The 109660-nt window shown below is 35.3% G+C and overlaps 6 protein-coding genes, 1 long non-coding RNA gene and 1 other non-coding gene across 12 annotated transcripts; 4 read left to right on the top strand and 4 right to left on the bottom strand.

The window, feature by feature from the left end:
• Nucleotides 1-6240: 6240 nt before the first annotated feature.
• LOC104884692 (uncharacterized) lies at nucleotides 6241-10801 on the top strand. 3 transcript variants are annotated; one of them, XR_008967343.1, is made up of 6 exons: nucleotides 6323-6717; nucleotides 8579-8674; nucleotides 9126-9221; nucleotides 9671-9766; nucleotides 10226-10321; nucleotides 10452-10801. It is a non-coding gene; the product is annotated as an uncharacterized LOC104884692 (long non-coding RNA). The 3 variants fall into 3 exon arrangements; XR_007268945.2 differs by lacking the exon at nucleotides 8579-8674 and having other exon boundaries at nucleotides 6332-6717; XR_008967342.1 differs by lacking the exons at nucleotides 8579-8674; nucleotides 9126-9221; nucleotides 9671-9766; nucleotides 10226-10321 and having other exon boundaries at nucleotides 6241-6717.
• Nucleotides 10802-15818: 5017 nt separating this feature from the next.
• LOC104884693 (hypothetical protein) lies at nucleotides 15819-18786 on the top strand. The gene is made up of 2 exons (XM_010669378.4): nucleotides 15819-16584; nucleotides 18228-18786. The coding sequence occupies exons 1-2, from the start codon at nucleotides 16245-16247 to the stop codon at nucleotides 18395-18397; spliced, it is 510 nt and encodes a 169-aa protein (XP_010667680.1). The 5' UTR covers nucleotides 15819-16244; the 3' UTR covers nucleotides 18398-18786.
• A 5848-nt stretch (nucleotides 18787-24634) lies between these two features.
• LOC104884694 (G-type lectin S-receptor-like serine/threonine-protein kinase SD1-13) lies at nucleotides 24635-28314 on the bottom strand. The gene is made up of 7 exons (XM_010669379.4): nucleotides 26835-28314; nucleotides 26510-26620; nucleotides 26239-26414; nucleotides 25938-26148; nucleotides 25502-25739; nucleotides 25109-25256; nucleotides 24635-25010 (listed from the first exon to the last, which is right to left on the bottom strand). The coding sequence occupies exons 1-7, from the start codon at nucleotides 28093-28095 to the stop codon at nucleotides 24705-24707; spliced, it is 2451 nt and encodes an 816-aa protein (XP_010667681.1). The 5' UTR covers nucleotides 28096-28314; the 3' UTR covers nucleotides 24635-24704.
• A 4957-nt stretch (nucleotides 28315-33271) lies between these two features.
• Nucleotides 33272-34124, bottom strand: LOC130589836 (uncharacterized). Its single transcript, XM_057391432.1, has 2 exons — nucleotides 33804-34124; nucleotides 33272-33625 (listed from the first exon to the last, which is right to left on the bottom strand). Exons 1-2 carry the CDS (start codon nucleotides 34122-34124, stop codon nucleotides 33272-33274), a joined length of 675 nt encoding a protein of 224 aa, XP_057247415.1.
• A 677-nt stretch (nucleotides 34125-34801) lies between these two features.
• Nucleotides 34802-34908, top strand: LOC125493043 (small nucleolar RNA R71). Its single transcript, XR_007269424.2, has one exon. It is a non-coding gene; the product is annotated as a small nucleolar RNA R71 (small nucleolar RNA).
• Nucleotides 34909-44794: 9886 nt separating this feature from the next.
• On the bottom strand, nucleotides 44795-49020 carry LOC104884695 (G-type lectin S-receptor-like serine/threonine-protein kinase At1g11300). 2 transcript variants are annotated; one of them, XM_048635189.2, is made up of 7 exons: nucleotides 47768-49020; nucleotides 47324-47467; nucleotides 47058-47233; nucleotides 46750-46960; nucleotides 46423-46660; nucleotides 46160-46307; nucleotides 44795-45918 (listed from the first exon to the last, which is right to left on the bottom strand). In XM_048635189.2, exons 1-7 carry the CDS (start codon nucleotides 48888-48890, stop codon nucleotides 45610-45612), a joined length of 2349 nt encoding a protein of 782 aa, XP_048491146.1. In that variant the 5' UTR covers nucleotides 48891-49020; the 3' UTR covers nucleotides 44795-45609. The 2 variants fall into 2 exon arrangements, with proteins under 2 accessions (XP_048491146.1, XP_010667682.2); XM_010669380.4 differs by having other exon boundaries at nucleotides 47615-49017.
• A 14236-nt stretch (nucleotides 49021-63256) lies between these two features.
• On the top strand, nucleotides 63257-64848 carry LOC104884696 (hypothetical protein). The gene has a single exon (XM_010669382.4). It carries the CDS (start codon nucleotides 63434-63436, stop codon nucleotides 64640-64642), a length of 1209 nt encoding a protein of 402 aa, XP_010667684.1. The 5' UTR covers nucleotides 63257-63433; the 3' UTR covers nucleotides 64643-64848.
• Nucleotides 64849-68432: 3584 nt separating this feature from the next.
• LOC104884697 (cell number regulator 1) lies at nucleotides 68433-75953 on the bottom strand. 2 transcript variants are annotated; one of them, XR_788769.4, is made up of 6 exons: nucleotides 75260-75953; nucleotides 74973-75036; nucleotides 73089-73253; nucleotides 69758-69823; nucleotides 68856-69249; nucleotides 68433-68759 (listed from the first exon to the last, which is right to left on the bottom strand). XR_788769.4 is itself a non-coding variant. In XM_010669383.4 (5 exons), exons 1-5 carry the CDS (start codon nucleotides 75526-75528, stop codon nucleotides 69055-69057), a joined length of 759 nt encoding a protein of 252 aa, XP_010667685.1. In that variant the 5' UTR covers nucleotides 75529-75953; the 3' UTR covers nucleotides 68433-69054. The 2 variants fall into 2 exon arrangements, 1 of the variants encoding a protein (XP_010667685.1); XM_010669383.4 differs by having other exon boundaries at nucleotides 68433-69249.
• Between the last annotated feature and the right edge of the window lie 33707 nt (nucleotides 75954-109660).

Genomic DNA, 109660 nt, shown 5'->3' with positions numbered 1-109660 from the left:
CCCAAACTCAAATACATACGCTTGATAATTTGGTTTAACTCTAGTATATAGAAACTGAATAACTGTAAAGGAACATGGCACTCGTATCAACTTGGAACTCACAGGAACTGACTCAAACAAGGAATAGAAAATATATTTCTTTTGTAACGCTATTCTTTAAGCCAAACTTATAGAATGACATAAGTCTAACACTATGGAAAGACACTAGTCAGACAATTTGAAACTCAATTGAAGTTGTATATTTATAGCAGTCTTTTAGAATGAACGTGGGATTAATCATGTATTAGTGGTTAAACCATTATCCCATGATGTTCCTTATATGGAGGAACACATTCCTCAATCATCCCATGATCTCCATGATCACTGTTATACGTGGGAGAGAATTAAGTTACTGCTCCTTAATTTTAGCAACCACTTTAAGCATTAATTTGAAATTCTGATTTAATTAAAAACTTTTGAATTATTAATACCAAAATAAAATCCTTTTACCAAAAATATTATCTTTAAATTTTAAATTTTATTATTTTTACAAAAATAAAATCTTTTCCTCAAAAAGATTTTCCTTAAAATCAAATTTTTCCTTGAATAAAAACGGTTACTATAATCTAGGCATAATTTACTCAACTGACATAAATGTACCATTTTAATGCTTCATCCTAAGTCTAGTTCCTCTTAATAGTTAGTTCATCTAACTTAGATTAATATACTAGCATGTCTGTTCCTTAGAAAGGAACAGTTAGACAATTTCATTAACAACACTTATTATACGTATTATAAATCTAGCTAGGCTTTTTATTTTCCAAAAACTGAAAAGATAAAATTAGATTAATTAAAATCAGATTCCTAAAGAAATCCATTTTATTAAACCGATTTTATTTAGAACTTATTTTTTATTTTAAAACTAAAACTAATAATCCTAAAACAACCAATGCATATTATTTATAAATAATTAACCAAGTCGAGATTTATTAAGAAACAAACTCTAAATAAATTCTTATAGATAATATGCATCAGATTTATTGACTATTAAATACATTTGACTCTAAGTTCCACAAGTTCCTTTGCCCTTACAAGTTCCTTTAGACCTTGTTCCATTACCTTTCACATTTCCACATACTTACATGAATCCTAGAAAATAAACTCATATTTGCTGCCTTCATGCTCCATGCTGCTCAAACTCAAGAACTGCATGTTGATAGCTCTACCTTTGAAACTTCGATGTGATAGTTCCTTTAAGAAACTTCGCACTCATAGTTCCTGCTCAGGAACTTCTTGTTTCAACTCTGAAACATTATATTGCTGCTCCCACTCAGGAACTGCTCTAGAACTTCATATTCAATGTTCCTCATAAGATGTACCTAGGAACCGCTTTATTTTTGTTCCTTATAGGAACTTTTTTGGGAACTTCACTTGTTGGAAAACCTTCATGATGTGATATATTCAACCTTTGATGACTTGTTTTATGTTAATGTAATACGCACATCTCAAACACACATGTTAGTTAGATAATCATCATTTGTTTACAATCATCAAAATACTACATGACTCAACAAATTTTTTTATATAGGGGCCTATTTTTGAAAAATAGCACCGGACATCCATATCGTTCTGGCCGGGGCCGAAACCTAGTTGTTGTTTTGCTTCAAATGGTCTAGTAATCAGATTCTACTTTTGTAATATGATTGCGAGGGATTATGCTTCTTCCGGTACAAGAAGGATAACATTTCTAAAATGTCCGTTAGTAATCGTGGGGGCGTCAGTGAGTAAAAGGCTGCAAGGAACCAAACGTAAAATACCCTCGGGGGGGATGCGAGGAAAACCCCTCCGACGCTGAAGTCAGTATGTGTCCGTTAAGAATTTAGATAGATAAAATAGAAGGATAGTGAGATAGAGAGAGAAATTAGTGTTTAGAATGTACCTCCAGAATAGTACCATTAGGCTATTAGAGTACTATCCTCTGACATGGTGTACAATCCGTTGACACGTTTACGACTGAAATGAGTTTTACTGCAGGGATGATTCCCTTATTTTTTCTTATCAGGTGGCCGTGAGCACCGTCTCGTACCTTCATAGCAATTGGCTTTACTCATCATAGTGAGATCGCGTCCTATAGAATTAATGGCGGACTAATACAACTCTTATCCGCTAGCAGACTTGGGTTCTACATATACAAATATCCCCCAGCATCATTGGGGGTCGAGACCGTCATTGATGTTGTTTTGCGGACACGAGCGAACTTCATGTGTTGGTTAATTTTTTGGTGCTTCCGCGTGCTTGCTTGGGGAGAAACCCATATTTGAAAAAGTGTAATCATAACGTTTTCTATAATCCTGCCCGTTTTCTCTTTTTTATTAGGGTAAGCTCTATGAATGACACTTGGCACGCATTTGGAATTGTAGTTGAAGGGTTGTCTAATCTTGGTCTTTCGTTTCTGCTTTTATAAACCGAAATCACATTTCTTTCCTTTTTCATTCTTCTTCTTTATCTTCCTTCAGTTTTCTCTATGGTTTTCCGTGTTTCTTAAAAGTTACTAAGCCTTCCTTTTTCCCTAAAATCGTCTCTTTTCACCTTTTGTCTTCTCTAAAAGTGTTCTTAGTTACTTCCCTTCACTAAACTCGAAGAGTTTCGTCATTTTCTATGGTTTTTCAACTAGGTTTGTTCGAGGGTTTTAACTCGATCTTTTTCGTCTTCCGCTGGTGAAGTTCTAATATTTCCGGCGATGCGGGAATTTCATCTTTTACACTTTCGAAGTCTTTTGTTGTGTTTTCGGGAGCTTATTCGATTTTTTCGGCTATTTTTTCCGTCGAACTTCTCTTTCTAGGTACCTCCTTCCTACCCTTTCTTAACTGCTTTTTTGTTTAGTTATTGTTTAAGACTATCTCAGACCGTTTAGATAGCCAAATAACCTTGAGTGGTGCTTTTATGTCTGCAAGCGACCCCTCTTCCCCCTCTTTGGTTGATGACGGTCGAAGTTCTTCCACTTATACCCTTAGGGAGGAAAAAACACGCCTACTAGTTGATTTACCCCTTATTGCTGATAGAGACAAAGAACTTATGTCTAAGTTCCTTACCATACCACTCTTGAGCAAGAGAACTTAACTTCCAAATATCTGTCCACGAGGGAAAGCGGTAACAAGCAGACGTTACAAGAGTTAAGACATCAAATTTTATCTCACAAGACCGTTAGGAATCCCCCACCTGATGTTGTTCCCGGACTTGATGTCCAGCCACTAAGGGAACATGCCACTAGATTGTTTAGAGGATGTTGGAGTTGTTGTATCAGAAGGTTTTACGACCGCCATGCTCGTCATGCTGGCCCTTCTCATCTTCCTGTTATTGCTTTAGCTTCCGGTAAATATTCAGTAGCTACTATGGACGATACATGAGATCTTTTCTACCGACGTCGTGATCGAGCTGTTCGTCCTTCAAATTTAGGACGCGAGCAAAATATTCATAGGCCCGCTATCGAAATTGCTTTGGGTGAAACCTCAAGAATAGCCACCAGCTCTAGACCAGAGCCGATATCAGACCAGGATGATGTTAAACATTATGGGATTTGGCTGCAGGTAGACTATAGCAATGGTCGGCAAACGGTGACAATATGCAAACATTGGAGGAAGAGTGTCATAAACCTTGACTACTATCGCGTTGCCGAAGAGCTCTATGCCTTCCCTGCTGATTATTGGTTTGTTATTCCGGACAAGGGTGCTAAGGTGACCGAATGTCCTGCCGGCCACGCACATTATTGTCTCTGCGCATCACTTGGAGGTTTGTTTGCATTTCCCTTTAGATCTAACTTTGGTCAAGATCTTGAAGGCATTTAACATCTGCTTGGCTCAATTAACTCTTCTGGCTGTCAGGAATATAATTGCATACATCTGGGGTATGCCGGTTCAAAGATTTCCATGAGACCTTAAATCTTTTTCATCTCTACTGAGAAAGGATGGTGTTCTCTCATGGCGGCCAAGGAAAAACTTACTGTGTATCCCAAGCTGTTTAGGTTGAAGTGCTGGCAGCAGCTTTTTACTAGGTGAAGGTTTCGGACCCTTTCGGCCCTTCGCCGTCACTTTACTAAACATGTCTCTTAGATGGAGGATGTACGCACCTATGCTCTGTTTAGTGTCGACCAGGAGACTTTCTACTATTTTGAATTCGAGCTTGGGACAATCATTGTTGACGGCGAGGAAGCTGAGGGAAGAGTTCCTAAGACATGGCTTCCCAATGCCAAATATATACTGCATGGGCGATGAGCCTTTGTCCGCTTTATTCCTCTATCAGACACACCCTGGTTGTCAGTTGGTTTAAACTCTAAGTCCGACGTAGGAATTTGATTACTTTTATCACTTTTCTCTCCTCTTTCTTTTTTAATGTAACTGATCATTACCGTTTTCTTTTCAAGTGCTAGCATTCATGACTTTAAAGAACATGGACTCGATCCCAACTTGGTACCAATATCTCGAACTCATGAGGACCCTGCTTTTAGTATCATATTGTCCATGTTGTCACTGGGGGCCTCGCGTTGTCGACCGCGTACCTAGTGAGGGTCGAGGTGATTATAAATGCCTCCCATCTTACTGCCTCCAATAGGTCGTGAATTGCTCCCAACTGAGGGGGCGACAATCCTACTCGTAGATGTCCTCGTGAGTCTATTGAGGCTGATGAAAGCATCAGAGAAAGGCAGGCAGTGGAGGTTGATGCTATCTTCGAGAAAAAGAATGTGGATGTTGTTAACATTCCGGACTCTCCTATCTGAGAGGAAGTACTGCTGGTTAATCGGACTTCCCCTCTCAACGCTACTATCCAGAGCATTAGGACGGCTCTCGGATCCGACTCTTTTATTCGTTATTACGAAATACTCAATGCTCCGAGTTTCCTCTTAGATCTTGTTATAGGGATCTACTTTCGTATCCATGAATGGATTGAGAAGAAACATGTGAGACTTAGTGCCACCATGAAGGCTGCTTTTTCTCGTCATCCCACCATCATTGGGAAGGTGTATCAGCCCCAATGGGACGTGAGGGAGGACAAGTCTTTATATGCCGACATCCCGAGTAATGGCGATACTCTAGGTTACCATCTTCTCAAGGATTTGCAGCTGCCTATGGATTGGTCGGCCAATAAGTTTGTTATTCCTAACGTTTGGGGATGTCATTTGGCTGTTAGTATTTAATTTGGTGGCCCGCTATATGGTCTTATTGTATACGATACACATTTCTCTTTTCATACAATAATATAGAAAGATAATTAATAATAGAAGTTTGTATTATTTTAATAGTAAAAAGTGGCTCTCGGCCCATTACATAACAAAGTAAACATAATACTTCATTAGAACACTAGCATTCCAGTATTAGTATTTTAGCTCTATGCCATCCATGGTTTTAAAAGCAAACGAGTCGGGACCAATTTTCCTGGCTATCTAATATGGCCCCTGCCAGTTAGCTGAAAGCTTTCTTTCCACACGAGCTTTTTCAACGGCGGTTGTTCTACACAACACGAAGTACCCGAGTTTTAACGGGCTTTCTAGAACCCTTTTGTTATAAGCTTTCTCGATGCCGTCCTTGTAAGCACCAGCCTTAAGTTCCACCACCAACCTTATTTCTGGCAGGAAATCCAAGCTCTCCCTTAGTGTTGGTCATTGTTTTTAGATGTGTTTGATCTGATAGAAAGGTAGGTCAACTTCTACTAGCAAAAATATTTTGATCCGAAAGCCAAGTTAAATGGAATCTCCCTAGTCGCCTCTTTCTCGATTAATTTGTTGCCTATAGTACCGTTGAAATCATGTCAAGCCAAGCTCCCTTAAACTCGTCAAGTTTCTCTTTCAGAGCCCCTAGGCTTTGTTTATCTGCGCTCTTAGCCTGCCCATTAGTCTATGGGTGACAAACAACTGAAAACGCAAATAATTTAACCCTAAATTTTGACAAGAAACTTTTGATTGGACGAAAATCAGATTAGGCTTCGTGATCGAAAACTATTTCTGTCGGTATTCCAAATCTTATCATTATGCTTTTCTATATGAATTTCCTGGCCTGGTTTGCTTTGTTCTTTGTTGTCGGCTTAGCCTCGCTCCATATTGTACATAATCGATGCCAACAATCAAGAATTTGTGTTTGCCACTAGCTTGTAAAAGAACCACTAATCAACAATCTAATGGGACTTTTAGGGGGTCTCTCTAGACATATTTGTAGTAGTACAAAATATTGCAAAAGAACCACTAATAAGAGACCCCTTGTTCTAATTAAATTGTTATTTAGCAAAAATGACCTAATTTCTCAAAAAGGTGGTTTCTTATGATATGAGTAAACAAACCTACTTTAAAAAAAATGGCCTCTTTTTCCTTCATTTTTTTTTTTTTTTTTTTTTGTAAACTTGAAAAGAAAAACAATTGTTCTCACGTTATCCATCTTTCCATTTAACTTTTTTATTCTTTCACGTCTATCCATCTCTCTCAGTTCGATAGAAGTAGATGAATCGGAGTAGAGCACTACCGGTGTACATTAAAAGTAATGGAGCAGCAACTCCAGCAATTACACCAGAAATAATTCCCACCACAACTCCAGCGATTCGGCAATGCATGCTTGAAAGGCGATGATTCATCCTCCGACGGGTTGAATTGACCCCTCTCAATTTCAACTTTTTGCTCGACAATCAGCCACCACCATTATCAGTCATTACTATTAGGTCCTCCATTCTTCAATTTCATCTGTGTTCAAAATATAGGTAACTTCTGCACGTTTTTAATTCTTCAATTTTAACTGTGTTTTTTGGGTTATATCTTGAGACTTGAATGATTCAAATTATTTCTAGTGATTTTTTATCGAATAAATTTTTCAATTTTAGATTTTTATCGCCTTCGCTTCATTGGTACACGGTTAATTGTCTTATGATTTTTCTTCATTGGAAAAATTTATATTTTGTTCTGTCTTTGAGATTTAGGGTTTTTAATTAAATATGCAAAATAATTTGTTAATGGAGACCCGATTGATGGTGCATCAATTGTGATTGGCTAAGGTTATAAATTCTTCTGACTACTTGCTACCACTCTTACCATTCCAAGTTTGAAGCTATTGAAAATTTGTAGATAACTATGCATTTACGGACATTCTTATAATCGTTGACGCATTCTAAGAAATTTTTAATTGAACCTAGAGTAGTATAATTTTAGATTTCTCCATTGCACTTGGTGTATTATAATGTTGAGTACTTGAGTTCATCTGTTTGCGTAGCAGAGCTAATCAATTCCCCTTTAGCAGGAAGATTTGTAAGCTGGTAATTTGTCCTAATACCACATTAAGCCATGATATTCATGTTATTATTTTGGCCTTATTTATGCTTTTAGTTGAGCAATCGTGGTAAAGGTTACAATATTTGGTTCGTGCTTTCTGCTATTTGTGTGGACGTGTACCATTCTAGCTGCCTCCAATGGTATGAAATTCCGAAATATGTTGTTGGAATGTTTTCATTTTTATCTAGTTTTTTTTTTTTTTTTTGAAAGTATCCTATATAAGGTAGAAATTTAGGTTTGTAAGGAATTGAGTGTTGAAGCTTGTGCTAACACATAACAACTTGAAACTCGAAATGGTAATAGTAGTAGCAATTTGAACATGCGTCTAATTCTCCCCTTGCCAACAACGAAGATTGAGAACCAAACATCAATTAGTCCATTAATGCTTGTTGTAGTATACTTGTTAGGTTGAGTTACTTCAATGGAGTGTGTGTTCAACTGTTGATCTTTGTTATAACTTCATGAATTATTATTAAAAGTAGTTGTCTAGTGAAGTAGCATTGTCATTTAGACAAAACAAACGTGAAAACATAATTGAGTTATTAAACCTAAAATGCATTATTTTGAAGAAAAGACACCTTTAGTAGTCATTATAATCTGCAGATCTTCTTGTTAAGGTAGGGGTATATTAGAAAGATTATACTTCTAACAATTTAGTACTATTGTTCAGATCATGCTTAAAGTAAATAATTAAACCTAAGACTTCTCTTTTCAAAATTGAATGGCCATGTTAATTAAGGAATCTGGGTATGCTTACTAAGCAAAAACAGAGAAAAAGATTATATTAACAGACTAAGAAAGACAGAGTATATGGTCTGTATCACCAGTATGTGTCTCGAGTCAGATTTTGGCTACTATGGCTACAATATTTTTGTTTATATTGTTGGACCTTTTTAGTTTTCTATGAGTTCTTAGTTCTTTGTGTTTGTGAAAGAAGAAATCATCATGCTATTGTTTTTGCTCTGACGTTCATGTTGCATCACCTAAACTACCTTATACTGATGTTCTTGCTCTAACAACTGCAATTTTGAGATTTGTACAACTCTCTAGTCTCTAGTTATTCTATCTTAATTATGTAAAGTGGAGGCATTGTTACACCTCTTGTTCAACATAAAATGAAAAAATGTGATGAGATTTTATAATTCATTGACTTGAGCACGTAACGCTTCATCCCATCTTTATCTTATGTAGTTATGAAGCCTGTCAAAGTTTTATCATTCACTAAGAGCATTAGGCTTATGTTTCTAGTTTACTCGGTTTATTTTGTGAATCTTAGATGCTTTCTCACTGATTCAGGTCTAGCATCACTGATAATTGTATTTAAATAATACCTAACACGCTCTATTGAAGTCTAGCAAGATCATTGCTCTCTTTTCCGTTATATTACTTCAAGTAATTTTCTATTCTCTATTCCCAGCATGTTTATATTGTTGGACTTTTTTAGTTTTCTATGAGTTCTTAGTTCTTTGTGTTTGTGAAAGAAGAAATCATCATGCTATTGTTTTTGCTCTGACGTTCATGTTGCATCACCTAAACTACCTTATACTGATGTTCTTGCTCTAACAACTGCAATTTTGAGGTTTGTACAACTCTCTAGTCTCTAGTTATTCTATCTTAATTATGCAAATAGGAGGCATTGTTACACCTCTTGTTCAAGATAAAATGAAAAAATGTGATGAGATTTTATAATTCATTGACTTGAGCACGTAACGCTTCATCCCATCTTTATCTTATGAAGTTATGAAGCCTGTCAAAGTTTTATCATTCACTAAGAGCATTAGGCTTATGTTTCTAGTTTACTCGGTTTATTTTGTGAATCTTAGATGCTTTCTCACTAATTCAGGTCTAGCATCACTGATAGTGGTATTTAAATATTACCTAACACGCTCTCTTGAAGTCTATCAAGATCATTGCTCTCTTTTCCGTTATATTACTTCAAGTAATTTTCTATTCTCTATTCCCAGCATGTTTATATTGTTGGACTTTTTTAGTTTTCTATGAGTTCTTAGTTCTTTGTGTTTGTGAAAGAAGAAATCATCATGCTATTGTTTTTGCTCTGACGTTCATGTTGCATCACCTATACTACCTTATACTGATGTTCTTGCTCTAACAACTGCAATTTTGAGATTTGTACAACTCTCTAGTCTCTAGTTATTCTATCTTAATTATGCAAAGTGGAGGCATTGTTACACCTCTTGTTCAACATAAAATGAAAAAATGTGATGAGATTTTATAATTCATTGACTTGAGCACGTAACGCTTTCCCATCTTTATCTTATGTAGTTATGAAGCCTGTCAAAGTTTTATCATTCACTAAGAGCATTAGGCTTATGTTTCTAGTTTACTCGGTTTATTTTGTGAATCTTAGATGCTTTCTCACTGATTCAGGTCTAGCATCACTGATAATTGTATTTAAATAATACCTAACACGCTCTATTGAAGTCTATCAAGATCATTGCTCTCTTTTCCGTTATATTACTTCAAGTAATTTTCTACTCTCTATTCCCAGCATGTTTATATTGTTGGACCTTTTTAGTTTTCTATGAGTTCTTAGTTCTTTGTGTTTGTGAAAGAAGAAATCATCATGCTATTATTTTTGCTCTGACGTTCATGTTGCATCACCTAAACTACCTTATACTGATGTTCTTGCTCTAACAACTGCAATTTTGAGGTTTGTACAACTCTCTAGTCTCTAGTTATTCTATCTTAATTATGCAAATAGGAGGCATTGTTACACCTCTTGTTCAACATAAAATGAAAAAATGTGATGAGATTTTATAATTCATTGACTTGAGCACGTAACGCTTCATGCCTTCATCCCATCTTTATCTTATGAAGTTATGAAGCCTGTCAAAGTTTTATCATTCACTAAGAGCATTAGGCTTATGTTTCTAGTTTACTCGGTTTATTTTGTGAATCTTAGATGCTTTCTCACTAATTCAGGTCTAGCATCACTGATAGTGGTATTTAAATATTACCTAACACGCTCTCTTGAAGTCTATCAAGATCATTGCTCTCTTTTCCGTTATATTACTTCAAGTAATTTTCTATTCTCTATCCCTGCATGTTTTTCAGTATGTGACTATAAACACTTTTGCTATTTTAGTTGCATCCTATTAAATTAAAATTTCTTGAGATTAAAAGCATCCTATATTTCTTTTATGATCAGGTGGTATTGAATTTGTCGCAACACATTTGCCTAGTCCTGAGCTAATGGATTGTGGTATGTATCTCCAGATGTGATCCTGGCATGGAAGATGATGTTTGTAAGGGTGAAAGCAAAGAACCAGAGAAAAGCAGCAAGTTGCAGAATATACACCAAAAGCTTATAGTCAAGCATAATGGGTTGAAGAAAATTTTGTCCATGTAGTTTTTTCGAAAATTCCTTAATTTACTTGTTATACTATATGTATTGGTTGAATCTTTGAGCACTCTTGAACAAGGATATTATTATGTAAATGGGTTTTTTAGGGAATGAATATATAATACAATATGGTACTCTGAACTAGTACATTTTTAGTGGATTGATTGATATAACTTTTTTTAATTAAAAAAACTTGAATTTAGGTAAATTTTGGGGGAAAAAAGGGCCGACATAAATAGTTATAGTTACTCTTAGCAAAGAGACCACCTTTTAAATATAAGTGGCATTTATTAATGGAACTGAAGAGACCATTTATTTTCCTAAGTGATTTCTTGGTAGAATAAAAAATACCCCTTGAATTCAAATAAGTGGTTGATAATCCTTCTTTCTTTGTTCCTACAACTAGCAATTAATTGACCACTTATCTCAAATAGTGGTCTCATTATTTTATGGAAAATATCAGCTGTAAAAAGTGGTTTCTTATACAAAGAGACCAGTGAGCTAGAGATCACTCCAGAGATGGTCTCTAAAGGGACTTTTAGGGGTCTCTTTAGACATATATGTAGTAGTGTGGCCAGTGAACATGTCAATTTGTAAGCCACCAGATTACTGAACCATCCTCCTTGCTAGATGATATTATTCACGGTTACAATCTTCTGGGTACTTTTTTTTCTTTTAGAATTTCCACCATGACAGATCTTTCTATATTTAGGGAATTAGAGCTTGCCAGCTTGGATAATGCATCTGCTTTAGTGTTGTCGGCCCTTGGAATGGCATGAACCTCAAAATGATCTAGCTTAGCTATCATTTCTTTGGCCTTTTCCACATAATTCTGCATGTTCCCTTGGAATGGCATGAACAGTTCGCCTACCAGACCTTAAAATTCTCCTTTCAGTATCCCGTTGATGAGTTGTGAGTCCATTTTCGGTGATACACTCTTTGTACATATGGCTATGCACATTCTCAAACCAGCAATTGCAGCTCAATATTCTGCCTCATTATCATATGCCGGAAAAGTTAATTTGATTGCGTAGTCGAATGTATTCCCTTTTGGATTGGTTATTACATGTCATTCCCTGATCCACTCTTCTTTTGCATACGATGTCTGCAGAATACCGTACTCAGATAATTCCACAACAAATTTTAAGAGACGACCGAAATTATCCAACTTCTGCGTAGCTTTTCCTAGCGGTTGTGTTTATCAAGACCTGATTTGGATGACAATCAAAATATGGCCTAAGCTTCCTCGCGGCTATGACGACATTTAATGCCCTTTTTTCAACCAGCTGGTACCTACTCTCTCGAACATTCAGAAATATGGATGATGAAATAAATTGGTTGATGCCTCTTCTTTTTGTCCACCAACAATACAACCGCAACTGTTTTTGGAGAGGCCGAGATGTACAACTACAAGGTATCTCCCGTTTCGAGACGTGAAATGGTACGAATAATTTTCAAGTGCTCTTTGACAATGATGAAATCTTTGCTTTCCTCATTCCCCCATTCAAACTTCGTGTTACCCCTAAACAGTGAGAAAAAAGGTAGAGCTTTGTCGGCTGACTTGGAGATGAATAGAGTTAAAATCGTCATTTCACTCTTTGAATGTCTTTAACGTTCTTCGGCTCTCGCAAATCAATAATTGCTCCTTCCATTTGCTATTGACTACTCGCGACCTATCAAGTTCTTTGCCTCTTATAAAGTCATTAGATTTTTCAAGCACAAGTCCCAATGATGTGAAAGTCTTATGACCCAAATAGCTTCTAAACGCGGACCCCTCTTTCAGTCATGTCATCAAGGCTAAAACCACCAAATCTTGCTGCAGACGGGGAATAGTGACTGATTTGACATCAAAGTGACCAATGAAGTCACAAAGAGATTATGTTTCTCCCTACTTGATGGACAATAATTCCCTAGTAATGCGCTCGTGGCGCCTATTGCTCACAAAAGAGTGCTAAACATGGATGATAGTTGAGAGAAAAGAGAAATGCTACTAGACTTAGTACTCTTGAACCATGTTTGAGCGATCCCGGTCAGAGTGGATTGGAACACCTTACACCAGATGGCGTTCACTTGAATATATAAGTACATGTGGGCGATGTGTCCCTCATAGGCTTCGACATGATCATCCAGAACTGAACTGCCATGCATCAAATTTATAATATGACATTTTGATTCTTTGCATGGGATGATTCAAAATTTCTGGCATAAAGGGAGAGAGCTTGGGCTTTATCAGCAGGTGTGTGTCAGTCGAGTAGTTACTAGCACCATTGTTATTGTACTCATGGTGGGAGTGACCTTGATCCTCATCCTTAGAGTTGTCAATCTCTTTAGATTCCAGAATTGTCTCTTCGTATATTGACTAATTTAGCTGCCTTTCCAAGTGTCGTCCCTCTCGAATGAAGGTACGCATCTTTCTTATCGGTGTACCATCTGCGTTTCTACCGGTTAAGACGAGTGATCACTTTCGGTGTTTACCGACATTAGCATTCGGAGTAGGGATGTTACCATTAGGTTATCGAGAGCCCGCTAGAATTTGTATGAATGATGCAACTATTTTTAATTGTTCAGGAGAGAACTGGCTTAATTGAGCTAGGTTAAGTGGAATATTACCATTGTTCACCTGAGAAATGTTGTTATCAGGAGTTCGGTGTTGTTCTCGGGCACCCTTAAGTTGAATTCAGGTGCCCCCATTACTCTGGTAATACTAGTGGGAAAAAGCGCATCTGATCCGGTCAAAATCGGGCTTACCTATTCGGTTTTGGTCCGAATCGGGTAGGCTCGCAGCAGTTTGTAAATATTAATTGATTTGGTCCTAAACTGAATTAGTTAATCATTTACTGATATGGTTTTGAAGAAAAATCAGATCAGTAAATGGGTTACTGATTCGGTTTTTTGGTGAAACCGCATCAGTAATGGGTTAACGGATCCAATTTTCAACCAAAACCAGATAAGTTTGGCATGGATATGTAAATTTTAAAAAAAGCCTCAATTTTGCAATAACCATCCACCACTAAATAATGAAGATATCAGCAAAAGAAAATGCAGTAAATCAACCAACAAAACATACAAATACGAAACCAAGATTACAACCAACGAAACATACAAATACGAAACCAAGATTAAAGCCAACAATAACTAAATTACAGCCAACGGAACCAAGAGTACATCCAATGAAACTAAATTTACAGCCAACGCAACCAAATTTATTCATCATTATCTAAACAGACGAAATAAAAATTACAAATACGAAATATAAAGACAAATTAAGTGTAAAAAAACTAAATTAAAACGAATCGCAAATTACACAAAAAATACATATTTACAAAATAAACTAAAAATGAAAACTAGATCTGAAACTAACTATAAAAAAATTTACAGACCCTAAATTGGAAAAATTAGTTACGGCATCTTCATCTTCATCTTCTTTGCGATTTCATTCTTCACTTGATCTTTTCACAATCTCTTCGCGACTGCATTCGGTTGATCTTTAATCTCTTCAGATTTTAATCATCGATTCGTCTTTGATGGTGGTTGAAGAATGAAGGATGAAGTTTTTGAGGACCAATGAAGGATACATGCTAACATCGAAGAGATAAGGCGAGAGAGATAGATGAAGGATGAATGATGCAAGTTTTTAGGATAGATGAAGAATGAAGGATGAAGTTTTTAAGGACTGATGAAGGATGAATCAATGAAGAAAAGGGAGAGAAACAATGTGCGAGAGGGATTAGGGTTAGAGAGGATGATTGAGATGAGTTAGAGAGGGAGAGAAATTACGTGTGAGAGAGAATGAGATTAGGGTTATGAGGGATGAGAGAGAAATAGTTGGGCCGCATGAGAGAAAAAGGGTAGAGTCAGTTGGGCCTCACGTTTGGTATTGAATTGGGCCAAGTCGATGCACGTTTTGAGCTGGGCCTCGCGTTTTGTAATGAGTTGGGCCTCGCGTTTTGTAATGAATCTCATTTTTACCCCACTTTGTGAATGCTAATTAACTAATTTGGTCATGTGAACCGGATCAATTAACAAAAAACCAGATCAGTTTTATGTTAACTGGTACAGTTCACTAAAGGACCAGCTAATCAGGTGAGTTTTCCCTCTGAAGAAATTGCGGATTTACGGATCCGGCTTTGTAAATAAAAATTGGATCGGTTACTAAGTGACATATAAGGTTTTTTCCACAAGTGTCATAGTGGGTTGGGAAGACCCTTGATTGGTTTTAGGAAACCTTAGCGGACCACGACTTGTGTCGTTTGTCTTGTCAATGACTGATTCACAAAGATAGGAGGCCCCTCCTTTTAGCGCCAAGTTGTTCGGTAATAGAATGATGGCGGACCGCTAAAATGTCTGTTAGTAATCGTGGGGGTATCCTTGAGTGAAAGGCTGCAAGGAAATAAACGTAAACTACCCTCGGAGGGGGGATGCGAGTTAACCCCTCCTACGCTCAAGTCATTATGTGTCCGCTAAGAATTTAGAGAGATAAAGTAGAAAGATAGACAGATTAGAGAGAGAAAATAGTGTTTAGAATGTACCTCCAAAATAGTACCATTAGACTCTTTATATGAGTACTATTCCTTTGACAAGGTGTAAAATCCGTTGACACGCGTACTATTGAGATGAGTCTCACTGGAGGAAAGATTCCCTTATATGTCGTATTAGGTGGCCGTGAGCACCGTCTCAGATCTTCACAAGAATTGGCTTTACTAATCATAGTGACATCTCATCCTATAGAATTTGTGGCGGACTATATGACGCTTGTCCACTAGCAGACTTGGGTTCTACCCATACTATACTTGTTCTTATGAGACAAATATAAACATCATAATTTTGACACTTTGAGTTATACTGTTGACGGAGTAAGATTTTAGATGCTATGTAATGTAATGTTTATTTCAAACATCTTGAATTGTTGCATAAATTTTAAAGTAAATGTCACGGTCAATACTATATTTAAATGTTGAAACTTGAAATAACACAACATGATCAATAACTAATCACAACTACTCGGTACCACCTTAATTGAGTTGTTAATTTCTACAGTAGTTTGTAATATTAACAAGTGTTTCACTTATAATTTTCTATTGATAATGTCGTAACGGGTCTATATTGTATTAGGTAACAGACGGACCGACCTTGATAACTAAATGAATTATTAGCGTCACAATGTCCACACCAAGCTATATCACCATTAGAAAATCACAAGAACAAAGTATATATATTGTTAATATACCTGCCCTCTTCATCAAAGACGACTTTATATAATTCATTGATATCCCTCATCATTTTCTTCTTCAACTAATTACTTCCCATTAATCTCTTACCTCAGATACACATTTTGCAGAAGACCAGAAAAAGAAAAAAAAATCTCAAATACAGCAGCTTACTTCGCTTGAATGGTACACAGAGTCAGCAACTTGACTTCTTTCATGCCTTCTCTCCCATTTACTGCACTCCCTACGCAACTCGTGCAGGCCGTCAGATCATCTTTCCTTATATTTTCTTCCTCTTCTTTCAGTTCATTTAAACAAGCTTGGTACTATCGCTGCCTCGGCCTCGACCCCTAAACTTGATCAGTTGATCCTATATATATATATAGAAAAAATGAGGAGAAACTTGTCCGAGAATACGATGAGTTCGTACTCAGGCGAGAAGCCGAAGTACTGCAGTAGTAGTACTAACAAGAAGGGACACTCATGGTTTGAGTGTAGTAAGGGAAGTTTTGGCAAAGGCAGTTTTAACAACAGCAACAACAAACGTTTGCTTGTTGTAATCAATGTTTTAGGAAGTGCTGGGCCTTTGAAATTTGTTGTTAATGAGGAGGATTTTGTAGGCGGAGTTATTGATACTTCGTTGAAGTTGTATGCTAAGGAACGTCGTCTTCCTGTTTTGGGTTCTGATTCTACCAACTTTCTCCTTTATTGTGCCAATGCTGCTTCTGATGGTAAATACATTACATCAACAATTCAGTAATCTTAATCCTCGCAGTTTTCATACTTTTTCATTTCCATATGTTCCATGAAGTCTTCTTAATTTTTATTTTCATCTGTTTCATTCAGTTTTCATACTTTTACATTATTGTGCTTCAGTTTTGGTAAACTATATTTTCATCAATCCTTTTTTACAGCGTATATAACATGCGATCAATCATGTACAAGGTTTTAACCAATTTCGTATTTAATACCAAAAAAGGTTAAAACACGACTTACCTCCATTGCCCCACACTATGTCACATCATTTCTTTTTGTTTCGTTTGGTGCAATAACAAAAACTTTTGATTATTTTTTAATAATACAAACTTTACATCAAAATTCCTTCATTGGGCCAGGTTGACTTGTAAACTGTAAAACAGGTCAAAAAAATTACAAAATGATTTTTCTTCTTTCACCCTCCTCCCCCAAACCCCATACATCCACCTGAACCACCTCAGCTTTTTACCTCCTACAACAAGTTAACAACCGGTATTGTCCTACTGGAGCAATTTTGATCAAAAGTTTGTATTATTAAAGAATAATCAAAAGTTTGTATTATTGCGAGAGTACGAGCAAAAGTTCGTATTATTCTTATTAGAAATCCTATTTATTATTCTTAGAAATTGTGTCACATCTTATTGTAAAACATTATTCTTCCTCTATCCTTGAAAAAAAAATCATGATTGAGTTAATGAACCTTCTAACGGTTAACTAATTGAGTATTTATGAAAAAAAATAACAAATATATATTTGTAAATAACAAAAGAGTCCGTAAAATTATCCTTTGGGCCGGAAATATATATTCTTACCAAAAATTTATAGCATATAATGAATAAGTTTGAAAGAAGAACTATTATTTTGGCCCCAGGCTTTGCTCGAGGGGTATTTTTTCTAAACTTGATACACAATTTTTTTTTTTCATTCGCCTTAAAATATAAAAAGAAAATCTAACATTTAAAAGGTATAAATATAATAATGTTGACAATTTAAGCATGATTAAAAGTTGGTTGAGATAGTAATTGGCTATATATAATACCAAAATGTCATGCAGTATAATCTTGTTCTAAGCCAATGTACTTTGGTTAGTTGGCATATATACGCAATGGACAATTTTAATAGGGTAAGAGAAGTGTCACGTGGCACGCTATATGTTGTGTGAGACGCCTTTAATATATTAGTATAGATATTCATTTTATCAACTACTACAATAACAGCCCATGAGGTTTGTACACTTAGCTATATTCAAAAGACACTAACTTTTGTGAAGAGCTACATTCTTGTTAAAAAGAAATAAAATAATGAGCTTTTTCCTATGCACAACTCTTTGCAATTAAATTAACTACATAGAGCAAGATCATAACGTTATATAGGGGTAGAGGAAGTTCTTTTTATTAACTAATGTGACACCTTTAAAATAATATTTTGTAATGAGATATATTCCATTATATATAATTCCCACTCCAGTGAGTAGTTTACCAACCGTATAGATAATTTTTTTTTTCGTTAGATAGTGTGACATTAACTAGGTTATTTACATGCATGTCTTTCTCTATCTTAATTTTTTTATTATAATTATCTTATGTTGGATACACTAAAATACCTGTAACTTATACAGCCTTAAGCCCATGGGACGAGATTGGATCATGTGGAGGGAGGAGCTTTGTTCTCTGCAAAAAACCTGAGCAGCCAACCAATATGACCGAGGCGAGATCCCAGATGATTTCGCAAAAACGAGGTGGGAGCTGGAGAGCTTGGCTCAACAAATCCTTGAGCTTAAAAATATAAACATATAGAGTGATATTATTAAAAGCTTCAACCTTTGATTATCATAGAAATATGTGAACTCCCTCAATCCAAATTTTTTATATGAAAAATATATAATTATACTTTTTAAGTATAATTTAAACGATCATATCGTGTACGTCGTTTAAATAAACGAAGGAAGTATAATATTTATTGTCGGTATATTAAATAGTGGTCAAACTTCAAAGAATGTACTAAAATAAATCTCTATACCGAAATAGAAAAAAGAAAGATGATAAGGAGGAAGTACTATTTAGTATTTACTAAGTGGCATGTGTAAGCTCAAAAATAATTCTTCCTCGGTAACATCATAATAAATGTAATAAATGGGTATTATGTGTGAGATATAAAATATTTATTTGTTGCTTTTATTTTGTTACTGACAAATTTGGTGTAAAGCTTTAATCGTGTGGCTTGATTATTGTCCATCAATAGGTAGAATATTTATACAAAACCTAAGGTAACATAAGATATGATACAATCTTGCTAAAAATATATAGGACCATAACCATAATTATTCACTAAATAATATTTTAACATAAATGGCATAAATATAATATTCTCTTAATAATCCCAATACATATATTTTTCGATACTGATTATATCTCGTATAGTCGTATCTCTAACACCCTCACGTATAATAACATCAGTTACACGAACGTTGCGACTGGAATAAATTCTTCGCTTTGTTGAAGTCGGGATGTATGCACAAATTTGGTGATGTCGCCTTCATTTTTTTTTAACGAATGAGAATGTTCATCTTTTTCGAACCCATCAATCATCAATCAAACAAGAAAGTCAGTTTTTTGAGCCTGTAAATACTCCCTCCGTTTCCTAAAGATCTTCCCTCTTTCCGTTTAAGGGTGTTTCAAAAAGATCTTCCTTCTTTTGCTTTATTCCTTATTTGGCAAAACAAATTTCCCTATTTACCCTCTCATGTCACTATCATATGGTCCACCATTACATTATTAATTCAATTTTACTCCATTTCTCTCTCCTACTTTAACCCCTTTTTATTTGTTTATTTATCTTAACCCCTTTCTCTCTCCTACTTTACTCACACCATGCCCTACACAACTTGATTTTCCTTGGTATCTGTAGGAACAGTAAGTGGGAAGATCTTTAGGAAACGGATAGAGTATAACATTATAATGAATATGTCTCTTCTTCTTCCATTCTATATTAATACCACTCTACTAATAAGTATTTTACCAACCGGATAGACAAATTTTTTTTTTTGATATGAAGTAGTGTTACACTAGCTATGTTATTTACATGTCGTTCCCTAGCTTAATTTTCATTCTAATTATCACATGTTGGAAACACTAAAATAGTTGTAACTTATTTACAGCCTTAAGCCCATGGGACGAGATTGGATCATGTGGAGGGAGGAGCTTTGTTCTCTACAAAAAAACCTCAGCAGCCAACAAATATGACCCAGGCGAGATCCCAGATGATTTCGCAAAAACAAGGTGGGAGCTGGAGAGCTTGGCCAATAAATCCTTGACCTTAAAAATATAAACATATCTCAATCAGCGCGTATGGCCACACGCGAAATTACAGTCTTACCGTTATGGTCGCACGCGCGATACGCTCAGCTCAGTTTCAAATTGTCATATCTCACTTGTTTCTCATTGGAATCGAGCTTTTACCAAGCGTTGGAAAGCTATCGAGCCAAATTTTCATCTCCAACTTGAATCTTCCCGAAATATTAATTGTTTTGTGAGATATGACATTTCGAAGTTGACCCTTATGCACAAACACTTATAAACAAATGGACTTACTCTTGTTAACAGGTGGAGTTACTCTTATGACCAAATGAAGTTACTTGTATGAGTATGTGGTTACTTTTAACAATAAAAGGGTGTCACTCCTACAAAGAAATGTGCTTACTCTTATAAGCAAATGCGGTTACTTTTGTGAACATTTGGGGTTACTCGTATGATTTTATTGAAGTTACTTGTATAAATAAATGAGATTACTAGTATGAAATAATTGAGATACTCATAAGATTAAATGAGATTTCTCATAGATTAATGACATTACTAGTATGAAATAATTGGATTACTCATATAATAAGATAGGGTTACTTTTGAGAACAATTGAGGATACTTGATCAAATAGGGTCATTGTATGATTAAATAATTAAGATTAATATTGTGAACTAATGATGTTACTCGTATGAAAAAACGAGGTTACTTTTGTGAACAAATGAGGTTACTCATTTGAATAAATGAGGTTACTAATTAGTTTACTTTTATGAATGAATGAGGTTACTCGTTTAAAAAAATGTGGTTACTTTTGTCAACCTTTGGGTTACTCGTATGATTAAAAGAGGATAATATTGTGAACTAATTAGGTTACTCGTATGAAAAAATGAGGTTATATTTGTGAATAATTAAGGTTACTAGTATGATTAAACAGGATCGTCTTATTTAGTGAGGTTACTTAAAGAAAAAATTGGGTTAGTTTAGTGAACAATTGAGGTTACTTGTCTTACTAAATAGGGTCTTCATATGATTAAATAAGGTTACTCATGTGAATGAATGAAGCTACCCGTATGAATAGATGGAATACTTATGTGAACAAGATGAAGTTACTCATGTGAACATGATGGAGTTACTTATATGATTAAATGGGGATACTAGTATGAATGAATGGAGTTACTCATATTAACAAATGGAGTTACTTGTGCGAACGATTGGGGTTAGTGTCTTAGGGCATGTTCTCTTCGACATGAAACAGCTGAACTGAACTGAGCTGAACTGAACTGAAACTGAACTGAACTGAACTGAACTAAACTGAACTGAACTGAACTGAACTGAACTGAACTGAATTGAATTGAATTGAATTGAATTGAATTGAATTGAATTGAGTTGAATTAAATTAAATTTAATTAAATTGAATGTAATAAATATATAAATAATATTTCAACAATAATAATATGAATATTAAATAATAATTATAATGATAAGTAATAATAATGAATAATAATAATAATAACAATAGTATTTTGGATATTTTTAAATGATAGTTATAAATAAATAATATTAATAATCATAAATTAATAATAATAATGATTAATGATAATAATGATAATTAATATAATTATTTTATATTATTTGTATTCATATATTAATACTTGATGATGATATATAATAACAATAATATCTAAGAAGTAAATTAATATTACTATTTTAATAATTAGATTTAATAATATAATAATATTTAGCAATAAAAATAATTGGGTTGGACCGCGAAAATTACATCATAAACCGTTTTAACGCGATTTGATTGGTTTAAGGGTTAAAAACCGTGGGTTTATTTGTGCTTTGACCTAAACCATGTTCCTCCGAATAATAATAATAATAATAATGAGTAAAGATATAATAAATAAAATAATATATAGAAACAACAACAACAACAACAACAACAACAACAATAATAATAATAATAATACTTAATAGTAATCATATAAAAATGAATAATAATAATAATAATAAGAGTAATTAGTAAAATACTCCCTCCGTTTCCTAAAGATCTTCCCACTTACTGTTCCCACAGATTCCAAGGAAAATCAAGTTGTGTGGGGCATGGTGTTAGTAAAGTACTCCCTCCGTTTCCTAAAGATCTTCCCACTTACTGTTCCTACTGATACCAAGGAAAATCAAGTTGTGTGGGGCATGATGTGAGTAAAGTAGGAGAGAGAAAGGAGTTAAGATAAATAAACAAATAAAAATGGGTTAAACTAGGAGAGAGAAATGGAGTAAAATTGAATTAATAATGTAATGGTGGACCATATGATAGTGACATGAGAGGGTAAATAGGGAAATTTGTTTTGCCAAATAAGGAATAAAGCAAAAGAGGGAAGATCTTTTGGAAACACCCTTAAACGGAAAGAGGGAAGATCTTTAGGAAACGGAGGGAGTAGGAGAGAGAAAGGGGTTAAGATAAATAAACAAATAAAAAAGGGTTAAAGTATGAGAGAGAAAGGGAGTAAAATTGAATTAATAATGTAATGGTGGAGCATATGATAGTGACATGAGAGGGTAAATAGGGAAATTTGTTTTGCCAAATAAGGAATAAAGCAAAAGTGGGAAGATCTTTTGGAAACACCCTTAAACGGAAAGAGGGAAGATCTTTAGGAAACGGAGGGAGTAAATTATACTCCTACCAACAAAATAATAATATTTAACAAAATGGTGATAAAAGAATAGAGCTAGATTGACTGAACTGAACTGAACTGAACTGATTGGAGCTGAACTGAACTGAACTGAAAATAAGGTGGGGAGAACAGACCCTTAGTGATATGAATGAAAAAGGTTATTATATGAATATATGAATATATATAAGCTAATTATAATGCTTAAGAATTATTATATCTAAGTTCATTTACAAAAAATTAATATTAAAAATCACTCACAACCTTTATTAGTTTTTTGCATTAGCGAATTATTATATCTAGATTTATCTAACTATTAACCTTTCGCATTGTAAGAGTAATCATAATTATCATACAGATGGAGTATATTATAACAAGTTTTGAAATTAGCGCACGCATCACGTGCATATGAGACTAGTAGTGATACTATTAAAAGCTTCAACCTTTGATTATCATACAAATATGTGATTTTTATTTTAGGAGGAATTACTATTGAATACTTCCTTCGTCTCGTATCATAATGTCTGATTTTATTTTTGCATGGGGATTAAGGTTAATAATAAAATATAAGAGGAAGGTAAAAATTAGTTGTATATTGAAAATAAATTTTATGGGAAATAAGTGGTGAAAGAGTATAAAATACATGACTAATTCAACCATTGGGTTGAACAAACAAAGCAAAAAATTTATTTCCAATAAGCAAGTAAATAATGATGTCACAATTTTTCTAGGAAAATCATGGAAAGATGTAAAGGAAACAAGAATTACATTTTGTGACACTTTAAAAAAGAAATAAGCACTGTAATATAGAACAGAGGAAGTATTTACTAAGTGGCATGTGTAAGTTGCAAAATGATACTTCTCCGTAATATAAATAAATGCAACAAATATATATTATTTATAAAATATAAAATATTTATTTGTGACGTATATTTTATTACGGAGAAAGTATGATCTTTGTATGAAGGCAATAGCGTGTAAAAATAGCATGGTTGACAACCAGAAAAAATGAGCTTATTATATGTATCCTCCCGGTGTCCTTTGTCCTAATATATACTTCCTCCGTTTCAAAATAAGTGCAACATTTGCATAGTGTTTACTATTCACAGTTTAAACTTTAATTAGCTTTGGTGATTTACATTTTAGGAAAAACATAGTCATGTGGGATCTTGTTAGATTCGTCTGAATGTGAATTTTTTTAATATCAACTTTTTATAATTTTTACTTATTGATAATTGAAGATATTAACGGTTAAAATAATGTATTGGCAAACGTGAAAATAAGAAGTGTTGCACTTATTTAGAAACAGAGGAAGTATATCATTGCATTATCGTTGTACAACTTGTATGAGAATGATGTATTGATGTGTATATATAATAATATAATATGTATATTATTATTCTATATTTCTATGCACGGCAAAGTATGACACTAAGTGCCTGTTCTCTTCGGCATAAAACAGTTGAACTGAACTGAATTGAACTGAATTGAACTGAACTGAACTGAATTGAACTGAACTGATCTGATCTGATCTGAACTGAACTGAATTGAATTGAACTGAACTGAAATGAATAGTGATATGTGAGAGTAAAAGTATTGCCAAGAGTTGAACTGAACTGAACTGAACTGAATTGAATTGAACTGAACTGAACTGAACTGAACTGAAAATAAGCTGGGGAGAACAGGCCCTAAATTGATTATTTTATTACAGTATATGTAGATGTTATTGAGCATGCAATGTTAAACATTATATATAATTTTTTTTAGAAAATTGCGTGTGGTACCTAAATACATATCATGTCATAATTAATGAGGTAAATGTGTTATAAATTTGCGAGTCTGAGTTGTGATTGCATCTTTTAGATATTCATTTCAAAAAAAGGGTTGGAATTTATTTGATCGTTCAAAGAAAACTTCATATTGAAACTGGGATTGAATAAATTCATAACCTAATCACCTAAACAACCAACAAGATCAACACCTTTAGTACGCTTAAGTGAGAAAGCTTTATATTCACAAAATAGGCTTTAAACCTCATGTATGGTAATAACGTTAAATGCTCATATAACAAAAGTATATCAGATAGACGTTGCCAAAGGCGTAAGTAAAGCCTACAGAAACATACTGTCATCGACCACTAATGTGAGAAGCGAAGGACCAAGTGTTAACAGAGTAATTTTCTTGGTTTTTTTGAAGCAACCTCTTAGGATAAAGAATTTTGCTAAATACAGGCTGTACTGGTTGTGGAAGATCTGTAATTTCACTATCAAGCATGGAAATGATGGTGGAAATTGATGGCCTTTCTTCAGGGAATTCTTGAACACATAACAAACCCACTTCAATGCACCTCAAAATCTCCCCTTGGAAGTGTGTATCTTGGATTGTTGGATCAATCAGTGAAAGAATATTATCATCATTTCGCAATTTCCACGCCTAATTAACAACATTTAGCATAAGTTGTAAGGTACTAATTACTATTTACTAAAAGGGGAAGGGTATAGAAAGGAATGCATTTTGTAGGAATAGCTTACATATCCTACGAGGCTCATGGAATCATCGTCATTAAAACTTGTATTCTTTTTGCCACTTATAATCTCCAAGAGTAGAACCCCAAAGCTATATACATCTGATTTTTCTGAAAAACGCCCTTCCATTGCATACTCCGGAGACATGTAACCACTAGATTGAAATTCAAGCGATTCAAACGTTAATTTCATATCATAACTACATAAAGGATATCTTATATTTGATCCGTAGTATATAATACTACAAAGATTGGGAAACACATAAAACTTGCATTGAATTTAAAAGAACATATCTCAAAAAGCACATATACTTAGGTGCATACGACACATGATCATGCTCTTGGGTGTATAATCTAAGCATTTTATATCTAGACTATTCACGATAGTATATATACTTACTAGGTGCCCACAACTCGTTTGGTGTTGCCTTGATCTTCTTTCCCTCCAAATATCCTTGCCAAGCCAAAGTCTGATATCTTGGGATTGAGATCTTCATCTAACAAGATATTGCTAGCTTTGAGGTCTCTATGAATAATTTTTAATCTAGAATCTCTATGTAGATATAAAAGCCCTCGGCATATTCCTTCAATTATGTTCAAGCGCTTCTTCCAGCCTAGAAGTTCCCGATCTTGTGGATCTGAAGAACATATTATGGAATTGAAGAATATGTCACTTTACTAACTTTTATTCATATGGTAAAATGGGAGAATCTAGTACACTGTACACGAATATCTTTCGTAGGTCAGCTAATCCAGCTTAGAAAGCCGAACCTTTAAAAGTGAGGGAAAAGGATGCTATAATACAAATATATTGAAATAGAACTGTAGGAACATACCAAATATAAATGCATCCAAACTTTTATTAGGCATGTATTCGTAGACCAACATTTTTTCCTCCCCATCTACGCAACAACCAAGTAGTTTGACCAGGTTCCGATGTTGGACTTTGGAGATAACATCAACTTCATTCATAAACTCTTGTTGACCTTGTCCTGACGCTCTCGAAAGTCTTTTGACTGCTATCTCTTGTCTGTCTTCTAATTCTCCCTGAAATTATGAAATTATGATTGATTTTTCCATACATACATGTTTAGTTTTGTACTGATTTGACCTCAAATACGCAACTGTATACATTACCTTGAATACTGGACCGAAACCACCTTGCCCGAGCTTGTATCTATCATCAAAATTGTTTGTTGCAGCTGCCAACTCTTCAAATCTAAATAGTGGTAAATCTTGCAATTTAACATCACTGAAATCAGGTTCCACTTTGATACTATGCAATTGTGATCCGTCGACGATTGAATTCCTTTCTGCACGAGAAAATAGATATCTATAAGCATAGGAAGTTCAGATTTGCATATATAGTTCACACACAAACAACATGGTTCATAGAAGAAAAATTAACCATTTGTTGTTCGCATCCGTCTCCATAGACAGTATATCACTAAGGCAATTGTAGCTGCTCCCATGACTAGAGTAATTGCTAGAATAAGTTTCCACCTGTTCCCTGACTCATCTGCAAAAGTGGACAAGAATCAAGATCAGCTAGGTGTATGTGGACCACCACATAAGAGTTCAAGCACTAAATAGCTAACATCCACAAAGTTCTGATTTATGTACTACGAATAAGTCATGTGTAAAATAAACTGCTTAAAAGGTTAAGTTCACTTGATAATTTTAATTCCAAATCTGGATTGGGATAAATAAGATAGAAGAAAGAGAGTAGTTACCTAGCTCCGAATGAGCTAAACGAACGAAAAGATCAACACCAACAGAGGAGAATTCCTGTATGTCAAGCAAGCTTCCATTCCAAATCATACACCCAATACCCAAATAATAAGAATAGGCTAAACAGGAGCAGTTTCCTAAGCACTGATTCCTGCAACTGTCTTCATCTTCTGAGGACACCGACTCTGCATTATCTGGCACTTTCATATTCCTTACCCTCACAAACCCATCTTCTTCACCTCCTATAATCCTACACTGCAAAGGTGTTCTCCGAACACACCCACTACTCCAATTCCCTCTATTCCATTCATGGTCATTCCGCGGTTCAAACCCCCTTAAACAACTACATATTGGAGAGTTATTGAAATTACAACTCCCAAATTCACCGCACATCCCATAGATATCACACTCAGATTCTAAAGATTGCCATATAACTGTCCAGTTCCCTGTAGCCTCATCCCAATCTCTTTGTTCCACTATTCCATCATAAGTCAAAACATAGTGTTCTGTAATTCTCTGCCTCGCAGTAGCAAATGATAAGGTAAGTCTACCATCACGGTTATCATCAAGGCGAAACCCATCAACCAGAGCGAAATAATACATAGTTGGTACTCCTATAAATACATGACCATTCCAAGGTCCAGATCGCCAATAAGGCCGACCACCATCCCAGACGAATATTTCAGAAAGAGTGCGGTGATCAATGCCAACACTAAACCGGCCAGTGGAAACATCTGAGGAGCTCATCCAAGACCTTAGCCGTTGTGAAGTGTTTGTATTCTCATCAACAATTACTTCCATACGTGGCAACAACGAATCTGTATGATGCTCAAAACTTTGCCAGATGATATTTCCACTTGCATTGGAAAGTAAAACAAGGTTCCCAGTATCTAGAAGTTGAGCAACTGAGTTATTTACCTCATGATTTCCTGCTATATTTGATGACCAAAAAGTGCTGTTTTGTCCATTTAAGAGTTGAAGATCGCCATCTTCGGATATATTGAGCATTCCAGAAGAATCATTAAGTGGGTTGTCTCTGTTTGCTATCCATATGATTTCAAGTACATTAGAATCATTGTTATTGTACCAGATTCCGGCATAACGATTGGTTGAATTGACCGGGCTGAAAAACCCAAGTTTGAAAATGGAATTACTAGATATTAGTTCTTCTGGGTCTCTTAGATTTTGAGTAGTGGTAATATTGGCTATGATTGAACTAAATAACAAAGAAAAGCAAGATGCAAAAAGAAGAAGAGTGTTCATAGAATATCACATGAGACAGCAAATTATATACAATAGGTTTGAAAAAAGAATGTCTGGATGTTTTGTGCATTCCCAAAACTAATCTCAGACTAAATATTTTCTTGTTTAACGTTGTTCCTTTTTATTTTGCCTTTTTCTATGTGTGAAATCATTGGTTTGACTACTAACATATTTACAATATAGAAGCACCGGTGGGATTTGATTTTCTTGGTCTGTCTTTTTACCTTTGGCTAGCATGTCTTAATGTATTTAAATTGTGAGAGTGGGATATAAAATCGAATAGTAGACCTGGTCTATCAGTTCATGCTCCAACTTGGTAACAGCTTTGTTATTTTGTTGATTCTAGTAATATAGAATATTAACTCTGTTCCTAATCAATCCTCGATGAATTCCTACAATAAGAATATTAGTAGACCTGGCAAAAAATGCCCAAGTTTCCTTTAGATCCCAATTCCAAGATGATTCTCAATTTCTCATGCATCTGGGTGAGTTAGTTATTTGTTGTTAATTACTCCCTCTGTATCATTTTAATTGTTACACTTTTATATTTTACGCTATTCACAAATTTCACTTTGACCATCATTTGTGATTTATAGGCGGATGAAAATATAGTCATGTGGGATTGTTACCACCATTTTTATGTAATAGATAACATTTATTACGATAATTGTATTAAGCCCCAAAGGATTTAGATGTTTATGTAAATATGGAGGCCCAATCATACTAATAAGACCATGATAAATAGTCAACGAAAGTCAACAACCAGAAGTCCATAAAAGAAAGCCTATCAGTCCACAATGGTCAAGAGATGGAAGTCAAACAACGCCAAAAACGTGGACAAGGATGTGGGTGATAGTCAATTTGATTATGAAGCATGCAAGTTACATGGGCAATGGGACGTGGTCACTATGGTGCCAGAATATAGCAGTTGTGATTTGAATCATAAATGATTCAAATAATTTCCCTCCAAAGAGGCCAGGAAGTTACGCATGGTAATGAAGTATAAATACAAGAAGAAGGATCAGAACAAACACAACACACAACAAACGTCCAATTTATTTCTTTTCTAGCGTAGCTTTCACCTAGATTAGTCAATCCCCTTCTATGGTTATAGTTAGTCCTTAGCCTAGACTTAGAGTATGCATTGACTAACAAGTTTGTTCAATCTCCAGTTTTAGACGAAATCGATGAAGTTATTCATCTTCATGTTTGTCCATCAATTGTCTAGCCAGGTTTATTTTCATGTGTGCTATAGAATATTTCTATAAGTTTGTGATATGTGTGGGAATATTCAGCTTTAATTAATAGATTAATTATTGCATTGATTGTCTTATTTAATACCCATCGCCTGAATTTATTAGGAATTATAGTTTGATTACCTTAAGCTACAACAAAGTACGTTAGCAAGGTTTTATCTAATTAACCGGTAACCCCCAGGGACTAAGACTCCCGTGGCGCTCAGTATCTAACTATTGGGTGTGCATTGACTTGTTTGCAAAGTCATCCAACTTATTTTGCACTAAATTTAAAAAGTTTTCTAAATTATTTATTTAATATTTAACTATTCCTATTTTCTTTTCAACGGGAAGAGATGGTTGAGTAGACGAAGGCGACCACAATGGGAGAAAAAAGATTCATAATGAATTTGTGAAATTTTCCTCTTTAATCTGTTAGAATTAGCCTTTTATTTGAAGTAGTCATTTTTAGTTATCTTTCTGATTTTAAATGCCGAGTACACGTTCTTGAAGGAATACATGTGGTAGGCGTGTCGCGCACCTAACAAAAGTAATTTCCTAACTAACCTCCTAACTATGTAGCAGGACAAGTCAGGGTCGAATCCACAGGGACAAACAGTATCAAACACTAGGTATCTTGACTCAATCTAACTAAACAAGTGACAAACAATGATGAAAAGGATGTTGAACTAAGACTAATACTAAACTATGACAATTACTAGAAACACACAAGGTATAATCAATTAATTAAAACATCTAGAATTAAGTATCACCACTAGCATGACCAATACATGAATAATTTTCATCCCAATAAACATAATCAACGATTCAAGAGGAGTAATGCACCCTATAACTACCAAAGACCTCTCCCGAGTACCAATGGCTACTCTAAACAAGCAATCAAACCTACTCCCGTGGAATCATGCAAGAAAGAGACATTAAGCATAGCATCACAATTAAATTCCTAGCAATCCTATCTACTTATTCCCATAGAGATATTCATACCATTGATTGAATCAACAAAACCATCTAGATTCAATTCCCATTGAAAACAAGATATATGGAGTCAAATCAAAATCATCTATCCCTAGTATGATAATAAGCATAAGAACAATTCAATCAAACAAGAACAATTGATCACATAAACTTGGGATTAATGGAGGAATTCATGTATTAATCATTGCTAGGGTTTAACTTAACCCTTGACTAATAGACTACTCACACATAATTGAATTAACAAAACAAATAATAGAAAAAATTGAAAGATATAATAATAATGAAGGAAAGAAGAGATTAAGAAAAATTAGTCTTTACTTGAAGGAATCAAAGCGTAGTAATCAATGTTCAACAATGGAGTATTAGCAAAAGGTCTCTAAAAAGTAGTAAAAATGTATTCTATCATAAAAAGGCGCAGTTTTTAACTCTAAGAAAATAAGTATTTATATGTCTCGTAAAAGTGGCGCAACACGCGCTTAAAACGGCCCAGAATTCGTCTTGCCCGACCGGCCCGGGCGGATTTCGCCAGATCGGGCGGTCGTCAGGTCATAAACCGTAGAGTAGAAAATAGTGCCCCGCCCGGTCGTGCGAGATTCCGCCCGGTCGGGCCCGCAACAAAATATTTTCTTCTCATCAAAATCTTCTCCAAACGATGAAATTTGGCTAAGTAAAGGCGTCTGGGCAGCCGGGGCGGATTCGTCGTCAGATTGCACAAAATCTCAATCTTTAAAACGCCATAACTTCTTCGTTATTCGTCGGAATTAGGCAAATGACCACTCGTTGGAAAGCTCTTGAAATTTAGAATCTAAAACAATTGAAATCACTCTATTTGGATTTTTATAACTTGAGATATAATCAAAAAATGGACTGGAGTATTTTTCTACTTCTTTTATTATTCGCTTTGCTTCAAAACTCTTCCAACTTAATGCTCGTGCTCTGAAAGTACATCATCTCTTGAGTGATATAAATGAGTAGGAAATGCACTAAAACGTGCAAATTCCTACAATGATCAATCTGAAAATACAAACACACTACAAGGAGCACATCAGTAGTAAAAATGGCTCCGAAGAGCGCAATTAAGACCAATAATGAATGAGGAACGAAGGTAAAATCTCTATATAAAATAGACATATCAAACTCCCCCAAGCTAAACTAATGCTTGTCCACAAGCATTCCAACATGAAACATAGGGGAAAGTAGATAAAAAAACTCTTCAAGCACACACACAACACGGTTTTCAAATCAATCTTCAATGTGAAAATAAGACCATGAAGGGAATAAACACAAAACTATTCAATCTAAATCCTAGTCTCATAGTTGTGACTTGACAACCAATACTACCACTTTGCTCCCCCAAGCTTGCCTTGACCATACATGATAAACCCTCACTCTAGTCGTGCACACAACACTCATGTGTATAAAAGGGTCAAATAGTCCTCAAAGCTCCATTCCATTGACTATATCCTACCATAAGCTTGCACATCTTCTCGCTCTCCACCGCTTCGGACTATGTTATATGCAAAGAATCATGAGGATTTATATGGCTTGTAATGAAGGCTTAAGGTATAGGTGTGGAAAGTTCTAGGAAAGTGGTGCTCAAAGGGGAAAGTGGTGCTCAAAGGGGAAAGTGAAGCTCCTTTTTTTTTTCTTCAAACATCCTTGACAACAATTATCAATCCTCACACACACATTTTAATTTCACTTCATTTTCTCTTTCTCATTAGCTACTTCATAACTCCTCAATTACAAACTCCAATTTCCTTTTATTACGCACTAAAGACATAAATCACAATCTTTTGTTTTTTTTTTTTTCTTTTTTCTTTTTTTTTTTCAATAATCATCTACAAGAGGAAATAGATAGGAGTTTAAAAGTAAGTAACTATGAGGAGTTGAACTCAATACAAAAACATCACAACCCACAATATCTTTAATGTCACACTAAACTTCATCAACATAGCTTCACAATCCCTAGGTAGGACAAGGTAAAGGCTAAAGATGTAGTTAATCAAGAGAAACAGGCTAGGCTCAGAGGGGTGACAAAGGGAAAATAATCAATGTGGGTGGCATTTGGTTATGTAGCTCAGAAATAGCAGATGCCTCAATCATATTCAATGCAAACAAGTCAATGCGGTCTCAAGGAGTATCAATGCAAGTTCTAGAGAATAGTACAAGGAAGAGCATCACACATGAAAAGAAAGACTAAAAAATGTTAGTTATTAGGCTCAAATACCTCACTAGGTAGATTTTTGGCTAACAAGTATAGTCAAGTCTCCCTTCGGAGGATCAAACCGTCTTACCACAAACCATTCAAATCACAATGAGCAAGGAGAGATCAAAAATAGTTCAGAGTTATTCCAATCATGCTTAGACTTCACATAGAAACGATCATAGACAGCTTAGGTGTACTATCAGCAGAGATCGATCCTACATGCAACCTAGAATGCAACTAAATGATGAAACTATATGCAAAAAGGAAAATAAAAAAAAATAAAAAATGCCTAAATGATGAGTATGTACAGATGATGTGGTAAATCCCTCCCCAAGCTAACATGTCACAATGTCCGCAATGTGACAAAGGTAAAGAGTAAACACAAAGAAAGGGGCAGGGTACTCACAAATCCTCACTAAGGAGGGGAGAGCGAAGGGATCGAAACCCTGGTGACTGCATCCAAGTATTGAGGTTTTCCAAGATTGTGAATATGGATGACAAGTTCTTCTTAATAATGCACTGCTCTGCCTTAATCTCAGCAACTGAATGTTGGATTTTTGCAAGTGATCTCTCAATCGACATGAAGAAGGAGTGTAGATATAATCGGGGTATCCTCATTGAAACATCCACTATATCAACATTTCTCCCATAGATGGAGAAGCCTTGGAGTTTGTGAGTGTGTACTCCATCTTCTCATCACCTATTTCAAAGGTGATGTTTCCCTTTTTCATATCAATTATGGCTTCAGCAGTGGCCAAAAAGGATCTCCCAAGAATAATGGGAACGTTTGCATCTTCTTCCATTTCCATAACAACAAAATCACATGGAATGAAAAATTTTCCGACTCTAAGAGGAACATCTTCAAGGATGCCAAGGGGAACTTGACTGTTCTATCTGCTAGTTGTAAGGAGATGCGTGTGGGTTTCAGTTCACCCATATTGAGCTTCTTGCAGATTGACAAGGGCATGAGACTGACACTTGCCCCAAGATCACATAAGGCATTCTTGATCTCAATATCACCAAGCTTAACAGGAATAGAATAACTGCTTGATCTCCTAGCTTCTTTGGAAGCTTGTTCTGCAAGATAGCACTACACTCAGCTGTTAGTGAAACAGTGACATTCTCTTCAATTTTTCTTTGTTGGAAAGCATGTCTTTCAAAAACTTAGCGTAAGAAGGCATCTCTGAGATAGCATCCAAGAAAGGGATGTTAATGTGCAACTTCTTCAAAATATCAAGGAACTTCCCATATTTCTTTTCAAGTTTTGCCTGTGCCAATCTTTGAGGGAATGGAACAGGTGGCTTGTATGGTGCAATAGGTATGACAATAGGTTCCTTTTTCTCAGTCTCCTTAGCTTCCTCTTCCAACACTTTTTCGCCTTGATCTTCTTCACTCGGCTTTTTGGACTCTTTTGCACTCTTCCTTTGGTCATTCATCTCCCTATAGGGATCTTGCAATTCTCTACCACTTCTCAATGAGATAGCATGGATATACCCCTTCGGATTTGGTTCGGTTTGTCCTAGAAGTTGGCCTGAAGGCTTTGAGAGGTGACTGATTTGTTGAGCTTGGGTCATCTGATTTTCCATCATTTTATTATGAGCATGAATTTGTTGAAGGGAGTTGCTGAAGAAGTCATTCTGCTTCGCCTTGATATTCAATTTGCTTTGCCTAGAAGAAGCTAAATTCTCTATGATGGTTTCAAGTTGGATGTTGAGGTGAGGAGGAGGAGTTGAATGGTGGCCTTTGTTGGAAACCAGGTGGTTGGAGTAGTTTGTGGGTGGAGGTTGAGGTTGGTTATTTTTGTAAGAGAAGATTTGGATGATTCTTCCAACCTGGGTTATATGTGTTTGAGTATGGGTTATTTTGTGGGCTTGTGTTTGTGTTTAGGAGGGCATTAGCGTGCTCAGTCACCGCTCCCATGGTATTGTATTGACACTCATTAAATGAGTGACCTTGCACTTCACAAATCTCACAAACAGGTGTTATTGATCTGCTACTCAATTGGTCAACCTTAGCTGCCAAAACCTGCACAGTGTTAGTTAAAGTAGCAATAGCATCAACCTCATACTTACCTCCCTTTTTAGGGACTCCACGAGACACACTCCAGTCATTCAAGAAATTGTTGGCAGCCATTCATCCAACAATGTCTTCGTAGCTTCTGGAGTTTTGGCCATGAAAGTACCGCCAGATGCGGCATCAATAGAACTTCGAACTTCATGCTTCGTTCAGACCATTGTAAAATGTCTGAATTAATAGCCACTCAGGAATGCCATGGTGTGGACACTGCCTTTGCAAAGCCTTGTATCTCTGCCATGCTTCATAAGAGACTCCAATTCATGCTGTTGTGAAACCAGATATCTCATTTCTGAACTTGGAAGTTCTCATAGGAGGAAGAACTTGTAAAAAAAGCCTTCTTCAGTTCTGGCCATGTGGCAATCTTCCTCACTTCTTTTCCTTGAACCATTCCTTTGCTTCGTCCCTGAGAGAAAAAGGAAAAGCACAATATCGAATTAGATCATCAGAAACATTGTTAATTTCAAAGTATTGCACTTTTCTAAAAAGTTAGCCAAATGATCAGTAGGGCTCTCTTTGGGTGTTCCTCCATATGAGTCCTGTGAGATAAACTGGATGAACTGTGGCTTGAGCTCGAAATGTGTGGCAGTGGTTGTTGGTCGAGTAATGGTGGTGGTGGTCTCATCGGGCATAGCATATTCCCGTAGAGACTTTGGTGGTGTTTCGTCTCCCATTGGTGATTCTTGTTGTTGTTTTCTTCTTCGACCTCCTAATCTCCTTTGTAGCTTCGATCTCGCGATCAAGAGTAATTAGATCTTGTGAACCCTTGCTACGAGTGCGCATGCAACAAAAAGACTGAAAGAAAAGAGATCAAACAGCAAATAGAGTGACAATGATCGAAAAAAACAGTTTAGCCAAATAAATCAAAGATAAACTAATCTAATACCGTTAGTCCCCGGCAACGGCGCCAAAATTTGGTACGCGTGTCGCGCACCTAACAAAAGTAATTTCCTAACTAACCTCTTAACTATGTAGCAGGACAAGTCAGGGTCGAATCCACAGGGACAAACAGTATCAAACACTAGGTATCTTGACTCAATCTAACTAAACAAGTGACAAACAATGATGAAAAGGATGTTGAACTAAGACTAATACTAAACTATGACAATTACTAGAAACACACAAGGTATAATCAATTAATTAAAACATCTAGAATTAAGTATCACCACTAGCATGACCAATACATGAATAATTTTCATCCCAATAAACATAATCAACGAGTCAAGAGGAGTAATGCACCCTATAACTATCAAAGACCTCTCCCGAGTACCAATGGCTACTCTAAACAAGCAATCAAACCTACTCCCGTGGAATCATGCAAGAAAGAGACATTAAGCATACCATCACAATTAAATTCCTAGCAATCCTATCTACTTATTCCCATAGTGATATTCATACCATTGATTGAATCAACAAAACCATCTAGATTCAATTCCCATTGAAAACAAGATATTTGGAGTCAAATCAAAATCATCTATCCCTAGTATGATAATGAGCATAAGAACAATTCAATCAAACAAGAACAATTGATCACATAAACTTGGGATTAATGGAGGAATTCATGTATTAATCATTGCTAGGGTTTAACTTAACCCTAGATTAATAGACTACTCACACATAATTGAATTAACAAAACAAATAATAAACAAATTGAAAGACATAATAATAATGAAGGAAAGAAGAGATTAAGAAAACTTAGTCTTTACTTGAAGGAATCAAAGCGTAGTAATCAATGTTCAACAATGGAGTATTAGCAAAAGGTCTCTAAAAAGTAGTAAAAATGTATTCTATAATAAAAAGGCGCAGTTTTTAACTCTAAGAAAATAATTATTTATATGTCTCGTAAAAATGGCGCAACACGCGCTTAAAACGGCCCATAATTCGTCTCGCTCGACCGGCCCTGGCGGATTTCGCCCGATCGGGCGGTTGTTAGGTCATAAACCATAGAGTAGAAAATAGTTCCCCGCCCGGTCGGGCCCGCAACAAAATATTTTCTTCTCATCAAAATCTTCACCAAACGATGAAATTTGGCTAAGTAAAGGCGGGCAGCCGGGGCGGATTCCGCCCGGCCGGGCGGTCGTCAGATTGCACAAAATCTCAATCTTTAAAACGCCATAACTTCTTCGTTATTCGTTGGAATTAGGCAAATGACCACTCGTTGGAAAGCTCTTGAAATGTAAAATCCAACACAATTAAAATCACTCTATTTGGATTTGTATAACTTGAGATATAGTCAAAAGAGTGGACTGGGGTAATTTTTCTACTTCTTTTATTATTCGCTTTGCTTCAAAACTCTTCCAACTTAATGGTCGTGCTCTCGAAAGTACATCATCTCTTGTAGTGATATAAATGAGTAGGAAATGCACTAAAACGTGCAAATTCTTACAATGATCAATCTGAAAATACAAACACACTACAAGGAGCACATTAGTAGTAAAAATGGCTCCGAAGAGCGCAATTAAGACCAATAATGAATGAGGACGGAGGTAAAATCTCTATATAAAATAGACATATCAACATGAGGTCTTAGAATTGAACCAGTCTCCCAAACTATGGAAGACAATAATTCAATACATTTAGATTCTAAGGTGCCTGAGGATGATGGTGAACCAATTCATAATGCCTCAGGAGAGTCGCAAGGAGAAACTCCCCAAAGGGAAAATTCATCTCCAGGTAGTATTGGCTGCGGATTCGTGAACCAATTGTATGAAAAATTCACTGAAGTAGTGAAACAATTACTATTGGAGGCCACGGAGAGTTAAAGGCAACAATTTGATTCTAACTACAAAACTCTAGCCCATGAGTCAGCCAGAGTCTTTACAGATATCCTTCAAAGGATAAGTGAGGAGAATAGAGATATTAACTCTAGGAAAATAGACCGCATACATGTAGATATTAATGATACTATGAGTGCCACCTTTACGATAATGTCAACATCTCTTGCTACTGATGAAGTAGTTACTCGCTTAGAACCACTAGTAGAAAAACATTGCCAAGTAAATGAGAAACTGCTTAAGGCTTTAGAAGAAGTCCCATCTGAATAGAACGCAAGGAGATCGTGGAATAACGCCAGATCTGCCAATGGCTTATATATCCAACAAGGGTACATTTTTCCGACATTGAGAATAGAGACAAATTGGTCTCAAATGATCCACAAACTTCCTCTAAAGGGGGCCAAACAAGGGTAAGCCCCTTGAACCACGGAGAGAATAGTCATAGGAATTTTAGGAGAAGTGATGAAATGGCAACAGGCATGGAGCCAGGCTGGCACCAGGCGCCAGGACGTCATCAACCTTATTTTCCCATGGGTGGTGGAGAGTTTGGAGATAAACAGACCAACCTGGATCATCACATGAAGGACAGATGCAAGGTGCTTTTGTTGCAAATAACAACAGTTCACCTCACGTATATGTGCCTTTAAATCATCCAGGTATGGTTGGGAACTCTCCATCTTCTAACTATATGGCTTACCAACCACCTAACTTTGGGGTGTCTCATTATGGGGCTGTTCCAGGTTATGGTCACAATCAAGCGCCATTTGTTCATACAAATGGAAATTATCAATAGGGGGTACCAACTAATGGGCACACATTTCAGCCACAAATGGCACATGGACCAAGTAATCCTAACTATGCGCATTGTCAGGATATCCAATGGGAGGTTATCAAAATCATCCGTTCAATCCTAGTCCAACTCCTATGTATGATTAGATGAGAAGTATAGGGTATGGGAATGTAGGACATCCAGGGAGAAATCAAGATCCTATAGAAGCACAAGTTAAGGTGCTAGTCCAAAGACTAGTGGGGGATAACTCTAGGAGAGGTCATCGACAGATAGGTCAACAGCCTTATCCTGAGTGGATCGGTAGAGTTAATCCATTCCCTAGGACATTCAAAATAACTGACTTTACTTTATTCCCGGGCAATGATAAAGTGTCAGCCGAAGAGCATATAGATAGGTTTAATTGTCAATGTAGGGAAGCAGCCGATAATGCATTTTTGAAACTTAGAATGTTTTCTATGTCCCTTACTGAAACTGCTATTTGGTGGTATACAAATTTACCACCCCATTCTATTCACTCATGGCAGGATATGCAAGTGCAATTTACTAATCACTTTGCACGTACGGAACCTTGAGTGACTTTAAGTGACTTGGCTAGAATCCAACAGAAGCTATGAGAGTCTGTAGAAGATTATCTAGCTAGATTCAAAATGGCTATGATTAGGTGACATGTTAGCATCCCTGACATAGAATTTGTACAAATGGCTCAAGAAGGGATGTTGATTCAGTTTCGAAAAAGGTTTAATGGTCATGACTTTGGTGATTTTTGTTGAATTACCAGAATTGGCCGTAAGGTACGAAAGGAACCCATGAGACTAAAGTGCAGCAAGGCACCATAATTTCTTTGCTCAAAATGAGCAACCCTTTCTCTTTGAAACATCGCCAAAAGTAGATGTGGCTGAAATTATCCAAGGGGCACCTTATAAGTGTTCTCCCCTTGAGAAAAAAGAATTCTCAGCGCCAAATGATTTAAAATCTGGGCAAAAGAGAACGTATACTTTTGATGCTTAAACGTCTAGCGCCATCTTTGAATCGTTATTATCTAATAAGAAAATAAAACTGGTGGGAAGGCATAAATTAAAAACAACCGATGAAGTTAAAGGGAAAAAATACTGTAAATGGCAAGATGCAGTTACCCATGATACTTCTGAATGTATTGTGTTTAGAAATAAAATTCAGGACGAGATTGATAGAAAAAATATCATGTATGTACCCTGATGATGAAAATGCTAACACACTTGAAGTGGACAAGCTATTTCACTTATCTCGTAATATGGTGACAATTAATAATGATTTTACTGTTATTTTACAAGCATCTCAAGCCACAGAGAAATTGGTAATCAGCTCTTTAACATGTTGCTTGATGAAGGAGTTCTGATCATGCCAAAGATAGATAATGAAGAGGGACTAAAAGATATGTGTAGATGACACATGAATGGGTCTCACTCTACGGACCAATGCTAAGTATTCAGAGGGTTCCTTTCTAGGCAATTGAATCTCAAAAGATGAATTGTCTCAGAGATAGAGCATCAGGCCATGGAGTTAGAAGCGTACAAGATCAGTTTAGCTAAAGCTAAAATTCCTACTAACGCTAAAACAAATCCAAGTCTGGCGATGCCTGAAGAGAAGGCTAAAACGTACAAGGAAGCTGCTCAAAAATTCCCGTTGCAAACTAGAGCAATAGAGGGATTAAAGAGGGTTGCTAACTGCAACTTTCATTTACCATGTACAACCCATCTAAATTCCAAAATTACCCTTATTCACTCACAACTCATTTCTCCCTCTTCCACTTCGAAAATATCCGGTTCATTTCCTCATCTATGGTTCACGAAATTTCACAAATTCGTCCACCATTATACCCCAAATTCGTTTGCAATCTCTTTAATCTTTATGAAATGTTGGAAAATTGATAAATTTAGATCCTTTACACATTTTGAAGCGAAGAAGTTATTGGAATTTCGTCTATCAAAATTTCGTAATTTGAGGTTAGTTTTCTCCCTATTTTGGTGTTTTGTTAGTGTAATTTCTCTCTACGTTCTCCCTCTACCGTTTCTATGGCGTTTGCCCAGTTAATTGATGAAAATGTGTGTTGCATCGTGGGCTCGTGGTTGCGGTCGCCCGAGGTGTTTCACAGTTTGAGTGATATTAGGGTTCTCTAGAAATGAGAAGGGGGGGAAATGTTTAAGATTTTGAGTGCGTATCGCTGCTGTACTCATTTTAGTGGGAATAAGGGTAGTCGGTTTTATTTTTAAAAAAATATTACTAAGCTTCCAGGTTTCCGGTCTGGACCGGATTTTTCCGGGTTTGGACCGGAGTAGACCGGAAACCCGGAATCCTCACTTTCCATGGACCAACAACTAGACCGGAATCTCCGGACCAGTCCGGTCCGGTCCGATCCGAAATCAGGTCTAACCCACCCCTGTGAACAACCCTAGTCATTGGTACTGAATAAAAAAAAATAAAGCAAGTAAAAAAGACATAAATTTATGCTAAATATGGCAAGTACAAAAAGACACAAGGAGTATAATTTTGGATGGTGAAAAAGTTTAAATTTAATTTTGACTAGACACCCTTAATAAATTACATAATATGAATTAAGTATAATTTTTACTACATTGTTCGGAAAAATACAACTTTTACACTATTGAAACTTACTTACAATTATAAAAAAACATTAGATGAATGTTTTATTTTTTAGCATATACGTTAGTTAAGAAGTTATAAGAAGAGTATGAATTTAATATAATAAGAAGTACTTGATTAGTTATGGTAAGGATATAAGAGCTTTAGAATTATTAAGAATAATTAGAGTTTTCTTTTTAATAAATTATCTAAAAAATCAATAGCACAATTGAGTATGTATTATAACTTTTGCTTACAAACAAATACACAATCTCAATATAATTGAATAGAGTTCGAGATTTGCATTAAAGTAATAATCATAAATTAAGAATATAATTGTCTTAATATGAAATATGATATAATTTATCTTATTTATTATTACACATTTATGAAACACCAACACATTGGCTGGTAAGGCACGCATAGCATGCTAAGAAAATACCCCAACATAATGCTGGGGGTAAGGATCGAACCCCTAACTTCAAGGGCTAAGGGGGAGCGCTTTACCCACTTGAACTAACTCCTATCCTGAATGAATGTGTCTACTTGTTTGTACTCGAAAGGTTTTATTTTGTGAAAACCAGTTTCGCTTGGGATGTCCTATATAAAAACAGAAAGTATTAAAAAGTTGTATGGCTTTCATTTTGAAGTCAAGGTTGTTCCACTATATTAATTGTTCAACGAAAATTGACAAGCATATTCATATGATGGGGAAAGCTTGAAATTTGAACTTTTTTTATTATTTGAGCATTTATTAGAATTTATATGCCGTTAAAGGTTGAAGTTTGACTTTTTTTCTTTTTATTTGTTGAGCATTTACTTGAATTTATATGACGTCAAAGGTTCAAAAACACGAAGAGCATTTTGTTTGCCAATTTGTAAATACTATACATGCAGAGTTAACTGTTAGACGACAATTCAAATAAGAAGCCCTGTATAACAAGTGATAGATTGGATAATAGTTATAGTATTTGTATATAGTCATTATTTTTGAGTAATAGTTATAGTTTTATGGTTATAGACTTATAGTTATGATTTTTAGATTAAGGTTATTAATTTTAATTAATAAACATGAGCATGTAATGACATCATCATAATGTCATGTTGATGTCAGTAATAGTTGGGTTGTATGTTGACAGACAAGATATGTTTGATTGAAACAATATAAAACTGTCTCTGTTTTAATTAACTAGATGTTCTATTTTGACTTTTGCACTTGCCAATACATAAATTTTGATCATTTATATTTCTAATTATCCATTACCTAGAAAAATATAAAAACTGTTATCTTAAAAATATACGTAGTGACAAGTTCAACAATATCTTATATGTTACGGGTATTTCACCAAATACCCTCGACAAATCGCGAAATTCACAATATACCCTCAATGTTTCAACAATTCACCATATACCCCTGACTTTTCATTTTTGTGCACCAAATACCCTTTTTTTAAATGCCGTTAACTCATAGTTAACTTTATTTACCATTTTGCCACAATTAACTCCTAACCCTAAAATCTAAACCCTAATCTCTAACCCTAATCTAAATACTAACCCTAAAATCGAAACCCTAATCCTTAACCCTAAGCCCAGCCTAGTCTAGCCTAGCCCTTCCCCCTCCCCCTCCACCATCCCCCACCCCTCCACCGCCGCAACCGCCAAACCCTCCCCCTCCCTCTGTCGCAACCCTGCCAACCCCTCCCCCTCCGATCCCTCTGCCGCAACCCCCATCCCATCCCCCTCCCCTCCCTCTATCGCAACCCCACCAACCCCTCCCCTTCCCTCTGCCGCAACCCCCACCCCCCGTAGCCCAGAAATTCGAACAACAACACTGACACAGCAGTGGAGCGAGCGGAGGAGAGAATTTCCGGCGAAGCCAGCGTGGTGCGACGCGACACTGATGCAGCAGTGCAGCAACGTAGGGAGTAGTGCAGCAAATTGAAGGGGATGGTGCAGCGACGAAATAGAGGAGAGAGAATCTCCGACAAGCCTGGCAAATCGCCGGCAAATTGAAGGGGATGGTGCAGCGACGAAATAGAGGAGAGAGAATCTCCGACGAGCCTGGAAAATCGCCGACGAATTGAAGGGGATGGTGTAGTGAGGTCAGCGAAGAGAGAAGAATAAGGGAAAGGGGTTGGCAGAGGAAAGGGGGCTGCGGCGGAGGGGGTGGGTGGGGGGTGCTGCATCGGTGAACGAAGAGGGGAGGGGGAGTGGTGATGCGCCGGTGGGGGAGGGGGAGGGGTGGGGGCTGGGGTGGGGGAGCGCCAGTGGGGGAAGGGGAGGGGTGGGGGATGGAGTGGAGGAGGGGCTGGTGTAGTGGAGGGGGTGGGTTTGGGTTTAGATTTTAGGGTTAGGTTTAGATTTTAGGGATTAGGGTTAGTGAATAATGATGGCAAAATCGTAAATAAAACAAACGACAACCCAACGTCCGTTAGAAAAATGGTATATGATGCACAAATATGAAAAGTCAGGGGTATATGGTGAATTGTAATTGAAACATTGAGGGTATATTGTGAATTTGTTGATTTGTCGGGGGTATTTGGTAAAAAAACCGCATATGTTAATATCGAATTTCATATTAATGTAGAAAATACGGTCAAAGTAGAGTTAAGAATGGTGCAAAAGTTAAAATGAATCATTTGTTTTATAAAACGAAAAGAACACGGGGAGTAATAATAAAAAATAAGGATGATGTCTTTTTTATTAGGAAGATTTGTCGGTTATTACTTTTTAGGTAACTCACTTTTTTTTTTTTAAATGTAGTAATTTACAACTTTGTCTAAGAAAAGATGGGGTAGATTATTACAAGGTGATGTATTGAAAAGTAGTAAGTAAATTATTTTAATTTTTTAAGGTAAGGAGAATGTATCATAAGAGGAACAAAACCTCGCTCAGGTCAACCCGGCCTGGGTTTGCAGGCAAGGCTTCTTAAGAATAGGGGAATGATAAGGAAAAATCCTCATCCCAAAAGTACCTCTAGTGTGGTTTGATCCCACAACCCTAACTTCAAGGTTGTGAGATACAAACCATGTGGTATTGCTTGGTATAGAATTAAATATTTATTGAAACTAATACTTTGACGCCAAGAAATAAGTCAATAACCTCTTAAGTCCTTTACAAAATTAAAACAATTCAAAGGCCCACCACCTCTAATGAACTTACAAATGATAAGTGTGAAACCTTAATTTAATCTCATATGATCTATGATGGGAAAAACATCATGTCCCAACTTAGCTTGTAGCGTAATCATAATTGATACGTCTAATATAATCAAAAACAGTCACTCACTTCTAAGTTCTAACATATACAACTTAATGGCCAAAACTCTTGTTATCGACCACTTAAGAAAACTAATCAAAACACGGGTAACAAAGCAATATTCTTATATTCATAAGTCTATTTTTTTTTTTTGGAAATTCAATTATATTTATAAGTCATAACCATTTTATATCTTTTTTTTTGTTTTGTGTAAATCCAAATTGAACTTAACCAGAAACATCTCAGTTAGAGGTGGGCATGGGCCGGGCCGGCACGAGCCCGCTCGAGGCCCGACGCGGCCCGTGTCCGCTACGTGGGCCGCGGGCCTGTCACGGTCATGAACTTTTATTTTCGGCCCCCACCGGCACGCTCCTTTCCTTTGTTTTTTACCCTAAAACTGTCAAAAATACAACATAAAACATGGGCCGGCCCGTGGACAAATTTTCAAAATTTCAAGCTCGGCCCGGCACGAGCCCGCAACTCATGGGCCCGAGTCCGGCCTGGCCCGCCATTTACTCAAGCCCGCGGGCCGAGCCCGTGAACAGGCTCGGCCCAGCCCATGCCCACCTCTATTCTTAGTCATGGAAACGCTTTATGTATTTTCAGAGAATTCTTGCACACACATGAGTCCTAATTGTATGTACCTCAAAATTTCTGCTTAATGACAAAACATTGTCCTCATTCCACAATTTCCATGCCTAAAAGGCTAACCATATAAGCAATAAAGGACAAAACATTGTCCTCATTCCACAATTTCCATCCCGAAAAGGCTAACCATATAAGCAATAAAATAAGAAGGTAATTTACAACTTTTCATATGCAGGCTAATGTAAAAAGGTCTTGTGTTTGATACATCACAAGTAACCCTAGATTAAGTCAACCTGATTTTACATAAAACTGTCTCGTATAAGATTTTGGCTACATTTCATTAGAGCAATGATTACAATTAACAAGTGCCTCAATCATTTGGTGAAGACATTATTCCAACTCAACCTTAGGTCTTCGATTCGAAGCTCTTAAAATGTAGCAAACACTTGTTGGGAGACCTTTATCCAAGGCAGAATTGAATATGTATTAGGTGGAGTCTAGTAGACTTTCGATCGAATAATAGTTTTTATCAATAAAAATATTAGTTGTATCACTTCTACATAAGGAGAAACACTAATATGTGTGGACATGTTGTAGATCACTTAATGATCTAATGTAAGAGGCTCCAAGGAATCCTCACCATGTGGACAATGTTGCCCCATATGGTCCACATTTACCCGGATCAAGATGATTGCATAGTCTGTCTAAGCTAGCCCAAATTCTAACTATAAATAAACCATTTCCACTCAAGGACTACTTACGTTATTAAAAACTGTAAGCCAATGTTTAGCAGAAACAACAGAGAAGTGAAAGCTGACAGGATCTGCATACCTTAATCTCATATAATCTTTGCCTGGAATGTTTTTGTCCTAATCTTGCAGTGTACTCGCTCATAATTGACCAACTTTAATAGAATCAATAGACACTAATCACAGGATTCACAGCATATACATCTCTCTGGTGAAACAAATGTCATCGAGCACTTAACGAAGTAATTGAAACACGATTCACAGAACAATATTCATGACCATTTTGCTGGGCTTCATTAAGAAAATCAACCCTTCTTTGGGTAAAACCGGGTTGTGCTGGAATAGGAAGATTTAAAACTTCATTTTCAGCCATGGAAATGACCATGGAAACGCTAGGTCTATCTTCGGACAATTCTTGCACGCACAGCAGTCCAACTTGTATGCACCTCAAAATTTCTGCTTGGAAGGTGGATTCTGAAATTGTTGGGTCAATTAATGACAAAATGTTGTCCTCATTCCACAATTTCCATGCCTAAAACCATAGAAGCAAGAAAGTTAGAAGGTAAATAAATACTTTCAGATGGACGTCAGACGTGTGCATAGCAAATTAGACTATACTAACAAGAAGAAATCTTGGATAGCATGGTTTTGCACCAACTTGCAGTTAAACATTTAAAAGTAACCCTAGATTAATTGACTACTAGAAATCAATTATGTCTTCTCTACACCATTAGACATAATTAAATGTATGAAAATATCGTAAAATATCTTACATGACCGACGAGGCTCAAGGAATCCTCAGTTTTGAAGCTGCTGTTTCTTCTTCCACTCACTATCTCTAGTAGCAGCACCCCCAAGCTGAACACATCTGACTTTTCTGAAAATCGGCCTTCCATTGCATACTCTGGAGACATATAACCACTACATTTCAAGTAGAACAAATCAGGAGTAAATGCATTAGTTTTATACTCAAAATGGTTGTAACTGAATATTGGTTACTGAAAACTAATATATGAGCATGAAGCCAGGAACTCACTAGGTACCAACAATCCTTTTCGTGTCAGCTTGATCTTGGTTGCCTCCAACTATTCTTGCCATGCCAAAGTCTGATATTTTAGGATTGAGATTTTCATCCAACAAAATGTTGCTTGCTTTAAGATCACGGTGAATAATCCTTAATCTTGAATCTCGATGAAGGTAAAGAAGTCCTCTGCATGTGCCTAAGATTATGTTACGTCGCTTCTTCCAGTCGAGGAGCTTCTGATGAGCTGGATCTGGGTGTGAAAAATTGTGGCATTGGCCACACTGGGTAAGATGATAAAAACATTGAACAGTTATCTATAAGAATTTTAACACAAATTACCAAAGAGAAGTGCATCAAGGCTGTTATTTGGCATGAACTCGTAGACCAGCATTTTTTCTTCCCCTTCTACACAGCAGCCCAGCAGCTTAATAAGATTTATATGTTGAAGTTTTGAGATAACCAACACCTCATTCATGAACTCCTGAAGACCTTGCCCAGATGCTTTTGAAAGTCTCTTAACTGCTATTTCTTGGTTATCTTCTAATCTTCCCTGCAATCAAACATCAAAACTTCAGATTTTCTGTTCTTGTAACCACACTACCTCATAAACACACAAAAGAGAGACTCTTTATCATCTATGGAGTTACCTTGTATACTGTACCAAAACCACCTCGCCCAAGCTTATTTATTTCCTGGAAGTGTTCTGTCGCAATCGCCAACTTCTCCAATACGAATACTTGTAAATCTCCAGTTTCAACTGTAGTTCCTTCTTTCAACTTGGAGTTCTGCAATAATGTCTTCTTGCCCGACATTTTCTTCACATCTACAATAACATTGCATTAGCTGGAAAAATATTACAAACTAGCGCATAAAAACCAGAAAATAAGTGAATAAAAAAAGTTGAAAAAATCACCATTTCTCTGACACATCCACCTCCATACACAGCCCATGATGACAGCAAGTGTAACAGTTCCAATAAGAACTATCACTATGAGAATTATATTCCTTTTCCTAGCTTTAGCTTGCTGTGATTGTTGTTGTTGCTCATTAGCTATACCTGAAAACATAACATAAACTTCACCGTGATTAATTTTTTCAATATTGAATCTCTATGTATAAGAACATGATGTACCCAAATGTTGCTCCAATGTAAGTATTATTGTAACTACATTAAGTGCAAGAAGTTCAGGGAAGGGAGAAGCACCTGATTCTGAATAAGCCAATCGAATGGAAAGATCAATGCCGTCAGTATATAGTTCATTTATGTCAATTAAGCTGGCATTCCATATCATACACCCAATACTTGAATAATAAGAATAAGCCAAACATGAACAGTTTCCTAAGCACTGCCTCTTACATTCTTCTTCTACTCCGTTTGTGGGATACCACTTAGCACCATCTGAAACTTTCACATTTCTCAACTTCCAAAACTCATCTGCTCTGCCCCGTCTAGTCACACACTGCAGTGGTGTTCTCCGAACACACCCGTTTGTCCAATTCCCTTTGCTCCATTCTTCATTGTTGTTTGGCACAAAGCCATTCAAGCAACTGCAGATTGATGAATTCTTTGAGCTACAAAGTCCAAATGGTCCACACTTGCCATAAATATTACAGTCAGATTCCAGGGCCCTCCATACAATTTCCCATTTCCCTGCATTCCATTGTTTTTGGACCAGATTTCCATCAAAATTCACTACAAAGTGTTGTAGAACACTAAGTGACTCGTTCCCCAAGGAAAATCTGAAGTATATTTTTCCTCCATTGTCATTTACAATACTTAGAACGGTATTTTTTCCAATAAATATATTACCATTCCATGGTGCATTTCTCCAATAAGGGCGATCATCATTCCACATAAAAACTTGAGGAGGAATAAGAGTGTTAATACCAACTGTGAAATTGCCACTTGATGGATCCGAAGGGCTCCTCCAAGATCTAAACAGTACTTTTTTGTTTCCCGCGCTTTCATCGATGGTAAATGTCATCAGTGGTAGAAATGAATCTGTTGGATGCTCAAAACTCTGCCAGATGATTGTATCACCATCATCTGAATGCAAAACAAGATTTCCTGTATCTAGGAGTTGGGCAACTGAGTTATTTCCCTCAAAAGACACATTTGAGGACCAAAACACCGCATTTTGTGCATCCAAGACTTGAAGATTTCCATCCTCAGACACTTTGAAGACCCCAGTAGAATCAGTAATTGGATTTTCCCTGTTAGCTACCCATACCACTTCCAGCTTATCAGACTCCTGATTACTATACCATATCCCAACATAGCGATTAGTCGAATTAGCCGGGCTGAAAAAGCCCATCTTAAAAATGGCATTACTAGACTCCATTGTGTCCAGATCATCTCTAAGAAATCGCGTGTTTGTAATATTTTCTAGAGCTAAACCAATCTCGGATACCAAAAACCAAACTGAAAACAGAATAAGGATAGGCAAGTAAGCCATAATATTCACTAGGGGTTTTCTCATATGATGAACACTGAAAGTATAAGATGTACAGATACTTGGTCTAAGCGTTTTATGTTAAAAACATCGTACCAACACACTTTTTCTTCTCTTAGAAAAAGTCTATGCTAGAGTTTAGTGGTTGTGCTTGTGTCTTGTAGTATGCATTTGGGCCACCTATCACTTAATCAGCTCATCTCTGACTATTATTAACACTTCATGAGAAGCCAAATTTGACAATTTTATGCCAGACTTGCTGAGCTTTCATACTTGTCTGTTATGAACTCGCTCGATTCGCGGTGTCAATGAGCCAAATCATCAGCCAACGAAATGTCATCGTGCAAAGTTTGAAACTTTTGTGTCACACAAGAAGGCTTTTGCAACGTTTATTTTCACAGCAACTTTTTATGTTTTCCATTGTTGATCACTTGAATGATACTGCTATGAAGTACTCTTATCAGTAGTTGCGTTTTATATTCTCAGTCAGAAATTCAACTAACAGGTGGTGCGCATCATCGGTATGGAGGAACACAAATGAAAAATGCTATCACTCCACAAAGTTATGTGAGTTGGTCTTAAGCCGTAAACTTTGGATTGGAATTGCTTGCCTTTTAAGTATAAATGTACAAGTCTCATAGTTTAGGACGGAAATTAAACTAACCAAAAGATGAATACAAATATAAGGAGACCACGATATTTCCTAATATAATCTTCCTAATAAATATCCTAACCCGAATTCACCAAAAGAAAATCCTAACCCTTACACTATCGTGAAACGTGATAATTCACACGCGTTTGATTATGATCTGCAATCCAACTTAACTAAACAATAAAAGATATATTAACTAATTGCAAAAAATATGCAATTGTTTTTATAGAATAACTTTTCATGAAACAATGTTAACTAATAAATCAAAACTCATAGCATTTAACCTATAAATCATAATTATCAACCCGAAGGCATAACATCAACTAAAACACCATAATCATGTCCCAAACACAATAGATTTATATCTAAAGCTATAACTAACAATCCAAAAATAAGTATTAACCCAAAAACCGTAATAAATAACAAGCAAACCATAATTATATACTCCCTCCGTTCCCTTGAGTTCTTTACGTTTGGTATCATGCACGTGAATTAAGGAGTGTAGGTAGTGGAATAAGATTCTCTTAAATGATTAATGTTGGTTAACCAAATCAGTAAATTATCATGAATTTAGGAAAAGCAAACTGCATTAAATGCAGAAAACAGTAAACTAAATGCTTTGAGAGAATAGAGCTTCAGTCCTTGCAAAACCATATTGACCAATAGGAAACCTTTATTGTTTTTTTTAAAACCTATAGGAACAAAGTATACGGATGGGAAATGCAAACAACACAAAGAATACTTTCTTTTTTACTGTATAAATACGCTCAATGGCCTTTTACCGTTCATAAAAAATAAAAATAAAAATGAGTAACGGATACATGCATTAAGTAGGGGTCATCAATACTGGTCAAAGGTCATCAGATTCATGGAATGGAATCCGAGAAAAAATAGGGGCAATTCAGTAAATTCTGATTTTTTTTTTCTGAAACAGCTTTAATCTTAAGGGTAATTTAGTCAATAATTTGAGTTATTTAGGTTAAGATTCTAAGTTTAAAGAACAAAAGGGAAAACCCTTTACGGAAAGGGTAAAGAACTCAAAGGAACGGAGGGAGTAGTATACACCCAAGACCATATTTATCTCGAAAACTATAACACAATAACATGAAAATTATAACTAATAACGTGTAAATAATTACGAATAGCTAAAAACCATAACCATTAGCCTTGGAAAAATAATCATAACTATAACTAATAACACAAAAACTAGAACTAATAACATGTAAATAATTACTAATAATGAAAAGGAAAATTGTTTTAAATAAGTCTGTTAGAATAAGAGTTTCGCAAAGGCAGAAATAGATAACTTTCAAGGCTGTGCCGTGATAGGAGATCACTGACTTGAAAGCAATTATGGCCCGACAATGGTGGTTATCGATCTTGGCCGGAATGCTCCCCAAGGTTTACACAGCAGCTAAGAATGCCACCACTAGCAAACTGAGCTTTAGAGAATAGCACGAAAACCCAGGAATAGAGAAGAGAAGGGAAGAGAGAAGAGTGTTTGTTTTTTGTGTGTCTGACTGAACAGTATGGCACTGATTTTATAGGGAAGAATCAAGCCAAAAAACGGATAGCAATCAAGACAGAAATCAATGGGCGGATAATTAGGGATTGCCATGAATACTGTAACGGTAAAACGTTACAGAATTCCAACAGCCACACACGCGTAGCTCCCGGGTCCAAAACTTTAGTTAAGTTAAGTTTATTCCCCAAAGCCCAAAGCCCATGGCCCATGGCCCTGGCCCGGTCCGGGCGGGCGGCGCGCGCGTGTGTGATAGCAAGCCCAAACCAAACATATCATCCAACCACAAAAGCATCTCTAGTCACAACTCAATAGATGGAAGGAGGGAGGAAATATATAAACATGAAGAAATTCCCTCCCACAAGCAATGTGAGACAAACAAGAAAATGAGCCAAGGCTTTTCCAAGCCTTAACTCCAACAAAGTCAATCTTTGCGTGGTCTTCCCATTTTAAGTCTACCTTTTGATTATCCCTGATTGAGTTAGGCTTGTATGTTTGTTTTCTTCTATTGAGTTTTAACCTGTTTGTGACTTGTTTAGTAGGTTATTTATAATACGTGTTTCATTATTTTAGTTTTCAGTTTTCTTTATTTTAGTAAATGGAAAACCATCTACCTTGATTTTATTAGATTTAATCTAGTAAAGTTTAGTTTAATTTAATCAATTGTTCCATGTAGATACGATACCCTATTGTTTATCACTTACTATTTGATCTTATGTACTTGCGTGAATTGTCTTTTTAATGCTTGTCTAAAATCGCTATCAATGATTGAGTTGCGTCTTAGCGAGATGTTTTCTATAACAATTGCTCACATGGTATCATGTATTCATGTGAATATGTGATATGATAAACCATGATATAAACTAGAGTTTGGCTTGGGGTTGGACGACACAATTTTCTCAGACTCAGCATGAGCCCTCTAGTAGATTGGCCCAGTATGAGAGGTCTAATGGTAAACTGTGGACCGTTTAAGAATACTACTTTCAAAAATTTGTTAACTCCGTCTACTTCTCCCTTACTCATTTTCAACCAAACATGAGAAAAAATGTGAAATTCTTGGTGTGGTGTGGTGTGGGGTGGGGGGGGGGGGGGGTTTGGTGGTTTTGCATGTCTCGGTGACCGGGTAGTGCAAAAGCTTCTCCTTGGAATCCTGGAATGACATAATTTTTCCTCATCGCGTTATAGACCTTATCAGATACGGGCAAGTTTGAGCAGCAGTCTGACACAACGTCACAACTGTAATAGAAACCATAAGAGGCTCTTAATAAGATTAGCAATGTGCTCATGTTATGTTCTAGTTTAAAAATCAAGAATTTTAATTTATTTCACATTTGTAGGGCTTTTGGTTAGGGGTAATTAATTGAATGGAATAGAAATACTCTTGTTTTCTTTTGCTTTTTTGTAAGGTATTTCTAAAATTTTGTGAAAATTTTCTGAGTTATATGGTGAATTTTGAAAATATTGAAGAGTATATGGTAAAATTTCTAAAAATTGGGACTATGGTGAACCCGTATATAGTGCATTTTGAAAACATCAATGGTATATGGTCAATTTTCTAAAAGTTCAGAGGTATTTGGTGAAGAATTCGTATATTATAATCCCTTTTTTTAATGCTTGAATATTTAATTAATAAGAATCTAAAGTATAGTCGGTTATATGGGATCCTATGTAGTGCTCTTAATGCTCCAATCTTGTTTATATGTTAGACTAGGTTTTGACCCGTGCAAAATGCACGGAATTTTTTTTATTTATAAATTTTATGACTTTATGATGTTCTCCCAAAATTATGGGGTGAATATTAGATCGTGATTTAAACTTTTTATAATCATATCGTTTATGAGGAATATTTTAAAACTGACTTATAACCCGTGCGTTCAATGACTGATGTAATTAATATTATGTGCGGCGTTGACTGAAAAAGTCTTTGCTCTACCTTGCTTCACATTGAGGACCAAATAAAATCACAATTCGCTCCATTATTGGGATCCAATCATGCAACCACTTCTTTTCCCACTTTTAGCCGTCCCTACTTTCCACAGTTCCTATCACCCTCACTCTTTTGTTGTCTTGAGATCCCGTGATCTTTATCACAAATAAAATTTCAAACCCTAATGATGGTAACTCTTAATATGGCAAACTGAACATGTGCAAATTACAAATAAAAAATGGAGATTTAAAACATAGCTAGAATTGTTATATTTAATTGAACCTTTCTCCTGAATTTGGGCAATATCATATTTAAATAAAATGGAGATTTATTCAAAAATTGCTACATTCGATCAATTGAATCTTATGTTATTAAAGAAAAAATTTCTCGTTCAATTCCAGATTTATTCGAAAAAAGTTATCCAAAAAGTTTGACCAAGATTCATCGAACACACTTGATATTTTGAAAATGGAGAAAAAATGAATTTGATTGTGTTTTTATCCATTAACGTTGGATGTGTGAGATTCAGATGTTATCTACATAAGTTTTTTATATGAAGATGATGATTCACTTTCTAGATGTTCAAATTGAGATGGAAAAAGACAGAATTTTTATGGCAGTGAAAATGAGAGTTCTAAGCAAGGGTTTGTTACAGTTTGGAACTTTATTAGCAAACTTAGTTTTGTTAAGATTATATTCGGCTTCTAGATAGAAGTAAGATTCTATGCACCTCTCTTAGAATTTAAAGCTTGTAAGTTTCATACTATTTGACCCATTTTTTATTTATTTTGGAAAGTAAAATATAGAATAAATTGTATTGTCAATTATTGTTACATGCACAGTTCACCCTTTTTTCGTTTTTATTGTGAGTTTGTGATTAGCTCACTGACACAGGTCAATAATACTTGTTCCAAATGAACGGTAATATATAAAAATAAAAATCAATTTATATGTGGAAATATATTATATGCATGATATTTTATCTTTTCTTTGAGATGAACACCTATAAATTATGAGCTCTCAAATTTCATATGTATGGTAATATTATTTTTTATAGCTGTGATTCGGTTGTTGTGAATAAACTGAACAAATATATATATATATATATATATATATATATGACTTATAAACTTCACAAAGATACAACTACACTAAAATTATGGACAATAAATTTCACATAAGTTCTATATGTAATTTTAATCTTTAACCTTACATAGAGATGTCATACATTTACCAGTTAAGATAGCATATTCCTAGCGGACTTTAAATACTGCGATGTGATATTTTGTACAATGAAAGGGGTCCCATTGATTATACTAAACTTTAAGACATCTCATGCTTGTTGTTACAATTAGGCTACCCTCCTTTAAGTTTTACAAACCTCATGAGCCAAGTAAAAGTTAACTTTTGTTGAGACTTTGTTATCTTTTCTTATCTATTTATATATTGGCTAATCTTTTTTAGTTGATAGTTTAATATTAGGTGTTAGTACATAAGATGTTTAGACTTTTGTGCAAGTATTAGTACATAAGATGTTTATTCTTTTGTGCAAGCTAAGTGTTAGTACATAAGATGTTTATTCTTTTATGCAAGCTAAGTGTTAATACATAAGATGTTTATTTTTTGTGTTATACATGAGGTGCTAATATCAATTATTATTGATTTTATCGTGGATCGTGTTTTGTATTGCTAATCACATTGTAACTCACTAATAATTATCATCGTTTTATGGGATACACCGTAGTCTTTGTAATATGACGGCCCACGATTTTATAGTTTGCAATGAACTTATAATTTTGATGGTATGGATATGTGGTCAATGATCTTATAATTTGAACTTTTTAAAAAAACCTATAATACAACTTATTGTATGATTAATACGTCCCTTGGTAAACTTTAAGTTTAATATTATAATCTGTTAAGATTTTGTTTTAATTGGGTTTAAGAAGAGAGTACAACATGTTCATTTAAATAGTTGTAATACCTTAAGTAGTACCTAAAATATCAGCTTCTTGCTATAAATTTATTTCTTAATTAGTGCCAAAATATATGATTAATAACTCAAATACCGAATTTAGGGGATATGAATTTTTAATTATATTCTAAAATACCGTATTTAGGGGATATGATTTTTTTTAATTAGTGCCTAAAATATCGGATTTAGGAGATATATTTTTTTGGCAGTTTTATGATGCATAAGTAATTACTAATTAATAGCAATCTATTCCTAAAATTTAGTTGATTTACATTCCATAACAGAGAATTTCTTAAATAGTTTCCAATTATATGCCTAAAAAAAGTAATGATAACAGAAATATTTAAGACAAATACACGTGTCAAAAAATTGTAAAAGATATTACAAAGGATTGACACATCAGCAATTCAATTTACTCTTGACACATAAGCAAATCCTTATTGCTTTATAGTATTATATAGATACTCCCTCAACTCTAAAATGAATGAGAAACTTACCATATTAGGTTGTTTCAAAATAAATAAAATATTATTTTATTTGGTATTTTACTTCTCTCTTCTCATCACATTGGTCCCTCATTTTCTTTCTCTTGATCTCTCTCGTCTTTTAAGTTCCCGTGTCAATTTCCTACATTCCATGTGAAATACAACAGAGGAAGTGTATAAATTAGATTAGATTAGATTAGATTAAATAAATTAGAAATACGAATGACAATGGGCCAGTCATAATCTAACTCGAACCTTATAAGAAGTTGAATTTTAAATTCAACTATGACTCCAACATGCTACTTCGACAATTCAAATTCAATCCAACATAAAATCTTAGCATACGACTCCGTCCTTTTTTCTGCCCCATTATTGTGTATAAAAAAATCTTATATAATAGAAATAATCTTATCATTAATTATTACTTTTAACAATCATATGGCAATAACTAAAGTTAAAAACAAGCTTAGTAAAAAAAATTATACTTCTTCCGTTCCATAATAAGTGAAACACTTCTCTAAAAAAGCTCTCACATAAAAGAGAGAAGTGTTTCACTTATTATGGAACGGAGGAAGTATAAAATAAGACCAATTGCCTCAAAATTGGAGTCAGAGTAAACATACATAATACAATCATATAAAAACATAAGAATAATTACCTCAAAGTAAGAGTCGGATCCCAATGTCAGGTAGGATTTTGTCGGGGTTGGACCGGATGATGGGACCTGACTCGGAGTAAGACTTTTTTAACAGTGTCGGATTAAGGTTATTTTATCTGGAGTCGGCTTGAAGATTTTCCTTTCTTATCAATCGAACCAAGGCCGGATCAGGCATGCATTGCCATCCATAGACTGAACTGAAATGAAATATAATTGTGAGAGGAAACGACTTCGAGTCTTTGATCCACCTCCGACTTGAAGTCGGACCTTTTAAAAGGATTCGAATTCAAATTTTTTTTTCAGAGTCGGCACAAATTTTTTCCTTCAGATCGACTCGAAACAATGTTAGATTCGGATTAGATTGTCATCTCTAATTAATGGCTCCAAAGCCGCTCAACTCCCAAGCCTGCCTCATCCACCTACCGACTTTTCCTATACACACCCAAAAAGAGAAAAGATTTAAGATTTTAAAAGAAGATCTACAAAAACAATGCTGTGTGAAATAGAGGCCATTTGATGGGCGGCATTATGTGGACCCTTGTGCCTACATCTTCCTCTTTACCCTGACAAATACGGGCCCTTATTATCCAAAGCGAACTTCCAATATGGGCCAAGCATTTGTGGCCTTTTATTTCCGCTATGGCTCTATTTAAGGTAATAATCAAAATGCGGGAATTCCTAACTCATATTTCAAGTCATAACAGCCCGTTTGGTTATTGGTACTAAATGATGGTAATGGTAATGGTTTTTAGTGCAAATTTGTGAAAGCATTCCCATGTCAATATCCATGGTAATGCTAGTTTATCCCAAAACACCTATCTCCTTCCTAAAATTTCATTACCATCCATTACCACTTAGGAAGGTGGTATTGGATGGTAATGGAAATTTATGAAGGAATCATGTTTTGACATCAAGTTTCATTACCATGAATATTAGCATTAGTATGTCTTCACAAATTTACACTTAAAAACATTACCATTACTGCAATTTAGTACCATTAACCAAACATGCCGTAAGTCATAACGATAATGAGCGATTTCTCATTTACAATATTTTACGATTGTATATTTGTATTTGATAAATTTTCTACATTTTGTTACAAATGTTGTATATTATAATTGACAAGAATTATTAAAAGTTCATCTATGAGCAACTTTAAGAGGACCTAATATTGATAGTAGACCAAATTTTTTATATAATAATTGTGCGCTAAATACTTCATATTTATACATTGTTAATTTATTGACTACTCCCTCCGTCTTAAAATATAGTTTTCATTTTCCTTTTTTGAAGGTAATTTATGCAAGTAGACTCTAAGAGGAATAGTAAAGATTTTTTGTTTATTTAAATAAATGTTGTATGGGTAAAGATGATTTTTAATTGGTGAAAGAGCATTAATTGTAACATTTTGGTTGAATAAACAAAGGAAAAAACAAAATTCAAGAAGCAAATAAATGTTGGAACACAGTTTTCCTAGACAAATAATGGAAAGATGTGAAACTAAATATGGAAATGGGAACTATATTTTAGGACACTCAAAATGAAAATGGGGACTATATTTTGGGACGGAGGGAGTAGTACAGTAGTTCCCAAGTCCTATATATATTTTGGTACTTTTTCCACTAAATTAAACAGTACATCAGTATTACATTTAATAACTTAATTTGTTTGAATATCAAATACTCCCTCCGTCCCATAATATAGTGTTTGTTTTTTTACACGTTTTTCGAGACGTAACTTTGGCCTTTAATATATTCAATCGCGTATTAATAAAATATATAAAAAGTTTATATTTATGAAAGTACACGTTGAGGCGAATCCAACAAGATCATATATGAGTAGGTTTTTTTTGTATATAATAATGAAAATATTTGTTCAAAGATTTTATAGTCTGACCCATCAAAAATGAAGTATATATGCACTATTTTATAGGACGGAGGGAGTAGTAGATTGTTCTTTTTTCTTTTAGGTCCCACTAGGGACTCTTGGTAATAATAAGAACCCTACTAAACCAACACCTATTGCAGATCATCAGTAAGTCCAGCTACACATGTCAATGCTTGAGACTTGAGAGTAGGAGGAAATAAGGGATCGGAATTCCTACTACGAAGCACAAGTATGTAGTAGGATTCGAACTTATGATTTCAAAATCAAAAAGTGAGTTCCCAACACCTGCACCAAACAAGCTTGATTAATAGTAAATCGTTTTTTTAAAAAAAAAAAAAAACTAGTTATTAGGCCCGCGCTATGCTCCGGGTAAGAAAAAAATTATTTATTAATATAATACTTTATGATAATAACACTAAATAAAACTTAGCCTAGTGGTTAAGACTTTAGTACATGTACTTGAGGTTTTGGGATCAGACCCCATATTATGCGATTTCTAAATTTTTTGTTGTACATGGACAGTGGCGGAGCCACGTAGTAACAAGGGGTAGCACGTGCTACCCCTGTTTTTTTTTTTAAAAAAAAATCGAAAATACAAAAGGAAACCTAAACCTAACGCGTGCGCCGTTTCTTTCACTCTCTCAAACTCAGAGCCCCTACAACTCTACTCTCACTCTCCGTCTCTCTCACTATCTGTCGGACGGTCGTCGGTCTCTTGCTGGCGAGGCCTCTCTCACTTACCGACGAGGTATCTTACCCAGTTGCCCTCTTCGACTTTGATTACCGTCGAGGTAACTTCTCCGTCTATGCTATTCGTCGTTCAACCTCTTCGCTGCTTAAACGATTACTAAAGATTCAAGAACTTCAATTGTAGATCTTAGGTAATGTTTTTGATTACCGATCTTTGATTGTAAATTTTTCTTGTAGCTTCTTCCACTAAGCGATTCTCCAATTACCGGTGAGGTTGTGCTGAGTTACGTTGAGAGTTGTTGGTGTTCTGATATTTGTTAGATTTTCTTTTTTCTTGAAATCTCTTTCATCTAAAGTTAACTGTTAATTTATCCTCACTTGCAAAATCTCTTTGTAAACTCTTCTCTTTGCAAAGGAATTTGATTTATTAACCATTTATGTTTGTAAATTGCTTGCTTTGGGAATTGCCTTGCTCAAATTTATGAATGAATGATGACTGATGAGTTGTGGTATTTTAAAATTGTGTAGTGTGGATTTAAAATTGTCATCTCTGAATTTTTTGGGAATGTTCAGTGAATTGCAATATGTGATTATTGAATAATATATAATAATACAAATTATAGCTTTTGTGGGTTTGTGATGAAATGTTAAATTATTTTTTATTGTTCAATTATTGAAATAAGATGGGAATAATAAAATATTAGTTGAGTTTTTTTTTTTTTGACAGGAAAATATTAGTTGAGTTGATTAATGAATTTTTGCATTTGAATTTATTTAAAATCATGAAAATAAAACAAGAGAAGGAAATGTGAAACTTTTTTCCCCAAAGGGATATGTAATAAAAATTGATTCTACATACATTCAAATGCAAAAATTCATTAATCAAGTCAACAAGAATTTATTTTTTTCAAGTCAACAAGGGAAGGAGCTGTGATTTTTTTTTCCCCAAAAGGATACATGATAAAAATTAATCCAATCTTCCTCCTATAAAACCAAGTCAACAAGAATATGCTCCTTCAGATGTAAAACTTGACGTGTAATCGGTTTCATATTTTGAGAACTCAAAATTTTTAATTTTCTTTTGTCCAAGTACTTTGAGGTTGTATGTGGACTATGTAACATTTTGTATTTAGTTATTTTGGTTATTTTTGATAGGCGATAATATTGCAAAATTGTGCTACCCCTGACTTGAAATCCTGGATCCGCCCTGTACATGGATTATATGAACTAAAACTCTCTAGAAAGAGCACCGCATGACACATCTTCTTGTTTATACACGTTTTTAATATATTTATTATAGATAGCAGATTGTTCTTATTCACGTCATCACATTTTCAAATTTATTTTTCTGAAGCATACTGCTTTATGACAGCACTGAGATTATTTATTTCTGGCCTGGTGTGCTTAATGATTAACTAATGCCGACCATAATATGCATGCAAGTAGCCAAGCATCAAGAATACAAGACGATGCTATTGCTGATTACCCTGTGACATTAACATGGAAGAAGAGGGTATATATGTACTATGAAGACCTTACAAATTGTCATTACTTGTTCCGTCAAAAAACAAAAAAAATGTCATACTAGTGAACTGTGAACACATCAAACAGCTCACAGCTACTACTCAAATTGGACTAATTTACCATTATTTACATTAAGAAATGGTTGTTAATTATTGCTAAAATATTAATATTTTTGTCGGCAAGTATTATTCTTATTCTGAATTAAAATGCTAGTGTAAGAATAAAGAAAAAAGGTCATATAGAACTTTATATTTTTTAAGGCAATAATATATTGAATGAGTACTTTTAAATAGGATTATTATTACTCTCTTGATTCAGAGCGAGTACTATTTTATTTCTTTTGGAAAAATTGTGACCGCAAAATATCAATGACATATACATTTTTATGTGAGATTTTTTTTAGATTTTTCATATCGTGTCTTATCAAAGTATGAACATTAATAATCTTTATTGATCGTTGAAGTATTGAATAAGCATTTTAGATAAGCTAGCGTTTTAGATACCATAATGAGTGAATGGAGTAAAGGATAAAGATTAAAGGGAGTATCTAATTTTTGAAAACCAAATTATTATATGCATCACATTGAAACATTATATTTTCTTCGCTTTCTTTTACTTATATCATATTGACTTTTGACACTATTTACATATTGTACTCTGATCTTGTTTTATTATTCATATATAAGAAAAAATATAGTTTTGTAAGATCTTGTTAGATTCGACTTGACATTTAGTATCATAATATTAATTTTTTTATTTAAAATAATTAGATATATCAATGTTCAAATTATATGTTGACAAACGTGATAAAGTCTTTGAGTACAAGTCCATACGACTAAAGAAAATGTTAATGCAGAATGGAAGTCAAAAGAAAGGTACAAGTCATTGAGAGACAAACCAACTTCTTACTTAAAACCTTTATTTTTTTTAATCTTCTAACATACAACTTTAATTTAGTTTGTTCACATATTCTAAAGGATCAGTTATACAAATTGAACACTTCATCGAAACCAAATGAGTTTTATAAACTGTACATATAACAATTTAGAAGTATTACATTAATACCGCAAAGACTTCTCTCTCTCTAAAACCAAATGCTCTGAACTCTCTCTAAAAACTCAAACCCTAGGAACTCGCCGGAGCTCCGGCGCCGCTTAGGCTTTCGGCGGTCCTCCAGCGAGTCCTTTAATTATTTAACCGTAATTTCGCTTTCGTTTTTGGTTTTTGATCTCCGTTTTCGCGTTCGTGGTCCTTTTTCAGCGTGCGCAGCGTCCCTTTCCAGCGGTGGCGGCATCAAGCTCGTTCGGTTCCATCCCCAGTCGTTTGTTTTCGGTTCCCTTGCCCCCTGTTTCTCGTTTGTCGACACAGAGTCGTCGCCTAGGGTAAGGTTTTAGTTGGCGTTTGGCCTCCCCTGTTTTCTGTTTGTGTCGGTTTGGCTTCCCCTCCCCCATCCCCCTGGTTAGCGTTAGTTTTTGTTTAGTATCCCCTTCCCCGGTCAGTGTTAGTAGTGTTGTTGTGGCTTTCCCCTTCCCCTACCCTATCTCGTACGTATTCGCTGTAGTTGTCCTGGGCTTCCCCTCCCCCTCCCCTTGTCAGTGTTGCGGTCTTAGTTGGTGGCTTCCCTTCCCCGTCCCCGGTTCGAGTTATCAGCGTCGGCCCTAGGTGTTTTCTGTGTTGTCTGGTTATTGGTAGTGGTAATATGAACATGTGTTTTGCTTTCTCAATCTGCCTGGTGTTTTTGGTTCTTATTGGAGGTAGTTTTGTCGTCAAATTGTTGGGTCTGGTCTGTACGATCGGTTCAGGTTTGTGTGGCACATGGTTTCATGGCTGGGGTTTGTTCTCTCCGATTTTGTGAATTGGAGGTTTGTTCGAGATCTAACAATGCTTAGATCTCTGTCTCGCTTGGTAATGACCTTCTTGATCATTGCCTTGACAAAACGATATCTGAAGACGGCTCCCCAATTTGTTAATTGGGTTTATAGCACGTCAACGCATTCGAGCTTCTCCTCATCGGAGAAGCCAGAAATACCCATTCCACAGGGTATTCAGTCACAAAGGATTGTGACTTGGTTCTGTTGCGAGTCTCTTAACTCGCTGTTTCTTTGTCGCCCCGATCGTGAAGCAGGTCCACCCTTCCCACTCCTCTGTTCAGGTCTTTGTCACTCCTCTCCCGTCAGCAACAAAGTCATCAAGTTATCCAACTTTAATGACCTCCAAATGCAAGCAGCTTTATTTATTTACATCATTGTACTTGTTTTTTAAGAGCATGTAATGCTCCGTTTGCTTTAGTTTCTTTGTTTTTTAGAGTGGATGCAATATCCTTAGGATGTAATCCCGCTTTTAATTAATGTAAATTTTCTCGATGTCAAAAAAAAAAAACATATAACAATTTATGTTTTTTACATCAACATATTATACTTTCTCCATTATGTTTTAAATGAAACGTTTGCTTTTTCACGTAACCCAACGTACTTCTTTAATCATTAATATCTTTACTTGTCCACACGTAAACAATATAAAAAAAGTTACAATTTGATCATAGTATGGATTGAGACGAATCTAACAAGCAAGACTTCACTTGATTATGTTTTTCTTTATATAATGGTGATAAGTTGGAGTGAAAATTGATCAATAAATAATATCAATTTACTTAATATTTCATTTAAAATAGAACTGAAGAGATTTAATAAAGATGGATCATAAACTCTGGAGAAATCAAAATATATCAATCATGTCAAATGAGTTATGTTGACATAAAGCTTAGGTGAAAAACAAAACCACATCCTTACTCATCCCAAAACAAACCAATGACATTTTATTCTCATAAAACTTTTCTCTCTTCTATTTTCGGCTTTAAATAGCATCTAATTTTGATGACTTTCAACATCCACAATAATGCAAACTTTTAAAAACGAAAGTATAGAGTACTACCACCCCCCCCCCCCCTACCCCACCCCACCCCACCTGGGACCCATCCATGATGTTGATCCACAAACCTAACTAAAAATCAATCACCTCCTTACCTAAAAAAATAAAAATCAGAAACTCTAATTTAGCTTAACCACTAAAATACAATCATCTTATATACGTCTGTGACAAACTCCTCCATCACCGAACGTGCTACCCAATCACTTCTCTCCATTTATCAACAAACATAAAACATTCTCTCCCCTCCCAAAAAAATAAAACCCCCAGATTGTGTATTCAATAAAATCAATCCCCAAAGTTTTTAATAAATTTCATCAAAAAGATGGAGTTGGACTCGGGGGCTGACTCAGTGAGTTCAACTCCGCGTTCAGTCCATCAAAAACACCCAATTTCCGACGACAAATCAGTCGTCAGACTAATGGTAAGTTTCGCCGGTAAAATTATCCCACGTCCTCACGACAACCAACTTCGTTACGTTGGCGGTGACACGCGCATCATCGCTGTTAACCGAACCACAACTTTCTCTCTCCTCCTTTCGAAACTCTCGAAGCTTCTAACCCCTCAAAACGTTGACTTCACGATCAAATACCAGCTCCCTAACGAAGAACTCGACGCTCTTATAACAGTTTCAACTGACGAAGATGTCGAAAATATGATGGAGGAATTCGACCGTTTGTGTCTTTCTTCTTCATCTAATAAAATCCCACGCTTGCGTCTTTTTTTATTCCCTGCTAATACTACTAATACTGGAGAAGAAGATTCTAGAACTTCTAGTATTGCGTCGCTTTTAGATGGTTCTAGAAAGAGAGAGAATTGGTTTCTCGACGCTTTAAATGGTGGTGCGTCAGGTGGGTTAGAAAGAGGAAGGTCAGAAGTTTCGTCGATTGTTTCCGAAGTTCCGGATTACTTATTCGGTTTGGATAGTTCGGATGATCCGCCTGTTGTTTTATCCAAAATTCGGCATCGGTCAGGTTTGAGTGAACCCGTACCCGGTTCAGCACCCGGGTCGCCTGCTTTTGGATCCGCCTCTTCTGCCCCACCCATGCCGAATCTTCCCCCGGTTAAGACGAAACCCGAAAAGACTAACTTGAACCCGGTTGAGGATGGTGGGTCGGGTGGGTCGAGTTGGGGTCAGAGTGTTAACCCGGGTTCTCCATATCCAGCACATGCGGTTCAGCAGCAAATACCGGTTTATTATGTACCGGCTGCTGGGGGTGGGCCGGGTATGGTGGCCCATAGAAATGTGGTTCCAGTTCCGGTTCAAGTACCGATTCCTGGACCGTATGTGGCGCAATACGGTCCAGGACCGGTTCAGGTTCCGATTGGATATCCGGGTCCGGGTGTGGGTCCAATGTATGAGATGCCAATGCAGGGGAATATGGTTCAGGGTCAAAATCAAATGAATATGAACCAAAATCAGCCTATATATTATGGGATTAAAAACGGTGGAATGGTTGCTGCTTATCCGGGTACAGGTTTACCTGTTTCAGGAGATGAAGATGGGTCAAGGGGTCGGACTTTTCAAAGTTGAAATTACTTACACCTGTGGTCCGAATATAATTGTCATTATAGAAGTTTAATGTAAACTATTGTTGATTGTGATAATTAAAATTCAGACAAAGGCAACAAATAAACTCAAGCTTATGTGAGCTTTTATATAGCATTATGATATGATATAATTATGATGTGTGTCATTACTGGAATATACTAGTATAGTAGTATTTACTTTTCTTCAAAGAGTTAGAAAGTGTGCGGACATCTCTTCTCTTTTTGTTTCTGGTTGTTTACGACTTATGAGAGCTTGTTTGGTTAACCTTCAAATGCATGGGAAATTAGAATTCTTAGGCAATAAATAATTGTGTTGTTGTTTGGTTCGTAAAAATATGGGAAGTAAAACTTCCTAGGAAGTTCTATTTCCTACAAAATGGAGGAAATAACTTACCTAGATTTTCTTTGGTAAATGGAAATCTCCATGGGAAATAGCATTTCCTATGTTCAACCAAACAAAAAAAATGTAATTTCTAGGAAGTAAAATTTTATGGGCAATGCAAATTCATGGGTAGTTATACTTTCCAACTTCAACCAAACGAGCCATGAGAATTGGAGGCGGGAAGAGAAGCTCTGTCTTGGCAACCAATAGGTAATTTGGTACTTCCTCATTTCTTTTTTACTTCTAATGCTATTTTAGTTGAAAGTTTTATATTAACTACGATATTTTTTATTTGATACTATTCTCTTTTTATTTCTCATATCACACGAGTCTCACTTTTAGTTATTTTATATCTATTTGTATTCACATAACTTTGTTATATAATGTGACAAGGAGTAATCTTGCAATTAAAAAAGAGCAAAAGTATAGCCGGCAAAATAGACATGTATTCGTTGACATGACTTGAAACATCCGACCTGAAACTCGTTTTCACCCGAAAATAACGACACGAAACAAAACCAAAACACGAAATAACCCAACCCGACCAGAATTCGGCCCGAATTAAAATAGACCCGAATATGGCATGGACCCGAATCTACTCGACCCGAAATTGACCAAGTAATGATGATCACAACCCGAACCCGACCCGAAAAGTTATATTAGTTACTTTTCAAACAAATTTAAGGAAAATATTATCATGAAATACTATACTTCCTTCGTTCCGTAATAAGTGAAACACTTATCTAAAAAAGCTCTCACATAATAGAGAGAAGTGTTTCACTTATTATGGAACGGAGGAAGTATATGATTTAGCTACTATCCATTAATTATTTAATTTACTCTCATTAATCTTATATATGTTTTATTGATTTGCGAGATTGGAAACCCGATCTAACCCGACCTGATCTAACCAGATCCAATCTAATCTGACGTGATATGACCCGAAATCTCATGGACCTGATATTAACCCGTATCCGAACGAATCTGACCCGACCCTCACGTAACCCAAATATAAAGTTAATCCAACTATAACCCGACCTGTTTTGTAACGACCCGTATAATATGTGTTTCATCGTTTGTCACATTGACCCTTTCTCGTGCGAAGAGAAGGATGGATATATGTAATTTACAATGTATTTCACGAAGGTTTCCAATTGTAGAGTAAAGAAATTATAAATTTAATTTGTTGGTGATTTATGGCAAATAAAGTGGAAAGCTGGAAAGTTAAAAGTGGATATGCTATCAAAGGTGTCTTATCAAATTGTCGTTACATGTCATTGCCACTAGGTGAGGACCAGATTCGATTATGATGTGCGTTTTTGTTCATTGCGGTTGATTTTTCTATAAAGGTTGTACACTAGATAAACGGTGGCTTAGGGCATGTTCGTCATCAATATTTTAGGTAGTGTATAGAGGTTAGAACTAAATTAAAACTCTAGTTATAGATTATAAAAGTCATTAATAAGGTAGTGGTTAAATTAGAACTAAGAGCATCTCCTCAGCCGTGAAACCCTAGGGATCGACGATAGCCTGAGTCGCCTCCGCGTCCTCAAGGCGGCCGTCGAGCCCTTTTCCTCCTTTTTTTTATTTTTCGGTTCTGACTCGAAGGTTCTAGATCTGGTCCGTCGCTCCTCCGTGGCATTTCCACTGCTCTCGTCGTCGCTCCTCCGTGGCTTTCCCGTGTTTCCGTCATCTTCGCCATGGAGCTTCCTCTCCCCTGTTTGTCTGTTAGTCCTCCCCACACCCTATTTCTTTTCCTTGGTTTGTTTTGTCGGTTTTCACCCTTCCCCCGTAGTTGAGTCGTGTTGGGCTTCCCCCTTCGTGCGTCGGGGTTCCCCCTCCCCTAGTTGTGTGTCGGGCTTTCCCCTCCCCGTCCCCTATTTTTTGTTTGTTTGGGCCTCCCCTTCCCCTCCCTCCCCTCTTTTAGCATGGTGTATTGGGCCTCCCCTCCCTTGGTTGTGCGACAATTTTCCCTTCCCCCTTCCCGTTTTTTCGCTAGTTGGGTATCTCCTTCCCTTCCCCTGTTCGTGTTAGTCTTTCGAGTCTCCTTCCCCCTTAGTTGGTCGAGTGTTGTTATCCCCCAACCCTCTGGTGGTTATTTTTAACAACCTGGTTATTTGTTATCCCTTTCCCCTCCCCTTTAGTTGTTTGCCCCCCTCCCCAGCTATGTTAGCTATAATCGTGTTGGGTCTTGTCTTAGTTTGGGTGGTAAGTCGTGAAACAGTTGTAATTTATCTATTTCGAGTTGATAAGGTCGGGATTCGTATTTGGTTATGGCAATTAATAAATGTTTGCCAATTGCATAAGAGATGGTGTAATATTATAGTCGTAGAATATGTAGTTCTTTTGGACTCTTTGATGAAGGAACATGTGAATCGAAAGGATGAGAAGTGCGACCGTGGTTGAGGCGATGGTCGGTATCTATTGTTCAGATATGTGTTTTCCGGTTTCCAAAGTAGAGGTGTTTTCGAGAGCTCACAATGTTTAGCTCTCATTTTAGCTTGGCAATGATCTTAATGGTCATTGCCTTGGAAAATTCAAATCTGCAGGTCGCATCCCAATTACATCTGGTGGATTTTAGCAAGCCACGTTTCTCCTACCTAAAGGAGAAACCTCAAATACTCTTGAGAGAGTCATGAGTGAGCTAGGAATGTGAGTCATTAACAGATCACGAGCCAAGAATCCCAAGCGATAGATGCTCCTTAGGATTGCTCAGTGTTCGTTGTTTGTTGTCGGATCGTGATCGACATTTGCTTCTCCTACCGCTTTTATCAGTTATCAGATTTTTGACTCCACCAGCACAATCATCAACTAGTGACTCCGTCCTAACATGCAACTCTCTATCGGTTTTATTTGTTTATATTTTTTAGGACATGTACGAACGACTAAAGCTCCTTTAGATTTTTCTTTGTTTTTATATTCGATTATATTAGCAATAGGTTGTACTTTGTCGTTTGATCAATACAAGTTTTCTCAATAAAAAAAATTATAAATTAAGATAAAAAGACAAAAATCTTTCATTTTTAAAAAGCCCTTAAAAGACGACACGTCTCCAATTTTGTATGAGGTTACATTTATTGCTGCTTAACGGAACTTTCAACATATTATTTTGTTTTCAACTCACCACAGCATAAATTCAATAAACCTGCTAATCCCTTTGTGTACGTATTTTGATATCATTATCTACAATATAAGAATTAGTCATTTCTAAAAAGCCCCAACTCACCAAATTTTTGATGATAGATAGTTTTGTTTATGTTTAAGTGGTAATTGTTCTGCAACGGTTTTAGTCACCTGACCCCCCAAAACACTCAATCATATTTGCAAAGAACGTTTAAGTACATCCAACATTCCAACCTAAGAACATGCAATGGAAGTAATACGTGTGAAGTGACCAAAACCATATGTGAAACAATGCATTATGAAGCTGGATAGTAAATAATGAAAAAAGGGGGCATATCATCATTACAACACCATAAAGAGAGTGAAATCATAGCACAGTTTGTTCTCCCATGTCGAACCACAGCGGCAATATTTTACTTAGTAACCACCAGCACGACCTGCGATTGTCGCCTGCTAACCTGAGGACACATAAAAGCAATATGTGACCGCTCTGAGGTTTGCAAAACACATATATGTTCCTCAATCCACACACATTGTCTCTCCTTCGGCAATGACAATGCACCTTCAACATGATCTTGTTCTTGTTCATATTACACTTCAAACACAAGTCAGAAGGTGTTCCCAAGTTAAATCCCTTGTGCTAATGTAAGTAATCTACATGGGAGAAGATAAGAGAAAATAGCCATCTTACAAGTTTGAGTAACTACTCCTCTCATTGCCAACATATATGACCTCCTTAGGTGGCCATAATTCTCCTCTTTTTTAAGTTGCCCGGGCCTATTTTCGAATTCTCTAAATATTTGACAAGTAATAAAATCCACAAATTAGTTAGCCCTTTCCGGTACGTGGAATTTGTGGCGTCGTGAATGGTTTGTGCCAGAACGTCTAGCTCAACATTGATTTTGGAGATCACCTTCACCTCTTGGAGATGCATTGGTATCACGAAAATTTGCCAAAACTGAAGGCGGGGGATGAAGCTCAACAAACGCTTTGCCACCTTCACCAAAACTTCCTATGCATATTGTGTCGCCCCGTCCATGCCAAGTGCCGCCTTGAACATTGTTCATCTCCAATGTTCTAGACTCCTGCATCAGACATGGTTTCACTCTCAGACTTCCATAGGCAATAGAAAAATAGGGATCCAAATATATTCATTTTAAAGATGTTCTATTTCCAGGTATCCCAGAAGACTATCTGCAAACATATTGTTTCTACACAACTTTTTTTGATATATAGGTGGAAACGGTACACTGGGCCAAAGCTTGGGGGTTAGTACAACGAGATGAAAAACAGAAGCACTAAGGCCCATCAACACAAAAATTCCCTAAAGGTTACATCGGGTGTAGAGCCTGGAGGTCCAGGCACTCTAGAGAGAGCAACCAAACATTCTTTCACACCCATACTTTTAACTTTTTCTTCTTAAACAAGGGTTATGTCATGTTCACAAAACAAGCTAGAGGATAGTAGGGATGGTGGCATACTACATATAGAGAACAGTTCAGAGAATAGCTGAAAGTTCTGTTTAACTTCCAGTTTTTCCCCCTTTTTTGCTGCAAACATTGTATTTGACAACCAGATCATGCAGAGACGCACCTGACATAAGGTGCAGCACGGGCAAACCAGATGGTAAACACAGTCGTCCACTGAATTGTCGCTACCCTATAGAAGGAAGCATTTTATAGAATTAGTATAGCTCTGCTAATATAAATAAAAGACAAGTGCAGAAATAAAATAAACAACATTTGATCTAGGAGTTCTAGCTGCATCACATAACCAAACCCCTAAATAGATGATAAAGTAAAGAAATAGTAGAATAAGACATAGCAGGAGTGCAGGACCATGAGTTAACAATAAATCCCCCAAAGAAACAGTGAGCATTAGTGGTAGAATACATAATTTTCACGATCGCTGGAGGCATCAACACTTCACCACAGCCAAAGAAAGATATTACTCCAGACAAGCAGCTAAATTGTAATGCTCTAAGTTCCTTGGCAAATCTACAACACTACTAAAAGTGATCAAAATGAAAGTCTCTCTCATTTGTCCCAAACTTCCTAATTTATTTGGCTGTAAACTCATACATTGCATAGTTACATCGTGGTAAGCTCGACTGGTTTGCTACATTACGGAAGGAAGAAACTCTTTTATTAGAAGTCACATGCTTTGATGAGAGAGCCATGAATGATATTAGTGTCTCATTAGCAATTGATTTTTTTAGACATTTGCAAGACAAGCATGGTTTTTGCAAGCCATAATTATAAGCTTAAACAAAGAGCAATTAAAAGGCTCGTCAGTGAAAGATGTGGGGGATGCTTTGAGCTGAGAGACTTCCATCAACCTTTCAATGGTTCCATAAGCATAAATTAGAGAATTCAAAATGTTATTTGGCTGCAATCTTGAATGTGATGTCCTGAAATGTTGTGAACATTTGGAAATTGGAACTACAAAGGTTCCCACCTCCCAGCATATACTTCAACTATTATCTAAAGTTTCACAAGCATATAAAAAGGAGGGTCTCACAGAAGAGCTTAGAGCCTTCATTACGTTTTTCAACTGAAAACAGATACAGAAACCGAGAATGCCAAGAGATTTATTTCCAGATCAGATGTTTGTTTAAATGGCACATCTACAAATTCTCACGAAGATGTGTTTTGACCTTATAATATGCTTCAAATGGCAATTGGTATCAACAATGGTCGTATTACCCATAAAGTGGCCTGACAAGGCACAACTAAGAGAGGTGAAACTTGGTCAGACCCTTAACTAGTCAAACCACGACGTTTAATTTAAACTAAGATTGTCCTAAGTGTGGCAGTGCAGTTCAGCAAGTTCTTCCATCCAATTAAAGCTTAATTACTTCAAAACAATTTCAACCTAAAATCCATATCGCGTTATTTCACCCTAACCCAAATCTGACCCAAAGAACTTTGCACTTTGCAGTCATAAACTTGGGCCAAAATTCAACAATTGACTAAACACAAGCTCCATACAGAACTTTATACCAGCAACATCTACATGAGCACCAACCCTATATTACAGTCACAAAGCTCCCCGTCCAAATCTGCAGTCTTAGATGCCTTGTATAATACTTAATGGCCAATCTTGCAAATTTCACACAGAATAACCGCCACATAAGGACATACATGTACTTCCAGATCATAATATCAAACACCAAGGATGAGAGTTAGACCCTATCTATAGATTCTATACTCTACCCACTAGCCCACCAATTATAGAACTTAAATTCCCCAGAAACCACCTGTAATAACTAGTAACTACCAGCTGCTAACATCATCCTGATTGTGGGGTTCATAGACTGAGGCCCGCAAATCTACACCTTAGAAAAGTTTAATCATCTTACCCAACGTATAACAAATTCAAAAAATTTATGGGAAAGAAATACTAATCAGGAGTAGCCAAAATATCATATAGATCCATCTTATGACTACATTAAAAATCAGCAACTAATAACTAATCTATGAGACAAAGAAGAAAATCCCTGTCACAACAGTGCTGTAAAAGCACTACTTGAGGAAGCTTATGAGCACGCCATGCATCCCATTATTTTATGATTCATATGAAAAGGATTTGCTTTGGTAAACAAAGGATTTTATGTGCCATCAGGGCTTTGTAAGCTTCCTCAAGGCAGCTAGTGTCAAAGAGAAAACTATTCCTAAAACCCAAAAGTATTGTCTGTTTTTCACCACCACATAATGAGCTTGCATGTTTCTACGAGTTGTCCTGCAGTCCATACTCCATAGTCCATTGTTATGGAAATTTCTGGGTAGCAGCTTACCTAATTGCTCTTGGACTTCTTACCAATGAGAATAACTTAGTCCCCATTCAAATATCCAAAAAATTCCTAAACATTCTCAACCTTTTGTTTTCTTGCACAAATTTTGCTTTGAAAAAACCTGTCCACAGAAAGGGTGGCTGGAATCACCATATCAAGGTTGATTCAAGCACAACTATGATGGTCCAGCTTACCATAGTGGTGGCTTTGCGGGTTATGCAGCTGTTATCAGGACCATCTCTGCTAGTGCTTGCTGGAAATTAATAGGGGTTGGGAAGTACATAATTAGCTCATCTGTGGAGACCAGGAATTATTTCTAAAAATGTCATCCATAGACCATAGACCATAGACCATAAACCATAGACCATAGACCATAGACCATAGACCATAGACATAGAAGAAATTATCACAAACATTGTAGCACCAACCAACGGAGTCTTTAATCCCCTGTTGTCTACAGAACCCAAACCTGCTACTGATGTTTCAAGTTATGAGGGAGGCAGAAAAAAAGTTCCATTTCTGTATATTATGTTGTGTGATCCTCTTACCCAGAAATTTACTTGCTACTTCTAGATTTTACCAGAGCAGGTGATGGTTATAAGTTTATAACCCAGTAAAATCTTAAGCTTCCTCTACTCTGAAGTGTCAAACAAGTTGTGATTGATGCAGAGTAATCTTAGAGCCATGAGAAATCACATCTCCATGATTCCAAATTCCAATCAAATGTATTGTACATAGTTAACAAGATGACCTATATGTCAGAGTCAACTTACAAGTCGTTTTACTCCAGTAAACGGGAATAAAAGACAACAGCCAAGCAACTGTTTCAAGCAAACATCGTACACAACAAAAGCTAATGAGAGTAATTGGCTTAAAAAGAAATTGCACTTATGCATCCAAACCATCAGAAAAATAGCAAGAACTGTCGATGAAGAAGCTTTAAAGGCATGAAAAAAATAGTAAAATACACAGTAAGGCAATGTTGAGACAGCAGAGCAAGCTTCACTATGACAACATCATAAAAGGATTTTTAGGGAATTTAGGAATGAAACCATCCCTAAGGGCAGCATGGTAAAACTAAGGCAGGAGTCAGGACCATTACAGAAATAGAACTAAGAAAGAGATACTCACTCTAATATTAAACTTTTTTCTTATCCGTGTGCGGAAAAAACCCAAGTAGGTTCCCACTGACATGGTGAGTGCAATAGTCAAATACAGGAAACAGCGCCTCCTGGTCACTATGAAGGCAACACAGCTGAGAAAAGCAAAGATAACTAGAAGGAAAGAGACAGCTCCCTGCAACATCACAAAAATTCCTTACTTCAGAAATTAACTCACAAAGAAAGAATTCTGAAACACAAATATGAGATAATAAAATACTTCCAGTGTTTTACAATACTTGCAACTATTTGACTTTTACGTTTGCCAAAGGACATTTTGATCATTAATATATATTATCAATTAGTAAATATTATAGAAAGTTGATAATGCATAGAGACATACAATAAGCACCAAAGACCAAAGTTATCTATAATGGGTCTAGAGAAACCAACCAAAAGAGGTAGACGGCCAAATCCCCTACTTTGCATAATGTTTTGGTGATGGGACTAAATAATTAATTTTCTTAACAGCAGATAAGCAAATAATGCATTTAATGAAATTCAAAAAGAGGAAACCTCATTCATATGAGAAGACATTAAAAGAATTTCAAAAAACTCGAAGTTCTATTATCTATGTCATAATCAGGACTGGGTTCGAAGGCCGCAAGTTAAAAAGATCTTTTGGCAAAACCATTTTTTTTTACATCTTTTTCTTCTGTGTTTAGAATTTCTTCCAGGCAACTTCAACTCTATGATTAACAGGTTATCTACACAGGAAGATGATACGAGTAGTTTCACAGTGGAGAGCGGAGACCACCATGTGTTTACATTATATCTAGAATGACATTCTTCACGTTATGCAATTTCTTGTCACAGTAGCCTTCAAACCCCCTAAAGCGTACCAAATGCACAGGACAACTTAGTGGAAGATGAATCATTACTTTCTGCAAAGGAAGTTCATTATAACTCATTTGCCCTCAAGGAAATTCTAGAATAAGTAGACCTAATTGTGACACAGAGCACCACATCCTAGCATATAAGCTATTACAAGATGCACGTCCCTGAATCAAGAAATTCCCTTGTTTTTATTTCATGAATTCTTCTACTCATGAAAATTCATGATTACATCAGTTCTAATAGTTCCATAACCAGCCAGGCACTCTTACATCCTCAACTGAAACTCCTTAAATGTTGAAATACAATAATCCTCCATAGAATAATCCCCATTTAGTGGAATCAGCTAAAAGGTAGAAATAGAAGGGAGAATTTGTACCCTGCCTCTAGCAAGCAGAAAGCGCCTTCTGCAGAAACCCGTTTAACTAAAAAACATATAAGATAAACATCACGAGTGGCTAAAAAACACAGAAGACGAGTCTAATCTAAATGAAGGATACACCACAATAGACCATATATGCAACATAGCTTTCAAACTTTTGCCAAATGATATTAACTTTTTGCATGAAAAATAGCATGACCTATCTCTAGTCTCAATACCAAGGGCGGGGTAAATATGAGTAAAATAATTGGGGACCCTGTACAATTTTCTTAATTGGGCCCTTCATTTGTAATTCAAAAAATATAGGAGTATAAGATTCGTATTTACACCTGGCTAATGACGTCTATCTTCAAAAGTTTAAACAACAAAACTTTGATGAATTTCATGGTCTCGTTATTCCTTCCCTTACACTTTTACTACTGATCCAAATATTTACTTTTGTCTAATCTTCAAACAATTGAAAATAATTATATATTGAGAACTACCCCTGCTCAATACTACCCTCTTTTACACCAAGATGCATTCAACAACCTAGAGAGTCATACTTTATGCTCAAGCATGTAATCAAAGACATCATATTTCAGTAATCAAAAGCTTAAATTCAAAACCAAACTTCCACAAAGTTATGATAACCATTACCTGAAGAAAACAAGGGCCTAGACCAGCTCGTCTCATGTTCTTCCCAAATCTGTAGCATGGACAACTACACCAACACCAAAAAATACAAAAAAAAAAAAAGTTAAATAATCAAGCACGCAGTCAGCATCTTAAACCCAAAAATAAAGAAAAGGTTTAGATAAGCTGAAAATGTCTAAAAAAAAATTTTAACACAAATTTTAATCATTCAACTAATAAATTACAGCAAAAAAAAAAAAAAAAACTGAATTAAAACAACTAAAATTGAGAGAGAGAGAGAAAAAGCTCACCAGATAGTTTCAATAGCAATACGATGATCATCAAAACAATCAAGAACTTCACCTTCCCACATCCTCAAAACCCCACCACCATACTCAACTCCTCCATTTTCTTCACCTTCTTCTTCATTTTCAAATAACCTCCATTTGCCTTGGCTTTGCATAGCAACCGTTGAACATAAAACATCAAAATCCAACACTGCAACACCTTCAATTAATCTCTCTTCTTCCTCTTTATCAAACCCACCTCCCACCTTCTCTTCCTTCCCCAAATCCGCCATTGAAATCCCACAATAACCCAACTTTTTCAGCAAACAAAATCACCCTTTTTAAGAGAATCCCAGAAAAACCCACAAATTTGAATGCAAGTTGCAAACTTTTTTCAACAACCCAGATAAACGATTTTGTGTAAAAACTCAACTAAACTCAGCAGCCCAACAAAAAAATTCACCCCCTTTTAAGAGCAGAGAATTCTGTGAACCTTAGCCACACAAGTTTGCAACTTTCAACAAAAAAATTGACGCAAGTTGCTAACCTTTTGAGGCACCCAGAAAAAGGGTTATGAATATAATTTTGTATATATTCAATGTTTTTGGATAATTGAAAAGTGGATAACCAAATTGTATTAAAATTCAAGTTGTTTTTGTGCTGTCAAAAACGATTTTATTTTTAAATTTTTTGTTTTCCCGTTAGGAAATTATTACAGGGTGGTTGTTTGAGACTTGAGAGTCTAATAATGGGGGATTTTTGTGGGGTCCAATTGTTAGTTTGGTGGCTGCTGTTTTGGCTTGGTGATGTTGATGGTTCGGGATGTTGCCATGTGAGACAATTGTTAATATTTGATTATTTATGCTGTTATACATCAAATAGGATTGGAAGATGAAGAAGTATTATTCGTCTGCTTTTTGGGTGGGAATTCGAAGATAAGCATAAAATGGGTGACAGCTTGGTGACTTAACATAATGATACAATAATTTATTGTTAAGATATCTCTATTATATAAGGGAAGGGGAGCAATGATGTCCTCTTTTGAAATGCCTATTTTGCACCCCTTCTCATTCTAAATTACAAATTCACTTACAAATCAAAGGGACTTCAAACAAAAATACCAAAAATATAATTATAACAATCACTCACAAGTCAACTAAAATCATAAAATTGCATAATTTACGTTATGCAAATCAATAAAATGAGGAAACTTTATAAAAACTTATAAAATCACTTACAAACTACAACCTATGAAAAAATTGACTTGAAATCAAAGTGTCTACTTTCTTTACAATTTATGAAATACTGTACTTAATTCAAAAATCAACTAAAAAATTATATTATTAGAAATCATAAATAAATTCAATAAAATTTCTATTTTGTTCATAGAATTTAACTTTGAAAAGTAAAAAAAAAAACAAAAAGAATGGTGAGAAACTTAAGTGACAGAAACTAAACCAATCAAATTTTACAACTAAAAACAATTATACTTTGTATGTCTAATGTTCAAATTTTGACTCTTATACCAAAGAAAATTGAATTTCTGTTTCGAAAAAAATTCAAGCACGCATCGCGTGCAAAACATTCTAGTGTTATATATGAGTTGGAATTAAGATAATGAAGGCTAGCTTCAATTCATCTTATTTTTACTTATTTTATATCAGATTAGATGAAACTAAATTAGATAAGATCAAAAAAGATAAGTTAAAATCAGATGAGATCAGAAGAGATAAGTTAAAATCATATCAGATGAGTTAAAATCAAATTAGATAAGTTTTGGATCATATAAATTTTGGATCGGATAAGTTTTGGATCAGATAAGTTCAGATAATGCTTATATTTAAAAACTTATTATTATCATGACTATTTGATGATGATTATGATTATTAGTATCTCTAATGATATTATTATTAATATATAGTTTTGAAGCCCGTGCGTTGCACGGGTTATTGTTTATGGTATTTTTGCAATTTTTTTGTTAACATTGTTGATTTTTTATTGATGTGAAATGAAAATTTTCAACCTAATTATTATATAATCTCTTCATTCTTTTTCTATTGCAACAATTGTCACTTTGAGTAGTTTCATCTACTCGAATCACTTAACTTTTGGTAGGAAAAAAAAACTATAGTTGACCACATCGTCTTTACTTTATGTTAATAAAACTATCATTAATTACTCAAATTGCCTCATAAAGTTGTGTTTACTTTATTAAGGATTTACTTATCCACTACTCTAGTTTTAACCCTCTATGCTAAACTACCATTTTTTTTTTCTTACAAATCATGCCCAAACCCATTGTTGCAGTAGAAAAAGACTGAAAAAGTATTTGTCGTTATACTTTAATTTCTAGATTTGTTATTGTGATAGTATACATTTTATATTTTTAATGTTCAGTTGAATATTGTAGCTAAGTCTATTATTAAATACTCCCTCCGTCCTAAAATACTCTTTACACTTTCCTTCTTTTTTTGAAAGAGAAATTTCATTAATTAAAGGCCAAAAGGCATCTACAATAGATATTAAAGAAAAATAAGATACAATTAAACAAGATTAAATCAAATTCGTCTACGAAGAAACTATAATGAACCAGATCGAGCAATACAGCGCAGCCCCCTTGTATTTGCTGAATCAAACAACTATTGATGAGGAAGCTAAGTCTATCATTTTGACATAGTTTGAGAAGAGCATTCTTGATCGAGCCATGTTAATCGCATCCGAGATTCCAATACCTTCATGTTGAGTCTCGAACTTCAACCAATAAGAACAATTTCTCACACCTAAAAACAAAAAAATCACACTCACAACTCCCATAGGGGAGAAAGACATCTCCACAACAGAGACTAAAAATCTCATAACAGGGTTTGAAGAAATCTCATAAAGAGATACTCCCTCTGTTTTTTTTTATCATTCCTACTTTGACTTTGCACGTTTGCCAATGCATGTTTTAAAACTTAAATATCTTTCATTATATATTAGTAAAAATTATAACGATTGAATATTAATAATGTACTAATTGAGACGAATCAAACAAGACCCCACATGACTATGTTTTTTCTTATAAATTGAGAACATTTGAGAAGATTCTCTCTATGCATGAATAGTGTCAAGATTCTAAGTGAGAAAGATAAAAAAAAACAGAGGGAGTACTAATTTATTCAACAAAACAAGAAAATGAACTAAAAACTGAAAATAAAAGGGAAAAAAGGGCTTACCATGGATGAAGTCATCGATGGCAGCCCCTAATTGATGAACAAGAAGTAGGAGAGAATAGGGTTTTAGAGAAAAAAAAGAGAAAGAGAAAGAGGGGGAGGCAGGGTTTTTTAGGACACTATATTACTCAAATTTGTCTCAAATGAAGCTTCTAATCTTCATGAAATGATTTTTTTAGTCTAGTATTTTCACTTTCCTTTTTCATCTAACCCATAATACTCTTTACACTTTTATTTTGGGATATGACCCACTATTATTTGAATCATTCTATCTTTTTAACTATTGGCCCACACTCCCTTTTCTCTAAATAAAATAATACCACTCTTATTACCTACCAATTCTAACCATGATCCACATTCTCTCTTTTTTAAATGAAATAATACTACTTTTACTAACTACTACTCCCTCTGTTTCATTTTAATCTACACACTTTGACATTTTAAACTATTCACAAATTGCAATTCGACCCTCGTTTGTGATTTATACGTGAATAAAAACATAGTCATGTGGGATCTTGTTAGATTCGTCTTAGTAAGTATTTTATTAATATGTACTTTTTTTAATTTTTACAATACAAAACTAAAGATATATGTCCTCAAAGTTTTGCATTGGCATGCGTGAAAAGTGTAAGTGTGTAGATTAAAATGAAACAGAAGGAGTAACTCCTATCACATCTATTTTTCAATAAATAACAATTGATAACCAAACAACAATTTATCATCTAAAACTATGTGCATTGATAAGTGTCAAGAGTATTATGGGACGGAGGAAGTAGTATCCCAATAAATGGTATGACTAACAATAGCTAACACATTTTTAACATGAAAAAATACGCGAATGATACTTTAAGTAGAGGGTAAAAATTTAATAGATGTAGGGTAGAAGGAATAGTGAAAAAAATATAAGTTTCAGCCACAACTTCAACCTTTAATTATTATTAGCACATAAACACTAAAGCATATAGAATAGAAGATGGGAAAGCACAAAAAAAAAATCACAATGATGCTATCATGAATAAATCAAATTAAATATAAAACTAAACTCTATTAACAATCGAAAATACTATTTATGAGAAAAAATAGATTCATCAATCATGACCATATCAAGACTTATCAAACTTTACATTTTTTATGATATGCAACCTCAAATAGTCTAGAAACTCGAACCTTGATTTCCCAATTAGTTTTACTAGAATTAAGTTCATTGAGAAAATAATAAGATCTAACATATAGATATATGAAAAATAAAAACATAAATAATTATTTATACAACAAATATTCTAGGAATAAAATAATTACTCAATTGCATAATAAATCTGCAATGTCGTTGACAAACATTCATTTGATTCTTCATGTGATGTCATTATGGTATGCTATATGTTTAAAAGTATATGTCTGTATTTTTTTTTTATCTTTATATAACTCAATTTTTAAAAGTATCATTTTGAAAAGCATAATTGCTATTGTTACATATAATACGCTATTTTTATAGTTAGTTTTATATGTTTTTAAAATAAATAATAAATAATACGTTATTGTTCATCTAAATAAATATATTTTCGCAAGTTGTAAAATTATATTGTATATGAAACTTATTTCGAAAAATATTTCAAACACTCTCGATGGTAAAAATATATAGTATAGCGAATTATGTAGCAAAAGCTATATTCAATTTACATAGTTGAATAATTTAGCACTAGTGGAAAAAACATCAAGTGCTCCGGTTAAAAACCCTACAAGTGCTCCGTATTTGACCCGTAGCAGACGCCATACGAGCACTTGAGTATTTATCAAGTGCTCCGGTTTTCAACCGGAGCACTTAGATTCACAAGTGCTCCGGTTGTATTAAAAACCGAAGCACTTGTGGATTTTTTATGCTCAATATAAGTCAAGTGCTTCGGTTGATAAGGGAAAACCGGAGCACTTGTGAAACCAAGTGCTCCGATTTTCCCACACAACCGGAGCACTTGAGCCTTAAAAAAAAAAAAATTAAAACCTGCTACCCTTGCTTACCAGCAGCATGGGTAACAAGTCTTAAAAACCAAAACTGAAGTAATAGAGCAGCAGTATACAGTGGTTTAAAGTCAAAGAAGGGCAAGCAAACATGATTTTACTTCACCACATAGCAAAAATATCAGCATATTACTTAAAATTATGTCTGAATCTCTCCCTAAACTAACTGTCTAACATCATAAACTAAAAAAGGAATAGTTCTCTAACATTAGGCCCAAAGTGTCACTTATGGACTACACTTGTCAAATTGCGGCAGGCGGGGAGCTGGTGCTGCCAGTGAGCTCCTACTAGTGCTGCCGGTGAGCTGCTCTAGTGCTGCCAGCATATGGGTTGCAGGTGCTGCCAGCATATGGGCGGCAGGTGCTGCCAGCAAATATTCGATTAGGTTCAAGATCAAATCCCATAAGATATGAGTAAAAATAAATGAATTTGATACACCACCAAACCCGTCTAAGAAGGTGGAAACCAACTACCAAAGGAAATCCAACAAACAGATAAGGGCACCTCATGAAATACTTACTCTTCCTTTTCCCAGACCTTATAACTTTGAACATTTCGTCTTCAGCAACTGGTCTAACCTGAGGAACAATTAAAAAAAAAAATCAAAGTTAGAGCACTTTCAAAATGCAAACTCTACTATTTTCAACCTTCTTCAAGGAACTTATCAAATGTACCCTGGGTCTAACTTGGATGCTTATAGAGAAGATAAGATTTGGGCCTATATATGGAGTTATATGGGGTTGTTTAGTGTCCTTCGAGGAGCATAAAACAAGAATTCTCACATTGATTTATGTTATGTATAGTTGAAAAAAGTTCTGTTCTTGAACAGTATTTTCTACAACCTTTTCTTTTGGATCACAAAGCATTATTTCATAAGATCCACTTATGGTTTTGATCTTCTCTGTAGATCATAAAATATGCTAATACAAATAAAATATAAATAGGTAGTTTAGACTTTAGATGTTGATGCAAGTTCAAGAAACATAAAAAAATATAAAAATAGAGTAGAAAGAACAGAATCATAAGACATGCAACAGATGGAGAGGTGAGGATGCAAAAGGCAAAGGACCTACTTGCACCAGTTGGTTGTACAAAGCATCATGGCAGAACAAAGTCTGCAATTGTGAGTCAAACCCTTCAATTTCTATTTCTTCCAGTTCATCCTCAAGATTCATAGCTAGAATCCTGGTCTCGCTGATGAAGCTAACAACCAATAAAGTATCATATACATCATCAGTTGAAGACCTCAAGGACCACATTCCCTTGATGCCTTGAAGCTCTACTGATGCCTAAACAGATTACTCCAGAAATCAGTACAGTTATAAAACAAGCAAATATAAATTAGAATAAGCATCCAAGAAGAGTAAGAAAAAGCTAGACCTATTCATTTATCCCAATACCGTTACGAACAATACGAAGAGAACCATCCTTGTATGCCCCAGAGCAAGTTACAACCTGGCCTTGACCTTGCCTCTCAAGGTCAACCACACAAAAGTCTACGATCGAGCCCAAATTGACATATCTTTCCAAGACTTCTACATATGATCCTTTTGCATCTGGTTGTAGATTTAATTTTATAAGCTGCAATAGAATCACTCCCAAGGATCAAAATTTATAAATACCATAAGATCTGTCAAACCAAACATGCATAAAGTGCAGATTTAACCTAAGGCCTTGTATTGTCTCCCTGATCATGTCTTGCCTTGTGGAATCGTCATACAAGTAAAGTTTGATTGACAGATTAATTGAGGAAAGATAACCATTGGGTAGAATCCCTTAAAAATAAACTACCAACTTTGGTTTACTACTTCAATGATTGCCCGGCATCTTTTTTTGTACCTCTTTATCCAAAATTCCAAATGGGCAATACTCCTACGCACCCTTCGATGTTATTCTTTCTACTTTAGAAAATATGCTTTTTCAGTTGTACTTGAAAAAAAATTGTGGCCAATACCAAATGTACAACTTTGATTTATTTGGGCCTATATAAAAATCTTCAGAGAAGTGAACAAGCTCATCCTGAAGTAACTTATCAAATGTACCCCGGGTCTAACTTGGATGCTTATAGAGAAGATAAGATTTGGGATGGCATGATTTTGCCTTCGCCATTGTCGCTCCTCTCTGGAATAGAATTCGCAATCTTACCTTATCTATGTCCAAGGACACCCAAAACAAAGAAAAGCCAAACTACTTTCATGATTGGTCGAAGCTAGTCTTAAAAAACCCATATATACTTATTCTTTGTTGATCAGAATAGCTTAGTTCGCAAGCATAATTCCCAACAACCAGCAATTCCACCTCAACATGTACTCATGAACAGGTTACAATCAAATAACCCACCTTCTTTTTATCTTAATTTACCAACCTGCTTACCACTTTATAACCCAAATCATCAAAGAAACGCACATTCATGCTCCTTCCCAACCATCATACCAAGGAAACCAGGTGTATACTGTACAGTCGATATCATCCGATTTCCCCCATTAATAACATGAAATTTTCATTAAATAATTTAAGAATACTTGAAGCTTAAGACTTAAGATTAAAACCTATGATATCCTTATTGCAAAAATACGAATTATTCAAGGCAGAAGAATATATCAAATTATTGATGTTCCAAATCATCAGGAAAAAAAATAACAAAAAAATACACACAAAAGAATGACATCGTAACTCTCGTATGCCTGGAAATGATTCCTTTTTAATCAAATCGATAATTATAATTGTTCTCTTAAATTAGGGTTTACCATCTTACGAACATTATTCCGTAAACAGCAACAATAATCGAAGTAAATTTTCAGAAAATAAATTAAAAAAATCTACAATATGAAACTTCTATGGATCGTGATTTTCAACGTTATAAGAACATAGATGATTCACAGTAAAACAAAATCTGAAATAAAAAATGAAGGAGATGAGAAGTAAAAGAAAAATACCTTCGGCAGAAAATTCAAAAGGATTTGTGGATTCGTAAAATTGCCGATTGATCGAATGAGTACGCAATTAATTGGTTTACGATTGAAAAATTAGGGTTTTTTTGTTCCTTATATTTTTGCAAAATGTGAGTTGTAGTTGGATTTTTTTTTTTAGGTACATAATGGTGGTTTAAGAAGCAGATCTGAAGTTTGGGAGGAGAGAGCGCGGAAGCAGTAGATCTGAAGCAATGGTGGTTTAATTTTGTGATGGCCGGAAGCAGAAACCAACGAGGGTAGAAGGCTTAGCAGTCACGAACAACTTGCCACCGCAAATCAGCTTGCTCAATTTATGAGAACTCGCTTAATGAAGTCGAATTCTCCCGAAAATGCAATCCAATTGAAATCTAGGGTTTAATGAAAAAGCAGATGTAAGAGAAATTCGAATGAAAACAGTGTTTGCAGGCCATTATTTGATCGAAGAAGAAGCGAGAGATTATAAAATCTCCTCGAGAAGAAGAAGCGCAGAGAAGAATTATGCGATTGTGTTTGTTCGTTGGATGAACAGTGAGGAGAGAGTAAAAGGAAAACAGAAGGTATGAAGAAGTTCGACGGGCGAGGGAGGAGGGTTCAACTTCCAATTGACGGGAAATAAAAGTGAAGCGCAATACTTACACCTAGTCGAAAATAATTATTTGGAGGAAAACTTGTGCAAGTGCTCCGCTTAATTAACCGGAGCACTTATTGACAAGTGCTTCGATTGACAAGTCAAACGGAGCACTTGACATCAAGTGCTCCGGTGGGATATTCAACCGGAGCACTTGTGAATTTTTTATATTAAAATTTTCACAAGTGCTTGGGTTGATTATTCAACCGAAGCACTTGACAAGTAGCACAAGGAGTTTTTTCCTCTAGTGTAGGTTTTTATTCAAAATCACAGTGTAATCTTCACTTATTAAAAACACCTCATATGTAATTATATCTATGTTAAACAGTATTATTTTTTAAAAAATAAAAATTAAAAAGAATGACATGTGATGCTTAGGTGGAGCTCTCTATAATATTCTAAGGTTGTTTTTGTAAAATCATACTCTATCTTTTTCATCATATCGCTATAGATTTTGATTTTTGTTGCAACAACAAAATTTCCTTAATAATTTTTGTTGGAATATTAAATTGTTTTGGTTCAATTGAGTAAGGCTGGTGTTTGAATCCTTTACAGTTCTAAAATAGCTCTACAATGTAGAGTTTGAGCAATATCAACATTCAATAAAAAATAAATAGCTCATATATTATCTTTCCAAAACTCACTCTATTTTTTCTCATCAAAACCCACCCCCTTAATTCCCCCTTTCACCAATACACGCTCTTGATTTTAAAATGCATGGTTCATATACAACTCTCCTTGTAGAATTTTATTAATACTCTAGAGGATCCGGACTCGTAAGACTGAGATTTTGAAAGATAATATGTTTAATCATGTAAGTTGAACCTATGGTAAAATGCTATAGTCACATACAGTACACTATAGTTATAACTATTATTATATATATTTATCTAAAATAAAGACTAAACGAAACTCAAATTTTTCGTTATCCATAACTCTTTTTATGTATTTAAATATATGTAGGACTCTATTTTTTAAAATGTTAGTCGAGTACAAACACTTAAGCGACTACAAAAGGGGGGGGGGGGTTTGAATTGTAGTTGAGGAGATTTTCTAACTTTTTGCGGAAATAAAAGAATGTTTATCTAAGAAAGAGATAAATGCATAAACTAGAAAGAAATAAGAACACGAGAATTTTTACAAGGAAAACTTCCTAGGCCCAATAGGAAGAAAAAAACTTTGACCACTAGGGATTTTGACTCAATTTTCTTTAATAACTTTAGGCCAAAAGACTCTCTTTTGTACAACCTAAACTCGGACCTACTATGTTCCTCTAGGAACTGGTTCTCTGTCAACTTGCTCCCCCTGAACAGTTGACTTTCTCTCTTGACTTCACTCGAAGTCTTTTCTCTTTCTCTCTTTTCTTCCTCTTTCTCTTTTTCTCTCGAAATGATTACAAATTTAGATTCACTCAACCCAATCTCTAATACACTGAGTAATAAAGAATGAAGAGTAAAATCGAATATACTTTCACAAAAATATTACACTTAAAATTCTGAAAGCATACATTCTAAGATTGTTACACAAAACTATTTGTAGAAGACAATCTTTCCCATGATCTTCTCCATGAACATAGTGGAGCTGATTTTCAGCCTTACTCCTTCCACGATCTAGCCGTTGCAATCCGCTAGAAGTTATGCGGTTGATTTCCACACCTTCCGCCATTATCACACGCGTATCCATTATCCCACGCCTCATAAGTAGGTGGGTTGTTGTGGTTCCTTAAACCTATGAACTACTTAACCTCTCCTATTTAGGCGCTGTTAGTTGGTGCCTTTGAAGGCTACATATCACGTACCATTTTGGAATAGCTGCGCACAAACTAACTTCAAAGAATATTATGGAATCACATAATTTCACATTATATACGTCCATAATATAAACTGTTTGTAACAAACACAAATAAGGTTTATAACTTAATTTTTGATTAACCTCCTAATCAATTCTCCATAAGTTATTAAACATAATATTTGTGATATCTAAAAGATAATAATACCTAAAAGAAAATAACAAATCTAGATTAGAAAATAAACAAAACAAAAACGACTAAATCTAATAACATAAAATTAAACTAATAACACACGAAACTAATTTAACCAAAGTTAATTATTTGTCATTATCAAAATAGTGAAACAACAATATTCCCCCTTTTTTATGATGGCAAATAATTGGAATTTTTTTTTAAGTTTTTCTGTTTTAAGAAAAGAAAAGACAAAATAAAAAAAAATAACACATACAAAAAAATATAACACACAACCTAAACCTAAGTAGACTCAACTAAGACTGGGAACAAGATCAAGCTCTAATGGGAACAGAGATGAGAAAAACATGCAAGGAACTAAGATAGAATTTTTTTATACCAACAATATATCTTCCCCCTTTTGTCATTATCAAAACTAAGTGATGAACCTGCAGCACTAGAGAGTCAACAGTCTAGGCATCAAGCAAGTAACTCCAACACGTATGTTATAATATTAGCCATCCAAGCACAAAAATAAGCAAATAGAAAGCAGCAATATGGACAGCAGAGTATAATCAATATGCAGAGCCCAAGAGTAAAGCAGAAAATAGAAGAGATTAAAGTGCTTCATGTGTCACAAAAGGACACATAAAAAGAGAATAAAAAGAGATTGTTTAACAATAATTATAGCCACAAAAAAACTTGTCCAATTGTTCAAAGTTGATAGAAATTAGGGCTTAGGGTGCTTGAAAAGAGAGGAGACCACATAATCAATTTTGGAGACAACACCATCAACTTTGTTCCTGATCCCTGTATCAGCATTCTTAATGGCCATCAGTTGTTGTTGCTGCTGCGAATCTAGAGAAGAGACAGTGGCCTTTATGACATTGATCCTGGTGTGCAGTAGGGACAAAGAGTCTTGAATTTCCCGGAGTATTTTGTTGAGCCCAGTAGTATATAACAAAGGAAAATCAACAGTGGTGGAAGGAACTGGATCCAAGTCTAGGTGAATAGACACAGTTGCACCTTGATCCTGCTCCTTCAGAGACTACTAGGAACTCCCTCTTCCCCCATCTTCCTCTTACCACCTACTTCCACCTTAACAGGTGTTTCTTCCCTCTCAAAGTCCAGCTTCCCATTGACCAACCTTAAGCTAAGTCTCGACAGGGTGTCCTTGGTGAGGTAATTTTCAGGTTCAAGACAGAAGGAGGAACTGGCAGGCAATTTGACTTTGCAATTTTTGAAGATGGTAGAGAGAAGGTTTCCATAGCCAACTTTTGTGTTATGTGAGATGTAGTGAGAGAGATGTGAAATAATCAAAGAAGGGAGGTTGATTTTGATGTTATTGGCAAGGCAGTACATAATGGAGAGATCCATTAGACTTGCCTGGGTTCTTTTTGAGGAACGGGGTAAGATAAAACGCTACACAAATTGGAATAACAGTTTATGAAAGGGGGACAATTCTTTTTGATCTAAAGATAATGCATTCGAATTTTCATTAAAGAAAGAATTTTAGCATTTGAGACTCCGTTGATGTTAAGTTTCGCCCTACCCTTAATATACTCCTTATAACCCTCAATTGGGACATCAAACCACTCCCCCAACTTCTTTTCAGTTAAAGTAACAACACATCCATTCACCACACTCACACATACGCTTTCAGTGATATTAAAACTTGAATAAAACTCTTTCATTTCTTTTTCATATAAACCCTCATCTAAACTGACAATTTTCCACCATTTTTGAAACTTTAATTTATTCAACAGTTTCGTCCACTTGGACTTTTTGCACCATGCAATATCAATACAGAAACCCACAAGAAATTGGGACGATTTTGTTTTCTTACCTCTCTTCGTAGGAATAGTAATTTCTTTTTCTTGTTCACTTTCAGCTTCATTTTCATCTTCTTCTTGTTTCGGAGAGAGAGAAACAGGAGAGAGGATTCTGATTTTACCAGTTGAATCTTCTTTTCTTGGATGATTCTTGAGCGCTAATTTCGTCAAGTGATGGTGTTTCTCTCTGGAAAATTTTCGTGATCACCGATATTTTTACTGTGAGAAGACATGGTGAAATGGTTTTGGAGCGAGGTTGAAGATGAGAGATGAGAGAGAGATGAATTGATGTGAGAGTGGGAAGTTGTGAGGGGTCAGTGATGTGATGGGGGTTGGAATATAAAAGCAATGATGATCCCGTGTGAAAGTAAATAGAAGGTTAGGTTTAATGAAACGCTTTATTGGATTTTGGAAAAGAATTAATGAAATTTCTTTACTTAACTCAGATTAACCGAACGTGTAATTGTGGCAATAATACATGTCAACGCATTTATTTACAGAATTTGAGGTGTGAATAAAAAAAATAATCAAGGAAATTTGGAGGAGAAATTAAGAAAAGAGAAAAATAAAAATACTCTTGCATATGATAAAATTTGCCCATAATGTACAAACTACTACGTACCAAATATGTGAAGGACAATAAGGGTAATATTCAAAGACAAATGTGAGTCCTTATACTTGACCCTAGGTGTATGAAATTTATTCATGAAAGTTGCAGGCATACTTGGTAAGAAATGATTCTTGGGAATTAACATCATTTGTACATTCAAACAATTCTTATCATTCCTAGTTCCAAGCGTATCTTTTCAAACCTGTCCCTAGATAGAGGTTTAGTCAATATGTCAGCTATTTGATTTTCAGTTGGACAAAAATCAACTTTGACTAATCCCTTTTCTACATTGTCTTTTAGGAAATGATGACGAATGTGAATATGCTTGACTCTAGAGTGATGAACTGGATCCTTGGAAATGCATATGGCACTAGTATTATCACAGAGTATAGGAACACACTTAAATTTTATGCCAAAGTCACGTACCTGTTGCTTGATCCATAATACCTGAGAACAGCATGCAGCAACTACCACATATTCAGCTTCGGCTGTTGAAAGAGCAACAGTGTTTTGCTTCTTTGAACTCCAAGAAACTAAGCTTGATCCTAGGAACTGGGAAAAACCTGAAGTGCTTTTACGATTCACCAAGTCTCCAGCATAGTCTGCATCAGAAGGCTAACTAGATCAAAGATGTCACTTCGAGGATAGATTAAACAAAGATCATCACTTCCTTTCAAATATCTAAGGATCCGTTTGACGGCTGTCAAATGAGATTCCTTAGGATTTGATTGGAATCTAGCACATAAACTAACACTAAAGGAGATATCAGGCCTACTAGCAGTTAGATAAAGTAAGGAACCAATCATACCTCTGTAGAGTTTCTGATCTACGGACTTACCATTTGGATCCTCATCTACCTTGCCTTTCCTATTGGAGTATGGTTGGTTTTTGCTTGATCCACCCATATTTTTTCACAAATCCTTCACATATTTTTGCTGATGGATCATTTCCTCTTTCAGTTTGCTTGATTTGCAAGCCGAGAAAGAAGTTTAATTCCCATCATGCTCATTTCAAATTCACTACGCATTAACTCAGCAAATTCCTTACAAAGAGAATTGTTAGTTGCACCAAAAATTATATCATCACATAAATCTGAACCACTAGAATGTCTGTTCCTTTGGATCTAAGGAACAGGGTTCTATCAACTTTTCCTCGTATAAAATCATTAGAAAGTAAGAATTTTGAGAGTCTTTCATACCATGATCTAGGAGCTTGCTTAGCCCATAAAGAGCTTTATCTAGCTTATAGACATGGTTAGGAAGATCAGGGTTTTCAAATCCAGGAGGTTGTTCCACATAGACGTCTTCTATTAAATACCCATTTAAAAAGGCACATTTGACGTCCATTTGGTACAACCTAAAACCCATGAATGCAGCAAAGGCAATCAAAATTCTTATTGCTTCTATTCTAGCTACAGGAGCAAAGGTTTCATCGAAGTCAATACCTTCTTGTTGATTATACCCTTTTGCTACGAGTCTGGCTTTGTTCCTTATGACTGTTCCATGCTCGTCCAGCTTGTTCCTGAAGACCCATTTCAGCCCAATCACCTTTTGGTTTTTAGGCTTGGTCTCAAGATGCCAGACCTTGTTCCTCTGGAACTCATTCAGTTCCTCTTGCATGGCATTGATCCAGTCAGACTCCAAAAGGGCATCATTGTGATCTCGTGGTTCTGTCATAGACAAAAAAGCTTAGAAAGCATAAATTTTTTTCAGTTGGGATCTCGTTTGAGTTCCCTTTTCAATATCACTTACGATTAAATCCAATGGATGGGATTTCAGGTGTTTCCATGGTCTTGGTTCAAATCTCCTTGTCTCTGTCCTCCAGCTTGAGGATCTTCATTGTTTCATTTTCTGGATGAATTTTGCTGCTGTTCCTCCTGTATGACAGGATCAGGAAAATTATCTTTCTTCAGGAATACTTTTTGTCGGTCCTCAGGTGTTAGTTCCTCATCAAGGTTCACTGACTCCTCAGAACGAGTCAGTCCAATTTCAAAGTCATTTTCATGACTTAGTTCCTGCAGGGAGTTAGTTTCATCGAAAATAATATGGACACTTTCCTCAACACACATTGTTCTTTTGTTGTAAACTCTATATGCTTTACTATTTAAAGCATATCCAATAAAAACAGCCTCATCACTTCTAGCATCAAACTTTCCTAAATTGTCTTTACCATTATTATGTACAAAGCATTTACAACCAAAGATTCTAAAGTACGAGATATTGGGTTTTCTTCCTTTGAGTAGCTCATAAGGGGTCTTCAGGACAATGAGTCTCAGCATGACTCTATTAATAATATAGCAGGCCGTGTTTACTACTTCGGCCCAGAAATTCTTCGGAAGATTGCTGGCTATTATCATTGTTCTTGCCATGTCCTCCAAAGTGCGATTCTTCCCCTCCACCACGCCATTTTGTTGTGGAGTCCTAGGAGCTGAGAAGTTGTGATCAAGTCCTTCATTCCTACAAAACTCATCAAATTTGGAGTTTTCAAACTCCTTACCATGATCAGAACGCAAGTGCTTAATTTTAAAACCACTTATTCTTTGTGTTCTTTTAGCAAAGTTTACAAATTTATCAAATGTCTCGTCTTTGCTATGAAGAAAAATAACCCAAGTGTCTTGAACAAATATCAACTAAACAAGTACATATCTTTACCAGATCGGCTTTGGATTCGAACAGGGCCACATAAGTCCATATGAATCAATTCAAGAGGACTTTGTGTGCTTACCATCTTCTTTGGTTTGAACGAGGATCTAACTTGTTTTCCTTTTGCACATGGTCCACAAACTTCATGATTTGAGACTTGATGGTTGGTAAACCAACAACTAAGTCCCTACCACTTAGCTTCTGGAGCAAGGTCATACTTGCGTGACCACACCTTTTATGCCAAATAAGTGGTTCATTGTCGACGACACTTAAACAAGTTAGGTTGTTCCTAGGAATAAGGTTTAGGTCAACAACATAAGTGTTTCCCTTCCTAGTTCCTTCCAGAATCTTGGTACCTGTTCTTGTATGACTTACTACACAAACACTCATCAGTAAAGTTTACAATGTTCCCTTTGTCACGAAATTAGAAATACTAAGTAGATTGTGTTTCAAACCCTCGACCAAAAATACATTATCTATGGAATGTGACTTAGACTTTCCTACCTTACCTATACCTACAATATTACCTATAAGATTGTCTCCGAAAGTCACAATGCCTCCATAATAGGTTGAAGCAGAGAAATTTCTTTTATCTCCTGTCATGTGTTTAGAACAACTGCTATCAAGGTACCACATGTTGTTCCCCCTCACTTTAGCATGTATCCAAAACAATTAGTTAGTGGTAGGAACTAACCCAGCTGACTTAGGTTCCTCTGTTGGGCTTGTATTTCTCTTAACTTTTCACACTTGCTTAATTAAGCGAGTGTTCATCTCAATATGTTCTTCTCTGGAGGAGCAGTCAGATACTAAGTGACCACTGTTCCCACAGTAAGAGCATATTCAGCTGCTTGGAAGATCAACATATTTTTTCACTTTGTTTTTCTTCTTGTGATTGAAACCCAACCCATTCCTTCCTTCATTTTTATACTTTTGTATCCAACTCACTGGATCAGGAAGTTTTGTTCTTGAAGATTCCATTTTCCCTTTAAGTACCAGATACTCATTTAAAACTTTTTCATGTTCGAACTTTAATTTTTCGAACTCGGATCTGGTATTTATAGAGGAACTGTTTCCTTCAGGAACAAATAGTTTCAATTCAGCCATCTCCATATTCAAGAAATAATTTTAATTTTTAGCATTTTCAAAAGCTTCTCGAATACTTCGGTTTTCATAAAAACTTCGAAGAATCTTTCTTCAATATTTGCATTTACTGTTTTAAACCAATTTGAATGTCCTTTGGTGACTTCTAAGGCCTTTTCAAGATTTTCTTCTCTAACGCAAATAGCCTTGTAGTCATCCAAAGTTGTCAAAAGAAGTTTTATTAATTGATTCTTTGAAAGTTCTTTTAACTCTTTTTCAATAACATTAATGCGTACCTTATTGCTTGGCAAGTCTTCTTCATCGCCTGTCTTTGCCATGAGACACAAATGAGCTGTTTCCTCTTCAGGTTGTTCCTGCTCCTCGTCTGTACCAGATTCTCCCCAGGCAGCAACCATGGCCCTTCTCATATCAACTTTTGAGAAAGATTTTTGTTATTCCTTTACTTCCTCCTTGTATTTTTCTTTACCCTTGTGATTTTCCCAAAGAGGACATTCCTTTATGAAGTGGTCAGGACTTCCACATTTGTGACAGCTTAGCTTCCCTGGCTTTTTCAAGTTTTTTCCTTTGTGATTCTTGTTGAAGAATTTCTTGAATCTTTTCACGATCAATGCTGCCTCTTATCATCAGTTTTGAATCCTCTTGTTCATTCGGACTTGAGAGCCAAAGCTTTAGGTCTACTAGAGTCAACTTCATGAGTTCCTAGATGTATTTCATGAGTCAACAAGGAACCGAAAAGTTGCTCGATATTGAATGTGGTGAAATCTTTTGTTTCAAGCAAAGTAGTGATCTGACCTTTGCCATCCATTTGTCATCCTGAGGTAGACTTCGTAGTACTTTTCGCACTTGTTCCTCTGGAGTGATGACCTTACCTAGGGATTCAACCTCATTTATTATGTTGGAGAACCTTGTGAGCATTTCTTGGACAGACTCCTTAGGCTTCATTTGAATAGCTCATATTTGTGCATGAGCATATCGATTTTTGATCTCTTGACTTCGTTTATTCCTTCGTGAGTAACTTGAAGAAGTTCCCACATTTGCTTGGCCGATTTGCATCCCATGATTCGATTGTGTTCATGGGGATCAAGGCCACAGTGGAGAATCTTTTTGCCAAGTTGTTCATCTCCATGTTATCAAAGTCATCTTTATCATATTTGGAGAGAAGTTTGGGGATGTCTTCACCTTTTTCATTTTTCTCTATGACTTCGAAGTCACCAATCTCCATAACTCTCCAAACTTGATAATTTTCAGCCTTAATGAAGATTTCCATACGATTTTCCAGTATGGATAGTACTTGCCATTAAAGATAGGTGGACGCTGAGTTGAGTAACCTTCTTCCAATCTTTCTCCTGATGTGTTCATCATTTCCGAACTAGCTCCTCAGTGTTAACTGATTTTTGGAGGAACCAGGCTCTGATACCAACTGTTAGTCGAGTATAAACACTTAAGCAACTACAAGAGGGAGGGGGGGGGTGAATTGTAGTTGGGGAGATTTTATAACTTTTTGCGGAAAATTCATAAGCTAGAAAGAAATAAGAACACGAGAATTTTTACAAGGAAAACTTCCTAGGCCCAATAGGAAGAAAAACCTTGACCACTAGGGATTTTGACTCAATTCTCTTTAATAACTTTAGATTAAAAGACTCTCTTTTGTACAACCTAAACTCGGACCTACTCTGTCCCTCTAGGAACTGGTTCCCTTCAACTTGTTCCCCTGAACAGTTGACTTTCTCTCTTGACTTCACTCGAAGTCTTTTCTCTTTCTCTCTTCTCTTTCTCTTTCTCTTTTTCTCTCGAAATGATTGCAGACTTAGATTCACTCAACCCAATCTATAATACACTAAGCAATAATGAAAGAAGAGCAAAACCGAATATACTTTCACAAAAATATTATACTGAAAATTCTAAAAGTATTATCTCTAAGATTGCTACATAAAACTATTTGTAGAAGACAATCTTCCCATGATCTTCTCCACAAACATAGTAGAGATGATTTTCAGCCACACTCCTTCCACAATCTATCCGTTGCAAGATACCGTTGGGAGTTATGCGGTTGGTTTCCACAACTTCCGCCATTTTCACACGCGCATCCGTTATCCCACGCCTCATAAGTAGGTGGGTTGTTGTGGTTCCTAAAATCTAGGAACTACCTCAACTTTTCCTCTTTAGGCGCTGTTAGTTTTGTTTTTGATGGCTCTTCATCAAGTAACCTATCTAAATAGCTGCGCACAAACTAACTTCAAAGCATATTATGGAATCACATAATTTCACAATCTTTATATCCATAATATAAACGGTTTGTAACAAACACAAATAAAGTTTAACAACTTAATTTTTGATTAACCTCTTAATCAATTCCCCATAAGTTATTAACATATTATTTCTGATATCTAAAAGATAATAAACCTAAGATAAAAGAATAAATCTAGATTATAAACTAAAATAAAACAAGAACGACTAAATCTAATAACATAAAATTAAACTAATAGCACACGAATATAAAGAAACTAAATTAACAAAAAGTTAATTATTTGTCATTATCAAAATAGTGAAACAACACATAATTTACATAATATAATATTTAGATTGTTCATGCAAAATCAAACTCTAATTTTCGCTTATCTAGAACTTCTTATGTGTATTCAAATCTATGTAAAACCCTATTTTTAAAAATATTTTAAATAAAAGTTAATTACATGACAATCCTACGTGGTGCTCTCTATTTCATAAGTTATAGAACTATATTGTAAATGGATCTTATTTCAGAGCATATTTCGAGCACCATCCAATGGAACAAAAATTAGAATATTTCGAATTACGTAGCAAAAGTTATACACAATTTACATAATATAATAATTTAGGTTGTTCATGAAATATCAAAATCTAATTTTAGCTTATCTAGAACTCCTTATATGTATTTTAATCTATGTAAAACTCTATCTTTTGTAAAAGAGTTCATGTTATCCAATACTCCTTTTATCTATTTGAATATATGTAGGATTCTTTTTTTTAAAAAATATTTAAAATAAAAATTAATGACATGACAATACTACGTGGCGCTCTCTATTTCATAAGTTATAGAACTATTTTGTAAATGGATCTTATTTCGGAGCATATTTCGAGCACTATCCAATGGAACAAAAATTATAATATTTCGAATTACATAAAAAAAGTTATACACAATTTACATAATATAATTAATAATTTAGGTTGTTCATGCAAAATCAAACTCTAATTTTAGTTTATCTAGAACTTCTTATTTGTATTTAAATTTATGTAGAACTCTATTTTTAAAGATATTTAAAATAAAAGTTAATGATATGATATTCCTATGTGGCGCTCTCTATTTCATAAGTTGTAGAATTATATTGTAAATGGATCTTTTTTCCGAGCATATTTCGAGTACGATCCAATGAAACAAAAATTATAATATTCCTAATAACGTAGCAAAAGTTATACACAATTTACATATAATATAATAATTGAGGTTGTTCATGCAAAATCAAACTCTAATTTTAGCTTATCTAGAACTCCTTGTGTGTATTTAAATCTATTTAGAACTCTATTTTTGTAAAAGATTAAAATAGAATTTGATGACATGACAATTGTAACATCCCCAAATTACTCACTTTTAAATAAATAATTTAGTAAATAATATTTGAGTAATTTAGGAGTATTACCGCCACGTGACTAACACGTTTTCGGCAACCAACTACTAACTAACCAAAATAACTTGCAGCGGAAGACTTTAACCAAAAATAATAATACTTCTTTATTAATAAAAGTAATATTTGTCTCAATACTCAAAATAAATGAAACACTCTAATCTAGGTGAAGATCCCCTTCCTAGTATGCTCCAATGCACATCCAAAATTCACCTGCAAATCTGCTTACCAAAAAGGTAAATAGGGCAAAGCCAAATAGGAAAAAGAAAATACGTGTCAGTATAAAACTGAGTACGAAATGTACTAGATAAGTGACACATTTGTTAGTTCGTAACAATTTTTCATTTCAAACACTCCATCACCAATAATTCAAGAATAACTCGTTAAGAATAAACTATTTTCAAACACTTAATAATAATTCCAAGAATAACATTTTAAAAACAAATTCATTCCAAACACTTGAATAGTAATTCAAGAACAACCTTTTAAGAACAAACTCTTTCCAATTAACACTTGAATAGTAATTCAAGAATAACCTTTTAAGAATAAAATCTTTCCAAACAACTTGGATTAAAAATAATCCTGAAAACAATTCCTCTTCTTATCTCCCCTTCTATTTTGCTAAGTGTGCACACCCCCAAGCTAGTCATCCCATCACGGAGCTATATCAAGGGTAACTATAATTGCCAACAAGTGGACTTTGAATCTCTTGATATTAATCAAGCGGAAATAATAGTAATATGACTTGTACGTCATGAATAAACCTCCTTTCCTCATAAACAACTTTTTGAACATTCAAAGTTCATAAAAACCAATCAACCTTTCCTTGTAAAAATAATGTAATTTTCCAAAAAGGATAACAAAACTTCTATATAAAAATGATTGATAAAATCATTCCTTCTTTTCACTTCCAAGAGTGAATAATAAAATATTGTAACCATTTTAAACCAAATTTCTAAACCAATCCAACCAATAAAATCAATGAACAACTTTATCATATAAAACCACATTTTAAAAGATCTAGCTACATAGCGTACCTTGATCTTGCACAAAAAGTATACTAGTATCTCCACTTAGTCTTAATCTTGAACGATCTCCTAACAAACCAATAATAAAAATCTAATAAGTAACTTATCACATGAACCTAATCATGAATGTAAACATGAATAACCTATCATGAGCATAATATTTTTGTGTAAGAAACATAGAAAATCTTTTTCTTTTTAACCCAAAGAAAATTAGAACTTGAATAAGAAATATAAAACTAAAATAGATAATAAGAGAAATAAGAACCTTGAAGTATGGATTCTCCAAAGTTTTTGTGTGGAAAAGATGGCTAAAGGTGTGGGGTATTTATAGGAGTAGAATAGGTAGTACTTAAATTTCAAAATTAAAGAGTTTGTAACCTTCACCATAAATTAGGAGATTAAACCAAGATTTGTAACCTTCATCATAAATTTGGAAAACAAAACTCCCCCATTTACTTCACAATCCCGTCAAAAATAATGGCCTAATTTTTTTTTTTTTGGGTTTTTTGAATAATTTTGACTAAGATTTAAAACCAAAAGTTTAACAAATCCAATTTTGGCGCCATCTTCCGCCAAAATAATTTAAAACGAGTGAAATTGCTAAAATACCCTTTGCTTAAAATATTTATTTTAGAAAATAAATATTTTAATTAATAAATAAATACTTGAAAATATGGGGTATTACAGTCTACCCCCCTTAAAAGAAGTTTCGACCTCGAAACTCAAGACAAAAAGTCATAATCACTTTCCAAAAATGGATTAAAATTTGAAATTGTAGTTTGTAACTCAAATGCTCATGTCTAAAATGCATATAATGACTCAAAAATATGCTAAAATGTAATAACTATAGTAAAAGCGCGAAACTCTATCGCATTCTACCCCCTTAAAAGGAGTTACGACCCCGTAACTCGACAACTAACCTCGGAAAACAACGCCGGATATTTCTTGCGCTATCCACTTCTGTTTCCCATGTTGCTTCCTCAGTCTGATGGTTTGACCATAATACTTTAATAATCTTACATCCTTAGTCCGAGTACTTCTAACTTTACTATCAAGGATTCTTACAGGTCTTTCCTCGTAAGTCAAACTATCATCTAATTCAATGGTCTCAGGTTGCAGCACATGAGACACATCCGGAATATACTTCCTTAACTGAGATATATGGAAAACATCATGGACTCGACTAAAATTATTTGGCAAATTCAACTTATATGCCACTTTCCCGATCTTCTTTAACACCTCATATGGCCCGATATACTTTGGGTTTAACTTTCCTTCTTCCCAAATCGCATCACCCCTTTCATTGGAGATATTTTCAACAATACCTTCTCCCCAACCTGAAACTCTTCATCCCTTCGCTTCAAATCAGCATAACTCTTCTGCCGATCTTGAGCTGCTTTGATCTTTTCTTGAATCACTTTCACCTGCTTCACCGTCTCTTCGAGGAACTCGGGTCCAAGCACCACAGTTTCACTAATATCATTCCAGCAGACTGGACTTTTGCACTTCCGATCATACAAAGCCTCAAACGAAGCCATACCAATACTTGCATGATGACTATTGTTGTAGGGAAATTCTATCAAATCTAGGAAATCCTCCCACGAACCCTGATACTCCATAACACAAGACCGCAACATATTTTCTAAAGTATGAATTGTTCGTTCTGTTTGCCCGATTGTAGCTGTATGAAAAGCTGTACTCATTAACAAATTAGTACCCAAAGCCTTCTGCAAACTCTGCCAAAAGTTGGACAAAAATCGTGAATCACGATCGGAAACAATGTCCTTAGGCACACCATGATATTTCACCACCCACTTCACATATGCTTTAGCCAATTGATCCATCGACCAAGTATTCTTCATAGGTATGAAAGTTGCATATTTAGTTAAACGATCTACCACTACCCAAATTGTATCATTTCCAGCCTTAGTTCTTGGTAATGCAGACACAAAATCCATTGATATAGAATCCCATTTCTTGCGGCCTCTTGTGCTCAAACTTGACCTTTTGGCATGTGAAACACTTAGCCACGAACTCTGCTACCTCTCGCTTCATGTTTGGCCACCAGAACATTTTCTTCATGTCCTTATACAACTTATCACCACCTGGTGTACTGAATAAGGTGATCTATGAGCTTCTTCCATTAATTTCCGCTTCAACTCTTCTCTATTACTTGGTATACACCACCTCCCCTTGAACCGATTACTTCCATCATCGGCTATCTGGAAATCCGACACCTGACCATCCCTGATCTTCTCTCGAATCTTTTCTAACTTTTCATCCTTTGATTGACCCTCCCTAATCTCATCATAGATTGAGGGTTGAATCAACAAAGAACCCAATAATTCTTCAACACCGCCTTCTTCTAGTACCTCCAATGATATTTTCTAAAACTCGACACATAACTGACTTGGCAGCACCATTGCATTAACTGAATGACTCGACTTTCGACTCAATGCATCAACAACAAATTAGCTTTCCCTTCATGATACTGGATCTCTAGATCATAATCCTTGATCAACTCCAACCACCTCCTCTGCCTCATGTTCAACTCCTTCTGAGTGAAAATATACTTTAAGCTCTTATGATCCGTGTACAACTTACATGTTGCCCCATACAAGTAGTGTCGCCATATCTTCAAAGCAAACACTATTGCAGCTAATTCGAGATCATGGGTTGGATAATTCACCTCGTATGGTTTTAACTGCCTAGAAGCATAAGCGATAACCTTCCGGTTCTGCATCAATACACACCCTAACCCAAAATTTGAAGCATCACTATACACATCATACTGCTGACTTTCATCAGGTAGAGCCAAAACAGGTGTTGTAGACAACCTTTCCTTCAATGCCGAAAAAGCTTCCTCACATTCTGGAGTCCAGACAAACTTACATTCTTTCTTCATCAGGCTAGTCATTGGTCTCGATATCTTTGAGAAATCCTTTACAAATCTTCGGTAGTAACCAGCTAACCCAAGGAAACTCCTTATATCAGACATGGTTTTCGGTGTTGACCACTCGTGCACCGCTTGAATCTTAGTAGGATCCACCGAAACTCCTTCCTTTGAGATAACATGTCCTAAAAATGCAACCTCATCCAACCAAAACTAACACTTGATTAGAGAGCTTGGCGTACAACTTATGCTCTCTTAGGGTGGACAAAACTTCCCTCAAATGCAGCTCATGACAGCTCCTATCCTTTGAATATATCAAAATATCATCTATAAACACAACCACATATTTATCCAAGTATGGCCTGAAAACCCTATGCATCAAATCCATGAACATTGCAGGTGCATTGGTTAGACCAAACGACATCACTGTAAACTCTTAGTGACCATACTGCGTCCTAAACGCAGTCTTAGGAATATCACCCTTAGCAATCCTCAATTGGTGATAACCTGACCTCAAATCTATCTTCGAGAAAATTCCCGCTCCTTTTAACTGGTCAAACAAATCATCAATTCTCGGAAGCGGATACTTATTCTTGATCGTCACATTGTTCAACTCCTGATAATCAATGCACAACCTCAAACTACAATCCTTCTTTTTCACGAACAATACAGGTGCACCCCAAGGAGACGAACTAGGTCTTATATACCCTTTTTCCAATAACTCCTCCAACTGAACTTTTAACTCTTTCATCTCCGCTGGAGCCATTCTATACGGAGCCTTTGAAATAGGTCCGGTTCCTGGCATCAAGTCTACGGGGAACTGACATAGGAAAAACTAGGTCGTCACTAGTCTCCTAAAATCAAAGAAAACCTAACTAAATCACTAAACTAGGTAAAGTGATAAGTAAGGGTCGAAATCCACAGGGACTAAGGAACACCAAAATGTATTGATAAAACAATAAGCTAGGTCGGAATCAAGTCGAAAATTGTCAATAAGCAACTAAGAACTACGAAAAAGCTAAATATCAAAGATAACTAAAGTTAGGAGATGGGATTAAACACCAACTAATCATGAAATAGGCATAAGAATATCAAACATAGAGATAATACATGAACACTACTTGAATTAGCTATTGACCCAACACACAACTCTCATCCTATTCTCATAGGCGGAGAAATCCTCAAAGACATCAAATAAGGACTCTCATCCATTACTAACATATCCTGAGGTTCAAAGTAACCCAAGTCAATAATAGAAATCAATAGGTCACACTCTCATGCCAACCTAAATCAATCAACTCCATCTAATACGACATTCAAGTGATCAAAGAGAATGCAACATAGATTAGAAGAGCTAAACAAGCAATAATTTAATCACGCAAGTCTCTAAATCCAATCTCAAATGTCCAATTCAATCATGGTTGGGTTTTCACCCAAACCCTAACCAACAAACTACTCCATAAATACAAAAATGAGGACTTTAGAGAAATTAAACTTTAATCACATGATAATAATCATTAATCTAACGTTAAAGTAAATAAAATAAATCATAAATAATTAAACTAATCATGAACAACTAATCTAAGAAAAATAATTAAAATAAAAAATAAAAGAGGAGATAGAGTAAGCAATGCTCATTAATTAATGGTTGAAAGTTTCGATACAAATGTCACCCTTGAATCTACAATCTTCCATCTTTCTTTGAATTTTCTCCCTTTCTTCCCTAAACTAAACTATGGAAGTTAAACCTCTTTAAAACCCTAAAAACTAAGAGTGGTGCAAATAATAACTTAGCTAATAAAAAAACTCACCTCTAAAAAGATAACTTAAGGTATTTATATTCCTAATAAGAAGGAAAAAAGGAAAAAGGGAAAGAAAATATAAAACAAATAAAGAAATAAAAGGAAATGGAAGAAAAAGGAAAAGAAAGTAAAAAAACAAAAAAGAAAACGTGTGTGAATATGTGAAGTAAAGTAACAGTAGAAAAAAAAAAGGAAGAAAGAAAATGAAACAGGTAACCCAAAAATAAACCAGAGCCTCAGACCCTCATCTTCTTCGCTGGGCTTTTTTTTCTTGCCCCGCTACATCATCACGCATGATCAACGGCCATCGACAGTCCACCATCATCAACGGTCGATCATCATCAACAGGAATAAATCACAACCATTGATTTTCGATATCAATTTGTTTCTCTTTAATTAATCTCTGCCGTTAATTCATGGCGTATGAAGCAATCTTAAGATGCTAGGTAAGGTCACGTCACGTGCTGTTAGTAAATGGGTGAGATTGATGAGCGCCCGCTCCGTGGTCGCTCATGGGTCGCTCATACATTCTGGAACTTCACTATTTTGTGGAAAATTCAGACGGAGCACCCGCTCCGTTTTACAGAGGAGCGCCCGCTCCTCTTGCCTGGGACACATTCGTTGGGCGAGCAGAGGGTGGCGACTTGGTACTGGATAGGGTGGTGGTGCTGCTGTGTGCTGTATGGCGGGAGAGGATTGGCAGATTTGAGGTATTGGTGGTGTAGGTTAAGGAATGGTGTGGTGTAGGTTAAGGTGAATAAGGGAGTTGGAGTGAGTGTAGGAAAGGTTGGGGTGTGGTGTAGGATATGCCTTGTGTGGTGTATGGTATGTCTTGTATGATAATTCCAAATCTCACACTATATCTCCAACAAGCTCACCTATAAGAAAAATCAAACATGAAGTGAGAAACGAGACATGTACATATAATAATAACTAAAAGGAAAGAAAAATAGAGAATTAAACCAAACAATCTATAAATTACTAAAACAAAGAAAATACATAAATTATGAAATTAAGAGCTAAAAGCTAGTAAAAATAACTAAAAACTCCAATTAAGCTACAAAATATAAAAAGAAGAAATAAAGACTAAAATAGGTAGAAATTTATGAAAATAAATATGAAAATAATGTAAAAACTACTCCTAGAAGTGACATAAATGTCACTTATCAGGAACTCAAGATTCCTAATCGGTGGCACACCCGGTATCTCTTCAGGAAACACATCAGGAAACTCAGATACGATTGGGATCTCCCTATTCTCATCTTCCTTTTCAATCCTCTGAACTCCACATAAGAATAACGGACACCCCTTCTTCACATAAAATTGAATTCTCATCGCAGACACTATCTTCATTCCCTTCTCCTTCCCAAGCTTCCTATAAGTCACCCTTTCTTTCTTAGGACCGGCTAAGGACACCTTCTGGGCCTCACAATCAATTTGAGCCTTGAATCTTCCCAACCAATCCATCCCCAAAACCACATCGAGGTTTGACAAATCAAACTCAACTAAGTCGGATGGAAAGTTCACCCCAACTATCACTAAAGGTACTTGACTATGCAACCTAGTACAATTAAACATTTCCCCTGATGGCACTGCAATTTCTAATGAAATAGACACTGGACAACTTAACTGGAGCTATTCTACTAAAGTGCTAGAAATAAATGAATGAGATGCTCCTAAATACAATAACACTCTGACAGACAAGGAATTTATGAAAAAGGTTCCAACTACTACCTCCGAAACATTCTGAGCCTTACGACGGTTCATGATGAAAACTCTACCTTTAGACTGATTTCCCATCCCTGGTTTAACACCAGCATTGGAAGAAGCTAACTTCTGTTGATCATTTTGAGGTGCCTTACTACTCGGGTCAGGTTTGACTGCAGGTTCTCCACCAGCTTTTCTAAAGCACTCATATTCATGGTGCCCCAATTTCTGACAATAATGGCATGTCACCAAGTTGCCTTGACAATCTTTTCCAGGGTGGTTCTTATCACACCTTTTGCAGAAAAAGGTTCTCTCAGCTTTCTTCCCATTCCCTTGGTTCCCATTAGGCTTTCGACTAGGGTACCTATTATCTTTCTCAGTTTGGTTAAATCCACCATTGGGCTTAGGCTTCTTATCTCCAATTTGTTGGTTCCCATTGTTATTATACTTCCTCATTCCCTAGAGGAAGTCCCTTCAATCTCTCTTCCTTTAATCCCATATAAGTGAGCAGCTCTACCATAAATCTCATCAAGAGTCTCAAAAGTTACTCCTCCCAGCTTACTTTGGAGAGTTCAGGTTAACCCTTGCTCAAACCTTTGGGCCTTTAAAGTCTCAGATGGTACCATCTCAGGTGCGAACCTCATCAACTCCAAAAATTTGCTATAATACTCATTAACAGACATAGTCCCCATTCTCAGATTGGTGAACTCCATAGCCTTTTGCTTCCTTAAGTATGCAGGATAAAACTTACTCCTCAGGGCTTCTTTAAACTCGTCCCACCCAAAGTTCGGATCCTCTAAAAGATCATCTTTTTGTTGTTTCCACCATAAGTCTGCCTCATCTCTCAAATAATAAACAACATTATTAACTCTAAGGTTTTCATGGCACACTAGTGGTATAAAAAAGCTTATCAAATTCTCGGATCCAGTTTTCTAAGCTAGATGGGTCCTCTTTCCCATGGTAAGTCGGAGGTTTGACAGCTGCTACCCTCTTAAAGACCTCACCAAAACTATCAGTCTCACTCTGCTTGGTTTCTTGATTAGCTATCACTTGAGTGATGTTTTCAGTGATCTTTGCTAGCCTTCTAACCATAGAACACATACTCCTTCTCCTTCTTCTTGCCATTCTGCTAGGAGTAAAAGTGTTTGAGTAAATATACATATATAAACATTCAGAGAATAACTGTCTATCTACCAAACAATTCAATAAATAACCATGTTAGTATAACTAGTTCAAAATATAGCAATCACATATTTCGTACATCACGGCCAAATACGAGGCCTTATTCATAACAACTACTAGAACATTTGAGTGTATCAAAATATTCTTAAGACAACTAGGCCATTTTCATGGCCGAAACAAAACTATATATTCCTTTGGTTACTGGAGACTTCAAACTCTGGGTAGCCCGCCTCAATAACATTCTCCAACTCGTCAATAGACATATAATCATATTGGCCTGGTATTCTCGAGGGGTATATTCTGGGCTATCAGGCTCAGATGAACCTTCATATCCCATGCTATCAACTGAAGAAATTGTGGATACTGGGCTAGGTAGGTCAATATCAATGGCATCCCCAACCCTTTGGGCTCCATCTATTTCAATACATTAACTCGGTGCCAAAATGAAGAATAGTGGCTAACCAAACTCCCTGGAACTAGGGGTGTAAGTTCGGTTTTTGGTTTGGTTTAAGGACAAAACCAAACCAAACCAAAATAAATTCGGTTTTGAAATTTCCGAACCAAATCCAAACCGAAATTCGACTCAATCCAAACCAAACCAAACCAAAATATGAAATCAAAAACCAAACCAAACCAAACCGGATTTTTTTTATCTTTCAAAATCCAAACCAAAACAAACCAATTTTTTTTCATATTCCAAAATCCAAACCAAACCAAAATGAAATTAAATCAAACCAAGATAAAAACCAAACCGAATTTAAACCAAATTTTTTGATAATTTGTATTTCAAGTGACAATATTTTTGTATTTTGGTAATTAATATTAAAAAAAAGAAACACAAAAGAATAATAGACAAAATTCGTATGTTAAGTGACAATAATTCGGTTTTTTTCGGTTTTTTCGGTTTTCCAAAACCAAAACCAATCCAAACCGAAAAACCGAAAAAATAATTTTTTTGAATCCAAACCAAACCGAATTTCAAAAAAAACCAAACCAAATTACTAATTCGATTTGGTTTGGTTTGGTTTTCGGTTTTTAACCAAATAACTTACACCCCTACCTGGAACTCATGATTATCTCTGTTTCACTCCCTAGTTGGTAAGACTATATTAGCGTACTTATCATGGAGGATTTGGTATTTTGGTGTCTGAGGAAGGTGAATTAAGGCTAACAGAATTTGGTAGGGTTCCTCACTAACCCATGGCTCCCAGTCAAATGCATTAATACCACTGGCCTCAACAATATCATCTATAAAATCAAGGACCGTTTTTTCTTCCAAAAGAAGTTCTTCAGAGTAATACATGTCCCTCATATGGTTAATCATCTGTTAACAAAATTACTCGTTAAAAGAAATATAATACACATAATACTACTATTTGCTGGCCAATGTAGCATGCCCTCCTTGCTTATCCCATACATAGGGAATAACATAAACTTTTTCCTCTACTTCCAACAACAATCATATAAAAGTAAAAAGAATTGAGATATTACAAGAATATCATAAGAGTAATACTAATATATGATAAAATATAGTTCAAGATTTGTACTAGACGCACCACTTTGGCTTAAAATATTTATTTTAAAAAAATCATAAAAAAAAAATTTAAGTGTACTTGATTTCAAGATATAGAATAGCCAAGGTGATTATAGCTCCTTGGTAAGGAAGTTACCCACAGCGTCGGGGAGAGCCTTCCTAATCCTAGACAGAGCTTGTCACCCCAACATATCTACACCCTTCATCTTTCCAAATAAAATTATAAATATAAATATGTATATACCTTTTTGTGGCACACACTAGCAAGATGCATCTATACAAATTGTCAAAAAGAAAATAATTAAACTTAACAAAAACAATTGAGAATGCAAATGCGAAACTCTATATGCCCATCTTATGTCTACCCATCAATTTTGATGTTCAACTTTAATCTTTTCAAGACCTGAAAAACTGATACCACTTTGTAACACCCCCAAATTACTCACTTTTAAATAAATAATTTAGTAAATAATATTTGAGTAATTTAGGAGTATTACCGCCACGTGACTAACACGTTTTCGGCAACCAACTACTAACTAACCAAAATAACCTGCAGCGGAAGACTTTAACCAAAAATAATAATACTTCTTTATTAATAAAAGTAAATATTGTCTCAATACTCAAAATAAATGAAACACTCTAATCTAGGTGAAGATCCCCTTCCTAGTATGCTCCCATGCACATCCAAAATTCACCTGCAAATCTGCTTACCAAAAAGGTAACCAGGGCAAAGCCAAATAGGAAAAAGAAGATACGTGTCAGTATAAAACTGAGTACGAAATGTACTAGATAAGTAACACATTTGTTAGTTCGTAACAATTTTTCATTTCAAAAACTCCATCACCAATAATTCAAGAATAACTCTTTAAGATTAAACTATTTTCAAACACTTAATAATAATTCCAAGAATAATATTTTAAAAACAAGCTCTTTCCAAACACTTGAATAGTAATTCAAGAACAACCTTTTAAGAACAAACTCTTTCCAAACACTTGAATAGTAATTCAAGAATTATCTTTTAAGAATAAACTCTTTCCAAACAACTTGGATTAAAAATAATCCTGAAAACAATTCCTCTTCTTATCTCCCCTTCTATTTTGCTAAGTGTGCACAACCCTCAAGCTAGTCATCCCATCACGGAGCTATATCAAGGGGTAACTATAATTGCCAACAAGTGGACTTTGAATCTCTTGATATTAATCAAGCGGAAATAATAGTAATATGACTTGTACGTCATGAATAAACCTCCTTTCCTCATAAACAACTTTTTGAACATTCAAAGTTCATAAAAATCAATCAACCTTTCCTTGTAAAAATAATGTAATTTTCCAAAAAGGATAACAAAACTTCTATATAAAAATAATTGATAAAACATTCCTTCTTTTCACTTCCAAGAGTGAATAATAAAATATTGTAACCATTTCAAACCAAATTTCTAAACCAATCCAACCAATAAAATCAATGGACAACTTTATCATATAAAACCACATTTTAAAAGATCTAGCTACATAACGTACCTTGATCTTGAACAAAAAGTATAGTAGTATTAACAAACCAATAATAAAAATCTAATAAGTAACTTTTCACATGAACCTAATAATATTTTTGAGTAAGAAACATGGAAAATCTTTTTCTTTTCTTAACCCAAAGAAAATTAGAACTTGAATAGGAAATATAAAACTAGAATAGATAAGAAGAGAAAGAAGAACCTTGAAGTATGGATTCTCCAAAGTTTTTGTGTGGAAAAGATGGCTAAAGGTGTGGGGTATTTATAGGAGTAGAATAGGTAGTACTTAAATTTCAAAATTAAAGAGTTTGTAACCTTCACCATAAATTAGGAGATTAAACCAAGATTTGTAACCTTCACCATAAATTTGGAAAACAAAACTCCCCCATTAACTTCACAATCCCGTCAAAAATAATGGCCCAAATTTTTTTTTTTGGGTTTTTTGACTAATTTTAACTAGGATTTAAAACCAAAAGTTTAACAAATCCAATTTTGGCGCCATCTTCCGCCAAATTGATTTAAAACGAGTGAAATTGCTAAATTACCCTTTGCTTAAAATATTTATTTTAGAAAATAAATATTTTAAATAATAAATAAATACTTGAAAATATGGGGTATTAAAACAATCCTACGTGGCGCGCTCTATGGCCTTGAAATCTTAAGGAGCTCTCTATTCTCCCGACAAACTCCTACATGTGTATATATGTATATGTATATATGTATATATATATGTATATATGTATATATATATATATGTATATATATATATATGTATATATATATATATATGTAGAGTCGGGATCCGGTGAGAATAAGGATTTATGTGAGAATAGAAAAATATGTGAGAATAATAAATTACACTTGTTACATTACACACGTACATCAGATCTTTACTACATATACATCACCAATACACTACAAATACATTAATTCTCATATATATATACATTATATTTATTAAAAAAAAATTCAAATATCCGATTAAGCAACATTAACACAACAATTTCGCATAAATTCATGGCATATACCTAAATGAAAATCGAATCAGATTCATTCTAGATAAGAAAGAAAGGGCTCCGTTTAGAGCATTTCATATAGTGTCATGATTCTATAAGTACATTGTGATGCTTAATGTAAGTACATTGACTGAGGAACAATCCAATAATTATTCAAGAAAAGCCCAAAAAAATCATTATCTCAATAAATTATTATTCTGAATTAGTCAAAAGCTGACTACCTTACTACTAAAGTAGTTCCATGATTATGTTGGATAGTTTTAGCAATTACATGCACATAGGAGGCGAATAAGATGATTCAAAAACAATGCATATAAGCTGATAACCATAGGATTGAGATTAAAGATAGAAAAACTAAGGAGCAATACACTCAATATCTCCAAACCAAGATTTGCAGCACAAACATAATAACATTAGTAAATTATTTGCGAAGTAACTTCATCATGATCTACATGAACCAAAAGTTTAAATTCATCACAAATAATAGCAGAATTCAACTTCGATTTCCAGTAAATATAACATAATAAGATGCTTAAAATCTCACTACAAATTAAAAACCCTAACATTTGTCTTCTCCTTCAATCCTCCAATCAAGGGCAAATTAAAGATGAATTTCATTTGAGAAGAAATTTTGGTACTTTTAGTTGATTAGAATACAAAATCACTACTGCTAATTGGTTTAAAAATGTAGAGTTTCAAAATCCCCAAACAAATAGCTTTTTAATGAAGCACCTTCAGTGGAGCTTCAAGCTCTACATCTTAGTTTTGTAAATTTGACGAAAATCACCAGCCTTCATGGAGCTTCAATGGTGCGACGATTAAGATTCTCGTCCGAGTTGCAATGGAGCTTCAAGCTCTAAGTTTCCAAAATTTTGCGGCTTCGATGGAGATTAAGTAAAGCTCAACAACTTCCCTAGAAAGTCTCTGATGGAGGTTGAAATTTGTTGCAGCTTGTAAATTTAGAATAGGTTGAGGAAAGGGAAAGGATGGAGCACTTTAATGGTACGGGTGGAATATGACTCGTTAGATTCAAGTAATCCAATGGTTCAGGTTGATTCTCACATATATTTTTGTTCTCACATAACATAGGTGTTCTCATATGAGCCCAAATCTACATATGTATATATATATATATATATCACGAG

This window comes from Beta vulgaris, chromosome 8 (genome assembly GCF_026745355.1).
Source record: "Beta vulgaris subsp. vulgaris cultivar EL10 chromosome 8, EL10.2, whole genome shotgun sequence".
Taxonomy (NCBI): Eukaryota; Viridiplantae; Streptophyta; class Magnoliopsida; order Caryophyllales; family Amaranthaceae; genus Beta; species Beta vulgaris.
This window is presented reverse-complemented; position numbering and strand designations above follow the sequence as displayed.

Coding starts and splice junctions, on each gene's coding strand:
- LOC104884695 (XM_010669380.4), bottom strand. CDS start 48,890: ATGAGAAAACCCCTAGTGAATATTATGGCTTACTTGCCTATCCTTATT. Junction 47,468..47,614: donor ATTGGCTTATTCAGAATCAG/GTGCTTCTCCCT, acceptor TTATGTTTTCAG/GTATAGCTAATGAGCAACAA. Junction 45,919..46,159: donor CCTTGAGCCTCGTCGGTCAT/GTAAGATATTTT, acceptor CTATGGTTTTAG/GCATGGAAATTGTGGAATGA.
- LOC130589836 (XM_057391432.1), bottom strand. CDS start 34,124: ATGATGGAAAATCAGATGACCCAAGCTCAACAAATCAGTCACCTCTCA. Junction 33,626..33,803: donor TCCCTCAAAGATTGGCACAG/GCAAAACTTGAA, acceptor AGCTGAGTGTAG/TGCTATCTTGCAGAACAAGC.
- LOC104884693 (XM_010669378.4), top strand. CDS start 16,245: ATGAGGAGAAACTTGTCCGAGAATACGATGAGTTCGTACTCAGGCGAG. Junction 16,585..18,227: donor TGCCAATGCTGCTTCTGATG/GTAAATACATTA, acceptor TAACTTATACAG/CCTTAAGCCCATGGGACGAG.
- LOC104884697 (XM_010669383.4), bottom strand. CDS start 75,528: ATGGCGGATTTGGGGAAGGAAGAGAAGGTGGGAGGTGGGTTTGATAAA. Junction 75,037..75,259: donor ATTGCTATTGAAACTATCTG/GTGAGCTTTTTC, acceptor GTGTTGGTGTAG/TTGTCCATGCTACAGATTTG. Junction 69,824..73,088: donor GAAAAAAGTTTAATATTAGA/GTGAGTATCTCT, acceptor TTCCTTCTATAG/GGTAGCGACAATTCAGTGGA.
- LOC104884696 (XM_010669382.4), top strand. CDS start 63,434: ATGGAGTTGGACTCGGGGGCTGACTCAGTGAGTTCAACTCCGCGTTCA.
- LOC104884694 (XM_010669379.4), bottom strand. CDS start 28,095: ATGAACACTCTTCTTCTTTTTGCATCTTGCTTTTCTTTGTTATTTAGT. Junction 26,415..26,509: donor ACGGATGCGAACAACAAATG/GTTAATTTTTCT, acceptor TTTCTCGTGCAG/AAAGGAATTCAATCGTCGAC. Junction 26,149..26,238: donor GTTTCGGTCCAGTATTCAAG/GTAATGTATACA, acceptor TCATAATTTCAG/GGAGAATTAGAAGACAGACA.